General features: G+C 46.4%; 1 protein-coding gene, 1 long non-coding RNA gene and 3 pseudogenes across 4 annotated transcripts; 3 read left to right on the top strand and 2 right to left on the bottom strand.

The window, feature by feature from the left end:
• Nucleotides 1-13,068: 13,068 nt before the first annotated feature.
• LOC144100706 (uncharacterized) lies at nt 13,069-14,221 on the bottom strand. Its single transcript, XR_013307810.1, has 3 exons — nt 14,151-14,221; nt 13,877-14,067; nt 13,069-13,248 (listed from the first exon to the last, which is right to left on the bottom strand). It is a non-coding gene; the product is annotated as an uncharacterized LOC144100706 (long non-coding RNA).
• A 28,060-nt stretch (nt 14,222-42,281) lies between these two features.
• Nucleotides 42,282-97,677, top strand: Rrp47 (Ribosomal RNA processing 47). 2 transcript variants are annotated; one of them, XM_077635365.1, is made up of 5 exons: nt 42,282-42,476; nt 51,384-51,450; nt 54,596-54,684; nt 87,461-87,578; nt 93,500-97,677. In XM_077635365.1, the coding sequence occupies exons 1-5, from the start codon at nt 42,324-42,326 to the stop codon at nt 93,553-93,555; spliced, it is 483 nt and encodes a 160-aa protein (XP_077491491.1). In that variant the 5' UTR covers nt 42,282-42,323; the 3' UTR covers nt 93,556-97,677. The 2 variants fall into 2 exon arrangements, with proteins under 2 accessions (XP_077491491.1, XP_077491492.1); XM_077635366.1 differs by having other exon boundaries at nt 42,283-42,476; nt 54,629-54,684.
• Nucleotides 97,678-109,294: 11,617 nt separating this feature from the next.
• On the bottom strand, nt 109,295-113,523 carry LOC144102772 (uncharacterized; annotated as a pseudogene).
• A 22,226-nt stretch (nt 113,524-135,749) lies between these two features.
• On the top strand, nt 135,750-143,683 carry LOC144102082 (uncharacterized; annotated as a pseudogene). Its single transcript, XR_013308169.1, has one exon. The product of XR_013308169.1 is annotated as an uncharacterized LOC144102082 (transcript).
• On the top strand, nt 141,858-143,683 carry LOC144102081 (uncharacterized; annotated as a pseudogene).
• Nucleotides 143,684-144,179: the final 496 nt, after the last annotated feature.

Here is a 144,179-nt window from a genome sequence, read left to right as displayed (position 1 = left end):
CACAAAAACGCTGATGCTCCTAGCCAAAGTACCATCGCTGCACTTACTGATCTGGTCCTCAAGCTCCACTTTTTTGAATTCAACATCTTCTTTTACCAACAAACGAGTGGTACCGCTATGGGAACGATAATGGCGCCAAACTATGCCAACATATATATGCATAGCATTGAATCGGAGTTTATCCGCTCATACCCAACAAAAACGGCTTTTTACAAACGCTTCCTAGACAACATATTCATGGTATGGACGAAAACAGAGGACCAATTCATCCAGTTTATTTCAGCATTTAACAACGTACATCCAAACATCTGTTTCACACACCCTTACTCCACCAGTCAAATTAATTTCTTGGACGTCTCAATTCGAATGGAGAAGGGTATCTTAATCACCAGTGTCTATAGAAAGCCCACGGATAGGCAACAGTACCTTCATTAGAAGAGCTGCCACCCATGCCACTGCAAAACTTCAATTCCATATTCCCAAGCCATCAGATTCAAACGGATCTGCACACGACCAGAAGACTTCGAAGAAAATTCTAGCCGTATGCGGGAGGTTCTGAGGGACCAATGCTATCCGGCCTCCATTATTGATGATGCCGTTACGAAAGCGGAAGCAACAGATCGTAATGAAATGTTTGGGGATCCCCCATCAGCAACCGCCAATGAACACCGCTCTAATCTCGTCTTAACCTTCGCAAACAACCTTCCTAATGTCAATAAAACTCTAAAAAAAACATTTCAACATAATCGAACAAAACGATCGACTGTCAAAAATTTTTCCAACAGTTCTACAGGTTACCTACAGACTACCCAAAAACATGCAGAATTATGTAGTTCACTCTACTGTCAATAAGTAAAAGCCTGTGGTTTGCCTACCTTGCAGGAAGAATCGCTGTCAAGTTTGCCAGCACATGCGGACAACAACACTAGCTCAAAGCACACACTCTAACTTCAAACACTCCATCCGTGAAAACTTGAACTGGACAGTAGTAACGTAGTATGCATGCTCGAGTGTGGCGATTGTCAGATGCAATACATTGGCCAAACAGAGAATTCCTTCCGAATTAGATTCAACAACCACCGCGCGCACACCAGATCTCTTTCTCTCTTCCCCCTGTCGAAACATCTTTCCCAGGAAGGTCACGAGTTTCACAAACTAAAGGTTACGCTACTACAGAGTGGCTTCCAAAATACCCGTGAGCGTGAGCAACGAGAGTCATACTTTATATATCAGTTTAATACTGAGCAGGCCGGAATAAATGAAAACCCTGGTACTCTCTCCACACTTCAGAGATCATAGTCCTAGCCCTACTGAAATTCACAGCACCCCGACTGCATCGCCTGAGGTCATGCCAATTTGCATGCTTGCTTCCACATGCCGCCCTTCTCCTCCCCCTGCCATTCTTTCTTGCTCATGAACAGAGAAAACAGTTATGAGAGCAAAGCATATTGCCTATTCCCCCCTCAACTTTTTATATTTTTATATATTTTATTTATTTCTTTTTTCCTGCTTTGCAGATAATTGAGCGTGATGCTCCATACAGGGCAGTAACCCATTGCAATAACGCACACTTGGGCGATTTCGCGCCTTCGTTCCCCATTTTCTTTCTGTTACTCTCCCCTCTCTCTCAGTTTTTAGGAAGGAGCCCTCTTTTTGTCTCCGCGACGGAAGGCGGGCGGAGGCACCTTCGACGCATCTTCGCGTTTCCTAACTTCACTTAATTGAGGTCTCCTTCGTTTTAAAATTGCGCTCGTGGCAGGAGGCGTTCCGGAACGACGCTGACCTCCGACGCCGCGCGAATGCAGAAGCATATATAGCATTGCGCCGGGATGCAGGAAACTCAGGCGCCAGACGCCTCTAAGTAGGTAGAAAACAGTGCTTTCCACTGGTTCCATGGTATTGGTGGCTTATCCGGGGTTTTCAGGAATGTACGAGGGGGCGTAAGATCCCGTGAAACTCATAGTAAAGGTTTACATCGTCGGCACGTTGTTGTATTGTAGATGCAAGATCGAACGACACACCGGAGCGAGCAATGTCATGCTGACGCCAAGTTTCCTCCGACCTCCCCCCCCCCCCCCCTCTACTTTTCCTGCGTCACGTATACGCGGTGTCAAGCAACATGCATGTGACTGAAACTGAATCTCTGAAGAAGAGAAGCTGATAGTAAGAGAATTGAATTTGAAAATAAGAGAAGAGAAACTGAAACTGCCGCACAGTTCATTACCTGATGGACACAACAGTATCACGTATTACTTAACGTCTTCATAAAACCACTGTTTGTTCGTCTATAACATTAGCAGCATTAACATATGTTTGCTATCAATGACACCCAGATAATGAACATGATTTACCAACTTAAGTAGCGTTGGTTCTGGTGTAACGCACGAATAATTTATAGACATGCCTTTGTGTATACGCCAGAAATTAAATTGTAAAGCAAGCCTTGAAACTGCCTGTGCATTTCTCATAAAAAAAGGAAAAAAATTATCTTGCTTTCATAGCATGCGTGTCATCTATATCAGATGTGATTGTAATCTTGAGCTACAACTTGAAATGACCCATGCTGGCTGCCATGAAAAATCACTTTTTTAATTGTTCCACAAACCTCATAACTCATATATGTCACGAAAGGAATGAAATGCTTCACTTATTTCTCATTGCTTTGGTACAGTCATGGTTCATTATGCAATGTAAAATCTGATTTAGGAATATTTTGTTACTTGTTGCATGGTTTATTCCTGAAATTCAGCACATCCGCCAGTGTTGCGTTCCCGCGTGGTTTTCTTTTTTGTTAATTGAGTACAGATGAATAGCCACCGGATTCTTCGCCGATCGCCCAGTGTGGGTATGTGCGATCTTTTGATAGGCTAACAACAACAGCAACATTGGCCAGGCTATCAGCTTCCGCAAGTTAGGTTCACGCAAGCTCCGCTTCAGGTTGATCTGATCTCCTTGCAACGAGTTGCTGATACGCAGGCTGACCCCGTCTTCTATTACGACCATATTTACCCGTTCCATGCGAAACATATGCCCGCAAATATCCTAAATGGTCTTCTTTCTGAACACCTACACAATTTTCCTCATCATACTATTCTCTCCACTGATGCCTCCGGCAGCTGTGAGAAGGAGGCGATTGGGATATATTCGCAGGATCTGGCTTGGAGCTATTCCGTTCGTATCCCTGATTATACTTCTAAATTCTTCGTAAAGTTTTTGGCTATTGGTTTGGTTCTTCTCAAAATTCCCAGACATGTAGCACGGGTTCTTATTCTTGCAGACTGCCTTTCAGTTTTAGGCTCTCTCCAAAACTCTGGAAAATCTTTATTGAATCGGCCGCTTAGGTTTTTTGTTCCGTGCACAGTGCGTGAGATCCGCTTTGTCCGGGTACCTGCAGGCATTCGGGTGTCTATTTTAACGAGGTGGCTGATTTATTGGCAAGGTCAGCTCTCAGCGCTCCTGTAATCTTAATCTATCCCGTCCCTCACCTCATTCTGTTGGAAACTTCACGTTTCCAGTGGTTCCAACATATTTCAGCCAGCTTGAGTGATCCGTTGCCCAATACCGTGGATTTTCACCACTTAAAGTACCCATGGGATGTCCGGTGGTGTAAATCAATTGAGGTGTCAATGACGCTTCTACGATGCAGAATCCCTCACTTAAATTTGTACTTACGCAGATACGGGTTCCCTGCGACAAACCTTTGTGTCTCATGTGGGAAAGTTGAAACATTAGACCATTTTCTCGTCTCTTGCCGGCGGTTGTTCAAGGAAATCAGTATTTGGAGGTCCCTCTTCCAGTTCTTCTCTCGGTCGGTGCGAGCGCCAAGGAATTCCCGTTAAGCAGTGTTTGTGGCTACCTTCATGATTACATAAGCGCAACTGATCGGTTACCTCGTTAGCTGTATACAAAATTCTGTCTCATGTCTGAAATGCTTGTATATTTTATATTTTAGTGATGTAAAACATTTGCTTTGAGTACATGTGTGTATTGCGACTTTCGTTTTGCATGTGTGTTCGCGCTTCGCGTAAATAGGGATTTGCATCGGATACCCATGACATTACTAATTGATGTAAATGATGTGACCCTCGCCTTCCTTCTGTACTGCCACTGTCTCAAGGAGTCGGGACCTCCAGTCAAACTGTTACCACAGCTTTTAGTCCCGGCTCCTCCTTTGTAAGAAATGAAAATAAACTTGAACTTGAACTTGAACTTGAACTTATTCCTGGTAAATCATATTTCTTAAATTTAATTGAATTTTCCTATCTTTATCTTGATTCAGTCTTCTACGCCGCCGCCTCACGTCTTTTTTTTCCCCGTGCAAATACTTCATTGGCAAATCTCCACTGTACCTTGGCCAATCCCCCCGCGTGGGTATGTGCCATATTTACTGAGTTGAAGAAGAAGAGTGTGGACTACAAACACTATCTGTACTTGTGCTCTATGTGTTTTTTGTCTGTTTGCAATGTAAGCCATTACTAGGTGGAAAGGCATGCACGTAATGGGCATACCCTGTGCACATGAATGCGGAAAGCTGGCCATGGTTGTCCAAGCATTGCCAACAAAGCAACGGGACCTTCAAGAAACAGGATTGGATTGTGACCACTCTCATGCAATGATTTTCATACAATTTGAAAATGTGGCAATTTACAGCAGTCCCGTGGTTATATTGTTGCAAAACAAGCCAGCTCATTTAGGCGGAAACATTTTTAGAGGCTGCCAAAAAGGAACACGTCAAAAAGTTACACATAGCATCCTGTTTCATTGATGATGTTTATATGTGTGGTAAACGATATGAACAAGCATCTCTTTGTTGGTTAACTGATTTGCTATCCACGCACTGTCATGCAGTACATACACAATCACAGTCCAGTGACTGCAGAGCGGTCTGCAACCAGTAACTTGCAACTATACCATGCAGCAAGCTTCTTTGCGCGGTATTTGTTACATTTATCGAACGATGACATGGAATTGGTGTGGCTATTTCTACACAGTGCATTTCCTAAAGGCTCCTTTCTGTCATACTGTACTTTTTACCCAAAAAGCTTTCTACAGAGTCATTTAAATTGCTACGTATAAAGATGTTTGTAGCAGGTGTGTGAGCCCGAACTAAAAAAAATGTTTTAATTTTCCTTAATTCTTCAGTATTCCTGATTATCACGACATGGGCATCTATATGTTGGTACAACTTTTTCCAGGCATCACAACTGATGCACCGATGTGTTTGGTACTAATTCATCTTCAGACCTTTCATGTCTGTTCGGTAAAAAAAATACGAAATTATTGTTGGCTGCATTAGTTTTCACTGAGATAACTAGCATCACACAGCATGCTCTTGAAATTCCTCTAGCTGTCTGTAATTGGCTTCATTGTATAGCTTCATACTTGTTTAATTTAAACTCTGCCCACTGCTCTCTTCACCGCACATGGCGACATGGCACGCGGAGCCCCTTGAGAATGGGCGAGGAGGATTCAGAGGTCGGCTGCTACTTCCCTGGAATCCAAACACAGCTATAGGCACCTGCAAGTCACGGTTAATTTCGGAAAGGCAGCTTTCCCCGCTTCCTTTCGTCGTCTTGTCCGTCGTGCGTCGCGTGTCGCGGCGAACCCGACAAAGGGGAGGCCATCAACCCCCTTCCACTCCCCCTCCCCTCGTGAAGCAGAGGAAAGATCCCGCAAATAGTTTCCTAGAGAGGTCCCTTTTTTTCCGTGCGGTCAACGAGGGGTCAAACGACAGGCCCAAGCAGTGTGAGGCAACGTTCTCTGTTCATTCTAGAGACGCAAGCTTACACTGCAAAATGAAACCTTGTCTTTCTCTTCCAAATGCAATTTCATTTCATTTTTACAAAATGCAAGTTACATACTACAGAGATGCAAGTGCTAAAAGCTGCTAAAAAGCAGCTTGACTGGGCCCAAGTGCCTCTGAAATGGCAGTACACGACAAACGCACTTCAAGCAAAAAAAATGTTTACATATACGTATAAAAAACCATTAAAAATGTTTACGTGCTCTTAACGCAGCGCTATCCACGTTGTTTTATTGATGACGCCATAAGCACAGGTTCAAATCTGAACCGTAGTCAAATACTCCAGGGGCACCGAAGAGATAACCGAAATGATTACACTACAAACCTTATTCTCACATTTAACAGTAACGCACCGAACATAAACAGAATTCTTAATAAGCACTTTAATATTCTCCAGCAAAGTCAACGACTATCGAAAATATTTACATGAGCACGCCGCGTGATTTACAGGCGTGCCAAAAACATTCAGAACCATCTAGTCCACTCCAAGGAACACAAAACCCCAAAATATGGATGCCAGCCCTGTGGTAAAGGTCGCTGCAAAGTTTGCAAGCACATGAAGACTCCGTGTTCCGCAACTAGTACGAGGTCAGTTTTCCAGCATTCAATCAATGCCAAGTTTGACAGCACCTCATCAAACTTTATTTACCTTCTTGAATGCACTGTGTGTAACCAGCAATACATAGGAGAGACAAACATTGCATTCCGCATTCGATTTAACAACCACCGAGCACACACCAAGTCTCTCCCCAATCTTCCCCTATCCAAGCATGTAAACTCAGAAGGACACCCATTTGACCAACTAAAAGTAACAATTATTAAGGGGGCTTCAAAAATAGGTGAGAACGTGAACAACGTGAATTCTATTTTATCCGCAAGTTTAATACTATTCAAGAATGTCTTAACGAAAAGCCTGGTATCCTTTCTTTTATTCACGACCTCCAAACAAAATAATACTGCACCTCTCGTTAATTGGCTAACTCAGATATACCCTTTATAACTCCTAGTGTATATCCCAGGCAATCATACCCCTCCTTACACTATCCTGCCTCGTGCAGTATTGATAAGCTTTGACGTTCTTTCCTTACTTTTTTCCCACAATTTGAAATCTTTGTACACAGCTAGCCCAGCCCTCCTCCACTACAACCAAGTATTCCCGACGAAGTCGGTTCAACGACCCGCCCAGGGAGAGGGGTGCACCGTTCAGTGAAACCCAGACCCCCTGAGTAAGTTATTACACATGTGCTCGTTAACGCAGCCCACTCCTTCCTTAACGTTCTAGCCCTCGGCTCACCGGAAATTAGTGAGACCCCCCAAAAGGCGCCTGGTTTGGCCTGTTCGTCGCTGCCAGTGTCATTTGCGCAGCGGCGCCCATCTTTGTGTTTGTGCATTTTGTTTGTGTCTTGTTTGTACGTTTTGCTTTCGTACGCCTGTGGTTGCCGCGCTGCCCATATCGCGGGCACCGTCTTCCTCTCCCTTTCTCTCGTTTCGCCACCTCCTTTTTTTAACCCGTCCTTCCTTAATATAATAGTTCCCCCTCTTTTTTTCTTTCTATTTTTTGCTTCCTCCCCCAATCTTGTCCCTGTCTGCTCCCCACACCCTATCTTTATTTTTTTTACTTTTTTGTTCAATTTTTTGAACTGTTGTTGCTATTTGCTTGTTACACTCCATTTGCCCTCCTCTGCAGCTCACAAACTTAAAACGTTCATTTGACGCGATACCACTACAGTGCTGAAGAAGACCGCACCGCGGTCGAAACGTTGATAAATAAAGGTGTCGCTGTAGAAGTGCCAACTTCTCTTAAATCTCTCTCTCTATCTCTCACTATATATATATATATATATATATATATATATATATATATATATATATATATATATATATATATATATATATATATATTAGAACAAACACAAAAACAACAAAGCAAGTGACATAAAGATTAAATGCAATGAAAACAATGAGCATGTATGCTCACTAACAATAGTTTACAGACGCATGAAAACAAAGAGAAGACCCGAGAAAAATAAAGAGAAAAGAAACACTCAATAGGCATACATGGCACCGGCAGACAACAGAGGAACATAAAATGCAACCTGGCTATATATTAACAAAATACATTTTTAACTCGCTTGGTTTAACACTGTCCAAAACTTTGTACTTATTGAGAGTGGTCGGTAAATTGTGTTCAAGCGTTTGTAGTTTATAACTAATTCGAAAATATGGAATACACCAGAGATCGGTATTTCATGTGTAGAGTCGATTCGAAGCGGTGCTTAAATGTGTAGTACGTATTAAGAAATCTCTATAAGCAGGAGAAGAATGGTAAAAGAACCTCAAAATGCGAAAAACATATATGTTCAAAACGAATTATGTTATAATTTCTAAAAGCAGTTTGCGTTGGAGAGAGATAAGGAAGGTTTGCAATGCAGCGGATCATTTTCTTCAGCAGAACCTGTATTTTTGTCACATTTGTTTTTGTGGTGGTTGCCCAAACAGAGTCACGGAACCGAAAAGAGCATGATAATTATGAATTTTCACGTGAGTGGGAAGGAGCCATCGACATCGTGTCAGAACACCTGCTACTGAAGAGAGCTTTTTGCAAATATTTTCCACATGTCGATCCCACCTGAGATGCGATGAGAAAGTAACTTCAAGGATTTTGTGGCTGTCTACAATTTGAATTTCTTGACCTGCGTATTTAGGAGCGCGTTGTAGTTCGACTAGCTTGTTCCTTGCACGGAAATTTATTACCTTAGTCTTTGTAGGGTTTCATCATCATCATCATCAGCCCTACTACACCCACTGCAGGGCAAAGGCCTCTCCCATGTCTCTCCAATTAACCCTATCCTTTGCCAGCTGCATCCACCCTTTGCCTGCAAACTTCTTAATCTCATCCGCCCATCTAACCTTCTGCCGCCCCCTGCTACGCTTACTTTCTCTTGGAACCCACTCCGTTACCCTTAAAGACCAGCGGTTATCTTGCCTTCGCATTACATGCCCTGCCCAAGCCCATTTCTTTCTCTTGATTTCGACTAGGATGTCATTAACCCGTGTTTGTTCCCTCACCCACTCTGCCCGCTTCCGATCTCTTAACGTTACACCTATCATTTTTCTTTCCATGGCTCGCTGCGTTGTCCTTAACTTAAGCTGAACTCTTTTCGTTAGCCTCCACGTTTCTGCCCCGTAGGTGAGTACCGGTAAGATTATGCTGTTGTACACTTTCCTCTTGAGGGAAATTGGTAAACTGCCACTCATGATCTGCGAGAATTTGCCATATGCGCTCCACCCCATTCTTATCCTTCTAGTTATCTCCCTCTCATGATCCGGATCAGCTGTCACTACCTGCCCTAAGTAGACGTATTCCGGCACCATTTCTAGGCTCTCGCTGCCAATTGTGAACTGTTGTTCCCTTGCTAGGCTGTTGAACATTACCTTGGTTTTCTGCATGTTAATTTTTAGACCCATCGATCTGCTCTGCCTGTCTAACTCGTTGATCATGATTTGCAGTTCACCTCCTGAGTGACTCAGCAAGGCAATGTCATCAGCAAATCGCAGATTATTTAGGTATTCTCCATTTATTCTTATTCCCAACTCTTCCCAATTCAGGCCTCGAAATACCTCCTGCAAACATGCGGTGAACAGCATTGGCGAGATCGTGTCTCCTTGCCTGACGCCCTTCCTTATTGGAATTTTATTGCTGACTTTATGGAGGACTATAGTAGCTGTGCAGTTGCTATATATATCTTCCAGTATTTTGACATAAGGCTCTTCTACCCCCTAATTACGCAATGCCTGTATGACTGCTGAGGTTTCCACTGAGTCGAATGCTTTCTCGTAATCAATGAAAGCTATATATAGAGGTTGGTTATATTCTGCGCATTTCTTTATCACCTGATTGATAGTGTGAATATGATCTATTGTAGAATATCCTTTACGAAAGCCTGCCTGATCATTTGGTTGATTAAAGTCTAACGTTGCCCTGACTCTATTAGCGATTACCTTAGTAAATACTTTGTAGGCAACGGATAGTAAGCTGATCGGCCTGTAATTTTTCAAGTCCTTGGCGTCTCCCTTCTTATGAATTAAGATAATGTTTGCATTCTTCCAAGCTTCTGGTACAGTCGAGGTCATAAGGCATTGCGTATACAGGGTGGCTAGTTTCTCTAGCACGATGTCCCCTCCATCCTTCAACAGATCTGCTGTTACCTGATCCTCCCCAGCTGCTTTTCCCCTTTTCATTGCTTCTAAGGCTTTCTTTACTTCATCTTTCATTACTGGCGGGATGACGCATTGCTGTGCACTGCTGTCTTTCTCATTAGCGCTCTGATTACATTGGCTACTGTACAGGTCTGTGTAGAACTCTTCGGCTACGTTAACTATCTTATCCATATTGCTAATGACATTGCCCTGCTTGTCTCTTAATGCATACATCTGGTTTTTACCTATGCCTAGTTTCCTCTTCACTGTTTTTAGGCTACCTCCGTTCTTTATAGCATGCTCGATTCTCTCCATATTAAACTTCCTTATGTCGGCTACCTTGCGCTTATTTATTAACTTTGATAGCTCCGTTAGTTCTATTCTATCGGTAGTGTTAGATGGCTTCATGTTTTGGCGCTTCTTAATCAGATCTTTCGTCACCTGAGATAGCTTCCCGGTATCTTTTCGAACTGTCCTACCGCCTACTTCTACTGCGCACTCCGTAATTATTGATGTCAGGTTATCGTGCATTGAATGAACATTAAGATCATCTTCCTCAGTTAAAGCCGAGTATCTGTTTTGCAGCGCTATCCTAAACTCCTGTGCTTTCCCTCTTACGGCTAACTCGTTAATGGTCTTCTTCTTCGCTAGCTTCTTCCGTTCCCTCTTCAAGTCTAAGCGAATTCTAGACCTTACCATTCTATGGTCGCTGCAACGCACCCTTCCGAGGACGGCCACATCCTTAATGATGCCAGGTTTAGCGCATAGTATGAAGTCGATTTCATTTTTAATCTCACCATTGGGGCTCTTCCAGGTCCACTTCCTGTTTTCTCGTTTGCGGAAGAAGGTATTCATGATCCGTAAATTATTTCTATCCGCGAATTCGACTAATAACTCTCCCCTGCTATTTCTAGAGCCTATCCCATAGTCACCTACCGCGTGGTCGTCAGCCTGCTTCTTGCCCACCTTCGCATTGAAGTCACCCATCAGTACAGTGTACTGCGATTTTACTTTATTCATTGCTGATTCTACGTCCTCATAGAAGCTTTCAACGGTCTGGTCATCATGGCTGGATGTGGGTGCGTAGGCCTGCACCACTTTCAGCTTGTACCTCCTATTCAGCCTAATTACTATAGCTGCTACCCTCTCGTTAATACTGTAGAGCTCCTCTACGTTGCCAGCTATATCCTTATTAATGAGGAAACCCACACCTAGTTCTCGTCTATCCTCTAACCCGCGATAGCACAGTATGTGTCCGTCCTTTAGTACTGTATACGCCTCACCTGTCCTCCTAACTTCGCTAAGCCCTATCACATCCCATTTAATTCCCGCTAGTTCCTCGAACAGCACTGCTAGGCTAGCCTCACTAGCTAAAGTTCTAGCGTTAAACGTGTCCAGGTTCAGATTCCAATGGCGGCCTGTCCGGATCAAACCAATTGTAGGGTTTATTTGGAGGCAATTAGAAGAGGACCAGTTCTATAGTTTCGTAAGGATTACGTTGCACTCTTCAATTAACTTGTTTATGTCGTGACCAGGGATTAGTAAACTGCTATCATCGGCGTATATAATAAATTTCGCTTTGTCATAAATATGCACAATGTCATTTATATAGATGTTAAAAAGCATCGGGCCCAGAATGCTGCCTTGAGGCACACCATTTCGTACCGCCAGAAAAGAATACTGATGGTTGGGGATATAGACAGATTGTTTTCGATTTTGCAGGTATGATTTCATGAGGTCTAAAGGTGTTCCACGAACTCCGTTTTGAGAAAGTTTATGAGTTAAAATTTGATGGTTTATGGAATCGAAAGCCTTACTAAAATCAATGAACAGTCCGACAGTGAGAATACCTGCTCCATTGTTTTGCAGGATACATTCCGTAAGTGATAACAAAGCCGTTTCCGTCGACTTTCCCCTTCGGAAGCCCAATTGAGCATCACACAGGATTTGTTTTGCATTAAAAAAGTTCACTACACGAGAAAAGATTACTTATTCCAAGCCCTTTGAAAAGACTGGAATCACAGATATTGGTCTATAATTGGACACGACATCTTTATCTCCCCCTTTAACACAACTGTCACTCTTGCTTTCTTCATTTCTTCCGGGTAAACTCCCGTTTCAGTTAACAAATTGAAGATGTATGCAAGCACAAGTGCAATATATGATAGTACATATTTGACTGGTTTTATCTGAATATTGTCAACATCTAAGGCTTTGCTATTATTCAAATTCATAAAGGTCTCATTGGTGGGCTCAAGGAAAAGGCTTTCGAAAGGGCTACAAGATGAAGGAACTTCAGGTAGATGCATCATAGGTAAATGGGTAGTTAAAAAATCGCTCTTTAAATGACCAGCAAGAGCCTGACCGGATAATTCAGAGCCCTTATAGATTATTCGTTGAGCTGGCGCATTTTTCGTATTGCCACGTAACAAGTTATTTACAACCTTCCACACAGCGTCTGAATCTTTCATTCTAACATCAGAGAACAGTTTTTGAAGATACACAATCTTAGCACGCTTAAGCTCAGCATTTAAATTATTTCTTGTTTTTTTTAATAAGAGATTCTAGAGAGCGATTATTTAAAAAGGCATGGTACTTGTTTTTGCTCTTTATCATTCTCCTGAGCTCTGGCGTGATCCATGGTTCTCTTATTCGTTTAGACTGCTTAATGTTCTTTATATATTTCTACAAAAACCTTGATAAACGCTGAGTATGCATTATTTGAGTCTTATATAGAATAACTAGGACTCCGGCCCGAAACCATTCCAGCTTATCTGGGTACCTCCAACCTTTTTTATTTGCGTGTAACTCCAGCCCCTCTTCATCTTTGTTATTGTAGCCGCTATTGTTTCTCAAGTACCATCTTGATATTAGCAGTTCCTAATTCAAGCCTTCTGCAGTGTTTGAAGGACCTATTTAATTGGAAATGAGGAGAACACGTGCACAGGGTGGAAAGCGTGCTATCTGCCAGGAAACACTGAGGCGGCCCCGAGAAGGGCCTTTATTAAGGTTGACAGCCGTTTTCTGCCTCTTCACTTGGCAGCGACGACACAGCGTGTGCGGTCCCCATGGTTTTGCCCCAGCTGTCGAAGCAATCCTCGGGCACGACCTTCGACATCTGATGTTTTTATTTAAAAAACACATGGACCAAAGTCGTGCTGTATGCAGTGCAATCGCCACGTGGTTCCACTGACGGCGAACAATCATCCACCTAGCCCGGCTCTTTGGACAGATTCAGGAAACGACTGAAAAGAACAAAAGTAACGAGCAAACAAGTTAGAACGCAAAGAAACGAAGGCGATCTGCGCTAATGCTGTAGCGAGGTCTAATATGTAAATTTTCACGGCTGGCGTCGATTTCTACAAAGCGCGGGTAGTCGCTACGGAAATAAACAAAGGCGCACTGGAGCTGGGTATAAGTCTGCAGCTACAAGCACGAGTTTTTTGCCTCTAGCGCCGATTTCCACACCGCGCGATCGCCTTAACTTTTCTTGGACTTGCTGTTGAAGCTGACAACGATCATAAAAATTAAGGCCGCAGACTGTAGCGACAGAGGCTTGCCATTGAAAGGAACAAAGCCGTGCACTTTGTCAACCAGGCAACGAGGCCTAGCGCGAGTTTTAGAGCCGACTTGGACAAAGCGCGAGACAGCGCGCGCTTCTAACGCTTGCCGACGCAAACACACAAAGGCGCGCTGCGCTGCGATGACGCCGTAGCGAGGTCTAATATGTAAATTTTCACGGCTGCCGTCAATTTCGACAAAGCGCGAGAAGTCTCTAAGGAATTAAACAAAGCTGCACTGCACTGGGTGAATGCTGGACACTTAGGCCAGGCGCGATTTCCACAATGCGCGAGTCGGAACTTCTGGACTTACCGTTGCAGCTGATAGCGATCCTAAAGGGCAGATTGTAGTGGCAGAATTATCGTGGCCACTTTTACCCTGGACTTGCCACTGCAAATGAACAAAGGCGCACTGGGGTCGATGCCCCGGCGTCTCGCCACGTGGTATCGGTCCGCGGCAAATAAGGACAGCATCGGCTCGCCAGAAGCATCCAGGAAACGATGCTGCAAAAAAAGTTACGTTACAAGCGCCGCAATTTGGCGAGTTCTGCACGAGAAAACTTTCGAAAACGTTGTTCAACCCTTACCTCGGGACTGAGAACGTGCACGCCCGACAAGCGCTTCATCGTGGCTGTCACGACGGCGGTTCAGATGGCGACGCCGGCTGTCCTCGCTACAGCATTGCCTCGCTACAGTGCCTCGCTACAGCATTATCCCAGCGCAGCGCGCCTTTGTTTCTTTGCGTCGGCAAGCGTTAGAAGCGCGCGCCGTCTCGCGCTTTGTCCAAGTCGGATCTAAAACTCGTGCTAGGCCTCGTTGCCTTGTTGACAAAGTGCACGGCTTTGTTCCTTTCAATGGCAAGCCTCTGTCACTACAGTCGGCGGCCTTAATTTTTATGATCGCTGTCAACTTCAACAGCAATTCCAAGAAAAGTTATGACGATCGCGCGGTGTGGAAATCGGCGGTAGAGACAAAAAACTCGTGCTTGTAGCTGCAGACTTACCCAGCTCCAGTGCGCCTTTGTTTATTTCCGTAGCGACTACCCGCGCTTTGTAGAAATCGACGCCAGCCGTGAAATTTTACATATTAGACCTCGCTACAGCATTAGCGCAGAGCGCCTTCGTTTCTTTGCGTTCTAACTTGTTTGCTCGTTACTTTTGTTCTTTTCAGTCGTTTCCTGAATCTGTCCAAAGAGCCGGGGTAGATAGATGATTGTTCGCCGTCAGTGGAACCACATGGCGATCGCACTGAATACAGCACGACTTTGGTCCATGTGTTTTTTAAATAAAAACACCAGATGTCGAAGGTCGAGCCCGAGGATTGCTTCGACAGCTGGGGCAAAACCATGGGGACCGCACACGATGTGTCGTCGCTGCCAAGTGAAGAGGCACAAAACGGCTGTCAACCTTAATAAAGGTCCTTCTCGGGGCCGCCTCAGCGTTTCCTGTTAGATCACACGCTTTCCACCCTGTGCACGTGTTCTCATATCCAATTAAATAGGTCCTCCAAACCCTGCAGAAGGCTTGAATTAGGAACTGCTAATATCAAGATGGTACTTGAGAAACAATAGCGGCTACAATAACAAAGATGAAGAGGGGCTGGAGTTACACGCAAATAAAAAAGGTTGGAGGTACCCAGATAGGCTGAAATGGTTGTGGGCGGGAGTCCTAGTTATTCTATATAGGACTGTGACGTTCCTTGTGTGTGCTACGAGGTTCCGCGTTCGACGGCGCGGCGTAGACGGAGCCCCCAGTGGCGGCGAAAGCACAACCGGACCCCCTTTCATGTTTCTACTGTATATGGCTGCAAGCAACTTGAGTGAGATTGCTTTTGGGCCTGCCGCCGTGGACCGCACGGAGACGACCCAGATGACAGCGGCATCATCAATTACCGAGCCATACTCGTTGAGAGTGACGACCAGAACGAAGGGGTTTAAGCCCAACCGGACCCCTTTCCATAGTGTCGGCACGAGTCGAACGCCGCCGCGGGGAGACGGGCGTTATCTTCCCCAATTGCCGTGGCTGTTCCAGGGCGGCCTCGTTTCGGCGGGCCTGGCCCCGTGGCAAGACGGCGGGCATCATCAATCAACCCTCCCGAGCACATCCCAGGACAAGGGACCACTTTCCCGGCCTTTTAGTGACCTCGCGTTCCGGCCTTGAGGGGCGAGTGTCATTTGATGGAGAACGGAGGCCGGTGACCCGCGGGAACCGACAGCGGACCAGAGCGCGCCTTAGCACAGCGGACGCTATGCGCTACCTCGAAGACAACCTTCTTTCCATCGGAATCAACACGTGAGGGGGGCGAGACCATAAGTGCGGTGGGGTGTTTGTGCGCCCAAGTGAAAGCCCTAGCCCCCCCCCCATCCGGCGTGGGCGTCCTCACCCTAGGGAGTGTGGGGATAAGAGGATATAAAAATCGACAAGGAGTACCGAAGAAGGCACGCTCAGGACGACATCGTTCGCCAAGGGGGCCTTCAGCGCCGAAGCCCGACGGCGTGCAGCTTCTGCCAGCAACCGTGCGAGCTCAACTCCGGAGCCCCTCCATCGTCCCCATGAAGTCGTCGGCACGTAAGCTCGGACGCCCCAGCCTCTGATGTATAATCTTAATCATGTGTAATTATTGAATATATCTGTTTGTTTAAACTGAGCCATACGGTGTCTCTTTGCCTCTCCGTCCCGTGTGGACCTGCGCATTATGGGGGGTCATCACACTGGTGTCAGAAGTGGGGTCTCAAAAGCAAATGTCCTCTGAATGCTGCGACATTCATGACTTCAAAATTGTAATCAAAAGGGAATCACAAGACTGATTGTGGGACTTTTACCCCCATTTGAGAGGCTTGAGGCACCGGAGGGCTTGAGTGAAAAAAAATAGAAAGAAAAATGTCTGTATCTGAGGGAGCTCCCACTCCACAACCGTCGCTCGGAGCAAGCATGCTGGCATTAGGAAGTGTCATTCCGACGTTTACAGGAGATAAAACAGGGGTTCCAATCTGCGATTTCTTTTCCATGCTAGAAGAGATTGGGAAAATGGGGGGATGGCCCGATGCCCAAATGCCGGGAATGGCGAGGTGTAAGATGGCAGGAGCTGCTCATGATTTTGCATGGCGAGACGAAAAAGTAAAATCCACAAAATCATTTGCGGAATTTAAGAAGCTCGCGTTTGAGCATTTCGACACTGAACCACGTCACGTGCGGGTACAGAGGTTCCGTGACGCCGGACAGATGGTAGGGGAGGACGTGCGAACGTTTGCGTCGCGGCTTCAGCGCCTAGCACGCGATACATTAAGCAGGGAGGAGGAAGGGGACCAGCTAAGGAAGAAATACGCGGAAGATCTACTTAAAGAGGAAATGACCGCTTTGTTCGTGGCTGGTCTGCAAGACCCCGTGCGCCGGTTCGTGCTCTCGCGCAAGCCGAGCAATTTCGACCAAGCCGTGGCGGCCGCATTGGATGAGGAACGAAATGAGGCGTTATCCACAGCCGCAGCGAGAGTACGCGTCATAGAGAGAGCGGTGCTCAACCCTGAGGTTGCTCTCTTGACAGAGCGGTTAGATCGCTTAGAACGGCTGCTATCTCAGCAGGTGGAACGCCAGGTTGAAGCGCGCGCTCAACAGCGCCCTTTCGCGGGAAACCGGAGACCGCCACAAAGCTACAGGCGCGGTATGTGAGATTTTGAAGAAATCGTATGCTTCGCTTGCCAGGGTCGCGGACACATCGCCAGGTTCTGCCAAAACGTGCGCCGTGGGGAGCCACAAAGAGAAGCAGGCGAGACACGCCCTAAGCAAGCCTACAGCGGGGCTCCAGATACCGAGACAAAAAACTAGATAGTCCTCCCCATCCTGAGGAGCATGGGGAGGGAGCAGTGGATGATGAGGTGGTGGTAGTTTGTGTGGCCGACGAGGCATGCCCTGTTGTGCGTTGCAAGTTAAATGGTTGTTGCATGGAATTGTTGATAGATTCGGGGTCAAAGGTGACATTGCTTAAGGAGAGCAGTTTTAACACGCTTCGAAGGAAGGGGGACCTCGAGGTGTTGGAAGCGTCTGGTGGTATGGCAACCAAATTTGTAGGCATAACGGGGGATCCTCTTGGCATAAGTGGACTCTACCGGTTACACTTCTCTCTCGGCGGAATTGCATTGGAGCACCCCTGCTACGTATGCCCGGACACGGTGTCTCTGCCAAGCGGAGTGTCAGGTATATTAGGGCAGGATTTTTTGAGAAAAGGGAAGGTAGTAGTCTCATTCTCTGAGGAAGAGGTTAATGCGGGCGGCTCAAAAGTTCCGTTTTTGAACAGGAGAGGGGCTGAGATTCGCATTACCGATATTGATACCCGTCAAACAGTGGGATCATTGGAGAAGGTATATTCGCGGGTTGCCGTCAGGCTGGTCGATGAGGCGGTCGTTCTTCCTTGGTCGGAGCACATTTTGTACGCGTTTGTGCCTTCAGATGTAGAGAGCGGCGCCGTGGCAGGGCTTGAGCCGGTCGACTCTTTCAGCAATGGCCTGAAGGCAGCCGCGTGCCTCGTGAGAGTTAATGACGCCCACAGAGTGCCCCTACGGGTTGTTAACTGTAGCCAGCAGCCACTGAGCCTTCCCAAGAACAAAACATTGGCTTTCTTCACCTCTGCGATAGAGAAACGTGAGCCCACCGATACGGTACTCGCAACTGTAGAGCATGCTAGTCTTTCGGCTGCTCCAAAGGTGTCGTTCGATCTTTCTCACGTAAACTCCAGGGAGAGGGAGGCTCTGGCTGGTTTGCTGAACGACTACTCGGAGGTATTCGCCGCGTCCAACCTGGATTTGGGCTGCTGGGGCGTTATAAAGCACATGATAGAAACCGGCACTTCATCGCCCGTTTACCAGCGTGCGTACAGGATTCCTTACTCCCAACGTGAGGAGATGGAGCGGCGGGTGCAGGACCTGATTGATCGCGGCATTGTCGAACACTCAAAGTCACCCTGGGGAGCACCAGCACTATTGGTGGAAAAGCCAGATGGCTCGTATCGATTGGTAGTGGACTACCGCAAACTAAATGCCTTAACTCGCATCGATCCATACCCCATCCCCAATATACAGGAGACGCTTTCTCAGCTGGGCTCTGCCAGGTACTTCACGGTATGGAAATGGCGGCGGGATTCTGGCAGATAGCAATGGATCCGGCAGATGCCGAGAAAACGGCATTCAACACGCCCTCAGGGCACTATGAATGGAAAAGAATGCCGATGGGTCTGGCCAACAGCCCTGCTGTCTGGCAGAGAACCGCCGATGTTATCCTGGCAGGTCTTCTGGGGAGGCTGTGCTTCGTGTATATGGATGACATAATCATATACAGTGACAGTTTTGAGAACCATTTGGGCGATATTGAGCAGGTTTTGGTGCGACTAAGAGGAGCGGGTCTCAAGCTGAAGCCCTCTAAGTGCCAATTCCTCAAAAACGAGGTGAAATACCTCGGGCACGTTGTTTCAGCTGACGGCGTGCGACCGGACCCTGAGAAACTAAGGTGTGTCTCGGATTTTCCATCCCCGACTAGCGTCCGCCAGGTCCGGCAGTTTCTCGGCCTGATCGGTTACTACCGAAGGCACATAGAGGAGTTCGCCAAGCTCGCTAAGCCGCTCACCGCCTTAACAGCCAAAAATGTCGCCTTTCGCTGGGACGAAAACGCGGAGAATGCTTTTGGGGCCCTGAAAAGGAAGCTAATGAGTGCACCGCTGTTGCGCCACCCGGATTTTAATTTGCCCTTCGTTATGGCCACAGAGGCGTCAAAGTTCGCAGTTGGTGCCGTGCTATCTCAGGTTATCGAGGGCAAAGAACATACCGTTGCTTTTGCTAGCCGACAGCTGAGCCCCACAGAGCAAAAGTACGGAGCTACGGAAAGGGAGTGCCTCGCCGTTGTCTGGGCAGTAAAGCACTTTAGATGCTACCTTTACGGCCGCAAGTTCAAGCTAGTCACAGACTGCCATCCTCTGAAATGGGTGATGAGTGTCAGGGACCCTAGCTCGCGACTCGCTAGATGGAATCTACACCTGCAGGAATACTGCTTTGAAGTTGAGCACAAGTCAGGAAAGACACATCTGAATGCTGATGCACTCAGCCGCACAGCTGCCGTGGCAGCTATAGATGAGTTTGTCCCCGTAGTCGACCCCGCCGAATTACGCACAGAGCAGTGCAAAGATTCTGACCTGAAGCGAATAATCGAAAGCTTAGAGGGCGCACCGTCTCACCCCGAACAGCTAGGTTATTTCATTGGCAAAGACGGCACCCTGTGTCGGCGCACGAGGCCAACCAGGAAAGGGAGACCAGAGAAAACCGCTTGGGAGAGAGTCGTCATACCTCGGTCGTGGACAGAAAGGGTTCTTCGCGCGTTTCACGATGCGCCATGCGCCGGTCATTTTGGCGTAGCGAAGACACGCAGGCGTGTGGAGCGTTTGTACTTTTGGAGTGGCATGCGACAGGATGTTAGAGACTACTGTGCGAAGTGTCATTCCTGTCTCGAAAGAGAAACACCCAAGGGACGAAGACCAGTTCCAATTCAGCCGTTCCCTGAGGTTTCGGCTCCCTTCGAGCGGACAGGTATGGACATAATGGGCCCATTGCCCACGACCACTTCCGGAAACAAGTACATTTTAGTATTTGTCGATCACCTTTCAAAATACGCGGAAGCGGTAGCACTCCCCGATCAGAAGGCAGACACGGTTGCAAGAGCGTTTGTCGAACAGATCGTGCTCCGACATGGACCCCCGAGGCAACTCTTGACAGATCGGGGAACAAACTTCGTGTCGCAGCTAATGAGGAGAGTTTGCAAGCTGCTTAAGATCGCTAAGAAGCAGACAACACCGTACCATCCGGCTTGCAACGGCGCGGTGGAGCGACTGAACCAAACCGTGGCCGGGTTCCTGTCGCATTTTGTTTCGCGCGACCAGTGGGACTGGGACTTGTGGCTCCCGTATGCAATGTTTGCCTACAATTCCGCAGCACACGAGAGCACGGGCGAATCGCCATTCTTTCTTCTCTACGGCCGAGACCCGGACCAGCCTAGTGAAGTGCCAGAGGGCCCCCGTCGTGTCCCATACGCTTCACTGGACGACTATAAGGTTGAGCTAGAATCGCGATTGCAAGTGGCGAGGGACATCGCAAAGGAGGCCTTAAAGAAAGCGGCGAAGCGCAGGAAGGAGGTGCACGATCGCAGTGCTAGAGACGCGCCGTTTGATGTGGGGGACAGCGTGTACATTGAAAACTGCCAAGGGCAGATTGGGCTAGCTCGTAAGTTCCAGACGAAGTGGAGAGGACCGTGCGAGGTTGTCGAGAAGCTTTCTCCGGTAAACTTCAGAGTCCGAGACGTGAACCGGCGCTTGATAAGGATACACGCAAATCGCCTCAAGTCGGCACCGGTTCAGTTTTCACGAAATGAGGAAAGGGAAAGCGCGGATTTTGATGGGGACAGAAGTGAAGCGGAGCGCGCAGATAGTTCGCAAGAAACGCCCTCTCCTGCATTTTTTCGGCAGGCGCCAGAGGTGACGGCCGGAATGCCACCGGATTTACTTCATGAATTGCTAGAAGAAGAAGCGCGCGAGGTTGCCGCGCAGATAACGCCAGGAGAGGCTCCTGCCACGAGCCCTCGCGAGTCCCAAAGCAGACAAAGGGTCACAGACTTACTTAGTATGACTCATGAAGGCCGATATCCGCGGCGACATCGGAAAGCTAAGTCGGACTAATGGCCTAAACAGAGCGGAGTTGTGAACTGGTTAGAATTGTGTAATGCCGCAGCTCATAACATTGCTATGTGCTTATGTGTTAAGTTATCGGAGTTGGTAGTTAAACCTTTCTGTCATTAAGTAACACCTTCACAGGAGAGCATGCGGAGCGCATGCAGAACCTGCCCTACTTCCTTTCGTTATCTATATTTTTGTCTGTGCCGTGATCGAGCTAGAAGTGGAAGCTCCTTTGTAACTGTGGTAAATTTATTTCGTCCAGTTTGGACTAGAAAGGAGAGGCTTGGGGGCTGAGTTTCATGTTTATCTGTAAAAGAAGATCAGTGCTGCCCCTGGAGACGCCAGTTATGACAGCGGAGGCATATGGTGTTGTGCAGTGGTGTTGAGTGCAGCGAAAAGTGTTTTGTCGGACGCACTGTGCGAGGCGATTCAGAAAGACAGGGGGAGCTGCATGGACTCAAATGTTCGGAGAACATTCTTCTGGAGGGTGAGCGAGTGTGACGTTCCTTGTGTGTGCTACGAGGTGCCGCGTTCGACGGCGCGGCGTAGACGGAGCCCCCAGTGGCGGCGAAAGCACAACCGGACCCCCTTTCATGTTTCTACTGTATATGGCTGCAAGCAACTTGAGTGAGATTGCTTTTGGGCCTGCCGCCGTGGACCGCACGGAGACGACCCAGATGACAGCGGCATCATCAATTACCGAGCCATACTCTTTGAGAGTGACGACCAGAACGAAGGGGTTTAACACCAACCGGACCCCCTTTCCATAGTGTCGGCACGAGTCGAACGCCGCCGCCGCCGCCGCCGCGGGGAGACGGGCGTTATCATCCCCAATTGCCGTGGCCGTTCCAGGGCGGCCTCGTTTCGGCGGGCCTGGCCCCGTGGCAAGACGGCGGGCATCATCAATCAACCCTCCCGAGCACATCCCAGGACAAGGGACCACTTTCCCGGCCTTTTAGTTACCTCGCGTTCCGGCCTTGAGGGGCGAGTGTCATTTGATGGAGAACGGAGGCCGGTGACCCGCGGGAACCGACAGCGGGCCAGCGCGCGCCTTACCACAGCGGACGTTATGCGCTACCTCGAAGACAACCTTCTTTCCCTCGGACTCAACACGTGAGGGGGGCGAGACCATAAGTGCGGTGGGGTGTTTGTGCGCCCAAGTGAAAGCCCTAGGCCCCCCCCCACTCCGGCGTGGGCGTCCTCACCCTAGGGAGTGTGGGGATAAGAGGATATAAAAATCGACAAGGAGTACCGAAGAAGGCACGCGCAGGACGGCATCGTTCGCCAAGGGGCCCTTCAGCGCCGAAGCCCGACGGCGTGCAGCTTCTGCCAGCAACCGTGCGAGCTCAACTCCGGAGCCCCTCCATCGTCCCCATGAAGTCGTCGGCACGTAAGCTCGGACGCCCCAGCCTCTGATGTATAATCTTAATCATGTGTAATTACTGAATATATCTGTTTGTTTAAACTGAGCCATACGGTGTCTCTTTGCCTCTCCGTCCCGTGTTGACCTGCTCATTATGGGGGGGTCATCACAGGACTCAAATAATGCATATTCAGCGTTTATCAAGGTTTTTGTAGAAATATATAAAGAACATTAAGCAGTCTAAACGAATAAGAGAACCATGGATCACGCCAGAGCTTAGAAGAATGATAAAGAGCAAAAACAAGTACTATGCCTTTTTAAATAATTGCTCTCTTGAATCTCTTATTAAAAAAAACAAGAAATAATCTAAATGCTGAGCTTAAGCGTGCTAAGAGTGTGTATCATCAAAAACTGTTCTCTGATGTTAGAGTGAAAAATTCAGACACTGTGGAAAGTTGTAGATAACTTGTTACGTCGCAATACGAAAAATGCGCCAGCTCAACGAATAATCTATAAGGGCTCTGAATTATCCGGTCAGGCTCTTGCTGGCCATTTAAACAACAATTTTTTAACCACCCATTTACCTATGATGCATCTACCTGAAGTTCCTTCATCTTGTAGCCCTTTCGAAAGCCTTTTCCTTGAGCCCACCAATGAGACCTTTATGAATTTGAATAATAGCAAAGCCTTAGATGTTGACAATATTCAGATAAAACCAGTCAAATATGTACTATTATATATTGCACCTGTGCTTGCATACATCTTCAATTTGTTAATTGAAACGGGAGTTTACCCGGAATAAATGAAGAAAGCAAGAGTGACAGTTGTGCTTAAAGGGGGAGATAAAGATGTAGTGTCCAATTATAGACCAATATCTGTGATTCCAGTCTTTTCAAAGGGTTTGGAAAAAGTAATCTTTTCCCGTGTAGTGAACTTTTTTAATGCAAAACAAATCCTGCCTGATGCTCAATTTGGCTTCCGAAAAGGAAAGTCGACGGAAACGGCTTTGTTATCACTTAAGGAATGTATCCTGCAAAACACTGAAGCAGGTATTCTCACTGTCGGACTCTTCATTGATTTTAGTAAGGCTTTCCATTCCCTAAACCATCAAATTTTAACTCATAAACTTTCTCAAAACGGAGTTCGTGGAACACCTTTAGACCTCATGAAATCATACCTGCAAAATCGAAAACAATCTGTCTATATCCACAACCATCAGTCTTTTTTTCTGGCGGTACGAAATGGTGTGCCTCAAGGCAGCATTGTGGGCCCGATGCTTTTTAACATCTATATAAATGACATTGTGCATATTTATTACAAAGCGAAATTTATTATATACGCCGATGATAGCAGTTTACTAATCCCTGGTCACGACATAAACAAGTTAATTGAAGAGTGCAACGTAATCCTTACGAAACTAGAGAACTGGTCCTCTTCTAATTGCCTACAAATAAACCCTACAAAGACTAAGGTAATGATTTTCCGTGCAAGGAACAAGCCAGTCGAACTACAACGCGCTCCTAAATACGCAGGTCAAGAAATTCAAATTGTAGACAGCCACAAAATCCTTTAAGTTACTTTCTCGTCGCATCTCAGGTGGGATCGACATGTGGAAAATATTTGCAAAAAGCTCTCTTCAGTAGCAGGTGTTCTAACACGATGTCGATGGCTCCTTCCCACTCTCGTGAAAATTCAAATTTATCATGCTCTTTTCGGTTCCGTAACTCTGTTTGGGCAACACCACAAAATCAAATGTGATAAAAATACAGGTTCTGCAGAAGAAAATGATCCGCTACATTGCAAACCTTCCTTATCTGTCTCTCCAACGCAAACTGCTTTTAGAAATTATAACATCATTCGTTTTGAACATATATATGTTTTCCGCATTTTACCATTCTTCTCCTGCTTATAGAGATTTCTTAATACGTACTACACATTTAAGGACTGCTTCGAATCGACTCTACACCTGAAATACCGATCTCTGGTATATTCCATATTTTCGAATTAATTATAAACTACAAACGCTTGAACACAATTTACCGACCACTCTTAATAAGCACAAAGTTTTGGATAGTGTTAAACCAAGCGAGTTAAAAATGTATTTTGTTAATATATAGCCAGGTTGCATTTATGATCTTCCTTCCTCAGTTACTTCCAAAATAAGACTTTTCGCTGATGACTGTGTTTTATACACAGAAGTTACTAACCAAGATGATGCATGTGCTCTTCAAAATGATCTGAATATAATTGGAACTTGGTGTAATACCTGGCTTATGAAACTAAACGTTAACAAATGTAAATTAATGAGAATTACGCGCACGACTAATCACAACATTCCGTGCTCATACTCTCTCGACGACACCCCACTGACCCAAGTTACCAAGTATAAGTACCTTGGAGTTCAAATAACAGATGATCTGTCCTGGAAGGCTCACATTGAATATATTACTAACGAGGCCAACCGCATGCTTGGCTTCATCCGTCGTAACTTTTCCCTTGCCCCTATCCCTGTGAAACTACTGCTCTACAAAACACTCGTCCGTTCAAAAATTGAATACGCTGCTCCAGTGTGGGACCCATACACTAACTCTCTCATTGGGCTGCTTGAATCCATCCAAAATCGCTCTGCAAGGTTCATAATGTCCAATTACTCCCGCCATGAAAGTGTTTCAGAAATGAAAAGAACGCTTAATCTTCCGGATCTTGCCATACGGCGCCGCATTTCGCGCCTCTGCACATTTCATAAAATATATTACGGCAATGAAACCTTAAAGCAGTAATTGTTTAATCCTCCGGTGCACATATCATCCCGCAGAGATCATCAACTAAAGGTGCACATTCCACAGTGCAGGATTGTCCAATATCTAAATTCCTTCGTCCCCAGAACAGCCTCGGACTGGAATCACCTGCCCTCCACCGTCGTCGTCATCAATGATGGTCAGAAATTCAAGGATACTGTTAATGCTTATGAATTGTAAACTGTTTATTTGTTTGTTTCTTTGTATTTATTTTTTTGCCTACTCCTCTCTGTAACGCCTGACTGGCCTTGAGAGTAATAAAATGAAATGAAAATGAAAATGTTCCTTTGTTGTCTGCCGGTGCCATGTATGCCTATTGAGTGTTTCTTTTCTCTTTATTTTTCTCGGGTCTTCTCTTTGTTTTCATGCGTCTGTAAACTATTGTTAGCGAACATACATGCTCATTGTTTTCATTGCAGTTCAAAAAATTGAACAAAAAAGTAAAAAAAAAAATAAAGATAGGGGTGTAGGGAGCAGACAGGGACAAGATTGGGGGAGGAAGCAAAAAATAGAAAGAAAAGAAAAAAAGGGGGGGGGGAACTATTCTAGTAAGAAAGGACGGGGTAAAAAAAGATGGCGAAACGAGAGAAAGGGAGAGGAAGACGGTGCGGGGGTCATGGGCAGCACGGCAACCACAGGCGTACGAAAGCAAAACGTGCAAACAAAACACAAACAAAATGCACAAACACAAAGATGGGCGCCGCTGCGCAAATGACACTGGCAGCGACGAACAGGCCAAACCAGGCGCCTTTTGGGGGGTCTCACTAATTTCCGGTGAGCCGAGGGCTAGAACGTTAAGGAAGGAGTGGGCTACGCTAACGAGCACATGTGTACGAACTTACTCAGGGTGTCTGGGTTTCACTGAACGGTGCACCCCTCTCCCCTGGGCGGGTCGTTGAACCGACTTCGTCGGGAATACTTGGTTGTAGTGGAGGAGGGCTCGGCTAGCTGTGTACAAAGATTTCAAATTGTCGGAAAAAGTAAGGAAAGAACGTCAAAGCTTATTAATACTGCACGAGGCAGGATAGTGTATGTAAGGAGGGGTATGATTGCCTGGGATATACACTAGGAGTTATAAAGGGTATATCAAAGTTAGCCAATTAACGAGAGGTGCAGTATTATTTTGTTTGGAGGTCGTGAATAAAAGAAAGGATACCAGGCTTTTCGTTAAGACATTCTTGAATAGTATTAAACTTGTGGATAAAATAGAATTCACGTTGTTCACGTTCTCGCCTGTTTTTGAAGCCCCCTTGAATAACTGTTACTTTTAGTTGGTCAAATTGGTGTCCTTCTGAGTTTACATGCTTGGATAGGGGAAGATTGGGGAGAGATTTGGTGTGTGCTCGGTGGTTGTTGAATCGAATGCGGAATGCAGTGTTTGTCTCTCCTATGTATTGCTGGTTACACACAGTGCATTCAAGAAGGTAAATAATGTTTGATGAGTCGCAGTCAAACTTGCCGTTGATTGAATGCTGGAAAACTGACCTCGTACTAGTTGCGGAACACGTGGTCTGCATGTGCTTGCAAACTTTGCAGCGATCTTTACTACAGGGCTGGCATCTATATTTTAGGGTTTTGTGTTCCTTGGAGTGGACTAGATGGTTCTGAATGTTTTTGGCACGCCTGTAAATCACGCGGGGTGCGCATGTAAATATTTTCGATAGTCGTTGACTTTGCTAGAGAATATTAAAGTGCTTATTAAGAATTCTGTTTATGTTCGGTGCGTTACTGTTAAATGTGAGAATAAGGTTTGTAGTGTAATCATTTCGGTTATCTCTTCGGTGCCCCTGGAGTATTTGACTACGGTTCAGATTTGAACCTCTGCTTATGGCGTCATCAATAAAACAACGTGGATAGCGCTGCGTTAAGAGCACGTAAACATTTTTAATGGTTTTTTATACGTATATGTAAACATTTTTTTTGCTTGAAGTGCGTTTGTCGTGTACTGCCATTTCAGAGGCACTTGGGCCCAGTCAAGCTGCTTTTTAGCAGCTTTTAGCACTTGCATTTCTGTAGTATGTAACTTGCATTTTGTAAAAATGAAATGAAATTGCATTTGGAAGAGAAAGACAAGGTTTCATTTTGCAGTGTAAGCTTGCGTCTCTAGAATGAACAGAGAACGTTGCCTCACACTGCTTGGGCCTGTCGTTTGACCCCTCGTTGACCGCACGGAAAAAAAGGGACCTCTCTAGGAAACTATTTGCGGGATCTTTCCTCTGCTTCACGAGGGGAGTGGGAGGGGAAGGGGGTTGATGGCCTCCCCTTTGTCGGGTTCGCCGCGACACGCGATGCACGACGGACAAGACGACGAAAGGAAGCGGGGAAAGCTGCCTTTCCGAAATTAACCGTGACTTGCAGGTGCCTATAGCTGTGTTTGGATTCCAGGGAAGTAGCAGCCGACCTCTGAATCCTCCTCGCCCATTCTCACGGGGCTCCGCGTGCCATGTCGCCATGTGCGGTGAAAAGAGCAGTGTGCAGAGTTTAAATTAAACAAGTATGAAGCTATACAATGAAGCCAATTACAGACAGCTAGAGGAATTTCAAGAGCATGCTGTGTGATGCTAGTTATCTCAGTGAAAACTAATGCAGCCAACTATTATTTCGTATTTTTTTTTACCCAGCAGACATGAAAGGTCTGAAGATGAATTAGTACCAAACACATCGGTACATCAGTTGTAATGCCTGAAAAAAGTTGTACCAACATATAGATGGCCATGTCGTGATAATCAGGAATACTGAAGAATTAAGGAAAATTAAAACATTTTTTTTGTTCGGGCTCACACACCTGCTACAAACATCTTTATACGTAGCAATTTAAATGACTCTGTAGAAAGCTTTTTGGGTAAAAAGTACAGTTTGGCAGAAAGGAGTCTTTAGGAAATGCACTGTGTAGAAATAGCCATACCAATTCCATCTCATCGTTCGATAAATATAACAAATACCGTGCAAAGAAGCTTGCTGCATAGTATAGTTGCAAGTTACTGGTTGCAGACCGCTCTGCAGTCACTGAACTGTGATTGTGTGTGTACTGCATGACAGTGCGTGGATAGCAAAGCATGCAGTTAACCAACAAAGAGATGCTTGTTCATATCGTTTACCACACATATAAACGACATCAATGAAACAGGATGCTATGTGTAACTTTTTGACATGTTCCTTTTTGGCAGCCTCTAAAAATGTTTCCGCCTAAATGAGCTGGCTTGTTTTGCAACAATATAACCACGGGACTGCTGTAAATAGCCACATCTTCAAATTGTATGAAAATCATTGCATGTGAGGGGTCACAACCCTATCCTGTTTCTTGAAGGTCCCGTTGCTTTGTTGGCAATGCTTGGACAACCATGGCCAGCTTTCCGCATTCATGTGCACAAGGTATGTCCATTACGTGCATGCCTTTCCACCTAGTAATGGCTTACATTGCAAACAGACAAAAAAAAACACATAGAGCACAAGTACAGATAGTATTTGTAGTCCACAATCTTCTTCACCTCAGTAAATATGGCACATACCCACGCGGGGGGATTGGCCAAGGTACAGTGGAGATTTGCCAATGAAGTATTTGCACGGGGAAAAAAAAGACGTGAGGCGGCGGCGTAGAAGACTGAATCAACATAAAGATAGGAAAATTCAATTAAATTTAAGAAATATGATTTACCAGGAATAAGTTCAAGTTCAAGTTCAAGTTTATTTTCCTTTCTTACAAAGGAGGAGCCGGGACTAAAAGCTGTGGTAACAGCTTGACTGGAGGTCCCGACTCCTTGAGACAGTGGCAGTACAGAAGGAAGGCGAGGGTCACATTGGACAAGCAGAACCCTTTACACTACTGCGCTATTGTTGATAAGATTTTAGACGTTTTTAAACACCATGGAAAGGGACGGACCTTCACTTGCGAAGTGCCAAACTATAATTTTGTACAGTTTTTGGATATTCGTTTAAATTTCGGGGGGGGGGGGGGGGAATCACGTGTTTTGGCGGTACTCTCCACGTGTGCAGAAACGTCTTTTGCCATATGATTCTGCACACTCTAAAATAATTAAAAGAAGCATTGTGAACTTATGCCTAGAATCTGCACTAGATAAATCGTGCGAACATGAAATGCAGACCAGCTTTGACGGCCAATTGGCAAGAGTATTGGACTCGGGCTACCCTCAGTCGATCGTGACGGCTGTTGCGGAAACCCTCCTGAAAAAGGTGAAGAAGAAGGCGACGTCCTCGAAGACAAGGGAAGTTGAGCGCACTGTGCGTCCGGAAGTAGCCCCCTACCTGCACACAGTCTCGCATAACTTGAAGAAAGTAGCGAACAGGTTTGGGGTGCCGCTGGTTTTTCAGCTCCGAAAAAGCTCGGCCAACTATGCCCTCGCATCTCCGGTAAGGAGGCAACAAAAACTGGCTGCGGGAAAAAGCATGCTAAGCCCCATGTAGAGTGCCAGGCAGGAGTGGTCTATGAAATTCCGCTGTCATGCGGAAAAGCCTATGTCGGCCAGTCTGGCAGATGTGTCAACGATCGATTGAGGGAGCATGAAAGAAATTTAGAGAGAGAAGAAAATGTTAATTTAGTTAAACATTGCAGGTCTTGTCAGGATTGTTCGCCGCATTTTGAAGGTGCAAGGATTCTAGGCAAAAGCAAAGATCAAACTGCACGTGAACTACTGGAAGCTTACCATATAAAGAAAAAGGGCGTTTTTTGCGTAAGCGATACTTCTGTTCATCTGTATAAAGCGGAATGTGACATTTTCTCTGCCAGGCGATGAGATGGGTTTCACGGTGTGATAAAGTTTTTTTAGTTTTTTTGGATTTGGGTTTTTTTGGTTTTTCTTTTTTTTTGGTTTTTGTGATCGAGGTACGTGTACTTGCTGCGCGCGCATCCGCGGCGGAACCTTTATATTTCCCATTCCTGGCGAAATAAAACCAGTTGTGAGTGCAGCTTTTGTCCGTGTCGTATGTGTTTCTCCCCTTTTTTGTGCTCGTAATTTTTCACGCTGCAGTTATGTGGAAGCAAAGTAACCAACTTCCCCAAACGCTCGTTTTACAAAAGTTCTTCAGCAGCGTATATGCAAAGAAATAAACCAGAAATTAAAAAATAACAGCAAAAAGTACACAAAATAAATAAATAAAAACAAGAAGTAAAACAAAGAAAAACAAAACCATAAAAATATTTTTAAAAAAATGGAGGACGCTCAAGCTTTGTCTTTAAGTGGGACGCGACAGCTGGTTCCAGCGTCCAAGCAGACCACGGAACGCCATCGCCCGTTCGGCGCAATGAGTTGCCCGTTGGACAATTTAAGGAAAGTAAACTTCGCCTGCCTCACATATCACGGTGGACACCCGAACCGCACCGCAAAGGAAGAAAGGAGAGGAGAAAACTTTATTGTACTCTGCGGTTTTGGCGCATCTTTAGAGATGTTCTCTCCTTGGTTGTATGATTGGTTGTATAATGATACCTAAACCTGGTAAAAGGCTCCAAATTGAAATCCCAGGCCCATCTCGCTCACGTCCTGCCTTGGCAAGCTTTACGATCGGGCAGTGACGCCCAGATTGCAAAATTACGTGGAACATAATGACCGTGTACCCCTACTATGTTCGGCTTCAGAGAAAAACGCTCGACGCAGGACGTGTTCCTCCCCGTACAAGAAGATATACTCCGAAACGTACCCCGATTGGGTGTGAATGTCATAATGGCCCTGGACATCACGGGGGAATTCGATAACGTCAGCAACGAAGCGATCCTTATGGGCCTAGACGACCTGGACGGCGGATGCAGAATCCAGGACTACGTCAAAGCCTTCCTGTCCGACAGAACTGCCACCATCGGCATGGGAGAACTTCGATCGGACAAAATCACAAGCCAAACAATGGAACACAACATGGGCCAGTCATCTCACCCATACTCTTCAGCGTGGCTATGATAGGCCGAGCTCGAAAACTCGAGAAGATCGAAGGCATCAGACAAGCCATGTATGCCGGTGGCATTACAGTCTGGATAAACACGGGCTCCCTCGAGCAGAAGGAAGACAGGGTACAGGAAGCGGTCCCCAGCGTAGAGCAATACCTCGAAGAACTCGCGTAGAGGAATAACTCGTATGCGTGACCAAGAAATGGGAACTGCTGCGAGTCTGTAGAGGCAAGCAAAACAGGACCGTCATTTCTCCAGTCTGCCTGCTATCCTTTATTTCCGCTGCCCCAGCTCAGGTGCTTCAGTATCGATGGCAGATGGCGGGGCTAGCAAAAATCTTTTCCTTCCTTTTTATGATTATTTTATGAAAACACCACTTACTACTACAACCAGCGAGGACCTGAAACTGAAGGTCTACCTGGAAAGAAAGTCCATGCTGGAAAAGACAAGAATACGAAACTTGGGTATGTGGGTCCAATCCGACCAACGCAGCACCCGCCGCGGTGGCTCAGTGGTTAGGGCGGACTACTGATCCGGAGTACTCGGGCTCGATCCCGACCGCTGTGGCCGCGCTTCGATGGAGGCGATACGCAAAGGCGCCCGTGTGCTGTGCGATGTCACTGCACGCTTAAGATCCCCCGTCGGTCGAGATTATTCCGGAGCCCTCCACTACGGCACCTCTTTCTTTCCTCAGTCCCTCCTTTATCCCTTCCCTTACGGCGCGGTTCAGGTGTCTGCCGATATGCGAAACAGATTCTGTGCCATTTCCTTTTCCCAGAAACCAATTTTTATTTTTTGTAGCGTATAAGCTACACTGGTCGAGGTTGACCAGTTTCGCGTGCATCCTGGAGAGCCGTGCTGCGCATGCGGGAGGAGCAGTGACGTCACAAATGGGAATAAAAAAAGCCTTGTGTCGAGGCGCTGGGAATCGAACCAGGGCATTTGGCGTTTGAGGCGGAGGCGCTACCACTCCGCCACGGCAGCACTAGGCTTAACTGTGAGTAAAGGCGCAAAATAAATAAGCGCAAGGTATCCGACATAAGGAAGTATAATATGGAGAGAATTGAGCATGCTCTAAAGGACGGAAGTAGCTTAAAAGCGGTGAAGAGGAAACTAGGCATAGGGAAAAACCAGATGTATGCATTAAGAGACAAGGAGGGCAATGTCATTAGCAATATGGATAAGATAGTTCAAGGAGCCGAATGGGGTGGAGCGCATATGACAGGTTCTCTCAGATCATGAGTAGCAGGTTACCAATATCTCTCAAGAGAAAAGTGTACAACAGCTGTATCCTACCGGTGCTCACCTACGGGGCAGAAACGTGGAGGCTAACGAAAAGGGTTCAGCTTAAGTTAAGGAGAACGCAGCGCGCCATGGAAAGAAAACCGATAGGTGTAACGCTAAGAGACCGGAAGCAGGTGGAGTGGGTGAGGGAACAAACCCGGGTGAATGACACCCTAGTCGAAGTCAAGAGAAAGAAATGGGCTGGGGCAGGGCATGTAATGCGTAGGCAAGATAACCGCTGGTCCTTAAGTGTCACGGAGTGGATTCCAAGAGGAAGCAAGCGTAGCAGGGGGCGGCAGAAGGTTAGGTGGGCGGACGACGTTAGGAAGTTTGCAGGCCTAGGGTGGACGCAGCTGGCAAAGTACAGGGTTAATTGGAGAGACATGGGAGAGGCATTTGCCCCACAGTGGGTGTAGTCAGGCTGCTGCTGCTGCTGATGATGATGATGAGTGAATGCGCGCCTTTCATATATTAACTTTTCCGAACCAGATGTCGCCGCGCTTACGCTACGTATATACTGGCCTAGCAGGGCTGGACCATTATGAATTTTTTACTCACACTTTCACCCCGTAAAAGAAGGAATATTTCTGACGCGCGGTGCCAACCACTAGAACTATTACTACAACTACTACTACTACGCCGACTCCGGTGGCTTTTCGACCGACCGAGCTGTATACGCTGTCGCGTAAAAACAAAAGAAGGTACAGAAAATAACAGAAAAGGAAAAACTAAGGTAGAATGAGGACAGGGAAAGGATTTCGCATTTGCGCTCTTAAGCAGACAATTGCAATCATGTAACTTTTTCATTCCACCCCATGTTACTGAAGTGCGTTTGCACTGGTACCTGGGCATTGCGGCGCTGATGCTAATGTTTTGGCTGATTTTTTTAACGCGGACTGCCCCACACTAGGCCATTTCGATCAGGATGCCGAAACTGAACTCCGCATGGACTCCAGGAACAAAGGACTAGGGGCAATGCTTGTGGAATTCTAGGACGGCCCTGACAGGGTTATTGCGTACGCTAGCCGTTCTCTTTTGGAAATTAATCAATAACTGAAAAAGAGTGCCTCGCTGTCATATGGGCCATCACCAAGTTCCGGCTCTATCTGTACGGTAGCCCTTTGAGTGTGCACTATTCGCTGTGCGGGCTCGCCAATCTCAAGGATCCTGCAGGCCAACTTGCTCGGTGGAGCCTGCGGCTATATACAGGAGTGCGACTTCACCGTCATATACAAATCTGGCCACAAACATCATGATGCCCACTGCTTGACTCGAGCCCCCGTGGAGACGGTGCCAGGAGGCAATGAGGACGGCTTCCTTGTAGCATTGAACACGGCAGACGTGGCTACTCGGCAACGACATGGTCCTGAGATTTGTAAGCTGATGGCGCACATTGGAATACCACGACACTGCGTTACCCTGCGCATTCTGCCGATGTTCAGAATTAGACACGGTATCTTGCACAAGAACTTCGACAGAATACACAGGTCGTGACTCCTTGCTGTGCCAGAAGATCTGTGCAGTGAGGTGACTGGAGCTTCTCTCGACGATCCTACAGCTGGTCACCTTGGCTACAGCCGAACACATTCACGTATTCGAGAAAGATACTACTGGCCTAAACTTGCTAAGTACGTCCGTCACTATGCAAGAAGTATCGAGCCTGCCAAAGGTGCAAGACACCACCCACAAGACCGGGTGGCTTTCTCCTGCCAGTCGAACCACCGCCTGCTCCGTTCCACACAGTCGGAATAGATTTTCTCGGCCCATTTCCAACGTCACAGTCGGGCAACAGATACATCATTAATACAGACTATCTTACGCGATGCGCTGAGTCCCTCGCACTTCTGTCGGCGACGGCTGTAGAGGCAGCCCAATTTTTTATTCAGCGTATTGTGCTCCATCACGGTGCCCTGCCGTTTTGATCACTGATCGCGTGGCCGCATTTCTGGCACAACTCACACAGCAGATCCTCCGTCTAAGCTGCACCAGCCACCGCCGAACTACGGCGTACTATCCGCAAACCAATGGGATGAAAGAGAAACTGAACAATACGGTGGCCGATATGATCGCCTTGTGCGTCGACGTAGCCCACAGAAGTTGGGACGAGGTACTGCCCAAAAGTAACTAATAATAAATAGCATTTTAAATGACAGCATAAACCCTTGGGATGTATATAGATCTATCAAAAGCCTTCGACTCATTGCAACATGAAATCATCCTTGCGAAACTAAGACTGTACGGTATACGTGGAGTTGTACACAAGTTAATGGAGCATTTAATATACTCGCATATTATGAAATTCCTAGCTTCAGTTAATTTTTTTCAGTCAGCTCAACATGGTTTTCTAAAAGTTTTATCGTGCGACACTCAACTAGCATTGTTTAATTTGTTAACGACTTAATCTCCAACTTCGACCTTAACATTCCAGTTGAAGCTCTGTTCCTTGATTTTGAAAAGGCCTTCGACAAAGTTCCTCATAAGCGGCTCCTTCTAAAACTTTCACGCCTAAATCTTAATTGCTTTGTTTTGGAATGGATTGGGAACTTCCTTACTAACCGACAGCAGTTTGATTTAGCTAATAAGCGTACATCTTCTTATGCTTCTGTCTGGGGTGCCACAATTCACCGTCCTGGGGCCCCTTTTCTTCCTTATTTATATTAATGACTTACCAGCTAACTTGTGTTCTAACGTGCGCATGTTTGCAGACGACTGCGTTATTTACCGCCCAATAACCAACAGTAGTGACATCCAACTCCTACAATCCGACATTGACTGCGTAATGACCTGGTGTAACAAATGGCTAATGTCTTTAAACACGAAAAAAACATCTCTCCTATCATTTCATCGACGTCACTCCCAACCAACTTCAAGCTACTCAATCTGCAATTCCGAAATCACTGCTGTAATGGAGTATAAATACTTGGGTGTTCATTTAAACTGCGGTCTCAATTGGTCACATCACGTAACGCAGGTTACTAACGATGCTAATCGTGTTCTCGGTTATTTTCGCCGAACCCTTCGCCTAGCTCGTCCATCAGTAAAGTTGTTAGCTTATTTAATATTCATTCGTCCCAAACTGGAATACGCATGCGCGGTTTGGGACCCCTATCAAAGTAACCTTTCTAACTTACTGGAAGCAACTCAATACCGCGCAGTAAGATTCATCCGCTCGGCCTATTCGTATTCTGTGTCACTGAACTAAAGCGTAATGCTCATCTTACAAACTTAGCAGACCGCCTACTATTACAAGACTATGCCTTTTTCATAAATTTTACTATCACCCCATGATCAAGTCTATTATCAGCCCCGACCACCGCATCTCCAGCCGCACGAACCACCAGAAGGCCGTTTACCCTCCCCCTGCCCGGACTAGGCATCACCTGTCATCATTTTTTGTCCGCACGGCAAAGGACTGGAATGACTTGCCCAACACCGGCGTACTTAACTCCGACCCATCATCATTCAAACAATCCATCGAATCAACTATGTGACCTGAATTCCGCTCCCTCATGTAATACCCCTTTAATGGGGCCTTTGAGATAGTAATAAATAAGGGAATAAATATTATCTCAGCCAACGTAAACAGTTCGTATCAATTGGCAGGTTTTCTTCAGATACTAAAGCGATAAAAACAGGCGTACCACATGGCAATATTCTCGGCAACCTGTTAGTTGGTTTGTACATTAACGATTTACACGGCCTATTCCACAATCGATAGGTTTCTTTAATATGTTACACAGATGAAACCATTTTTATGATCACAGGTGAGGGAACACAGGAAATAGAAAAAAATATGCGACTAGTCACTGCCGCATTTCACACTATGGAAAAAACAAAATTCGTTAATAATAAATGCCGAAAAAACTAAGGCTGTCCTATATCGACAAAAAACAAGTGTGTTTCCTTACTTAAAGTTGTGCTTGATAAGCGCCAGATCGAAATTGTAGATAGCATGAAAGTTCTTGGGGTTTATTTTTCTAGTCACTTGACATGGAACCACCACTTTAGTGAGACCTGCAAGAAAATTGACCTTGCATTCGGTGTAATGAACAAGTGTAGGCATATTCTATCGCAACAGATTAAGCTACTCTTATATAACTGCCTTATTCTTCCTCACCTCACATATGCCCAGTTGGTATGGGGAACAACTACAAAAACAAATTTAAACAAATTGTTGCTTTTAAGACAAAAGCAATAGAATAATAATAGCCATTAGCCAACGTTCCATACGACTCCTACACAAAATATCTCTTTAAAAAACTGACAGTCGTTACTGTTTGGGAATGTTATAACCACCGACTGAGGGTATCTTATCATAACGCAGTTAGGAATAATAACTCCTTTCTCGCAAATATCTCCGTACTAAGAAAAATGTAATCGCATATCATACACGTACCAACACCCAGCAGAACCTATTCCCTTAAATCAGTGACCTACATGCTTCCAGTCCATCCGAATAATTATGCTCGCCAGTCTATTCATGTCACCAAAACTGCCCACAAAATCTTTTATACAATTGTTTTTGTGCTGTTATTTACTTTATTAGCATAAGGAGTGTGTCTGTGGCTTAACTGATCCGTTTGTCACTTTCCCTCTTGTTTTCTTATATCCGTGCATATGCGTTGATGAGTGTCAAATATACATGCGCCCTTCATGTTGATTCTGTGTGCACGACACATTTTAATGTGTCAATGCTGCTGTTAAGAATGGGGCAGTCGCTTAGTCAAGCTGCTGGCAACAGCTGGTTTTTTGTGGCTGCTCGATCCTTTTACCTTTTACAAAGAAAAAATAAAATTTGATTCGATTTCATTTGATATTTTATATTCGCCTATAATACCGCTGTCCAGGAGCCAAGTGCCGGTGCATGGCAGACAGGTCACCACGATGCTTGACGCTATTATGCCGCACGAGTCGCCGCACGAGACGTTGCCCGCGACTAGTCTGTGAGCGTGCTGAGGAAGCTCGGCAACTAGCTAGACCCCGCATATAACACCAACTATCGATCCAACACGCATCTATCGACGCTCGTCGGTGCAATCACTGTCGACGTGACGTCCGTTTTCAACCCGGTCCGGGCGTGTACGCCGGTACGTCGTCACGGTCTCTCGGCTACTCTCGTGATGCGATACTTCGGCGGCCGGCACACGGTTATTGGCCGTATCGGTAAACTTAACTACGAAGTGCTTCCCGACGGAAAGCGACAGTCCATCACGTCGTTCCCCCACACTAAAATTGCGCACGTAGTCCAACTTAAGCCATATCACACGCGGTAAGCCCTTTCTCTTATTTCACATATCCCACCCCAACCTGCTACTTCCTAGTGGAAAACAGGGGGGGTGGGGGGGGGGGGGGGTCTCCCCGGGCCCGCTACTCCGGCTGTGCGTCGCTTTAGTGACTGTTCCCACATTGATTTCTTCCCGCCTTCTGGTGGCAAAATCCCAATTCCTGAACGGCCCCATCTTTTATTTTAGAATTGGAATTAAGCACGCTATACATTAGCGGCGCGGGAGACGCTTGTTTTCTCTTAATCATTTTTATGCCTCAATCTGCATTATGTCCTTTGCCAGCTGTGGCCACCGTATCCCGTCAAACTTCTTAATCTCATCCGCCCTACTAACTTTCTGCCGCCCCTGCTACGCATACTTTCTCTTGGAATCCACTCATTTGCCCTTAAGGACCAGCGGTTATCTTGCCTTCGCATTACATGCCCTGCCCAAGCCCATTTCTTTCGCTTGACTTCGAACCCTATCTGTAGCGTTCATTGATTGTGAGAAAGCATATGACGCAGTGGAAACCTTAGCACTCATGCTGGCATCACTAATCAGGGTGTAGAAGATTCGAATGTGAAAATACTGGAAGATATAACGACTGCACAGCTATCATAGTCCTCCATTAAGTCAGCAATAAAAATCCAATAAGGAAGGATGTCAGGCAAGAAGGCACGATCTCGCAATTGCTATTCACCGCCTGTCTACAGAAGGTGTTCCGAGGCCTGGATTAGGAACCGTTGAAGATAAGAGTGAATGGAGAATACCTAAATAATTTGCGATTCGTTGATGACATTGCCTTACTAAGTCACTCATGAGATGAGCTGCAAAGCACGATAAATGAGTTAGACAGAAACCAAAGTAAGCTTCAAAAGTCTCGCAAGGAAACAGTTCACGATTTGAAGTGACGTGCTGGAAGTGGTAAAGTAGTACATCTACTTAGGGCAAGTACTGACAGCTGATCCGGATCATGAGAGCAACTAGAAGGATAAGAATGGGATGAAGCGAATATGGCAGGTTCTCTCAGATCATGAATGGCAGTTTACCAATATCCATCAAGATAAAAGTGTACAACAGCTGTTCTTACCGGTACTCACCTACGGGACAGAAAAGCGGAGGCTAACGAAAAGGGTTAAGCTTAAGTGGAGGTCAACTCAGCAAGCTTTGGAAAGAAAAAGGATAGGTCTATCGTTAAGAGACCAGAAGCGGGCAGTGTGGGGGGAGGGAACAAACAAGTGTTAATGACGTCCTAGTGGAAATCAAGAGGACTACAGAACCAAGACAAAAATTTGAGTGCGAGTGCATTAAGCATGGGAATTAGGAAATTTTGAGTCACCTTTTGCACGGCTTGCTATGCTAGTTTTGGGTGTGAAATGAGGCATTGCATTCCCCTGATCGGGCTTTTTTTAGGAATGTGTCACGGGGAAGTGCTTAGCTTCAGTTAAACTTCATTTCAGCTGCAGGCTGTAAAAGCTACGCCCAATGCGGAACAAACTGCCTGCTCATGCCAAGAGTCACTATATCTAGAAATGACGTCCCTGTGGATGTGCATGTATTTGAATGTCACAATTTTCTTTTATATGTCGGGTAGCTGAACAGTGGTTAAAACTAGTTTATTTTTTTATTATCCTGTATTATGCATCGGAAGTGTGTGATGTTTATTCTTGTGTTTTTCATTTTTCCCCTCCTCGTAATGACCCGCAAATGATGGTTGACAGTAATATTAAATAAATAAAAAGGCCATTCTGAGGAGTGAGGTTAAGCGGTACACAAATCTGTATATTTCAAGGAAGAAAGAAAAAATTCTGTGGGCACTTCAGCTTGCTTACATGGAGGAAAGTGAAAGCATGTCTTTTGAGGAAAGGAAAGGGCGCAGTAGCGTTCACATCTCGACATCTCTGTGGACACCTCAACCCCGCCTTAAAGCATGCAACTGGAGGTGCATATGTCAGCAGTCCGAACCTCTGTCGCAAGCTGGCCTCCAACATGACTAAGAAATATAAGCTATATGCAAAGAGAAATACTATGACACCACCCGGAACGCTGTATGACGAACGGTTTTGTGCGAACAATGTAGTCGGGAATACTGTCACCACATTGAGGTCAGCCAGTGAAGCCATCGCTGGGACTTCATCTGCACCTTCATCGATTAGGGTGTGGAAATTGGAGTGCGTTCTAATGTAAATCTTAACCAAGTAATGAAGTAATCGACTTCTTGCAAAAAACCCGGGGAAAGGCTTTTCGGCCTGCTCTATCGTTATAAAAGATTTATATTCCCTTCCGCAAAAGAACTGCTGGCATGTGTTGATGAATGCATCGATTCCTTTGGTGCGGTAACTTTCCAGAATTCTGCAGGCATCAGCAATAGCAACTTCTTGGAACTCCTTACTTTTTACCTTAACTCGACATTTTCCACCTGGAATGAATCTGTTTACCTCCAGAGCAATGGCGTCTGCATTGGTTCATGCATAGCTCTGATAATAAGTGACATTATCTCGCGCACCATGACAGGCTCCTTGATAGTCAACTAGACGAAAGCGTGGCTCGTGTTTTTAGGTTTGTAGATGATTTTTAGTTCTGCTGACATGTGCAGATACTGTGGCAGAGTCCTCGGTCTCGAAAGTTTTATCAATTTTTCACACCTGTCTTGACCCACTTGTTTTGACGCATGAAACGCCTTCTGAAGGAAAGTTACGTTTTTTAGATCTTGCCATGTGCCTCAGCAATAGCCATGTGTGCTCGCGTTACGAGCCACGATGCCAGAAGCCCCTCACGCCTTTCGCTTCTGCACATTCTAAGCTTGTAAAGCGCGGCACCGCAAAGTTGTATTTAAGAAATGCTCTAGAAAAATCATGCCATCATGTGATGCAAGACAGCTATAAAAATCAGGTGGTACGCTTACAAGCAGCAGGATACCCTTCCGACTTCTGATTGCAGTATCAGAGAGCCTGTTAAGAGAAATCATTAATTCAGGCCGCAGAGATTCCACTGAAAGCCCAAGGAAGAAAAAAGAAAGTGTGTGGTTATTCCTTATCTACACAGCATTTCACATTATCTGAAAAGGGTGGGAGCGCGTGCCCATGTAAACATTGTTTTTTCCACGCCGTATAAGCACTAAAACTCTGCCTTATTGTAAACAGCATCAATGCAAGGATGGTAGGCTGCGATAAGAAATACCAAAAAGGTTATGTACCGTGTAGCAACAATGTTGTGTACAGCTAGTTTTCCGCTTACCATATGTAGCAAGCACTACACGGGGCAAACTGGTCATTGCCTCAACGACCGGCTGCGGGAACACAACAATAACGTGAGCGGCACCGCATCCCGTCACCTTGGCATTCATTGAAGAGACTGCACAGAGGAAAGAAAAAAGAACAAAAAACCGCCGTGTTATCCTGGCTGTTTTCAGTCAGTGCCGAGTGCTGTCAGATAAGAGAACAAAAATCACTAGTGAAATCATTGAAGCCCATGAAATACATAAATTCGCAACTGAATGCGTAAGCGTGCCTCAATAGCTCTGATAAAGAACTACGTTTCCTTGATGAGAATAGAAAAACGTGCGCAGCAGGTCTTGTGCCACTGTAGACCAGTGCTCAGGAATTGTCATTATCGTCAGTCTGTTTTGTGTATCTGTCTTTTCATTTGAGATTGCTTGCCACAGTATTTAAGTATTGGAAATCGCCTCAATAAGCCAGTTGTAAGTTCAGCGCCGTGTCTACATGTGCACTTGTCTCGTCCTTTGTCCCCTGCGCTGCTGAAAAACAATGTGGCTCCTTGAAATGAGTTCTTTTATGTCGGTTTCTACAGATTGGTTTACCGATGGAGCAAACTCTTGCACAACTATGGTCACAAGTGTGATGTAACACTGTCTTATATTAACTTTGTGTACCTCTTTGATTTCATGAATAAACACCTTTCCACGCAGAGGACTTGTTACCTTACGTTTTGAACCCCCCTTGTACCTACGATTTAAGTATTTTGCTCCAAAGCCGAGTACAGGAGAGCGAGAAGAAAAACTAGAAAATAAACCGCCCCACAAACATGGCTGCACTGTGTCGCAGCAATTGTCCCAGCCCTGTTTTTTGCCATGGCTGTAGCAGACGACGCGCTCGGCCGGAACCGAGACTCGACTGCAGCGCTATTAGTTCTCGTGATCGCCACTTCGGTCTCCTCCTTCCACTGGCCTAAACGTTGCACTGGCCGGCATAAGCTGCAAAACTGCTACGGAATAAAGTAAAATGTTGCTCCCCACTTCTGCTTGTGTATTTTTGTTCATGCTGAAGTTGGCACACACAGCATATTTTTGTGTTGTTCAAAACCGTCCCGTATGAGGCCTGATTGGCGCTTACAAAGTTTTCGAATCAGAGACTGTTCTACCCAACCATTTCTCCACGTCCCCTACATAGACGCATCGATCCACATCCGAGTTTGATGACGCAAGACGCTAAAAGATGGCTGCGTCTGAGCCGGTCGCTATCGCTCCTCGCGGAGAGTTCCCTGCTGAAGTGAAAGGACAAGTCCAGGCTTTCCACTCAGCGCTGATCAATGTCAGGGAGGCACTGAGCCCGCTGTTTTCCAAGAACGAGCAAGATGTGACCGAAGGGGTGGGTTTACGGTTGCTGTTCCTCTCTGTTGTTGCGCGCGCTTCGTTTGAATGTTTGATTCGTTCAGCCCGTGTCGAACTTCTGTTGTACTGGCAATAATATTAGCGCGCGTTAACTGATGAGAGCATGAGCAGTACAGAAAAAAACGGCGCAAGACGCTTGCTTGCGTGTAGGCAGCGGCGGCGCTCGCTGGGTTAACGACGGTTGATGTTTTGACGAGTGAATGCATTCTTTTAGTAAAGCAAGGGTGATTACGCACAGGTGTTAAACGAGCATTCACCACAGCGTGAATTCATGTGCAAGGTATAGACCTCTTCGTTGTGTACACGCAGACATGTAAACGCCTGCTTTGTACTGCCCCAACCTGTCACAGGGAGCTCACACCACCACTTGTGCGTTAACGGCACTCAGTCCAACGACCGCAGCATCTGTAACGATAGAGGCACCGAACTTAGTCTCATTGATTTTCCCCGAGATGCCAAATTCTCCCTGTGTGTGAAATTTGAGCGCCATCAAGCCGGTGGTTTAGCCGATAGAAACATTCTTAACATCGCAAGTCAGTAATAACACGATGGCAAGGCAGGCAAGTTGCCGTGCGGTGTAACATGACAGTGCAAAGCGAGAGCAAAAAGGCACATCACAACTACTGACGAATCCAAATTACAATTATAATAGGCAGGATTTCTTATGTGAAAATCGATGGAACCTTCATACAGTTATCAATGGCCACCTTGGGATGTGCTGTAGGGATTGTGGTTGTCACTTTGTGTGGTCTGCCTTCATTTATGTAGCGCTTTGCAGATTGTGGAGTACGAATGAGTCCTCTTTGGGAAATGCTCTATTATTAGTAAGAGTGGCAGCCAACCTATGTTAGAAATCACTGCAGTCTTTGAAATTAGCTTCAACAGCAACTTCATTTCTCTCTGGGAGAAAAATGTTGTTCTTTGCTGCCAGCTTTCATGGCATGGTATTCTGGGCTTTCTTGATATTGGTAGTTTTTGGAATACTGTAAATGACGTTGTGATTTTGGGTAAAGTCACCATATAAGAATATTTCGAGAGTACTATATTTCATGAAGCAAAGCTGACAGACACCTTAGTGCTCCTTTTGCCTAAATTATTTGAAAGATCAATTTTCTGTGATGAGGGAAAACATGTAAACTAGGTAATTTTTGAAATTCGTTTACAGTATATATCCTTCTTTCATTATTTTTCTCCTTCCCTAGCACTGCCACCATCGCACACTTTCTACCCAAGCCCCCTCCTGCCCTCCCTGCCTTTTCACCCTTTCCTCCTGCGATGCCTGCTCTTAACCTCCACTTAACCTCCAGTGCCTGTTTTCATTAGTTTATGCCACGGAGCAAGGCTATGTAGGAGGTGAAACTCCCGTCAGCAGGAGCGAGCGCAGGCGACCAGATGAAGTCACAATTGTATGCGCCGACGGGATCGCATGCAGTGGCAGCGCCATGTGGCGCCTCATAGAAGTCGCAGCGAAAAAAAAAAATGCAGCGCCTGCGCAGGTGGCTCCGGCGCGCTCTTCGGCTGTGCGCGCTCAAAGCAGACGACAAGCAGACGACACAAGTGTTTGCTTCAGCGGGCATGCCGGGACGTTGTATTTCAGTAGTTTCTTTTCAGGCCGCCAGGCGCCGCCAGCAGGATAGTGGCGCCGCGGGCTTGTGACCTTTTCTGGTCGCCGCAGACGGGGGAGTTTCCACTCCTATATAGTCTTCCTCCGTGGTTTATGCCTACCTATGTCACAGAGCTTGTCACCTTTGCTGTGTGGTTTTTTGCTATTCCTAGTGTTGCTTGTTTGTCTTTTTTGTATAGACTTCCTGAGGCTGTGCACAAAGACATTTTGTCGAAGGGCATTTATCCATGCCCACAACTTTTGTCCCTATTTGTTTGCAGAAGGGTAGAAATTTGGGCGAGTTGGTAGGCATCCATTATGTTGAAGCATCACAGTGATGGAACACCCAAAAGCAGAAAGGACACATGCTCCACTTTGTCTTATTTTTTTGTTCTTGCGTGTTTCGTCACTTTGCTGCTTCACCATAACGGTCTCGTACCTGTCTCATTCATTTTGTTATTCTTGTCTCTCTTTTTGTGCTCTTACATTGCATGAAGTAACCGTAAGTTATAGCTCTGCACTTAACCTGTGCAGCCTAAGCTGCTGACTTGCTGCATTGCATAGCGCTCACTTAGGGAACAAATTTTTCATTTGCTGCTCAAAGTAATCGGCACTGTACATAGCCATCACCAAGAAAAATTCAGGGGTCACTCAAGCTCTTTCTGAATGGTCTGATGCGATAGCATTATAAAAGGTCCCTTCACCGGCCTGGGGGGGGGGACGGGGGTCCTCTTTGCTTATCGTGTTGCAGACTGGACACAGTTGTTTTCTTAATTCTCTATTTAGCACAAGATGCACAAGGCTTTTTTTTAACGAAGTCAAACAACCGTTTGTCAGTGGTTGATGGGTAGCACGCCCGGCTCACAAATAAAGGGGCAGTGGTTCAAGTCCCGGCTTGACCGTTTTTCTTTTTTTCAGTGCATTCGTGCTTCTTTCTTCGGAGGTACTGCATAATGGCGGTGTAATGATGTCAGAACTTCGTGGAGGAGGAGAAACGGGAGGGAAAACATTTATTGACCTAAAACTTGACGAGCATAGTGGCAGGACACTTCTCAGTCCAGTAGTCTAGTCGACATAGCGACCGCACAGTTCGGTCAGTCAGTTGCACCTAGTCTCCTAGTCGCACGCTGGACAGTGCTTGCTTCCGCTGCTCCAGGGTGGGATTGGGGACGTTGGGAACAACCGGGTTTAATCGGCAGGCCCAGGTGAGATGGTAAAGGATGGAGGTGTTGTGGCATCTTAAGCAAGTAGCGGAGTGAAATGGAGTGGGATGTATTTCATGGTACAAGAGGAGATTGGGATAGGTGTTTGTCTATAATTGGCACCACTAAATGGACTGCGCACAAGTGAGGTTTGGGTGGGGGGCAGGAAGACGCGCTCGCATGCTTTGAAAATATTCCAGTGTGTTGTAGGTTAAGGGGACTGGCATGGTGTTCATGCCACTGGTACCAATGGGGAATTGTATAAGGATGTTATCACTTTTGTACTGTGTGATTGTTGTGGAGTGTTTGAATTGCCTGCAGATAGTCATGTGGTTGTGATGTCACAATCCTCTCGATTGATCCAGATTTTCTCAGCACAACGCCAACAACCACAGTGCCAGCTTTTCCGCTGAATGGGACCCTTAATACCCTCACGTTAACAATGTATGATGACCATCGGAGACGCTGCAGATTTTAGCTCTATTTGGGATTATTTTTCAAGAGCAATGAGGAAGGCTGTCGGTGGGAGGCCAGCATTTACTTAAGAATGGTGTGTATGTGCAGTGGAGCCCACTGACAGTATTATCCAGTCTCAACATGTGAATCACTACCGCTAAATCTTCAGCACAGCACTTGTCCGGCAGAGGCATGCTGTCCCATCACCTGGGTACTTCTAGCTGGAAAATTTTTTAGTTAGAAATAGGTTGCTGAAACGAGCTAGTTAGGAATGGGTCGCTGAAACGAGCTGTCATCCCAGCAAATCGAAGTCATCCAGTGGTAAAAGCTAACCTATTCTAAAAGGGTCGTGATTAGAAGCATACCAGCATCCCTCAAGGGGAAAGTGTATAACAGTTATATCTTGCCAGTGTTCACATGAAACATGGAAGTTAATGAAAAGGCTTAAAGTTAAACTAAACACAGTGCAGCAAGCTACAAAATGGAAAATGATAGGTTTAACATTGAGTGACACGGAATGGGTGGAGTGGCACGGGGGAAAAAACGCTGGTTATTGACATGCTAGTTAAAATCAAGAAGAGAAAATGGGCGTAGGCAGAGCATATAATGCAAAGCCAACCTAACCAATGGTCATTGAGGGTAACGGATGGTATTTCAAGAAAAGGCTAGTGTACCAGGGGTGTGGCAGGGAGTTGGCCGGATGAGGTGAAGTTTTCATAGATAAGGTGGCCGCGACTGGCACAAGACAGTGTTAATTGGGGAGATATGGGTTGTTACCACATTCCCGTCTGCTGACTCGCATTTGAGACATGGAGTACAATCAACTTCCATTGCTTTGAACTCAAAGCAGACTGCAAAATTTTTGCGTATTAATTTTTGCGTATTTTTGCCTTTTAAATGCATTAAAGTCCAATACATCAGCTACAGCATTGGGTTATCACCTTTGCACTTCCTAAAAAGGCGCCTCAACCCTGGTGTTACATTTCAGGGAACAAAGTTAGACCTGGCGATACCGATGCCGAAACGGATAGCGGAAGTACAGTAGCAGAAGCTCGCGGCAGAAGAAAAGATGATGATGATGACCCGCGGCCTCGGGCGCCATCCATGGGCGGCACCTCGAAGCTCCTGTGCGCATGTATTTCGAAGGCTATTCTTGCGTGTTTCCTGAAAAGTTTGGGTGCGGCCCTTACACGGATTTTTTTTTTTTCAAATATTTCCTTTGGGAATACGGGGTGCGGCCCTTACACAGGTGCGGCCCTTACACGGGTGCGGCCCTTACACGGGTGCGGCCCTTACACGCGTTTATACGGTATTTCATTCTCATGGCTTGGATCTGGCCATTGAAAAGCATAAACATCTGGGTTAGTTGGTTAGACGGGCTTCAACTATGGCAGCTGCGGCAGGAAACATGTATGGGAAGATGTTTTCATGTATGTATCATGCTTCAGAGTACAGGTTCTGTTCTGCAGAAAATCTGGCATCGGTGTTGTATGTGAAAAAATCCAGAATTGGTTGCAAAGATGGCATCACACACAAAGGTGCTGGTTTGAAAGCTTATTAAAACGTTAGGAAACTGGTGATTAGAAGCTTTCAACATGACTCAAACATCATTAGGTTATCTGAGTAGACAAGTAAATAAAATGTGCTGAAAAGAAAGTTGGTGTGACTAGTTGCTAATCAATCACCTGGCCCTTGTGTTGAGAGGCAGACATGGTCCCCATAGTCCTCGCAGGGACGTTCATGCAGCTTGGTTAAAGTGGGACTTCATATGTATGTCGTGTGGTCTTTCGCATAATATGGAAACTTGTCCTTGTCTGTGTGGGCGAGAGGAGCCATTGCCAGGTCCCATTTATGCTATTGCATCATACACTGAAAGATGCAGCGTAAGTACCTGCAAATTCTTTTCATATTCGTTTTTAGACCCATCTTTCTGCTTTGCTTGCCTAGGTCACAAATCATGCTGTTCATTTCGTGCGCCAAGTTAGTTAACAAGGCAGTGTCATCAGCAAATTGTGCATTGCTAAGGTATTCTTCATTATCTTTTATCCCCAAGACTTCTCAAACCAGTTCTGTGAACATCTCTGTAAACTTGCAGTGAATAGTTCTGGAGAGATCACGTCTCCCTGCCTGGCACTCTTCTTGATTGGAGTCTTATCTATGGATAGATAGTTGCTTTGTCTGGTGCTTTTCTAACGCTGTGAAGGGTCCTGTTAAAAATTCCACCAAAAATCCCCTGAGAAGCAGGTGGCCCTCCTGCCGTGTAACCTTGCAATGTCATCACAACCTTCCCACAGTGACAGGTGGCCACATGCCCACCGGACTGTGAGCAAAGTCCCACTGTGGCAAGTGGCAGTTAAATAACGATTGGTTGCGAGAGGTTGCTTGAAGGAGAGCAACTTGAGTCTCACAAGCCTCACCGGCGGCTTTGTTTGCCGTCTGCTGGGGCAGTGGCGCATCGCTTAACCACTGCGCCAATGTGCCCGGAGTGTGGTATGAGGACTGCCCGTGATCTATGAATGTTAATGCCAGGAGTGTGATATGCGGACTTACATGATCTATGAATGTTGAGTAGAGAATGACTAGTTCCACATGTTTGGAATTCCACCAATTCTACAATTCCACCCGTTAATGATATTGCATCATGCTCTCCAGTTTTTCTGGCATTGTCTGGTTTTGTTTGTTTGTTTCACAGTGGACATGTGCACCTAATAGTCGAGCTGTGCATGCGTTGCAACTTGGCGTATATGTTGCTAAGCGCCATTGTGAGCTTAGCACACTGCCTGGCTCAAGGGTCCCTTCCTCATCTCATTGTTTGAATTTGAGAATGAAAGACAGCTGCCCTGACCATGTTTTAGGTAATTCAGCCCAGGGTTTGTGGAGGACACAGCTTCCAGAGCAACCTGTGGCTGCCCATTTATCCACATGGAGTGACAACCGAGAGAAAGTTTCAAAGAAACACTTGAGTGTAACTTCGTGCAAATTTTATTGTTAGTGTAACAGTGATTTATTTGACATCGCTTGGGTCAACGGTAGAAGCGGCGAAAAAGTCCGTTGCTGGGCATGCTGAGCAGATCGAATCTCGCTTTTTGGTGATCTTTGGCTGGGGTAATCACAGTAGTTGGAATCGGTCTTTTATCACTTCCTTGCTAGTTAGATATTTCGTTGGCCTCAAAACATGGATTTGTTGCTGAGCAAATTGTGTTTTAAAAAGTACAGAATGTTTGCTACATTTGAAACAGTACAAAAGCATGAATTTGTGCTACGTAGAAGACGACAATAGGCGGGCAGTGCTGCGGGATGGAGCGCTCGTGCTACACCAGCTGCAAACAAATAAGGGAACAGACAATGGAAAATTTTGCTCGGGGTTAGTACCCATTTAATTAGTGCTTACACACTAACAAGTCATTTGATTTTCCTGCTACTTGAGTCAAACTTGTGTTGTCGGCAATGAAAAGGGCTCCGTAATTATCATTGGGAACCAAATGGCAGCGTAGCCTAACCTCAGAGATCCAAGAGAAAGAGTCATGGTGTCTTCGCACTTTTGGTGCAAAAATGGCCGGTGGTAGTGTTGCGCACAATGTGTTTGTTTGCTTTTTTTTTTAGCTTACAAAAGCTTAATTTTCAATTAGAGCGGCTCTGTCGTTCTGATGTGGTAATCAATCAATACAGGTGCTTTTCAATTTGTCCACAGTGTCCCTTCAATAAGGTGCTTTTTTTTTCCACATCACATCGGTTGCTAAACCTATGTCTAGGTAAGGTGGTCTAAATGAGCATATTTTTAAATATTACAGCGGTGTACAAAAGCAGAGAGTGGTTTTGTTGATTTTCATCTCTGGGCATATGCATACTAGTGCATCCCTCAGGACTGCTGTGTTGTTAGGTGGTATGTTACTCAGCTAGCTTGTGTCATTAATGGTTTAAGTGTAATACCCCTGTCACACGGGACTTCTTCTCGGCCTTTGCCGTAAAGTTAACCTATTGCACTAAAGGAGGAAAACCGAAAAGGAGCAGCGACGCTGCTACACGGCAAATCCAAAGGAGCTAGAACGCGGCCTCCGTGAATGCTAAAAGTCACCGCTGTGTGTGAAGCGGCACTAGTAACATTATGAAATTAAAGCAGACGGTAGCACTTCAGCTAAGAGTGCATTCGTTTATGTTGGAAAAAGTAGCTATCACGATAATAAACGAGCGTTCTGACGGTGAGAAACGGATATTTTGAAACAAAGTTTCTTTTTTTTTTTCCATTGTTCTCGGTCCGACCACGGTAGGCGCACTTTTCTGTTCGGCTCTTCGTTGTGTTCGAGAAGCGTGCTTTGTTGCTTGTGTCTTTGTGCACACAAGCGAACTCAAAACATGCACACAACAAAGAGCAAACGAAGAAAAAACAGCAAAGCGAGATGCGCAAGCACGTGTGTGTCGATGCGGCTGCTGAAAAGCGTTCAAGTCCTTTCTTAGCAGTGTGGATGTCTTTAGTCATAGCCTCCTCTACGGTTAAGTGCACTGTAACGCAAAATTAACCATTGAATAAGATAAATTAGATATTTTTTTATGGCTTCAAAACTAAAAATGGCGTCAATTTTTTATTCTTTTAGCTCGCTAGCTGGCACTGCCGTCTGGGTTGCTCCTTTAAGCAACTTTAAGGCCGCTGACGGCCGCCTTTATTGCTATGGAACTTTATCGCAAAGGTCTCGACGCTTTGCCGTGTAGATGCGCGTCACGCTCCTTTGGGGCAAAGGACCTTAATTTCTAAGTCCTTACAAGTGCCCGTGTGACAGGGGTATAAATCATAGACACTTGATGTGGAAAATGCGTGTCGATTCCTTGTCCTAGAAAGTAACTTGTGTACCTGGAGGCCACGATGAATTTTCTTGTGCGTCTGCAATGTGCTATTGCGTGGATTTTTTTCAAGTCAATGCTCGTGCAAGTCGCAATTAGCTGCCGAGTGTTCGAGGTTTATTGATAGATTCATTTGATACAAAAGTGTGAAAAATATTAGTTACGAGAGTCTCAGACAAACACTCAGAAAGCACTCCCGTCAAAAGCAAGTTAAGACGACACAAATTACAAATGAGTTGGGAGAAAATACAGTGAATAACAGTTAGCGGTATTAGTCTTAATGCAAACAGTAGCAGGACAGTTCAAAAGTACTGAAAGATAATTAGAAGCTGTTGAAAATCTAGCACGGGAACAGCACAGTACAGTAAGCTGGTACGGAGAAATATTATAGGTAATTCAAAGCTAACTAGTGGGCTTTTAATGAGCTCTTAAACGAATGAAGACAGTCGCATGGTTCAATGGCTCTTCTCAATTAGAGGTGACCTTAGGCAAAACCAGGTTATTCCATCAAGAAAATCTAGGACTCTTGGGATTAGTGACAAGCGATTTAGTGAATCTGCTGGTGGGTACATCTTTGCTACTAGCCTGTTAGGTGAGCCAAGTGATTTTTTGTTGAACTGCAGGAGTAACTGGAGAGACAACAAGATGTCATATTAAAATGTCTGGTTTACTCTAAGTGTTCTTCCTTCTTCATGTTCTTTTATGCTTTGCCCTGATATTTCTCTTGTAGATCTCAAATGCCATGAGGTATCCCATTGGTGAGGCAACATTTTTTTCTCCTCCCTAGCTTACTCCCCTGGACAAGGCACGGCTGGACCTGACACTGCTGTACAGCCTGAATTCACTCTTCTGGAGTGAGTACATATGGCCAGCATATTTCCGAGCACGCTTTCCTCTTGTTGCCACGTGCAGACCTCATGACTGTGTGTTAGCTTGCGTAAGACATTTTAGAACTGCAAAAGGTACAGAGACGTACAATGCGTTTTGTATACAATAAATTCTGAAATACTAGCTCTTCGTCTGCTCTGATGTTGGCCAATCAAATATAGCCCCTCAATATCAGCTGCAAAATTTCTCGATTTATCTTTTTTCAGTCACTGGTAAATAGAAAATTTGGAATCTCACCATAACTTTATGCCATGCTCTGGAACTCTGAAAATCTGACACAGGAATCGTTACACCTCGACCCTCTACTTTGGGTCATTCCATGCCAAACGAACCAGATTTTGCACTTAACTGCCTCCGATCTTTTCCATAAAATTTGTGGCTGTTTATTCAATCGTCTAAACTAATTACTTTCAGTAAATTTGTGAAAAAAATATTCCTGCTCATGTGACAGCCCTTTGAATTTCTCAGATAAGATCAAAAGATGGTCTCACTAAAAAATTAGCAAAAAAATCAAATAATCAATTTTTGCACTCGAAAAAGTGTTTAGAGATAATGCATATGCACTTTTGCTTTTATCCAATGGCATGGAATCTTCAGCAGCAAGTTTTTGTGTTGTTTTAATTCATTATTTTACCCCAAGAAGTATTGTTTTTGCTATTTTTGAAAATCTGTGACATTCATGAGCAACACCATACTTTTTGGTGGCTCTGTGTAAAATTATGGTGTAAACTATGTTTCAGAAAAAAAAATGTCGAAATTAGGAAAAAAATCTGTTGTGGCGCGTTTTCGACCATAAACTTCGTACAGAGGTGTTCCTTGTAAAAATATAAAATGAGGCCTAATTGAGAGCTAGTTTCACTGTAATTTTTCTTTGCTTTTCTTGCCGCGTGTTTTGTTGCCTGGAAAACATCAGGGCAGTCTCTGTTTGCCCAGGACCAGTGCTTAAAGTGTGGCTGTATCAAAGAGGCGTCTCTAGGGAATCGAGCGCAGATGGAGAGGGAAATAAAGAGGGAGAGAGGTAAAGCGGCTGGCGGTCTGTTTTATACAAAGGGGAGAGATCATTTTTAAAGGTGGTGGTTTGCCGGGTTTTATGACACAGACCTTAAACAAGCGGTCCCTATGCTCTGCCAGTGTACTCAACGGAATCTGATGTAGAACAGCTCACAATGAAACGAAGCATCGGCGCTTCTAATATATGTGATGCTATTCGCGAAACACTATTTTATAGTACTCTTGAGATCGTGGACAAATGTAGCGCTTCTGAATAGTCTCAACAGGCAGATGTGACGAAAGCTTTGTTAATGTAAATGGATGTTAATAAAATTTTTGCAAAAAAATGTGCTTTCATTACGCTTTATACAAAAAGCATCAGTCTTATTTACATTTTAAACAAAATGCCAGTGAAGCGGGGAAAAGTAATGAACTGTAATATTGCTCAGCAAGTGAATGAAACGAAAGTTAACAAAATATTACTGGAACAACAAGGTTGATCTGCTTTGCAGGCGATAAGTACAGCCTCCCAATTTTTCAATAATATCGCGCAAATGTTGACAGTTCACTCAGTTGATGTGTTAGCATGATGCGAACCGGTGAAATAGCAAGAGTTCGCGTGTGCGCAGTAAAAGCGCGGGCAGTCTCAGATCCCTTGTCAGTACTTTGGGGGGGGGGAGGAGGGGGGGGGGGGAAGGGAGGGAGGGGGAGGGAAGGGGGGTCACTGAGGTTCCCCTTGAAGTGTTCAGAAATTTAGGCATGACTCTTGTTCTTCCGGTAAATTGTGGCACATTTCTCCAACCAAAACTTAATTCGGGCACATAACTAGACACGGTCAGGTAATCAATGGTTTGCCGGTATGTTACTCTAGAATGCCTGGACTGTTCAATGTACCCTGACATGATGTGCAGGATACCGCGTGAAAACTTTGACTCAGCCTACATAGGTGAAACTGGGAACTTCAGACAAAAGTTGAAAGAGCATAAAAATCGTCAGGAACCACTGCTCTTCATCTAGTGCTTTGGCAGAGCACAGTAAATCAGGATGCACCATTGATTGGGACAGAGCATCTATTATATCCACAGAGAAAAATCATCGCGCCTTCTCTTAAAATCATATCATATGCATAACTCGAATCATGCTCTTAATAGGATATGTGTAAACCTTTCAGAATTCTACAGTTGCTGACTGCGCAATTTCAGCTGTACATTAGCCCTTGCTGTTCCATCAAGCATTTTCTGTGATCAGCGGACCCGTATGGGCCCCGAAAGGTCATGTTTTTCTTTTGCTCAATGTTGGCAAGTGTATGATTACTTTTTCGGCAACAAGGAATGGTACGGCTTTCAGGTCGACCTCCCAACTATTGGCATCAGAGATTCACAGAAACTTCTCCGCTCCTTCGATGTGTGGCCCATTTCCTGTCCACTGTGGTGTGGCGGCAATTTTATTAGTCCACAATTTAATGGAAGCACCTTATCTTATGTCGTTCCTGCTACCCACGGGGCAGTGAAGGAGGGGGTCAGGATGAGCACCTTGGCGTGTTCACTTGGTGCCATTGCTAAGCTGCATAGAACTTTGCGGGACGCTGCCATTGAACCGGTTCGGGGCAAATGTTATCATTATTTATGCTCTAGCATTTAGGTTATCATCTTACACAAAATTTCCAGCTTCTGTTTCACGAAATTCCTTGATTGGTCAAGGGGGTTGTAACGTCAACACCGCGTGATCACCAGTGGACCAATCATAGGAAACTGGCAAATTTGAAAATGTGAGGACCCCTCCAAACTTTCGTAAGTAGGCTCTCTTCAAGAAATAAATACTTCAAAAAATAAATAAAGGTGGATTAATGGGTCAGATTGGTGCAATCCGATATGATAATCGAATGGAAGGTACTTGGACATTCCAGAAGGTGACGAGCCATGCATACCATATGAGGACAATGGAATCGGTTCCAACAGAGTTCTGGCAGGAAAATCTCAAGAACAACATTAGAAATTCATTGCAAACACCATAACAGGCAACCTAAATACTGTCGTATTTTCTCTTTAAGGATGTGGCTAAGAAGGCCCCCAACATTTTACCGTGGCAGTTGCATGCTCTGGCCATTGCTGTGTTGTGCAGAGGTGGCTGATGAGCGTGGTGTCATCGTTGCAGTGTACCTGTGCACGGTGGGAGAGGACCCCAAGCAGCATGCGGTGCGGCGAGAACTGGTGAGTGTGTTGACTGTTGAATAGCTTTTACATGGTTATCAGTGTGGAAACACAGAGATCAAGGAAAAATATTCCCCCCGGTACACACCACCAGCTCCCATCTAGCCCAACCTTGATCTTTGGTTCTGCTCTGGTGCCATGTCTTGTAAGGTGCTTTTTCATAGTCTTGTTGTGTTTTCATGTCGCAGCTATATTTAATCCTGCACTAGCTAGCCCAACTTTCCTCTTTAATCATGCAGTCATGCTTACTGAGCAGGGCCTCCATTGCTCGGATCACCCCTGATATCCTGTGTGACATGAGTGTTCAAGCTTGACAGATGTAGTGGTTAAAAGGTGCTCAATGGCAGTGGCCTAAATAAATTGTGTTGGGTTCAGGGGGCATGGTTCAGCAGCCACAAAGTTGATTGAGTGTGATGTTTACTATAGATAGCGAGGCTCTGGAAGTGGTTAGGGAATACTTTTACTTAGGCCAGGTAGTGACTGCAGATCCGGATCACCAGATTGAAATAACTAGAAGAATAAGAATGGGGTGGAGCCCACCTGGCAGATTCTCTCAGACCATGAATGGCAGTTTACCAATATCCCTCAAGAGGAAAGTATACAACAGCTGTATCTTACCAGTACTCACCTATGGGACAGAAACTTGGAGGCCAAGGAAGGGTTCAGGTTAAATTGTGGACAATGTAACGAGCTACGGGAAAGAAAATGATAAATAAAGAAAAGGATGAAATGGTAAGGAAAGTGTACTTGAGACATGGGGGCACATGTATTTATATAATACCCAGGCTTACCCAGATTTGCGACATTTGTTGCTTAGGCTTTGCCGAAATTTATCATTGTATCGCCTTATCATGTCTTTGTAGAAAATCAAATTCATCTGCATACAAGTTCGTTGATGAATTGCTTATGCACTGACGTGTTTTTTTCTAGTGAACTTCTAACAAAGTCCTCGCGTTTTGGTTCTTTCTTGCATGTAGAATCCTCGCTCTGTCTTATCGGGGCTTGCACTTACGCATGCTAATGTACTGGACCAAATTCATGTATTTATCTTCATTATTTTCTATATTTTTGTCGTGCTGTCTAAGGTGGTTGGTTGTTGGAAATTCATTCTGTTTGCCCACATACAGCCAAACCTGCTTATAACAATATTGGAGTTCCAGGGAAATGTCATTGTTATAACTGATAGTTGTTACAACCAGGTTATGCCAAAAAAAAACTGAATTTACAAACTTCAGAGCATTTAATGAGAGGAAGGTGGCTTGCACTGTTCATTTCTTTTCAAGTAAAAAGCTAGCAGTCAGTCAGCTTTAACTGCCTCACGGCAGTTTGGTCACATCTCACTGTAGGGCAAATATAACTACTGCATGTAGTGGAACCGGAGATATTTATCAAAAATGGGGCACCGGAGGGACTCTGTCGTTGATAAGTCTTTTTGATGCAACATAACTTGCATACCGTATTTACTCAAATGTAGACCGACACCGATTCTAAGCTTACCCCCTAAAGTCCGAAGCCAACAAAGAAAAATATATATTACCTCGAATGTAGGCCGAACAAAAAAGCGAGGACAGCGTTCACAAAATGCAAAGAGCATTTATTGAATCTGTACGTGCAGAGCTCATTCACTGCCATCGTCACTGCTAGAGTCTTCGCTGTGTTCCTTGCCACAGTCACCTTCCAACAGTGCACTATCTTCGTTACCATCAAGCGCATTAGATATGCTGCACTTTTTAAAGGCGCGCACGATCAAAGTACCTGGGATGTCGTCCCACGCTGCAGCTACCCAGTCCGCCAGCTGCGATAGTGATGCACGTTTGATGCGGCTCGTTGCCGTTAGCATGTGGTCTTCGTCAGTCAACCAGTCCGTGTAATATTTCCGCAGACGATTTTTAAAAGCTTTGTTGATGCAGACATCAGGTGGCTGCAACTTGCCCGTCATGCCGCCCGGTATGACAGCGAGGTCCGCGTTCGCTTGGGCGAGCGCAGCCGTCACGTTGTCGGTCAAGTGCCCACGGTAAGAGTAGACGTCAGTGAGCGAGTTCTTTGTCAAAAGGGCTCCTGGACGCCGTCGCCACACAATCTTAATCCACTCTTCCACCATCGCACCCGTCATCCACCCGTTCTCATTTGCCCGCACAATGACATTTCTTGGGAAAGTTTCTCGAGCAGGCAGTGTCTTCCTTTTAAATATCATATAAGGAAGGAGTTTGTGTCCATCAGCTGTGCAGTACAGCATCACAGTTGCATGCTGCTTCTCGTAGCCCGCAGAGCGCACCTTCACCTCCTTGGCACCCTTTTCATTCATGGTGTACGCAACTGGCATATCGAAATACACAGCCGTATGGTCGGCGTTGCCGATTTGCCCAAGGTTGTAGCCTGCCGCTTCTCTCTTTCGCAGCATGTAGCATTGAAAACATGATTTGGGCCAGCATGAACTTTGGGACACAAACGAAGAGAGACACGTGGAACACGGAACACACTGCTGACTAACAACTTTAATGAAAAGGCGCGGAACGCGCGGAAATATTGACACGAGGATTGTAAGTAGAAGAAGAAAGGGATCGCAGCCTCTAGAAGTAGACGACGCTGAAGTGTAGGTGCGTTTCTCTGGTGCCCTCGCTCAGCCGCTGCAGTTCCTTTTCAGTGTAACAACTGTTACACATCTGGTGGAGCAGTGCTGGGTACGCTTCCCGACCTGTGTACGCCTACGCATCGGTCCATCAGCGCCCAAGCCGCCGCCTCCGCGGTGAGACACCTGAGTTCGGGCCTCTTGACAACCCGACGAGGAAGACGCAGCCTCGACCGACGGTCCCACGGGAAATGGCCACAGACAGTAGGTTCCCGGCGCCCATCCTCTACCACACGCCACGAACACTGCCATCTTTTCACGGCGACGTGTACGAAGATGCGGAAGACTGGCTGGACACCTTCGAGCGGGTCGCCCGCTACAACGGTTGGAGCGATGACCGTAAGCTCATAATGTGTACTTTGCGCTCGAGGACTCCGCTAAGACATGGTACGAGAACCACGAGAGCAACCTGTCCACCTGGGAGACATTTCGCCAAAGTCTCATAGCTACATTCCCCAACGCAGACCGCCGGGAGAAAGCTGAAGCTGCGCTTCGCTCCCGTAACCAGCGGACTAACGAAAGCGTTCGCATGTATGTAGAGGACATGACGTGCCTCTTCAAGCGTGCTGACCCATCCATGGCGGAGGAGACGAAGCTTCGCCACCTTATGCGTGGGGTCAAGCAGGAACATTTCGCCGGTCTTGTGCGCAGTCCACCGCGTACTGTTGCTGAATTCCTCACGGAAGCGACTACCATGGAGACGACGCTCCTGCAACGAGCCCGGCAATACAATCGAGATGTAAGCACGCTTGGGCCCGCCGTTTCTTCGATGCCGCTAAGGAGTGATGCAGCCGTTTTACGGGACCTAATCGGGTCGATCGTCAGGGAGGAATTGCAAGCCCTCCAGCTGCCTCCCAGCGCGCCGTCTGTTACATCGCTGTCTGAAGTCGTCCGGGACGAGGTGCGCCTAGCAGCACAGCAGCAACAACTGCCTGAGATCCCAAGACAGACTGAGGTCAGACCAACCTATGCATCTGTCCTCTGCCGTACCCCAACGCCAGGCTACGACGTGAATACCGCGACTCACGCAGCGCACCAGTCTGGTCTTTCCCGTGTGCCTGCTCGACCAGCTTATCAGCGGCCACGGAAGTGTGAAGTGTGGCGTGCACCGGACCGGCGGCCCCTTTGCTACCACTGTGGTGAGGTGGGACATCTTGCAGGGCCTGCCCGTGCCGCCGAGTGGGTCTGCGTGGTTTCGCGCCCGACAACCCTTGCCCCCGGAATGGCGAACGACCATTCGAAATTGAAGCTCATCTGTCGGCCCGTCAGAGGCCTGGGACATACGGTCGCTATGCTAGGTTCTTCTCTTCCTTAGATCTGAAAAGCGGATATTGGCAGATCGAGGTGGACGAGCGAGACCGCGAGAAAACGGCTTTCGTGACACCCGACGGTCTGTACGAATTTAAGGTGCTCCCGTTTGGACTTTGCTCCGCTCCGGCCACATTTCAACGCATGATGGACACTGTTTTAGCTGTTTTGAAGTGGCAGACGTGCCTTGTGTACCTGGACGACGTGGTTATCTTTTCGTCTAGCTTCGAACAACACTTGCAGCGATTGCGCATTGTCCTTCAAGCTCTTCAGTCTGCCAGAGAAATGCCATTTCGCCTTCGAGGAGCTCCGTTTCTTAGGACATGTTGTCAGCGCACAAGGTGTTCTTCCAGACCCCGACAAGACTTCCGCCGTCTCCAGTTTCCCACGCCCAACTGACAAGAAGGCCCTCGACGTTTTTTGGGCCTCTGCTCGTATTACCGCCGCTTTGTTAAAAATTTTTCTCGCCTAGTTGAGCCATTGACTGCCTTGACTCGAGATGACACACCCTTCGTATGGGGAAGTGCCCAAGACGCAGCCTTCGAGGAACTCCGCTGCCACCTTCAAAGTCCACCAATACTAGCTCATTTTGACGAGAATGCAGAGACTGATGTCCACACTGACGCCAGCAATGTCAGCCTTGGAGCGATCCTCATACAGTGGCAGGACGGCGCAGAGCGAGTAATCGCCTACGCGAGCCGCACACTTTCTCGATTGGAACGGAACTATTCGACGACCGAAAAAGAGTGCCTTGCCGTCATCTGGGCTCTGAGTAAGTTTCGACATTACATCTACGGCCGACCGTTTCGTGTTGTCAGCGATCATCACTCGCTATGCTGGCTGGCCAGCATTCAAGACCCTTCTGGCCGGTTGGCCAGATGGAGCCTCCGTTTACAGGAGTACGACGTTACGGTCGTCTATAAATCGGGTCGGCAGCACCAGGACGCGGACTGTTTATCACGAACGCCCGTGGAACCGGCTACGCAAGACATCCCCGAAGATTGCCCTGTTCTTTGTGCCATTAGCATCTCCCGTATGGCGCAGCTTCAACGAGCAGATTCTGAGTTGGCGCCACTCGTTAAGTATCTGGAGGGTTTGAATTCTCATGTACCTCGTGTGTTTCGCCGTGGACTACAGACCTTCATTCTGCGGCGTGGAGTCCTCTACAAGCGCAACTTTGACAGCAACAAAGAGACGTTTCTGCTTGTTGTGCCATCCCAGTTACGCTCCGAAATCTTAAGCGCTTGTCATGATGAACTGTGACGATTCGTGCACATGCACCGGTGCCACGGCGAGCCGGTCAGTGACTTTTCCTGGAGACGGTTGGCCGCGCCGTCCTGGCGTCGGGTCGCAGCGGAGAGACATGACCATATTTGGTTGTGGCGGAGAAACATGACCATATATGGTAACCGTCGACGGCCCTGTCGAACGACGCTTGAGTGTCCCCGTCATTATGCACCCCTCGAGAGCCACGGGGGAGTGGACAAAGGCGCGGCCACGGCTGATGAAAGAAGCAAAGGCTTTAAAAGCGGAAGCCGACGGGAGGAAGGGGGAGAGCGATCGGGGCGAGTGGACGAGAGGGCCGGAGACGGAGCGAGGCAGAAGACTGGGGCTGCGCATTGATCTGAGCCCGGGGTCTAGCCGTCGCTAACGTTCGACCTTCGCCAACGTGCCTCCACGCCTGGCAGCTCATCCAACGACCAGCCGAGAACGAGGGCAGCACAGCCATGAGGAACTCCCAGCCCGGCCGCTGCAGACAACCAGCCATTCATCGAGCCCGTGCCACACCACGCTGACTCAGCCCCGGCGACGACGAGCCCAGCTTCTGTCCCGTAAGCGGCATCGAGCCAGATGCTTTAATTAAATCACTTCAAAATCATTTTGGAGTCTGTGCATCAATCTCCTCATGCCCAGTGTGGACCCAGGGCCATTTTAAGAAACTGGTTCATCACATTGGTGTCAGAAGTGGGGTCCACATTTAAATCATTGGGCAAAAGCTGGACTGCACCCCCGGCGAGAGGAGCTTGAGGCACTGACTATATTTGGTCTAATATGGAAGAAGCCCACTCGAGTGCACAGCCCTTTGGGGCAAGCGTACTTGCATTAGCAAACATGGTGGAGAGATTCACTGGCGACGGTCAGGGGCCGTCTATTGTTGAATTTTTTGACATGTTGGAGCAGGTGTGCAAAATGGGCGGGTTAACGGATGCACAACAGCTGGGAATGGCGAAATGTCGCATGTCAGGGGCAGCACATGATTTTGCCTGGAGAGATGAGGCAGTCAGGAAGGCGGGCACGTTGGCTGAATTTAAAAAGCTAGCGTTTAAATATTTTGACAGGGAACCTTCTAGCGTAAAGCTCAGGCGGTTCCTCGACGCTCGGCAGAAGCCGGGGGAAGACGCACGCGCATTTGCCTCCTGCCTTGGCTTCCTTGGGAACGAAACCCTAGCGCGAGAACCGGGGCCTGATAGTTCGAAGCAAAAGCACGCCAGAGAGCTGCTTCTGGAGCAGATGACGTCCCAGTTCATCACTGGCTTGAGGGATCCGGTGCGCAGGTTTGTTCTGTCTAAAGCGCCGTCTACTTTTGAAGGAGCGGTAGAGGCAGCTGTAGACGAGGAGCGTAATGAGTTGCTTGTCTCCAGTGAGGAGAAGGTGCGGCTTGTAACAGAGCCAAAAAGTGCAAGCGCCGACGCGAATGTTACTCAGTTGACCGATAGGCTAGACCGGCTGGAGGCGCTCCTCGCTGAAGGCCTACAGTTAAATAACGGGCAATTTCCGGAACCGTGAAAGGAGGCAGGTTCGCTGTTATGCTTGCAGAGGGTACGGACACGTTGCCAGGTACTGTCCCGAGCTAAACTGCGAATCTGGTACGCCAAATGGGCAGCAGCGCGCGCCGACCAACAAAGATATATTGTGCCAAAAAACGCGTAGAGTCCCCCGCAGCCGAGCCGGTTGGGGGGGAGAGCAGTAATAGCTGTGCTATTGTAAGCGTTTTTGGAGAATCCTGCCCGATTGCCAAATTCGTGGTAAACGGGGTCACTTGCAGTCTGTTGGTTGACACTGGCTCCCGGATAACGCTCCTTAAGCAAAAGTTTTTTGATCTGCTGACAAGGAAGGGAGACAGGCAGGTGCATAAGGCCCAAGAATCTCCGAAAGTAAGATTTGTGGGCATCACAGGAGCTGACCTCGGCACGGGAGGACTGTACCTTTTGCGCTTCACAATCGGGAACGAAAGTTTTGCCAACCCAGCTACATTTGTTTCGATGCTGTGTCGTTGCCGGATGGTATATCGGGCCTCGTAGGTCAGGACCTGTTACGGCAGCATGGCATCGATCTCATATTAAGCCAGAACTGCCTTTCCTGTCGCGGGGCTTTGGTCCCATTAGCAAATCGAGAGTCCGAGTACGTTGCACGAGTGGACTATGGGGAACAGAGCGCGAAACAGGGCTCGCTAACACACGCGGGCGTTAGTGTTAGGACAACGAGAGAAACAGTGGTGCCGCCTCGGTCAGAGATAATCTGTGTGGGAGTGATGTCAGCTCAGATTGATGAGGGACACATAGGAGTCGTTGAACCTATAGAGGGGCTCGCAATAGGACTGAGTGTGGCGGGCTGTTTGGTCACGGTTGACTCAAAGAAAAGGGTTCCCGTCCGCTTATGTAACTACTCGCAACAAGAGCTTCACCTGCCGAAAAACAAAAACATAGCTACATTCTCCACGGCTGAGGTAGATGAGCAGGGTACCCCGATTTGCACTACGGGCCTCGTCAATGAAAGGAAAGGAAAAGAAGGGAACCTGCAGTTTGACCTCTCTCACATCGACTGCAAAGAGCGAGGAAGAGTTGAGGGTCTCCTACAGCGCTACTCGGATGTGTTCGCTGCATCGAAGCTAGACCTCGGAAAGTGTGGAGTGATTAAACACCGCATTACGACTGGCGACTCGCCACCAGTGTACCAACGGGCCTATAGAATTCCCTACTCACAAAAGAGAGGAAATGGATAGGCAGGTCCAAGAGCTAATCGACAAAGGCATTGTTGAGCATTCCAAGTCGCCGTGGGGGGCACCGGCACTTCTAGTTGAGAAACCCAATGGTTCATTTCGACTGGTAATAGACTACCGGCGATTGAATTCCATTACAAGGATAGATCCCTACCCGCTGCCACAGGTGCAGGAAACCCTCGCGCAGCTTGGGTCAGCCAAGTATTTTACAGTTGTCGACCTCGCATCGGGGTTCTGGCAGATCAAAATGGATCCAAACGATGTCGACAAAACCGCATTTAACACCCCGTCTGGCCACTTTCAGTGGAGACGCATGCCGATGGGACTTGTTAACAGCCCTGCAGTCTGGCAGAGAACTGCGGACGTAATCTTGGCCGGTTTGCTGGGAAAGAGGTGCTTCGTCTACATGGACGATATAATAATTTACAGCAGCACCTTTGCCGAACACTTGGAGGCCATTGAGGAAGTGCTGGTCAGATTGCGAGCTGCTGGCTTAAAATTGAAACCTTCAAAGTGCCAACTTCTACAGCGGCAGGTCAAATACCTTGGACATATCGTTTCCGCAGACGGCGTAGAACCTGAAGCGGGAAAGTTAAGTAGCGTCCGTGACTTCCCTAGGCCAACTGGAGTTCGAGGCGTTCGCGAGTTTCTTGGCTTAGTCGGATACTACCGAAGGCATGTGCGAGATTTCGCCCGAATCGCAAAGCCACTGACTGCACTAACAGCAAAAAACATAGAGTTCGTATCGTCAGAGGAGGCAGAGGTGGCGTTCGAAGAACTAAAGGAAAAATTAATAACCGCTCCCTTGCTAGGATATCCAAACTTCAGCCAGCCTTTCATTGTAGCGACTGACGCCTCGAAGTTTGCAGCGGGTGCAGTGCTGTCTCAGAATTTTGACGGCAAGGAGCACCCTATCGCGTTCGCGAGCCGGCAATTCAGTCCAGTCGAGTAGCAGTACAGTGCCACTGAGCGGGAGTGTCTTGCAGTGGTTTGGGCCGTGCGGCACTTTCGGTGCTACCTCTACGGCCACAGATTCAGGCTAGTGACCGACTGCCAACCCCTTAAGTGGCTTCTAAACGTGAAGGATCCGAGCTCGCGCCTCGCGCGCTGGAATCTGCAACTTCAGGAATACGATTTCGAGATAGAACACAAGCCAGGCAAGGTGCACACTAACGCGGACGCATTAAGTCGAGCTAACCTGGTACGCACCGTGAATGAGTTTTGTCCGGCCATAGATACAAACGATCTCCGCACCGAGCAGCGAAAGGACAAAGGGCTAGAGAAAACATTTCATGCCATTTCTGGGGGGATCGCCCGGGATCCCGACAATTGTTACTTTGTTGACAACGAAGGAACCCTACGAAAGCGCACCCGGCCTACGCGGTCAGGAAGGAAGGCTAGCCAGGTGTGGGAAAGAGTGGTGGTACCAAAGTCAATGGTGCCGCACGTCTTGAGGGTTTTTCACGATGCCCCATACGCGGGCCATTTTGGAGTAATGAAGACGCAAAGGAGGTTGGAGCGCTACTACTATTGGCAGGGCATGCGTTCAGATGTTAAAGAGTACTGCGCTAACTGCCGTTCTTGCCTGGAAAGAAAAACTCCGAAAAACCGCAGGCCGGCCCCCATTCAGGAATTCGAGGAAGTCTCGACGCCTTTTGAGAGGGTTGGCATGGATATCCTAGGGCCCACTTCCGACTACGACAACAGGAAACAAATATGTACTGGTGTACGTTGACCACCTAACGAAGTATGCTGAGATAACAGCACTGCCCGACCAAAAAGCAGAAACTGTGGCACGTGCCTTTGTAGAAACAGTGGTTCTGCGGCACGGCGTTCCGCGGCAGTTGTTAACGGATCAAGGGCCAAACTTTGTGTCGAGGTTGATGAAAGATGTGTATAACCTTCTGGGAATTGACAAAAGACAGACCACCCCTTACCACCCGGCTTGTAACGGTGCTGTGGAGAGGCTTAATCAAACAGCAAGCAAACTGTTATCCCATTATGTTTCGCGAGACCAACAGGATTGGGACCTCTGGATACCGTTTGCTGTTTTTTCTTACAACACGGCGGTGCACGAGAGCTCCGGTGACTCCCCTTTCTACCTCTTGTACGTTCGCGACCCAGACACACCGAATGCGGTGGTTGATGGACAGAGACGGGTGCCATACGGGTCACTAGATGATTATCGAGCCGAACTGACGTCTCGATTGCAAGTGGCCCATGACGCAACAGCCGAAGCATTACGGGAAGCAGCCGACAAAAGAAAAAGGCGGTTCGACACTAGGGCTAGGGCGGTTCCTTTCAGGGTGGGAGACCGGGTATACCTTGAGTGTGTGCAGGTCAAGGCAGGGCTTGCCCGTAAGTTAACGCCCAAATGGAAAGGACCTTACCGCATAGTAGAGCAGCTATCGCCGGTTAATTTTCGGATTCGGGAGATCGCAGGGGCCTCAACCGCTGTGGTCCATGCTAACCGGTTAAAGCAAGCACCAACATGCTCGCCTCTTTCTGAAACGGCTGCCTCAAGGGAACAGGAGGGGGAGGATAACCTTCGCACGGAGCCCGCCATTGTAAATAACCCTGCATTGCAGAAAAGCGGTCAGAGCGGCCGGCACAAAAATTTCAGTCCATGTGATGAACTGGAACACTTCATGCAGTCGCAGCTCGGAGGCGCCCTTCTCGAGGAGGAGGCATTCCAATCTGGCAGACGTACTCCAGCCGCTAGGTACTACCTCCGTAACCGAGTAGTGGACAGGGAGGCACCTCGCTAAGACTACATTTCCTTGTTTTGTACATTACAAGTGTGCTTCGTTTAGTTTCATTTTTTGTTCGTTCTCTTGTTTGAGATGTTGTACATACTGTTAATTATGGTCTTATATTGTGCACTCGAGTGGTATCTACGGTGAAGAATTGTTCTGAAACTCCGCTCTGGCTCGGTGCTCGTGGGGAAGAAAGGAGCGACTTGTGCGGGATACTGGCCCGAACAGCGCGGCGTGTGTGTGTGCGCGCATGTGTGTATGACGAATTCCTAATGTTCAATGAACATTCCTTTTAAGAAGGAGCGGATGTGACGATTCATGCACATGCACCGGTGCCACGGCGAGCCGGTCAGTGACTTTTCCTGGAGACGGTTGGCCGCGCCGCCCTGGCGTCGGGTCGCAGCGGAGAGACATGACCATATCTGGTTGTGGCGGAGAAACATGACCATATATGGTAACCGCCGACGGCCCTGTCGAACGACGCTTGAGTGTCCCCGTCATTATGCACCCCTCGAGAGCCACGGGGGAGTGGACAAAGGCGCGGCCACGGCTGAAGAAAGAAGCAAAGGCTTTAAAAGCGGAAGCCGACGGGAGGAAGGGGGAGAGCGATCGGGGCGAGTGGACGAGAGGGCCGGAGACGGAGCGAGGCAGAAGACTGGGGCTGCGCATTGACCTGAGCCCGGGGTCTAGCCGTCGCTAACGTTCGACCTTCGCCAACGCGCCTCCACGCCTGGCAGCTCATCCAACGACCAGCCGAGAACGAGGGCAGCACAGCCACGAGGAACTCCCAGCCCGGCCGCTGCAGACAACCAGCCATTCATCGAGCCCGTGCCACACCACGCTGACTCAGCCCCGGCGACGACGAGCCCAGCTTCTGTCCCGTAAGCGGCATCGAGCCAGATGCTTTAATTAAATCACTTCAAAATCATTTTGGAGTCTGTGCATCAATCTCCTCATGCCCAGTGTGGACCCAGGGCCATTTTAAGAAACTGGTTCATCACAGAACCATCCGCCGGCCACTTGGGGGTTAGTCGCACACTGGCAAAGATTCGGCTTAAGTATTACTGGCCCAACTTACTCCCATCCGTGCGTAGATACGTAACAACATGCCGGGATTGCCAACGGCGCAAATCTCCTCCTCTGAAGCCAGCCGGATTTCTGCAGCCCATAGCACCACCAAAGACCCCTTTTCAGGAAATTGGCATAGACCTCCTCGGCCCTTTTCCGAAGTCGACCAGAGGAAACCGGTGGATTGCGGTCGCGACAGATTATTTGACCCGATACGCTGAGACCACGTCACTTGCAAACGGTACTGCTGCTGAAGTCGCCGACTTCTTCGTCCACAACATCGTCCTGCGTGATGGCGCTCCTGCAGCTATCATTACTGACCGTGGAGCTGCATTTACGGCCCGCTTCACTCAGGCTGTACTCAAGCTCACGCACACCACCAGCCATAGACGTACAACAGCCTACCACCCGCAGACAAATGGCTTGGTAGAACGCCTCAACAGGACCTTGACCGACATGCTTTCCATGTATATTGATATCGAGCACAAGACATGGGACGAAATTCTCCCATACGCAACATTCGCGTTGTTAGAGATGAGGGGTCCTTGAGTGAACTGACTCTTTCAGCGCCGCAGGTCCCTTCTCCGAATGACGTTGTCGGACTTGGTTATGAAGGAAACTGTACAGGGGGTTTATTTTACATTATTTACAAGATTTTGGAACCCATTGGAGGGTGATGGGGGAAGGTCGGAGGATCTGAGAAGATCTGAGGATGATCGAGGATTCTTTCTCACGGCACTCGTCGTCCGGTTTAATGGAGGGTCCGGTCCCTGGGATTCCCCAGGTTCGAGGGGGTCTTCGCCAGGTTGGGCGTGGCCTAACTTGCATTGTCGTACACACACACACACACCACTTCACATAGGGACACGCCCCCGTCACATGCCTCGCCGGAGAAAGAGGGTGCCGCTGGACAATCGCCCCCACCAGAGAGAGCGTTGTCTCCGCGTCCGAACGACAGTTCTCACGCTCATGCCGTCTTCCGGGAAGTCCGAATGGGCGAGGCGCCGGCGAGCAGGCACAGTTGAAGGGGTGAGTCACCCCTGCTCGGTTCTGGCGGTCACTAACTGCCTCCGTGCCGCACGGTCGATCTTCCGGGAACAATGTTGTTTTAAAACGGCAGTGGAATCCTCTGTCTCGAATCCAATAAACCTCGCGAGGACCGGCCGTGGGAACCAAGATGCCTATCTCCGTGCAGGGACCCCAGCTGCAGGTGTCCTGGCCGAATACGCAGCTGAATCAGACCACCGGTTGTCGCCAGAAACCTTACAGCTCCTCCGCGGCCCGAAAAATCTCGAATGTCCAGCGTTGACGACCGCTGGGCAGGAAGAGATGAGATGGCGTCCGTGTTTGTCCCCTGGATTGCAATATCATCGCCCCCAAGGCAGAACCCAAAGCACCACCAACAAAGGAAAGCGCAGGTGGGACGTTCCAAACAGCAAAGCACTGCCCCACCCGCAAGCGCTCGGACTTCGCCAAAGAATCACCAGGCTTCTTCCATTGACAACAATACACTTTTAAAAAATTGTGTTCAAATTTGGGTTAATGTTGTGCCGACTGAGCGCGAAACATCTCCTTTTGAAACTGCCACAGCCGGATTACTCGGAACAAAGTAAAAAAAAAAACACTCACACAGGAGGAGATTCCTCTTAGTTCTCCCGCTTACATCAGTCTGCTCAAGCCATCAGCATTTCCGTGCAGTTTCCCCTTCTTATAACACACCGAGAAATTGTACTGTTGGAGAGCCAGACTCCATCTGAGCAAGTGACCATTTTTGGGGGACATCTGTCGCAGCCACGTTAAAGGACAATGGTCAGTCTCAAATAGAAACTTTGCTCCGTACAGGTAACACGACAACTTCTGCGCTGCCCAAACTAAACACGCGCACTCTTTTTCGGAAGCGCTGTACGCTTCCTCTCTACTGGTCAGTTTGCGGCTGATGTACAGAACTGGGTGTTCTTCATGGTCGTAGCCAACTTGGCTTAAGACAGCACCCAGCCCTCTATCACTGGCATCACACTGGACTATGAACTCTTTCCCATAGTCAGGGGTCCTGAGCAAGGGTCGGGTCACGAGTGCTTCCTTCAGGCTTTTGAAGGCGTTTTCTTTTTGGTTATCCCAACTTACGTTAGTAGGTGCTCCCTTTCGCAAGGCGTCAGTTAAGGGACTAGCCCGCTGTGAGTAGTTAGGAATATATCGCTGGTAGTACCCAATTAATCCCAAAAATGAGCGAATGGCCGTTTTCGTCTGTGGTTGCGGAAATGCTGCGATCGGGGCAATCTTTAACTTGGGTGGGCTCCTAGTTCCCTGGCCTACAACGTGGCCCAAGTACGTCACTTGTGCGCAACCAAATCTACACTTTTCTGCCTTCAGTGTCAGTCCAGCCTGTCGTAAACTGGAAAACACGGTCTTTAGGTGTTCTAGATGCTCTTGCCAGGTTTCCGAAAAAATTGCCACATCGTCTAAATAAGGGAGTGCAAAGCACTGCATGTCCTTCAGTACGATGTCCATGAGTTTCGAGAAGCTGTAGGGGGCATTCTTCAACCCAAAACTAAGCATTAAGGGTCGAAAGGTGCCCGCTGGGGAGATGAAAGCGGCATACCTGCTCGCGCTTTCTGAGAGGGGAACTTGCCAATATCCCCGTACGAGCTCGAGGGTGGAAATGAATTTCGCGCCGCTCACCCTTTCTATCCTTTCCTCTATGTTGGGAATCGGGTATAGCTGATCCCTGGTAATTGCATTAAGCTTTCTATAATCCACGCAGGGACGAGGATCTTTCCCTGGGGCCTCAACAAGAATTAGCGGTGAGGTATAGTCACTTTCCGCTGGCTCTACAACCCCTAACTCCAACATGCGCTGAATTTCCGCGTCCATTATTTCTTTTTGCCGCGGTGATACCCTGTAGGGTTTCGACCGTACCGGCTCATCAGAGGTGATCTCGATTTCGTTTGTCAGGAGGTGTGTCTTTCCCGGGCGACTGCTAAATAGGTCAGCGAATTCGCTCAACAACTGCTTTAGCGTGTTGACCTGTGTCCCGCTTAGGAAATCTGCATTCACGGAGTGAGCCAGAATGTTTTCCACGTTGTCACTAGCGTCCGCACCTCCCTTCCAACTCTGACTCTCGCTGTCCAGCTCTTCTGGTTCATTTAGAGTCAGATTGACGATCCCGCTGCGTTCCACGAACGGCTTCATCAGATTGCAATGATAGATTCTCACCTGCTTTCCCCTGCCTGGAACCCTTAGCGCGTAATTCGTCTCCGAAAGTTTTTGCAACACTTCTACTGGACCATCCCAGTGAACTTCCAGCTTGTTTTTTCTCGATGGCCGGAGGATCATCACGCAATCGCCCGCGGTGAAACCTCGAAGGCGAGCGTTTCTGTCATAATAGACCTTGGCGGCCTCCTGGGCAGCTTTCATATTTCGATTTACTAATTCCCTCGTGTTGTTAAGGCGGTCCAGTAGCTTAAGCACGTACTCAACCACTGTCTGGTTCTCTCCTGTCCCTTCCCACATTTCTCTCAGCATTCGGAGGGGAGAGCGGAGGGCTCTTCCGTACACAAGTTCTGCTGGCGTAAACCCCATAGCTTCGTGGGGGACTGTTCGTAAAGCGAAAAGTGTGGCCGGCAGACAATCCTCCCAGTCTGCTTTATGCTCATAACAAAGAGCGCGTAGCACCCGCTTCAGCACCGAATGCCATTTCTCTACACTGTTGGACTGCGGATGATACACCAAGCTGTGCAACAGTTTTATTCCGCATCTTTCTAGGAATGTGGTCGTCAAGGCGCTTGTAAAGACCGTCGCCTGATCGGCTTGGATTTCGGCCGGAAATCCTATTCTCGCGAACACTAACACTGTGGAGCTCAAGTCCTTCAATGGAATTGCTTCGGGAAATTTTGTGGCGGGACATAGCATAGTAAGCAAGTACTTATAGCCTGATTTCATGTTAGGCAAAGGGCCTACTGTGTCTATTACAAGCCGGCGGAAAGGTTCCGAGATCAATGGAACAATTTTCAGTGGAGCCTTCCATGTCTCTCCCGGCTTGCCCACGCGCTGGCACGCATCGCATGATTTTACGTAGCGTTCTGCATCTTTGAAACAACCCGGCCAATAATATTCCATTAATAGGCGCTCCTTTGTTTTATTGATTCCCAGATGTCCTGCCCAGCCATTTCCGTGGCAGAGACTCAGAATGTCCGCTCTGTATTTTTCGGGCACGACCGGCTGATCAAATGTTTTGCCTTTTCTGTCCTGGTAGTGTCGGTATAGTAAGCCTCCCTTCTCATGCATCGTTATGTTGCGTCTCGCGATGCCCTCTTTAGCTGTAAGGTGCAGTCTTTCCAAAGTGCGATCCTGCTTCTGTTCTTTTGTTAGGGACTCCCTGTTCCCCTGCAGAAGGCGATCAAAACTACGCGATGTTGGAGATAAAACGGATCCTTCAGCGTTTTCTGATTCCTCTACCGACTTAGTGGTTGAAGTCCCTCGTCGCTCATTTGCTCGGTCAGCTGTCTGGCCTTCATTCCTCGTTGGTTCACTTCCCTCCTCATTTGATTGCAACGATATGCTGGCTGGTGCGTCTCTGGCTACCTGAGGTTCGGGAATCTGACTTAGTTGAGATGCGAGCTGACGAGTTTTCAATCTTGTCAAAGCTTGTATCACCCCGCTTCCGAGTTTCTGGCCTCTCTCGCGTAGCAATTGGTCTGATCGATTCGAGAAGAGGTAAGGATATTGAAGTGGCACGGCCTTCGAAACTGCGGCCTCAGTGAATAGCTCTCCAAACGGTCCACAAATTATCACTCTAGCTATGGGAAGGCATACACTGTGTTCTTCTACTGCCTGTTTTATCCACGAGACTTCTCCCGTAAAATCGTCCACTGACACGTAAGACGGGTGGACAACGTCCATCGTCGCGGCGCTATCACGAAGCACCCTGCACGGTTTCCCGTTAACGTGCAGCTCGTGCAGGTATGGCTTAAGGAGCTCTAGATTCTCAGCGTTATCCTCGACGCACGAGAACACCAAACGTTGCTTTGTACACTTGGCTGCAAAGTGCCCGACACCATTGGAGTTGTAGCAACGAAATGGCCTACTAGCCTCAAACTCTTTTTTCGCGGCTTTGTCTGCTCCCTGTCTCTTCGCCTGTTCTTCACGCTTTTCTGGCGCTACCTTCGTTGCCTCTGATTGCTCCGAACTTCTAGTACTTCGCGTCTTTCTGCTAGGCCCTTTATCTCGCATCGCGTTTCGAGCGTGTGATGCACCCTCTTCAGTGCTCAACCTTCTGCGCGAAACGTACTCCTCTGCTAGCTCAGCGGCCCTTTCAACTGTGTCGACTTTTTCCCTGTCTTGAACCCATATTTTCACCACTTGGGGAATGCTTCGGTAAAATTGCTCAAGGCAAAAACACTCAATGATTTTGTCTCGGCTTTCATAAACCTCGGCTCCTTTTAGCCACTCTAGCAGATTCGTCTTTAGTCCATACGCGAAGTCCGGATAGCCCTCTCTATCGTTTTTCATTGCGTTCCTGAAGCGCTGTCGGAAAGCTTCGGCTGACAGCCGGTACCTTTTTAGCAGGCTGGCTTTGACTTTTTCGTAGTCAGCTGCGTCTTGTGTGCTAAGTCTCGCTATGACTTCAGCTACTTCACATGGCAAGAGTGTCAGAAGCCGTTGCGGCCATGTACTGCGAGCAAAGTTCTCCCTTTCGCAAGTTCTCTCAAAGTTTCCCAGGTACAATCCTATGTCCCTTCCACTTTCATAGGGCTGCATGAATCTGTTCATTCTATATGATTGTACATCGCTTGCTCTTTCAGGAGACCCGGCTCTCGAACTGTCGCCTTTTTTTCGATTTTCACTTTCAAGCTGCAATCGCTTTAGATTTCTTTCTTCTTTTTCAGCTTCCCACTTTTGCCATTCTTTCTCTTTTTCCCATTCCGCTTCCCTTTTTCTTTTTTCTTCCTGTACCAAATTCCACGTATCTACCAGCTGATCGTCATCTACGTGCTTTTGAATTGTCTTGCATATTTCAAGTTTTGTAATTTTTCCCTGTACTTCTATTGACAGTTCCTCGCATAACAACAGCAAGTCCGACTTTGACAATTTCATAAGGTCCATGACAATGCCTTCTCCGCTTTGGCAATGCTATCTTCAAAATGTCGTGAGATTACCCTTTCTCAATTGACATACACTTCCCATACTCAAAATGCACTCAAAATCTGAAGCCTGGCGAATTCTATAGCAAAATGCCGAAACGCTTACCGGTTGAGTAATCACGATGTCGCACGGTCCATCCCAGCTGCTGCCAACCAGTTGTTAGAGATGAGGGGTCCTTGAGTGAGCTGACTCTTTCAGCGCCGCAGGTCCCTTCTCCGAATGACGTTGTCGGACTTGGTTATGAAGGAAACTGTACAGGGGGTTTATTTTACATTATTTACAAGATTTTGGAACCCATTGGAGGGTGATGGGGGAAGGTCGGAGGATCTGAGAAGATCTGAGGATGATCGAGGATTCTTTCTCACGGCGCTCGTCGTCCGGTTTAAAAAGGGTCTGGTCCCTAGGATTCCCCAGGTTCGAGGGGGTCTTCGCCAGGTTGGGCGTGGCCTAACTTGCGTTGTCGTACACACACACACACACACACCACTTCACATCGGGACACGCCCCCGTCACATGCCTCGCCGGAGAAAGAGGGTGCCGCTGGACAATCGCCCCCACCAGAGAGAGCGTTGTCTTCGCGTCCGAACGACAGTTCTCACGCTCAAGCCGTCTTCCAGGAAGTCCGAATGGGCGAGGCGCCGGCGAGCAGGCACAGTTGAAGGGGTGAGTCACCCCTGCTCGGTTCTGGCGGTCGCTAACTGCCTCCGTGCCGCACGGTCGATCTTCCGGGAACAATGTTGTTTTCAAACGACAGTGGAATCCTCCGTCTCGAATCCAATAAACCTCGCGAGGACCGGCCGTGGGAACCAAGATGCCTATCGCCGTGCAGGGACCCCGGCTGCAGGTGTCCTGGCTGAATACGCAGCTGAATCAGACCACCGGCTGTCGCCAGAAACCTTACAGCGTATAATACCGCGCAGCAAGAGACGACGCAGTTCACTCCGTTCGAATTAGTCTTCGGTCGACAGGTTACCACCCCCCTCGATGCTATGCTACCCGTGGACCCCCCTGACAGTGAGAGTGAACTTGTTGTCGACGTCGCCACCTATGTTCAGCGCGCGGAAGAAGCACGGCAACTGGCCAGACACCGCATTCACCGTCAGCAGCAGATCGATGCTGACCGCTACAACTTTGGACGTCGCTACGTTACCTACCACCCAGGCGACTATGTGTGGGTTTGGACGCCCGTTCGTCGTCGCGGGCTGTCCAAAAGTTACTGCGCCGCTACTTTGGCCCTTACCTTGTTGTCCGCCACCTCAGCGACGTAACGTACGAAGTTGCACCAGCCTCGCCAGCTCGTTCATCGCACAACGGCAAGCGCAGCGACGTTGTGCATGTGGTGCGAATGAAGCCGTACTACGAGCGACCCCCCGAGTGACTTTCCGGCTGCATGTAGTCATATTCCGTGATGTCAGACTCGTGGTGTACCTCTTGAACACTTTTTCTCCCCGCTATTCGGTCTGATGGTATCACCGCATCGGGGTGATGCTCCTGAAGAGGGGGCAGTGACACGAGGATTGGAAGGAGAAGAAAGGGACCGCAGCCTCTAGAAGTAGACGACGTTGAAGTGTAGGTCCGTTTCTCTGGTGCTCTCGTTCAGCCGCTGCAGTTCCTTTTCAGTGTAACAACTGTTACAATATATACAGTGGTAAAGGTGGGGAGAAGGATGGAGAGAAGGCAAAGCGCATGACGAAAGAAGGCCGCACCAAAAGCAAATGTAACAACAATCCTTAGAACAGATGATGAAACAGCCGTTACCGGGAAAGCGAAATCACTGAGCCTTCCACAATCTTAGGCCGCGTTGCAAAACTGTGCGCACGTGATGGGAACCAAAGCATGATCGCGAATCAGTTCTAAGAGAAGTCACAGGATGAGATCTAGGCCACAACAAAGACAGTGAAAGAGCAAAGCCGCGTCATAAAAACAAAACACGAAACAACTGAAAGAATATATGAATGAAAAAACGGCAAGAAATCACGCCAAAACAAAGCTAGAAGTTTAACATGAAGATGGACATGAGGCTGCGAAATCATGAAAAGCTCCTTCGCCTTCAGGTGCGACGAGAGTTGAATAAAAACCAAAAAATGCCAACAATAACACGGCTAAAACAGGGCTAAAAACCTAAAGTTGAATTAAAACTAAAATGCCAACAATAACACGACTAAAACAGGGCTAAAAACCTAAAACATGATGTGGGAGAGAAAAAAACACAAAAAGCACAAACACGGGGCCGAACAGGACGGGCGTGTAATTTGGCCGGTTCATGGGACAGGGCAAACATCATGGAGGAACGTTTTTTCTTTGGTTGAAAGTGCAATTGACGGGGTGCTTAAGCAGTCCTTCCCTTTCTTGTAAATGGCTACAGCTTCGATGATTTCCCTGGCCAGCCTATCTTTTTTTCTTCCAAGGATCGAGATGTTGTCGAGGTTGGCCGTGCATGGGTGCTTAGGCTGGCGGCAATGAAGAGCCAGGAAACCTGATGTGGCAGTTGCTCCTAATGAATTTGCGTGTTCTCTAGCTCTTTCATTGACGCACCTGCCTGTCTGTCCAATATAACATTTACCGCATGCGACAGGGAAATGGTAAATTACACCTTCGTCGCAATCTGCGTATCTTGTCTGGTGGTTTACTGTCTGGTGGTTTACCACTGTATATGTTTCCGCGCGTTCCGCGCCTTTTCATTAAAGTTGTTAGTCAGCAGTGTGTTCGTGTTCCACGTGTCTCTCTTCGTTTGTGTCCCAAAGTTCATGCTGGCCCAAATCATGGATTCATACCAACTGGCCCAGAAAAATGCCATTTTGCAGCATTGAAAAGATATCAGCTTTTCTTCGAAATCGCTTGGCAGCTTCTTAGTGATTGAAGTGCGACGTTGGAGGCTGAAGCCGAAGCACTTCATTAATTTCTGAAGCCAGCCCCGGCTGCCTTTGAAATCCTTTGCCATTAGGCCTCGCTGCCTCGAAAGTTCCCTAGCTTTCTCTTCGAGCACTTCTGTTGTCACTGGAAGGGCAGCTGCTCTCTGCGTCCGAACTAAGTCGGCCAAAACTGTCTCCACTTCGTGGCGACGGCCTTTCTTTGGTCCGCTAAATGCCATCCTCATTATGGCACACGCAAAAAGCTGCTGTCATTGTCCCCTCCAATGACGGACATTTTTCTCATCGACGCCGTAGTCCTGCCCGGCTTGAAGTTTTGACGATGCCTGTGCGGCTATCACAACTTTTCGCTTGAAAGCGGCACTGAAGTGGCATCTCCTGCTTGGTGCCATCGCGATAACACCACGCTGCACACCGATACAGCCAACATGACACAGGTCAAAATGGCAACCTCGCTTGTGCACGGTTGGCTACTGGCACGGCCAGTAGCGGCTGCGATACTGACTTTTCTAGATGGTGCTAGCTACGCACCATATTTAGCAGTTCCAATGAAAAACTGGCGCGTTTTTTTAAAATCCTCGAATCTAAGCCGACCGTAGAGTTCAGAATATGATTATTTGAAAAAAAACTATCGGCCTAGATTCGAGTCAATATGGTAGGTTCCAGTTCGTCATTGTTGTCTGCACTGTTATCAGCAGCAATGATCACCTCATTGGTGAGATCTTCATTTGTCATGCCTGCATCATCACCATGCAGTAATTCAAGTCCCTAAACACCGCCGTCAGCACCGCACACCTTGTCCATTGTTGTGCAGTGTTATATTAGGTAGTATATTGCTTTAACCGGTAGCGTTATAAGTGGGCTTGGCTGTAGGGCATTCTACAGGTCAGGGGGATTACATAAACCACTCCTACTACACAGCGCACATAAGCTGTTTCATACTTTGTCTTGCAAGTGGGCACTTCTACGCATATCCGGGGTGTATTGACCTGCTTTACTTAGTTTCCAGTGGTTTGTTATTCAGCTCATAGCAAGAAACTAATAAGTTTTATATAAGATGTTTCTTGAACTGTTTACTGTAGCTTTCTGTATTTTAGCAGTGGTGTTGTCAGGCTGTGCATCTTTAGGTGTATATGTTGTAGTGATACTGGCAGGGGCCGTATTTGTGAAGTTTAAACTTGGTAAGGCAATGCAGGCTCATGTGCGGAGATAAAAAAAAATATGAATTCAGGAAATAGAGAGAAGCTCGGAAGGCACCTGTAGACCATGTGCATTAGTAAGAGCGAGTGACTGTAGTCCGTTTCATAATGGCAGTCAGTGCTGCTGAGGCTGAGGAAGTAGTGCACCCATGAAACGATATTATTGTCATTCCACCACAGATCATTTCTTCTTCTAGCCCCCGCATTAACTCAGTGGTTATAGCGCTCGGCTGCTGACCCGAAAGACGCGGGTTCGATCCTGACCGCAGTGGTCCAATTTCAATGGAGGCGAAATTCTAGAGGCCAGTGTGCTTTGTGATGTCAGTGCATGTTAATCTCCTGAGGTTGTCGAAAATTTCCAGAGCCCTTCACCCCGGCGTCCCTCATAGCCTGAGTCGCTTTGGGACTTTAAACCCCCATGAACCGAATCAAAAGATTCGTTCTTCTTGAAGCCTCTGCAAGTGTTTCGACGAAAACAAAGTGTAGTATAAAATGAAGTGCTAGCATTGGGAACCACGGTCGTAGCTTTGAGGTGCTCAGTGTTTGGGCCATCTGGCTGCAATTTTCACCGAGCGTGAGCTAGTTTTTAGACGTGGATAGAGTCGGAGCAATTCTCCCTAGCAGCTGCATATCACAACGCCACATGTCATTCTTACGTCTCGAAGTCGTGATGAGTCATAGGACCGAAGTGTGGCAAGAAATTGTCTGAGTCATAGGACCGAAGTGTGGCAAGAAATTGTCCAGGAGGTTACCTAAGATTTATTGCAACGAAATACGCCTGCTTATGGCATTATACGCTTGGTTTTATGGCAAACTACATTTTGGGCATGAACTTAGCCTGCGTAAACAGGTGTGCTAGCTTCGGCAGCATTGACTGCTATGTATGAAACACAGCATATATTTTTTTGACACAGGCCTCGATAACTTCTTTTGGTTAGTTTGAGATATTGGGCGGATATACAATGGAAAACATTTTTTTTTTTGTCTCAGCAGACCTGTAAATCCTGAAAGCTTGTGCAAAATACTATTCCCACTCGAGAGCCAATGTTGTCCTTTAGCTTCACAAAAAGTTGCCGTTTGTTTTGGGAGGGTCATTTTAGATAATTAAAATACCATGGCTTAGTGGAGTCTGCATGTTTTGACTAGCTCTGAACGTTTACTCTTGAATGATATTCAGTTTTATTGGAGGCAGATTGTTGCAAATCATGCTGAAATTTTTCAAGCTCTGAGTTAATACTGCCGATTTGTGTCTTACTATATAATCCCCAATTGTTTTAACAGAGAACTGCTGGATGTAAGGAAAAAATCTATAGTGTTACTTTCCATGGGCCCGCATTTTAACTCTTTTATTGAGATTGAATGTCAACATGTGGTCAAAGAACTCTTTGGATTGGCGACAAGTTGTGCCCGTGTTATCTCAGTCATTCTAAAGAAGGCTTAAATTCTCAGATTATTATGTAAATGAGCACACGGAAAAAATTTATTAATATTGATGTTGATGAGCTTTAATGGCCCATAGGCAGCTTGGCTAAAGGGTGCTGCAGTACAAGGTAAATTTCTGTACTCAAGGTGGGGCTGTAGTCCTATTTTCCAAGTATTTCACCCCAGATAAGCTGAGCATTAGGCCAGAAGAAAGCTTACACCCATTATCACCAGTGGGCACCCGGCGACATTGGGGATCGATTCCCGCACATCCCGCATACGGAGCAGATCATTCATACTGAGCAGAACAGAGCATAATGCAGTAACTTGCAGTGGTTGTGCTTATATTTGTGAAGAAAAAAGGTTAGTTCGATGGAGAGAAATTCATGGTGACTGTGGGTGGCAAGAGGGGAAGAATTCAGGAATCAAACGAGAACTAAACACCACCTTTGCACGCAGCCCTGCCATGTCTGTAGATAATAAATGGCAGGTTATTCTGAAAGAGTTCCTTATTTAGGATATTATTTGTGAGCCACGATTCTGTAAGTATAGCAATATAAGTGCTATTTTCATCAAGGAACACTTGTATTGCTTTTCTCTTCGGAAGATAGCTTTGAACGTTTGCTAGCACAACGGACTCCATTTGATAGCCAGGCTATTAGATGCGAGCTGCAAGTGGCTAACATGGGAAAGGAGGCGTGAATATGGGTTTTGACCGCTGTTTCTCATGCCGGATCATGGAATCAGAACCAGCATTGTAAACAAACTGTGTATTGCCCGTTAGCGTCTTGTCAAATCATGTCTTCAAAGTAATGAATGTTTGCTGAGTGAACGCACAATGTTATTTTCAGCTGGGTTCTCACATGCAGAAAAATCTTCATGAGCTAAAAATGATACATGCTTTAGTCTGCACAGCATAGTGTTGTCATCAGAAAGAATTTTGCATTTATCTCTGTAACAGGTGAATTTCACAAGTATTTGTGTTTCCATGGTGGCCGGATCAATGTGCTCTTTTCACATCGCGTTGATAAGTTATTGCACTGAGTTTATCGGAGTAGGAAGGAAGAATTATAGACATTTGAGGCTGCATTCATGTTTCACTGCTTATATCGGGTATTCCGAAGGATGGCAGATGAGTACACCGAAAGCGATTTTCCTAATTTTCATTTTTTCCCAGGTTAAGTAATGATTTTATATCAAACTAATATTACTGGTCTGACTTGCAGCAGCAATTTTTTTAAAGAGTTTGAACATGTGGCAGAATGGTGCCAACAGTGTTTTCTCAAACGTAGATACAAATTTGTGCTTGTTGAGAGAACACACTTTTTAATAAATTATATACGTAATGCACTTTGCACAGTAGACTCAAGAGGTGGTGTAGGAAAACTGGGACTAGGATTTGATGCAGTGTTGTCTGGCAAAGCAACCAATGGCATAGATTGCAAAGAAATATAATGATTTGACGCAGTGTTGTTCGGCAAAACAATTAGTGGCATGGATTGCAAGCAGATATAATGACAGACACTATAAAGTCCGGCAGTGCTTGAACATATCTGAGGGTCATGACACCACTGGTAAGGACGAACTGCTACGATGAATGCAAGATGCATATGGCAGGTACAAATGCCTGCAGCATGAAGAATGGCTCTCTTTTGTTAATGATCGTAGTGGCATTGAGCCTCTGACTTGGGTCCTGCCGAGGACTGGTGTCCCACCATGGTGCTGATTGGCTGAAACATGAATTTTCTTTCTGCTTACAGCGGAACAAGCATTAAAGAGGGACTGTCAAGTGAAGCAGTAATGAGGAAAAAAAAAAACATTACAAATTTTGTACCACACTACAGTGATGCGATGGTGGTCATCAAGAATCGTGACATTTGCATGCAAGAGATTATTGAAGCACGGAAGACCAGAAGGCTGGGCAATTGTGGACTGTCACTTCTGGGGGAACCTTAATTTTTGTTCACACATCATTTTGGTGCTCTTCTTTCTTCTGTCCTTTGGCATCAGCTCCAGCAGTGGCTTATGTCCCCACTAGTGCGTACTCATGAGGACAGTTACGTAGCTTCTCCATTCGAGTGCATAACAGTGGTTGGTACAATCCATGCTTGATGTGCTGATGTGGGTCAAAGCCAGGAAAAATTGCAAAGCATTTGTATGTAGCCATACACAGCTGCTGCTGCTGCATTCTGGATAAAGCTTCGCCAATTTCCCTGCAGTGCTTTGCAGCTGTGCTTGTTAGTGCACTCGAGGCCAGCGGCCTAGGACAGGGCACGACGATGGATATTTAGTGCGATAGGATGGATGGATGGGATATAGACGGGAGAAAAAACTTGGGGACATTCTTAACCACATCCTTGAACAAGAAAATGCGGTAGCATTTAGGTTGCCTGAGCTTTGGTGTCTACAATGAGCGTCTAATGCACTTCTTATGATTTCCGTGGCAAAACTTCATGTTCCATTGCCTTTATGTTGTATGCATGAATGATCACCTTCCAGAATGTTCCACTACCTTCCATTGGATTATCATATAGGATTGTACTAACCAGACCAACTAAGCCACCATTAAGGTGCCTTAGTTCATCTACTGACTGCCATTAATCCACCTTAATCCACCCACCGACCCCTATTAATCTACCTTAATCCATTTTTTTGTAGTCGGTCTGCCTCCAAAACTTTGGGTCCTTTGGAATTTTCCAACTTCCAAATTTTGGCGGTCCTCAGGTTTTAAAATCTGGCGGTTCCCTATGACTGGTCCAGTGGTGGTCACGTGGTGTTGATGATGTCACGACCCTCTCAGCGTATTCTTAGATGTCAGGGAGTCAGTGGTTAAGCGTTGTGCCACTGCTTCGTCTGGTAGCTGTTTCAAACACAGTCATCAGTGGGGCTTGTGAGACCCAGATTACTCTTCCCAAGCTCCCATAATGCTTATGCACTGCGCCACCGTAAGCACTTTACTGACAATCCTGTGGGTCGGTTGCCATTTGTCATGGTGTCGTCACGAAGTCATTTGACCTCTCTTTACCAGTCAGGGAATTTCGTGACAGAGAACTTGGAAATTTTTGTGAGACGACAACCCAAATGCTCTCACAAAAATAAAGATCAGGAAATGACCACAGGCCCTTATTCTGCATTGTATCTTCCATGTTGCACTATGACTTGCCGTATTGTGCAGAACATGTTCACCCTGCAACATACATTACTGAAGGAGAAGGAGGAATTAGCTAGAATTCATTACATTGGCAAGAGCTTCACCTCTTAGGACCCCCCTCTCTTTCCATTTCAACCGGGATTTGTGTTTGCGGTTTTTGCAGAAGTTCCTTTATAGTGCACCAAGTTTTCTGCGGATCATAGTAAATTTCTGAAAATTTTCCACTGTAGTAATGAATTCGAGATTTCTTTATGTCCGAGTACGAATTTATTCCTAACTTTTTTATACTGTTCTAGAATTGACAGATCTTTCGTTTTTATAAATCTGCCAAACAGGTGGTTGTGGGCTCTTATGCGCTTTACTAAATCAGAAGTAATCTAAGGTTTTCGTGCTGTTTTGCACTTGGTTAAAGTTGCTATAGGAAAAGCGCAATTGTACAACTTTATTATTTTTTCTCTAAACATATTGTATACTAGATCAGGGTCGAAAACACACTTTTTAAATTTTGGAAATTTCGATGGGGCTGACTCCGGACATTTTGAGAAATACTTACAGCATGCGCTAACAGATGCCATGTTTCTGCCGCCAACTAGCCGTGCAGAAATCTGCAGCCTAATATATAGTTTAAAAAACAACTGCTCCTCTGGTTATGATGGTATCAGAGCAACTCCAATAAAAGCAATTTCTGACTTAATATGTGGTGTGCTCTGTCATAAGCAAACCTTGCTTTCACAATGGGCATTTTTATAGAGAAGATGAAAATAGCGAGGGTGGTTGTTCTTTACAAATGCGGCACGGTGAACGATCTTGGAAATTACAGGCCAATTTCAGTGCTTCCGCTCTTTTCAAGAATTTTTGAAAAGGTTATTGTCTGATCACTAGTCGTCTACAGAAACATAACTTGGTATGTAGCACTCAGTATGGGTTTCAGAAGCATAAGTCAACTGCATCTGCTTTACTTAGTATAAAAAAATACTTCTTCAGAACATAGAAACTCATATTTATACACTCGACATATTCTTAGACTTCAGCAAAGCGTTGGACTTCATTAAACATGACATACTTATTAAAAAACTCCCGTTCTATGGAATAAAAGGTATTTTGTTTACTCTACTAGAAAGTTATCTCTTAAAATTCTTCCCAATATGTCGTTGCCAACCACTTTAAATCTGAATTAAGAAATATAGAACATGGTGTACCGCAAGGCTCCATACTGGGTCCTATGTTATTCCTTCTCTATATTAATGACAATGTATCTATACCAGGCACGCCAGAAATTATTCTGTATGCGGACGACACCAGCGTTTTCTTTTCTACACCTAATTTATCAACTGCAGTTACTACTATAAACCTATGGCTGACAAATATGTCACAGGGGCTTGCAGCCAACCAACTGGCACTCAATGTTAATAAAACCAAATATATTGTATTCTCTTCTAGCAACAGACCAATTTACCTCACTAATCTGATAATTTTTTAGTCTCGAGTTTTAGAGCACGTTACGGAGGTAAAATTCTCAGGCGTATAATTCCACGAAAATCTCCGCTGGGCACCACATATTCAGCGCATTAAGCGTACCATAGCTCAGTGCATTGGAATTCTGAATACGCTTCGCCCGTTTCTACCACTTCGGCTAAGGCGCCAGCTTTATTTCAGTGCAGTTCATTCCAGGTTGCACAATTGTTTGCTTATCTGGGGAGTCACTGGGAACACTAATCTTGAAAGCCTTTTTTTATTGCAAAAGAAATCTATTAGCTTTATTGAAAATTTATCAAGATATGACTCCACATCTTCCTACTTCACCAAGAACCGAATACAATATATACAAACATTACCTATTTACTCGCATAATGCTCGCACACGCGTGATGCTCGCACCCCCCACATTGGCTATCATAAATTGGAAAATTTTTTTTTTCCCCGCATAATCATCGCACTCCCAAAATTACTGCCGTGAGCCGTCTGCTTGTCGTAGCGATCACCATCTATTGACTGCGGCCACAACCAACTGCCATGGTTGGGCGCGCGTGCTACTAGGCGGCGGTACTGTGCTATCATCCGCTGCCACCGCCGCTACCGCTCATCCGCTCACCACCGCTATGCCATTTTGCGAACGTGTCTCCAGCTCTCCGGTGTCTCGTAGGCCTCGTTTGCCTTGTTTGCGTGTTGCACCGTGCTCTTTGTGCCGCTTCGCCATGGGACGCTACGCAAGCTACACAGCTGCTTTTAAGCTAAAAGCTATTGAGTATGCGTTGGAACATGGCAACCGCACTGCCAGCAGGCACTTCGGTGTCAACGAGTTTTGCGTCCGGTATTGGAGACGGCAGCACGACGAACTCAAAACGACTGGTAAGACGTGCCGGGCCTTCCGTGGACCGAAGACTGAGAAATTTCCTGCCGTCGAATCCTCTTTACGAATATATCAAGGCTCGACGAGTGGATGGGTGTGCTGTGTCGATTGATTTGATACGGAACCAGGCGCTCGTAATCGCAAGAAAGGAGGGCATTCCGGTGCAAGACTTCTGCGCTAGCAACGGGTGGGCCACACGATTTATGCGGCGCAATGGACTCTCGCTCAGGAGGCGAACGATGCTTTGCCAGCGCCTGCCCGCAGCCTATGAAGAGAAAATAGTGGACTTCCATCGATTCGTTATCAGGATCCGGCAGGAGAAAAACATCTTGCTCTCCCAGGTAGGGAACGCAGACCAAACTCCGCTGAATTTCGATATGCCCTGCAGCAGGACAGTCGAACAGACAGGCTCTCGGACTGTGCACGTCAGGACTACAGGTGCCGAAAAACAGAGGTGCACGGTCATGCTAGGCTTGACGGCGGATGGGCGGAAGCTCCCACCGTACGTCATTTTCAAGCGGAAGACCCTCCCGAAAGGAAAGCTCCCCCCTGGTATACACGTGCGCGTCCAAGAAAAGGGGTGGATGACCGCGGACCTTATGGTGGACTGGGTGAAGCCTGTGGGGGGGCGGCGACCGGGAGCGCTTCTTTTTCCGTCGCTCCTCGTGCTTGATAGCTTTCGGGGCCATCTTCAAGAGTCGGTTCGGGCGAAGTTCAAGGAACTGCGCACGGACCTGGCTGTTATACCCGGCGGCCTCACATCAATGCTACAGCCTCTTGACGTATCTTTGAACAAGCCATTTAAAGATAACGTCCGTAGGCTGTACGCAGAATGGATGGCCGAAGGTGAACATGCTCTGACGCCGGGCCGCAAGATCAAGAGACCGTTCGTGGAGCTGCTGTGCAGCTGGGTATCAGAGGCATGGGGGATGATTGATGTAAACATGGTGGCCAGAAGCTTCAAGAAAACAGGAATTTCGAACGCCCTGGATGCGACCGAGGACCACCTTGTGTGGGACGACGAAGAAGCATCGGAAGATGAAGAAACCATCTATTCCAGTGTCGACACGGACTCTGATGAAGAGTAGAATTGCCTGCAGGACATACGCAGTGCGAGTAGTGACGGGGAGGTTGCGCGCGGCAAATAAAGTGCTTTAGCAGCTTGAGCTTACGTTCACCCTGTACTTTCATAACGAAGGTAAGTTACGCTTGAAAGTAATGTTTTCGTTATATTTACAATCCGCCTTTTTCACGACGCGACTGCGCATGCGCCAATCCCCTGGCGGCGGTGTCGCGAAACATATTGGAAGGGTCGCGCGCTCCACTCGAGACCGGCCGTGGGAGTGTAAACAAACCTTCTTCTTACGCGGGGCGCGTTGCTGCAGCCGTCGGGAGTTCAGCGGGACGCATTTGGCGATGCATACGACATGTGTTACACACGGCTGCAATGCCAAATATGTAAAGGGAAGCAAACTCGGATTTTTTCGCGACCGCCTTCGACTCAAAGCGTGGATAAAAGCAATTCGCTGGCTCGACGATCGTGGCCGCCCTTGGGCACCGTCAAGCACGTCAATACTGTGCGAGAATCACTTTGTGACAGGTATGGACGAAGTACTGCGTATAAATGCATGTGCAGTCTATCACAAAATGTTTTATTCATGGCCAGGAAGGCCTCGACTGTCACCGCGGCATTTAGACTCCGTTCCGACGCTTATTGCTTTCTCAAGCAAGAAGGCCGAATGGGCAAGTGCTGTGAGCCGCTTTCAGCGCGCGATGGAGCGGGCAACGAAAAAGAAGCTACGAGAGCATTCACGCATGGTGCTAAAATTTTGTCATAATCTGCTATTGAAATTTCATTGTTTATGCCACTACACCCTGGTCAATCTCCTGGTGTGGGTATGTGCCATGTATTAAGAGGCAGAAGAAGAAGAAGGTGCGTTATGCGTGTGTTCGCATCATATCCATGATGAAGAGCGCTGCGTGGTATCGCCGGAATGACTCAATGTGCGCCCCTCGTGCTCGCCTTTATGAACGCGTATGCTTGTTTAACCTATGCAGCGGTGTGCTGTGGGAAAATAAAGTGAAATTCTAGCAGAGCTGCCATGTTGCGAGTACGCTTGTGCTTTTGTAGTTCGTGTAGCTTTTCGGCAGCGCTTGAGTACAACTATTGCTTGTGAAAAGTGTTGTCCCCAGTTGTTATCTGTGCTACGGCGTGCACGATGTAGTATCCACCTTTCATGGATGGCAGGCATATACAGCGGAAAACGCCAACCTCACTGATCGGGGATATTTCATTGAACATTATGTTCCGAATGTAGCCTTCATCTCTGAAGCGGCAGCCCTTGCGCAGCTGGTGTTCGCATCGCATGCCGGATGACCGGATATACTGAAGAATTTGCTCTTCGCTGGGCACAGCAGCCTGCCTCGGACTTCGCACCCAGCCATCAGTAAATCCTAGAAATCCTTCAGGTACCAGGTGCTGCCCAGGGCACGCCATCGTTAACAGATTCCAACAAAACGTGCTCCACAGCGGCACTCACTCCGGCCGGGTTGGGCGCACAGTACCCTTCCAATGAGCTTCCAGCGCTGTACGCGAGGTGGCAGCACAGGAACATGAAAAAGGCGGATTGCGGACCTGACAATCCTGATCTTGCACCCATTCATCTTTGCATTTAACACTCCGAAACATTAGCTTGAAAATTTTCCCCGCAATATTATCGCACCCCCAAACTTCGCATGTATTTTCAGGAAAACAAAGTGCGAGGATTACGCGAGTAAATACGGTATATTATGAGCGACTGTCTCAGGTGGCATTCTTGGAACTCATAGACAATTGGCAGCAATTTTTTTCTAAATACACTACCGATCAATTACGATATGAGTTTAGACACACAAATATACAGAAACGAAGAACCTGAACAAACTATGGTATGCAGTCTTTGAACTGGCAAATCCCAAACCTTTTGATCTCCCATCCCAAGTTAATTAATATTATGGAGAAATCTTCCTCCCTCTTTGCTTTTCGTAAGCGGGCTAGAAGTTACTTTCTGGAAAATGCACTATAAATTTTTTTTTTCTGCTTACTTCTTTCTATTGATCGCACATTTGTTTCATTTTCTATGTACACAGTTAGTTTCTATACATATGTTGGATCTGTGTCTGCTCTTGTGCTGGCCTGCTCAGTGGTTTTTTCTTTTGTTTTTTCTAGGTATACAATTAGTTTCTATAGATGTGTTTGATCTGCCTTCTCTTGTACTGTCCTTTTCTGTGATTTCTTTTAGACGTGTTTTCTTATTAATAAGAATAGAATGAATGTTTATATTAAAAAGTTGTGTTGTACAAACATTTACATTGTGATCATTATACTGTTTATGTATGTGTATATAAGTGCTCCTTGCTGTTGTGTTCTAGTGGTGCTTAGGCCCCAGCCAGGCGGATTGATTTTCGCCTTTTGCCCTCTGCACCAAGGCATTGTGTTGTCTCAATTTTTTGAATAAAAAAATAGTTACTGATGGCCCAGAGCGGTTGCTACATCATTTCCTTCACCTTGTCAGCTGTCCCTTTTTGGGGTGCCTTCACCACAGTGCTTGACGCTTTGTGGGCAAGAAGCACAGATGAGGAGTTTCTCATTTTTGAGGAAGGTTACAAGCGGTGCAAAAGAATGTGAATAGGAGGTAAAGGAATGAATATTGCCTAAAACTTGTGGACCTGTCCTCATCCTTTTGCACAGTTTCTTACATTCCTCCAAAATGAACCAACTAGCCTGCAAGAACATTCTACTAAAGCTTTTCTCATGTCTGGGATTATTTCCCTGGCATTGCTGTGCACGAGCTGTGCACGAGCTGTGATGAGCAGTGGTGGCCGTGGTGTTGTGTGTGCGCAGGACCGCGTGAAAGAGTACATGGTGCGGGCCAAGCAGATTGCCGACAAGGCCAAGGCACCCAAGCTGGATGCAGCGGCCGCTCAGCGCTTTGTGCGCAACTCTCTCTGGACCCCCTCAGGTGCGTTGATCCAGGCACCGGAACTGTCTTGCCTGGCATTGTGGTTGGAAAGGGATGTTGAGAATAATTCCGTGTAATTTTTTGATTTCCGTAAAAACAGATTTTTTGGCTGCTTTTGGTTGTGTGGACGTTTGTCCGAAGAACAAATGGTGCATTTATTGCTGACGGAAGTGGTATAAAAAAATTTTCTCTCCACTTGATTTCAACTCATGGTGTCAAGACTGAAACGTATGGTGTGATCACTGTTCAGAAGTGAATGGCAGCATTCCCTAACCTTACGGACCCTAGGGCAAAAAAATTTACTGTTATTTCTTGGCATATCACAGTTTCTTTGTGAGAATGTAACAAATGCAGGCTGTATGTATGTATTTCATTTTTTTTTGCCATTTATAGTTTATAAGAGGTCGGTTTTAAGTGAAAGTAGTGTCTTTGTTGTTCGAACATGGTACAGCCAAACCTCGTTATACGGAGCAGGTAAAACTTGATATAGCCGAAAAAGTAGCTTGATATAGCCGAAATTCATAATATATAATTTCGTCACAAATGCATGCAAGAGCAGCACAATTTATTCAGGGAATGGACGGTAATTAAGGTGATCCTTAATAGAGGAACAGGAAGGCTGTACCCAAAATTTCAGTGGCATTTCCGAAAGCACTTGGGGCGATTCCAGCGGTTGCAAAAAAATCGAGCGCCAGTTTGGGTGCCTTCCCCGCACAGCACCACTGGCACGCAACGGCGGCAATCCAGGTGCCAGCTAGGGTGGACATCATAACCGCGTCGCATGGAAAATGGCACGTCGGAGCGAAAGCCATCGCCGGTTTCGCCACTTCCATGACAGCCCACATGTGCTCACGGTTGTTACTAGAAGGCTACAATCGTCTACACCTCTGCTTCCGGGCACTGTCTAGAGGCACTGTCTGACTGCGGGGCTGCAAACTCTCCACAGTATCTTCCGTGCTGCTGTTGGCGAGTGCACGATAAAAGCGCAAACCTTTGCACGAACACTTAGCGCGCCACCACCAGTCAGTTGTGTATTGCGACGAAGCCTGCCGTCTGTAATATCTCGGTAGTTCGATGTATACAAGCGTCAGGCTGCCGCCGCGGTGGCTTGATGGTTATGGCACTCTGCTGCTGACCCGAAAGAAGCGGGTTCGATCCTGGCCGTGGCAGCCGAATTTCAATGGAGGTGAAATTCTAGAGGCCCATGCACTGTACGATGTCAGTGCACAATTAAGAACCCCAGGTGGTCGAAATTTCCGCAGCCCTTCACTACGGTGTCCCTCAAAGCCTGAGTCGCTTTGGGACGTTAACACCCCCATAAACCATAAACAAGCATCAGGCCGTGATGTCACTGAGATGTCAGAGAGATGTGGCGGCACTGGCGTCAGCAGTGACTTTCATAGTGCAGGCCAAAGGCAGGACCATCTGCGTTTGTTGTGCCACGCTTGTGTATTTTTGAGCATAACTCGTGGCGTGCTGATAAATTGTGGTATGGTTAGTTGAGTCACAAGACAGAAAAAAGAAAGGAAGGGGCACATGTTTCCTCACATTGATACGCTGTGCGCAGCACCTATAGGGGCGCCACTGAAAGCCTCCTAGCGGCACCCGTTGAAACCGTAGGCGGGCCGGGCTGCTCGCCACGGCTTCCCGCTGGCACTGCAAGCTTGGCCGAGATATGCGTGAGTCATTTGCTGCCCGTGGGCATCCCGCACAGTTAATTTTGCAGCGAAAACATGTGCAGCGGAATCACACTGCATGAAAGTGGAGCTGTAGCTGATGTTACATCTCACAGGGACGACAGTGTTTGCCGCATGCGAATGTCACCGAGCCTTGTTAGATTAGGAGCTGATAATACTATGCCGCCTCTGCCGACAGGCATTTACACATGGAGAAATCTTTCTCATTTGTTTATCATGTGAAGCATTTTATCCATTTACCCTGAAAGCGTAGATTTCTCGCATGTTGAGGCTGTGGTATCGGACTTATTATTAATAGGCACAGGTGTGGTATTGTGAAAAGTTCACTGTAATAAAGCTTGGACAAAAAGATGTTCTTAATTATTCGGAAGCAAAATTAAATGCCAATTTATTGAGATGGTAACTATGTATTTGTTGCTGAACTAAAATGAAATAAGCCTTGCTTTCATGTGCGCTACAACAGTATCAATAGGTAATTCGGACTCCAATAATTCGGACTTGTAGGATACTTCTTATGAATTAAGATAATGTTGACATTCTTCCAAGCTTCTGGTGCAGTCAAAGTCATAAGGCATTGTGTATTCAGGGTGGCTAGTTTTTCTAGCACGATCTCCCCTCTATCCTTCAACAGATCTGCTGTTACCTAACCCTCACCAACTGCTTTTCCCCTTTCTATTACTCCTAAGGCTTTCTTTACTTCCTCTGTACATGTGGCTCTATAAAGAGTGAAACCAGAGGCAAGTGAAATGTACTTCAGCTGTATGCTGTATGACTCATTTCAAAGGAGATATGCTGTTTGCATTCAATTTTTTTGCTTACGATGACAGGACCGTAATCTTTACTGGGAATCACATGTGGGGAGAAGGAACGTGCTTCGCATTATTTGCAGGTGCCGTAATCGTACATTATGCGATTTGGACTACACATGAGGGCTTCGAATCACACCTTATGTTTACCAGAACATGTAGTTATAACTGTGGGCACCGCAGCATGGGAAATATTCCTTCCCTTATGATGCGGTTTGGGTGTCCACTGATATATGTGAGACAGGCATCATTTCCTTTCAACCAATTTTTATTTCATTTTCCTTGCCTTACAGCATGGTTCGGTTGTCCACCAAGATATGTTTCCTTTCCTTAAATTGTCCAATGGGCAAGGTGGGGCCTTGTGTGGAATGGAGGATGGGGTTCTGTTCCATGGACCTCTTGACAACAACAGCCTCCACATCTTCCAATTTTTTAAATATTTGTTTTCCACTTTTTTATTATTTTTAGCCAGTTATGCCTCCCCGTTATCATACACTATGTGGTTTGCACTTCACACGGCTTCGAATGTTGTCATCCCCTTAGAAGCAACTGCAAACCTAATGTTTACGGGAAGGCGTGCGACTGTGTTCCCATTGTTCACATGCGCCTTATCATCTGTCATGTGGTTTTGATGCTTGTTTTGAGGTTTTTCTTTAGCCTGGCATTGTTTGCTGACCACGGCACAAAATTTCCTTGGAGAGTGGAGGTATACAGCTTCGTTGTAGTAAAGGTAATAAAAATGAAATACAATGAAAACAGAGGGAGAAAGTGAGCAAAGGGAAAGGATTTTGCATTTCTGCTCTTAGGCAGGCTTAAGTGCAATCCTGCAATTTTTTCAACTTTGGAATAATCATCGGCGTTAAAGCCATGTGACCAGGACAGTGACATCACTGCAAGCATGAAGCCATTCCCTTGCACTTCCTGCTGGCAGATCACCTGACTACTCAATGCTCTTGATTGGTTGAACTATGAGTGCCCAAGTTGGCCTCATTGATGAATGCAGGGGAGGAGGCTAGAATGGTCAAAAAGAGGTTGTTTGGCATTTTTAGGCCCTGTATGCCTGTTCAGTTGTTAAATCACATTGCACTCTCCACCTTCCTGACGTATTGCTTAGGTCAGGCTCAACTTTCAGTAGGCCCCATCCACCTCGCCAATTTTTATTGCAAGTGTCGCAGGCACTCTGCCCCCTAACACTCTTCAAAAGCTTATGTTGGTCATTAACCGCATTCTTCACGCTCTTTGGCCAAAGCCACCCTTCTGTTCCTGTTTGTCATCAGTTCTGTTTGGGTGTCATGAATGCAAGTTTGTTCTCTGAGCCATGCTCTGCTTTTGCCTTGTGCCAATCGTTTTTCTTTTCACAGCATTCTGTGCTCTCCTCAGGCTTAATTCTAAGTCTTTTAATCAGCCTGTGATAAAACTTTTGTATATATGTCCTCAGGCCATAAACAGGTCTGCACAGACGAGGATAAGAAATGATTCAGACCTGTACAAAGACATTTATGTTGAGAGTTGTACTGTCTGTGTCTATACTTGTCCTCCTTTGTGTGAGCTCTTTCATGGTCTGAAGAAATTCAACATGATATAGCCCAGCTGTCTGTGTTATGTATGATTTTGTTTCGAATATCAGTAATCCGGTGTTCGTAACTTGCCTGCTAAGTGCACTCGCACTTAGTCTTATTCTCCTGGTAACGGCTCGTGATCCTGATCCACATTTGGCCAGGGTATGCGTAAGTGCGAATACGACTGATGTGGAAGCATTTGTGATAGACTCAGCTTGAATTATCAAGATCCCCCTTTGTAGATGAGGTACACTTTCTTCCACTGCACATACAGGTTAATTAGCAATAAAGTACCAAGCCAGTCAGAACCGACATTGAAACAATACCAGTAGCACATGCACATGGAGTGCTTGAGTGATGTGCAAACTATCCTTTGCACCCCATTTTTGATATTTGAATGTGGCTAGGCCTGTGTCTTGGTTGCCGCCATTGTGGGCAGCTGACAGTATGTGCCGCCTCATGTTGCCTACGTAACATGACTGCCTTTGCGCCATATGCGAGCAGTGCTAATGGAGAGGGCTCTCGTGGCTCATCAGGCATTCCATTGAGAGAGAGGAGGAAGAGCGACAGGAGAGCGCATTGCGCTGTGGTGCTTGCATAACTTCTCTCTTCTTGCTATGGGGTGTGATCAGTACAGTCACTTGGCATAGTGGCCTCCCCTGGGATCATAGGACTATAGACACCTAATTTAACTTTCGTGGTTTCTTTTTAAAATCATGCGTTAGGCATTAGCTTACATGGACCATCGCATTGTATTTTGCAATGACAGGTAAATGATTTATAATTGAATTTCTTCTCTTATGCTGTTTTGGCTTCATCAGCTAAACGACAGCTGCAACATGTAGTTGACCCATGGGTCACATGAGGCACGAAAAAACCCGCAGTATAAACGCTGATATGTGGTTTCCTTTTCTGCAACACTTAAAGCAGCGTGCTTCGAGAGCTGGAATGACAAGAAATGATGTATCAGCAGTTATATTGCCGTTTTTTTAATTTGTCATGTGACCTAAAGGTCAGCTACAAGTCACAGCCATTGTTTGGTTGATGAAATCAAAACAGCATCAAGAATAGATTCAGTTATAAATTATTTAGCGATTGTAGGTGGGCATTAGGCACTGAATAATTTAATTAGTGCTTAACACATCATTTGAAAAACGAAAACATGGAAAGATAAATTTTGTCACCCTCGCGCTGTGAGAGCCGCCTGGTGCTTGTATGTATAGTGTAAATTTTGGGTGTTCATCATTCCCGCCTGGAACCTTCTTTGCACTGTGCCACTGAGTCAACAAACCTGCTGCGGTATCGTTTGTACACCGCGAGTGGGGAAGATGTGTCTTTAGGCCTAGCTAGATGGGATCGGGCCTCGTGTTGTCCAAGCTCCTACAAAAGGAGGTAACCTTTAATGAATTTTCAGGGCATGTTACCTTTTTATATATCTATCCAATATTTGTTACTGCAGATTTGCATCGTCATCACAATCTGTGTTTGCATATCAGGTGTGCAAAATGATTTGAAAAAATATAATGGCTGTAGCTAAGTGTGTTGCTTTGTAGTTTTCCTCTTTCGCATATTCTGCGATGCTCAGTGGGTGGGTGTAAACTGGTCTTGACATTTTTTCTTTGCACAACTGCAGCGGCGGCCTGGTGGTTTGAGCATCCGCCTCGCATGTGCGAGAGGTGCGGGATTCGATCCCCAGTGCCGCCGGGCGTCCACTAGTCATACAGTGGGTACAAGCTCGGGAAACGGGTCTTCGTCCCCACCTTAAGTTGACAAAAACACGTGCCATGGCGCTCTTTGGCCAGATGCACTTGCACCATAAAAATTTACCTTCATCATCATCACTTTTTGCCCCTTTGCAGAGGACAGTGCCAGCCAGAAGGGCAGCCAAGAGCCACCACGCAAGAGGCGTCGATGATGGCCCCCTCGTCACGAACACAGCGACTGCACCTGTTGTCAGGGGAGAAAACAGGCGCTACGCATTTATGGTGCTGCTGAGTTCACAAATTGAGAGGTTACCGAAGCAGCCGATGACTTGAGTCACAGATTGCAGGCACCCAAGTGTTGAGCAAACAGATTTTATGTCTTGAGTGAGCTCAACAATGAATTGGCATGGATTACATCACTCTCTTGTCTGCTTTAGTGGCTGCTGAACTTTGTGTAGGGACACCTGGGTGACTGGGGGTTTTACCAATCAGCCAAATTTGTCCTGCATGGACTTGAAACTGTAGCCATCTGATGCTGATGCATCTTTGTTAGCCTTTGCAACTGGATACATAGGAAGGCGAACTCACTTTTAGTGGACTCACCCGGGCTCACTCGCGCTCATTTCAGGTCATGTCCTGAGTCGTGAGTGAGTCCGTGCTCACATTCAGATCATGGTCTGAGTTGTGAGTGAGCCTGGACTCACATTCACGTCATGAACTGAGTTGTGAGTGAGTCCGAACTCATATTCAGATCGTGATCTGAGTCTTGAGTCCGGGATCACATTCAGATCATTATCAGGTGTGGTCAGTCCGGTTGAGTTTCCTGTGCACTCGTAATACTTAAGCTTCTAATCCAGATGATGATGCAAAGCAATTTCATTGTTTCCTGATATGTTTTTGCTGCGGCTGTTGCACTCTAGATTATTAAAACACGTGAAAAGTTTATTGACTAATGCGCTTGGTCTCGGTGGATATTCCCTGTATCTGGCTGTAATATGCTTGCTGTAGTTCTTCTTTTGCTGTTTCTTAATTAGTTGCAGAACACATGCAGCGGCCTCAGATCTTTGCATCCCCTGAGGGGCAACTACAGGCCTCTGGGCCTCTTAGGCAGTCCTGCCTACAGGCTAGCTGCAATTAAGGGCTCATCGTATCGCAATGTTAACATTCTTTTTTTTTCATTTGAACTTTAAGTAAGTGATTAGGTCTGAACTTTACACAGTTTGGTTACCTAGAGAACCATATTTTTACCTTTAATTCTTTCTTTGTCATGCATACAATGTCCCAAAACATACCCCGTCCGGACGTACAGTGAGAAGGTCGACCTTATCTGGCAGAAAGGAATTCATACATGCGAACATTGAAACTAAATGCGGATTTCTTTTTTGTTTAATTATTCCGCACCATACCGTAGTAATGGATGCTCAAAGGTTAGAATTACATTTACTGTGCGGCACAAAATCAACGAAACCCTGAACCAAACTGAGAAAGACGACATGATGACAAGCACGGGCAAATAGTTCTTTCAAACCATTTATTCGCTCACTTCTCCTGTTCCTCAGTGACTGGCATATCTTTAAGTTTCCATGGTAGGGCGCAAAGTGGCCGAAAGAAGTAACGCGATGATGCGGAAGGTACGACGGTCGATGGCAGGTTTTTTTTCTTCTAGTTAGGGATTGTTTGAATGTGTCATTCGAGTAAGAGCCTTTTTTGGTAATTTTCTCCTGTCTCAAGGATGGTCCTTTCGTCAAAGTTGTTCTATGGTCTGAGTCTCGGAATGTTCGGCTATCTGATTGTGCTCACTTGTGAAGTTGCGAACGTCATTTTTATGTTGCCGCATAGTTGCAGAATATTGAGCATGCTCCAAATGAAAACCCTCGTTAACAGATGAAATGCTCACAGACTTGTTCGAAAAGAAGGTGGGGAGGTGCCTCTAACTGTATGAAAGGGAAGTTGTTGAAAGTACACAGGAGAGAAGCCTAGAAAGCTTTCCAGTGGACATCACTTCGCGGGGTCCAGTGATATTCAACACACGGAGCGCGTCTTGCGAGAGAGATCACAGCATTGTCGTGTGGAGCCCTCCTACCGCAGCGGCGTGCTGGCGGCGTTGCTGTCCATGTCACTCGTAGCGCGTCGTGACGCCTTGCTTGCTATGCGTCCCCGGAACCGGGTGATTGACTGCTTCGCTAGAGGAAGATATCATTAAACGTGTGTTTTGAAGCTACAGCATTACTTGGCTTATGGGAAAACCGGCCCGTAGCCAGAAAGCTGTGGCAGGCATGCGTGGCAGAGACACTGCACGCTAGGGACGTCATCACCATTATTGCGACTTTCTCCTTCCGAGAAGGGCAAGACGACTTGCGCGATGACTGGCAACAGGTCTGGAGGCACCCCTCCTCCTGCATTGGGTACAATACAGCCTCAGTCAGATGACAAAGCAGACCGAGTTCAAGCAAAGTTCTCCAGAGGGTGTTGGCTCAAGATGGGAGCGGCTGACCCCTTCCACCGCATGGGCGAGATACCACTGTACCGCATGACTTGTATATGCAAACAGTGGTGTGTCGCCTACGCGAGTTACACTGGGAAATACGATGCGCCCCTGTCATATTCATGTAAACATGGCTAGAGATTACACACAATGGAAAGTACTCGCTGCCGCAGTGATTTGGCCTTCAGTTGAATTGCTCACGTCTACACCATCAGGCGGGACAGCAAAGCGTGCTGGAGGTAGCAGTTCATTGACGATTAAGTACACGACCAACACAGCGAAACCTGCGAAGTGAGCTGCAGCAGTGAAACTACGTTCACCTCTCAAGTCCCCAACAAAAACTCATAGAGACAAGCAGTGCTCTCGCATTTATGCATCATACGAATTGCTTAGGTGCCTGCATAATTTTTGTGAACTGAGGGCCTTGCTTTCGGCGGCGAGCATCACCTCTCTCCTATCTGCAGATGTGTGCGAGCCGCACCGCTGCACAAGCATTTGTGTGCCCGTGGTGAATCGGTGAAGCTGGGCTGATCACACCCTAGAAGTCACAATTTTTTCTCACGGCCATGAAGCTCGGATAAGAAAGAAAACAGCAGAGGATGCAACCCTAACAATCAGTCTAAACAATATACTCCAGATGGGATCCATTAAGGGATAAGGGAGAAGGGTCGCAGAAGAGAAAAGCTGTGTAATAGGAGAATTAGTTTATAACAACTGTATATAGCAGTAACATAGCAGTTCTAAAGTATTTACGGGAGGCTCTCGCTTCTCTTGAGAGGGGCACAATATATCGTTCAAACACAGAAACAACCCGATTTAAAGGCTTGATAATAAGATTAATTCTGGAGAAAGGGTGCTTTAGCATAGAAACAAAAAAGACAATAAAGGCAAAAATATTGAAACACCAAAAGCAGTGTTTATCTATGTTCTAAAAGTAGCCCAAAATCGTCAGTGAATTCTAGAACACAAAACCACAAAAACAGTAGTTCAAGTACAGGTGCCATAGTTGCCACATGTATATGTTCTTTCAGGTGCTTAGCATCACCCGTTCGGTGTAGAGCAGATTCATCTTTCTGATAATTGAGCTTATAGGAGTTGTGAATCAAGAAGAGACTGGCTGAGTCATGAGTTGAAATGGGCGAGTGAGCCCGAATGAGTGACTGCAGATGAGTCGTGAGTCAAGATGAGTTGTGAGACAAAATGAATGAGCCCAGATGATTCGTGAGTTGAAATGAGTGAGCTCAGATGACTCGTGAGTTTAAATGAGTTAGCCCAGATGAGTCATGAGTCCAGGTGAGTCGTGATTGAAATCAGTGAGTCCACATGAGTCGTGAGTTGAAATGAGTGAGTGAGCCTAGATGAGTCGTGAGTCTGAGTGATATGTCAGTTGCTATGAGTGGTTGATCCCAGATGAGTGGTGAGTCTGAGTGATCGCAAGTGAGTTGTCATCATAAATGAGTTTGGGTGAGTCCAGGCCTCTGTGAGTCTAAGTTTGAACGAGCTCGTAGGCTGACCAAACTTTTGTCAGTGAGCCTGAAAGAGCACTCGTGATTTTGCCGATGCATGACTGGAGAAGTTCAGAGTCGTTGCTCATTTGAACATGTCGGAGTTTTCTTCATGCAACTTGCTACTGTGTGCATTATTAACAAGGAATTTTGTCATGTGCACATTGTGTTCAATAGAGCTCGCAGCTCCAATGAAGTTGACTTATGGAGGAAACGGGCTGACATGCAGCAAGGAAATGCACTACCATCGTTAAGGAAAGGGTCATTTTCGTTGTCACCTATGCGCTGCTTGCAGGAAGGTGGCACTTGGACTGGTGAAAAACAATAAAGGGCATTTGTTTTCATCCTTCTGTCTCATTAATCAGACTCATGTGTGGCAATGATGCAGATACTGTATGAGCACGGAGTACTTCTGCAAAGAGGCATAATCATAATAGCAACATGGAAAGTTCTGTTTGGGTATCAAAATAACGGCATTTTTTTAACTATGCTTAGCTATGCTCAGCTCCACAAACTTCTAAGTCATTTCTTTACACATATGGGTTTAGTGTAGCTACAGTAAAAGCTCGTTAATTCGAACTTCAGTAATTCGAATTTCGGGATAATTCGAGCCCTACTACTTGGTCCGGCCTAGCTCTATAGAAGTCCATGTATAAAAACGCCCGTTAATTCGAACTACGCGCCGCCGCGCCTGAGTTGCCTCCAAAATGGGGGAGAGAAGGTAAAAGCGGGTAAAACCGGTGCCAGCTCCCGGTGCAGAGGCTGGAGGGCAAGGGGTGGCAGCTGTGGCAACAGCTACGCCCTCTCTCTACCTCCGGGAACTGCGGTTACGGTTTTGAACCGCCGATCTCAGAGGCCTAAGAATCTTGTCGTATAGCTGCAGTTGTTAACCGATGGATGGCGCAACCAGCACAAAAGTTAGGCCTCGGTGGTGTGCTTCGCCGCGCTGACGTGCGGTTTCAGAATGGCGCGTGCGCCCGCGGTAAATACCGCGCCAAAACACTGAAGGATAAATGCGACATCTTACGGGAAGTGGACGCCGGAGTCTTGTCGATACAAGAAATCGCCAAGCATGGAATACCGAAGAGCACGCTGTCCACTTACATAAAAAATAAGAGGGCGATTGAAGACGCCTTAGAGGCAGAAGTTGCCAGCGAAAGGAAGAGGATGCGGCTGGCAAAGTACCCCGACCTCGAAAAAGCGCTTCTCCTCTGGATTAAGGAGATGCGTGCTCAGGACATACCGCTGAGTGGCCCCGTCATATTGGCGAAGGCAGCGGACTTCGCCCTGCGGCTGGGCTACGACGACTTCGCAGCTTCAGATGGGTGGCTGCACCGCTTCCGTGAAAGGTACGACCTTGTGTTTCGTGCGGTGTCAGGGGAGATGAGGGCTGTTAACTTGGAAACATGTGAAAGTTGGCGCTCCGAGGTCCTACAAGGCTACCAACGGAAGTACTCTCCGCAGGACATTTTTAATGCTGATGAGACAGGCTTATTTTTCAAGTTACTGCCCGCCAAAACGATCACGTACAAAGATGACAAGTGTACGGGGGGTAAACGAAGCATAGAGCGAGTAACGGTGATGGTTGCGGCAAATATGACCGGAAGTGAAAAGCTACCGCTGTTCGTGGTAGGAAAGTCGAGCAATCCTCGCTGCTTCAAGAACATCAGGTCCCTTCCAACAGACTACGCGGCAAACAGGAAGGCTTGGATGACTGGAGAGTTGTTTAAGCAGTGGCTCATGAAGGTAGACAAGAAGTTCGAGCGCTGTGGCCGCAAAATCCTTCTTCTTGTCGATAACTGCTCTGCGCACAAGATTGAAGTTCAAACGAATGCCGTTGAGTTGGCCTTTCTTCCAGCCAACACAACGGCAGTGCTGCAGCCCATGGACCAGGGCATTATAAAAAATTTGAAGACATTTTATCGGCGCCACATACTAGAAAGAATTATTGTATGCCAGAATTACGAAGTGACGCTCTTGAGTGCACTGCATATGCTTGTGCGTGCTTGGGAACAAGTGACAGGGGCTACATTAGCCAATTGCTATCGCCACTGTGGCTTCACCACGCAAGGCGAGCACGTGGACGAGCCACCTGCGCACGGAGACTGCGTCACTAGCGTCACCGCTCCCATGTCGGACGTTCTGAAAGACGTTTCCTTTGCCGACTACGTAGACGTGGATGCGAGCGCAGTTGTCTGTGGTGTGACCACAGACGAGGACATCATTTTCCAAGTTAAAAACATAGAGCCTGTCGCTGCCAGTGACGACGACGAGGAAGACGACGAGGCACCGGTGCGGCCCTCCGCTGCGGAAGTCATGGCCGGACTTAATGCCGCCCGCCTGTTCTTCAGTTTTGAAGAAAGCGAAGAGGAAGCCTTCCGCAACATTCGCTCTTTAGAGCAAAAAGTGCTTGCTGTTGCCTTCAAAGAAAAAAAGCAGACCACAATTACGGATTTTTTCAAACATTAAATTGAACTGGCGCCATGCCCTGCTGCTTCCTGGTCGCGGTGTCCTGTTTTTCTTCATTGCTTTCGTTAGTTCGAACTTCGTTTAATTCGAACTGAGATGGCGTCCCCTTGCGGTTCGAATTAAAAAGCTTTTACTGTATTTGGTAGAAACAAGCAAGTTTTGGAGCCTCCAATTGCAGAGTGTTACTGTTGGGTTTGAAACCCAAGGGTGCATTGCGTTTTTTGAGGTCGCAGGATTAAGTATGCATACTAATTTTGGAGAGAGAAGTATTGCCACGAATTCATGGCTGCAGGTGCATGATAGATTTCAGCCACCTTCCCTTAGGGCACGATGAGTAATCAGCACTAGTTGGTTGACACCGCGTATGACTGCTTCTTGGAAGGAGGAGCTCAAACAAAAAACTTAGAATGATTACTACATTCGAATCAGTGCAAAAGTACAGATTTGTACTGCATACACGACAATGATGAACGGGCAGTGGGTCCACAGTTGGAAGTGAATGAAGAAAATGCTCTGAAATGCACAGTGCAAGAGTGTGCTACAGTTTAACACGAGGTGTGTTTGGCTGTGGCGATAGCCTATAGCTTTTGGGCATTGGCCATCGAAGCTGATCTGTTTGCATCGCCGCAGGTTCGACTCCCAGTCATCGATACTGATATGATTACCTCTTCTTTGTTTTTTCTTTTCTATTCTGCTGAGCAAACATTCGAAAGAGACGATTTTGCTAGGCTCTGAGCTTCCGGATTAGTGCTTTCACACTATAAAGTTGTTGGGTTTTAACGTAGTTAAACCAAGTAGACGTGCGAAACCATGTGTTTAGCCTGGTTGGCTCATGGTTTGCTTTGCTGGATCGTCGGCACATCTAGCTGAAGATGCCGACAATGTGAAATGCACAGCGCTAGGGTGTGTTGCAGTTTAACACGAGGCGTGGTCAGCAGCAGTGATACTATAATGCCCTTGTACAGTGGCCAGTGAAGCTGATCTGTCGCGGCAGTCGCCCAGTTGCGGTTTAGCTTATTTATTTGTGGTTTGGCCAAGGTCAAGCTGCAGATAAACCCGGTGAGCTTGTTAAACCTCGTGACTTGCTTTCGCACTAAAGACCTTGAACGCAGAAAGAACAGATGCCATAAGCGCTGACTTACTTTAGCGTTTGTTCACGAAACACACAATATGTGATTACTCTGAAAAAAAGGTATGCAGTAAACAGAATATGCACATACTCCGAAAAAAAGGTGTGCACTAATCAACAACAAAACGACATTGATGTGGTGTGTGTAAATATGACAACTCCTTTTCATGCTCGATAACATGATTCGCACATGTATGCTCATTCTTGTAGACGTGATAGGCCTTTGACACCTGCCTGGTCAATTGATTAGGATGGCATACTAAATTCTCGTTTGATCAAGGAAAGGCTCACACCCTCAGCATTCACTACAATGCTTTGCTAGATTTTAAAAAGTCGATTGTCTCAAAGATACGTTGGCCAGTTTGTGCAATGTACATTTGTCCACAGGAAAGCAGAATTTTGTAGACCACCTATTTTTCACATGGGGCACACTGGTTTACGTGGTTCACTGGACACACCCCTTGCCCTGTTACGCGCGGCATTACAATAGAGTAATGCTACATGCTAACCTAGCTCACGTTCTATGTAAGTTAACATTTGACATCAAGGACCTTTTCTGTCAGGGTTTGTAGCAGTCATTGAAACCCTTGACAGCCCTGGAATTTAAAAACAGCTTTTTATAGGCCTTGAAGACCCTCAATTATTTTGAAGTTCTTAAATATACTTGAATTTCTTCAATAGGCTTCCGTTCAGCCGGTTTTTAGCGGATGCCTCTTGAATGCATGGCAGCTACGTACTCAAGCCAACCAAAGCATCCAATCCAATCTGTTTCCGTAGCCATAACGCAGTAGCGTGGTTACAGTGGCGGCAACGACTCCAGCTAAGCCTACCTTCGTTGTGAGAAAGCATGGTGCACGAATAATCGCTGTCGCGTCTTTCGTAGCTTCAATATGCTGGGAAAGTGCAATTTCCAGCAGTCGTAGTTAAACAGTGCTGCTTATAGGGAGTGATTTCTTGGATACGTCAAACTCGCATCGAGCAAAGTGCAAGACATGCGGGAAAACCTTCGATGTATCATCAATGGGCTAGCCAGTCCTCAAAAGTCATATGTTGAGCGCAAAGCGCATTGCGAACACGAAAGCGACTACGGCGCATAGTACCTTGCAGTATTACTTGACAGCAATTGCTTATGAGCAACGCATCGAGCCGGCTCCATCAACGTCATCGGATGTGAGCAGCCTGTGCAAAGCGCACGAGTGTGTGACCTACGCGTAGATACTGTGGACCTTGAAAATGGCAACATCACACTATTCCTACAACTCGTCATCACACACAGGGAAATCGTTCACGAAAATGTTCCCGGATAGCAAAATCGCTGAGTCATTTTCCTGCGGTGAAAGAAAATCTGCATACATAGTGGGCCATGGTCATGGAGCATTTGTTCTCGTGCCTACAACGTGAATTAGAGCAATCTGATCGGCATACCATTCTGTTTGATGAGTCTTTGAACGACTGCATGCAAAAAACAGATGGACATCCATTTGCTGTACTGGAGTACTATGCCCGAGCGTGTAACCACGAAATATTATACGTCGGTGTTCATGGGACATTCGACTGCCAAAGACCTTCAGGAGAAGCTTCTGGCTGCCTTGGCAGATTTGCTGCTGGCGAAAGCTGTCCAGCTGTCTATGGATGGCCCCAATGTGAAGCTAAAGTGTTTAGGGAAATGCAGGAATACTGGGTTGTGAACAGTTGAATACTTGCGCAAAAAGCATAAAAATTCAAGTGTTATTCACATTTCTAAGGAAAGCGATCTCGCTTTGATCTGCTAAGCCATTTCTCTTATCTCCAAGATGGGGTCAAGTACTGTCAAGTTGACTTGTGATTTTGCCATATGCAACCCAACCCTCTCCCGTATGTAGTGCAATATTAGTATTCACAGAAATATTGACTGTCTTTGTTGTTTGATGGTTCTACATACATTCATGTTTGACTTCATTGCTTTGACGGATACTTGGCTGTACTCTGCGGAATTTCACATTCCAGGATATTTTTTTTTTTTCCGCTCACCGAGGGCAGGTAACCTAAGAGGAGGTGGCGTTGCTTCATTCGTCAAGACATCTTTAGCTTGTCTCGTAGTACCTGAATTGTCTTATACCTTTAGTAGTGAATTTGACATAGTAGTTGTAAAGTTTTCAGATATGCTATTAACAGTAATATATCGCACCCCCAACAGGAACATGCATATATTCCTCTCACATCTCGAGCGCATGCTTATGTCCCTATCTTGCTTTCGCATGGAAGCAGTCATTGTTGGAGACTAATATGGTGCAAAAAGAGAGTACGAATGAATACTTCATTTTACTGGAAGCCTACGGGTACTGTAATGTCAAATTACAAGAGTGACCCTGAGCTCATAATGAATAACTGATCATATACTCTGTAACTGCGACACAGATTTGAGCTGTTGCTTGCGCATATGACTATCCCGTAACTGATCCTGCCAAATGGCTTTCTTTTTCCGTCCAGTGGTAGTATTAAGGATATCCCAAGATGTGTTTACAAGTGCGTTAAATTTGATACTCTAAATTAGCATCTGCAGGAGGTGAATTTAGAGCCGTCAGGCCATGCAGAGAAGCTTTCAAAAGATGCACTTAGCAGCACCATAAAGAATGCGATTTCTCAGTCAACTGAAGCACATTCCAAGAAATACTATAGCACTCCCATCACTCCGTGGATGACCAAAACGATCCTATCTCTAATAAAAAAAGATTTCTGGCATACTAAGCTTAAACAGCATAAAAGCATAGAGCACTATAGAATGAATTACAATGTTGCGCGAAATAAAGTCACTGCTGCCATAAGGAATCGTAAAAAGCAATATTACTCCCAGTTAATAGCCAGAAGTTTCAATGATTCTAAGCTGACATGGTGAATAATTCACTCTGGTATTAAGCCTATAGCTTTTGGTTTTGTAATGCCTGATTTTGAAGTTTTAAGAATAATGCGGAATTCATTAGTTGCTTCATTTAATAATTATATTTGTAAAATAGGTTCTCGTATTATGCACGCATGTCCTTTAGTTGACAGCCCTGTAAACGTTTCTTGTAGTTCGGTATCATTCGGATATACTGATATAACCATTGATGAAATTGTCACAGTGGTTAATGCCATGCCAGCGAAGCATTCTGCTGGAATTGACGAAATCTCTCCTTTTGTACTAAAAGAATGCATTAATATCTTAGCCGTTCAACTAGAAAAAATTTTTAATCACGTCTTTCATGAAGCTGTATTTCCAGACTCTAAAGGTAGCTGGAGTTCTTCTTATATTTAAAAATTGGGATCTTAATGCTCTTGAAAATTTTCGTTTCATTTCCATTCTCAGCAGTATTAATACTGTACTTGAAAAGCTTTTAGAGGCACGGGTAATTGCTTGCTTAAAATGCGAAGCTACACTCTCTACCTGTCAGCATGGCTTTAGGAGCAATCGATCAACTAGTACCGCGGTCCTCTCAATTTCCAACCTCATAAATGAGTTATTAAATTATAACAAATTTTTACTGGGCATGTTCTTAGACATTCAAAAGGCTTTTGACTCGGTGGACCACAGCACTTTGCTACGCAAATTAGAGTGCTATGGTTTTCGCGTTATAACACTCAAAATTTTTTCGCAGTTATTTCAGTAGTAGAAAACAGTGTTGAATTGCTCCATGTAAAATCAGAATGCGTGGTTATTGGTGCCGGCGTGCCTCAGGGGTTAGTTCTCGGACCTATCCTGTTCCCTGTATACATAAATGACCTCCCAAAAGCATCCAATAAATTTACAGCATTCATGTATGCTGATGACACTGCCTTGATTTGTGCTCGTGAATCATATGAAGATGTGGTTAAAAATGCGTGGTTAAAAGTGCAAACCTTGAACTTAAATTTCTGTGATTGGTTTGCTAGTAATAAGCTAGCGCTGAACTATGCTGAAACAAAGTACGTTTTAATCAGCTCCCCACGCAGGCTGCCACCAACTAAACACCTGGATATTCACACTGAAGGCTTTCTTTTTAAACAAACTCCTCAAATCACATACTTAGGAGTTATACTGGATGAGCTGTTTTGGCAACCACATATCAAATCTCTATGCAAGAAGTTATCCCATGTCTGCTTCGCACTATTAAAATGTCTGCAGTATTTTGATACAGTCACTTTAAGAACAATGTACTTCACTTTATTTCATAGTCACCTGTCATATGTTGAATCTTGGGGCCGTACCTATCTGACATATTTAGAACCACTTTTCAAGATTCAATAAAGAGCAATTAGGTTCATATAATCTGCTAGTTACCATGCTGATACGTCGCCTCTCTTCAGATCTTTAGAGATACTTCACCTTCATCTAATAATGCAACGTAAACCTGCGACAATGGTACACCGTTCGATCACCAGCAACTATTCTTTAGCCCCATCTCACTTTCTCTCCTCACAATATAGATCAGGAAGAGTTGCGATAAATAACATTCTCACTCCAATTAGCAAAAATTATATATGGTAAAACTACGTTTCTGTTTGTACGGACTAGAATCTGGAATAAAATCACAGTAGAAATAAAGCAAAATACTAACTTCTCTGCACGGCTGAGGTTATACCATTGTAACAGATTGTGGCCTTTTTTTGCTCCTTTGAGAGTGCGTCCCATGTCTGTGCTGTCTGCTGATTTAGTTTTCTGAACATTATGTGCATGGATCCCAACTTGCCAGCGAGCTAGGGATCCAGCTGCTTTTTGTAGCGATGTTTCTTTTGTTTATTTCGGCTATGATTGAATAAAAAATGAAATGAAAATTAATCGTATATGGGTCATTCCATGCCAAACGCACCAATGTTTGCCCTTGACCCTCTTTGAATTTTGTTTTAAAAATTTGTAGCTTTTCATTGAACTGTCAAAAGCGATTTCCCTTAACGTCTAGCGTGAAAAAAATTTTCTCGTCATACCAGACAACATCAAACATCCCGAGGAACTCCTCGATTGATCAGAACATCCTCATTCCGAGTAGGACATTCTGAGTACCTTTTGAGTGCATCGTTGTCTAAATGTCCTCATCAGGAAGTCCTCAGTATTTACTTTGCTGGGCAGCTCGAGGATGAAAATTCTTCAAATGGCCTACAATCCTCTATCGCTGGGTAATATTGTGGAACTGATATAAAGCCAGCTTACACTCTTGCACTCAGCTCTCATTAATTAAAAACTGCAGGTTTATTAAATGATATGTGTGTACAGTTGTATCGAATGAAGGCAACCATTGTGACCCAAAAAATTATATGCCTTGAGGAGATATCTTAGGATATTTTTGCTTTTGCACCTCTTATGCATCACAGGCTTCTGATGGGGTTGAACTGTTTGTTTTTGGGCCGCTCATTTTTTCCATTCAGGCAGCAGAGGTAGTTGGAAGTTGACAAAGAAAATGCTCTGAAATGCACAGTGCAAGAGTGTGCTGCAGAGAGAGCTACTCTCTGTGGCCCTTGGTAAGCCCGTTCTTTTTGTTCAATCTGGTTACCTTCATGTACATTAGCTTTGAATATGGCACTCCCATATAAAAAAAAACAGCTGTTGTTACAAATGGTTTGGTTTTGGTTTTTGGGGAAAGGAAATGGCACAATATATATATATATACAGCGCCTTAAGGTAAGGGATAAAGGAGAGAAGAAAGGAAAAAAGAGGTGCTGTTGTAGAGGGCTCCGGAATAATTTCGTCCACCTGGGGATTTTTAATGTGCTCTGACAATGCACACCACATGGGCGCCTTTGCGTTTGTCCTTCATCGAAACGCGGCCGCCGCAGTCAAGTTAGAATCCGTGTATTCCGGATCATAGCCGTGAGCACTAACCTCTGAGCCACCGCGGCGGGTATTGATACAAATCCTGAAGTAGTACTGAAAATGTCCCCAAACATGATCCTCAGGACATCCTAAATAGACGCAACGGATGGACAAATGGATCCCAATTGGACTGCTTGAGGACCACTTAGAGACAACATGAGGGCATCTGAACATCCTGACGCAGACATCCTGAGGTCATACTAAGGTCAGGTTGCCCTGTACTGTCACTTCACTGCAGAACACAGCGTCGGCTCTGTTCAGACCGGTGAAGTGAAGAAACTTTATTTCTGCCAGAAGATGACCCGTGCCCCTCCGGGTCCACACGCAGGCGTCCAGGGAGGGGCAGCGTCGCAGCTGGAAGACTAGCTACGATATAGTCGCACAGCTTCTGCTGCGCGACTGCTCTTTTTATGTGCACTCACGTGCTCAGGCGTTGCAGTTCCACTTTGAGCGAAGCTCGGCATCACATTTTTTGTGTGCTATGCTTACGACGTGGAAATGGGGGTACATAGGTCGCCGGTTCGAATCCCTGCCGCGAGCTAGGCTCTAACTTACCACCAAGTTTATGCTGAACCATATGACACCATCACCATCCGGAACATTCTGCGGAAAACGGTTGGTCCACAATTTTTACACGAATGTCCAGACTAGGTGGCCCGAGTTTGCCGCCTGCCGGACAGCGACATATACACCAGATCGACATGGTTAAAGTTTTTTTAGTTGTGGTGCTCGGGCATCAAGCTGCCGCCTGTTATTTTATTTCATTATGTAACCACCTCGGTTTCCATGACAACCACTGGGATACTATCTCATTGCTATGGAGGCCGCCATCTTGGATTGTATCCGTGGAATCAGCATAACTCGGAGGCTCGATACCCGCCGCAGTGGCTCAGTGGTTAGGGTGCCGGGTTCGAACCCGACCGTGGCGGCGGCGGATACTGCGCCATTTCTTTTCCCCAACAACAATTTTCATTTTTTTTCGGAGGTTTGAAATTCGACCAGTAGAGCTAACGCTATGAAATGTATCGGAGCCTATACAAATACACCGGGGGCTTAGGCAAGCTTGGATGTCCTATGTCGCCTTTGTTCATGCGGTACCTACGAGGGTTAGGGACCAAACTAGAGCAAGGAAAAATTTTATTAAAGTGAAGGGGTGGGGCCCTCATTCCAAGGCTCCACTGGCTTGAGCTACCCTACGGACCTGTTGTATGAGGGCCCGTTGGTCCTCCAGGTTATCGCTGGTCAGCAGCGCCTCCCACCGCTCAAAAGACGCGTTTTCCGTCTGTAGAGTGTTTGGTTTGGCCCCACAACTCCACGAAATCTGGATGAGTGTAGGGTGGGTCTGGCACCAGGGACAGGCGTCTAAGTGTAATGTTGGGTGTATGAGATGTAGTCTGTGAAGGTTTGGAAGTGTGTTAATCTGTATCTGCCGCCAAGAGACGACATCTGGGGTGTCTAATTTCCTATGAGGTGGAGGGAAGTCTTTTTTCTTTAAAGACTGAAACTCGAGGCGTTTGTTATACCTAGAAGGCAGAGGGGTAAAAGCGGGCACGGTTTGAGGCCTCGCTAGGTTGATGATGTTCGAGCTAGAGCATGTGCCCTCTCACTTCCCTCCAGTCTCTCATGGCCTGAGGCCCAGGTGATTTGGTGGTGCTTGGTGAGGGGTGTAGTGCCCATGAGCCGACTGACGTCCTTGGGAACTCTGCCTCTCAGGAAGTTTCGACATGCGTGTTGCGAGTCTGTTATCACATGAGCGCTTTGGCCTTTTGGGACACGTAATGCCTAATGGCAATGGTCACGGCGGCGGTCTCCGCGGCCGCTGGTGTTTCGGCTCTTACAAATGCAGTGAATAGAGTGGAGAAACGGTGGTCCACTGCCGCCATTGCATACTTGTTATGGTCCGGGTATGCTGCGGCGTCAACATAAACCATGTTCGGGGAATTGGCTATGCGTTGGCGTAGGTAGGATACTCGCGCTCGTCGTCTGCCTGTGTCAACGTCCTTAAAGATATGTTTCGGTATCAGGTCCGCGCTGATGTATTCCCTGTGTTGTTTTTCTAGAGAGGATTGAGCATCTAGTGCGCGGATGTCCGCAACTGTGCCTACTTGGCGTAGGATAGCTCGTCCAGCTTGGGTGGTCTGAAGTCAAGTGTTTGAGATGCACGGATGGCTTCTGTTATTTCCATAAAGGTGTTGAAAATTCCTAGTGCGGTGAGACACTCCGTCGAGGTGTTTTTAGGAAGGTAAGGGCCCCTTATGATGCTGGAGTAGCATTCTAGGCCGACAACTGTGTCATTCAAGATAGCATGCGACGCAGACAACCGCTGAGCTCGAGGTGCAGAGTAACAGTGGCGTTTATTCGGCGCTTGTGCTCTTATATCAGCAACCCGGCTGGCCGGCTTGCACAGCATGGCTGCCCATCTTGAGGACCCTGGTTGCCAGATCTGATACATCTTTCTCCCTCTAAAAACAGAAAAACAAACGAGCAGAATACAACAGCAGATCGATTCAAGCAATTTTATGAAAGTCCTTTTGATATGCGAGGCGGGTGGGCTGTTTCCTTAACTGGGTGCTCCGGCGAAGCCCAGCGTCGTCCGGCTCGGAATTCGTGGTTTCCGGAGAACTATGTTGCCCTGGCGCAGGGTACCTATGAGGTGTGTGGGCAGCCGGGGCTTGGTCGTCACACGCGGGGCTCCAGTTGCCCTGAGACTCCTGTGGTGCCGCGCGGCCTGGAAGAGAAGCACAGTCGTTAGCACCGTCTTCCGTATAGTCAGGAATGGTTTGCATTGACGGGTCGAACTATTCATTTGTTCGGAGCAGATGTTGACGGTTGCGATGAAGCTGATACCAGTCTTCCGTACAGACCGTGTATGAGCGAGGGGCGACGGCTTGTGCTACGAGGGCCTTAGTGATCCACCCACTCTTGTAGAGCAGCCTAACGGTACGTGCCATGCTCACCGAGTGCTTCTCGTGGATGCCTCTGAGAGTGGGCTTGAGTGTGCTTTTTGACCTCTGGTGCCTTACGGTCTGCGAAGTCAGGTAGCCTTCCTCTTAATCTCCTGCCCATGAGTAGCTCGGACGGAGCTTTTCCGGCCTCGATTGGTGCCGTCCTGTAATTTAGAAGCCGGATCCAAAAATCTTCATTCGCATATAGCGTCTTCTTGAGGAGACGTTTCACAACGTTCATGCACCCCTTTCTCTGCCAAACCATTTGAGCGTGGAAAACTGGGACTAGAAACAACATGGGCAAATTCACACTGTCTAGCAAAAGCACGAAATGCCTGCGATGAAAACTGTGGTCCGCCGTCCGTGCATACTTCAAGTGGGATGCCGTGACGCGCAAATATCATGGCCAGCTTTTCTATTATAAAGTGGCTAGTAGTTCGAGGAAGCGGCTCTACTTCAGGGTAATTGGAATAGGCATCGTAGACTTCAAGGTACTTCTTTCCAGGATGCTCGAACAAGTCCACCCCTATCCTAGCCCACTGTAATGCTGGACAATGCCTTTGCATTAGCGGTTCACTTGGCTGCTTGTAAGCGAAACGGCGGCAGGTTGGGCACCTGGAAACTCAGTTATTTCTGCCACCATACCAGGCCAATAAATCAATACTCTGGCCATTGCTTTGCATTTTTCGATGCCCAAGTGACCCTTGCGTAGGCGCTGCAACATTTCTTTTCGCATGGACTTCGTGATGACAACTCTAGACCCACGCAACAATATACCTTCCACACATGACAGCTCAACTTGGAAGGGAGCTAGCTGGCCTATTACGCTGTGTTCATATTGTAGGGCTTCAATGACTCGCCTTAGCTCGTCTTCACTCATTTCTTTTGCTATCCGCTTCGCTGTTGTGTCGCTGATGAGAGGAGAGGTTGGCCGTTGCATGGCCATATCTTCTAGTTCGCTTTCAGGTGGCTCATAGCTGTCGCATCGGATTCTTGAGAGAGCATCGGCCAGAGCATGACCTCTCCCAGGGACGTACTGCAGTGAAATGTTGAACAGCATGAGGCTCAGAAAGAAACGCCGCAAGCGAGGAGGTATGTCTGACAGGTTCTTCTGGGCAATGGCTATCAGCGGTAGATGCTCCGTTTCCGGAATTACGTCGATGCCAGTGATACAATCACGAAACCGTTCACATGCAAACGTGACCGCCAGGGCCTCTTTCTCAATCTGCGCATATCTTGTCTTCGCGTCAGCTAGCACACGCAAAGTGTAAGCAACCGGTCGCCAGTGCTCGTTATGCGACTGCAGAAGTGCCGCCCCTAGCGCAAAGCTGGATGCGTCCGTTGTTATCTTGGATTGCTTCGAAGGTTCATATATAGCAAGCACTGGTGCTGTCGACAATGCTTCGCACTGGTTTTTCCACTCCTTGTCGTGGCCAGCTGACCAATCAAACATGCAATCGCGTTTTAACAGGGCTCGCAGATTCTTAGTCTTCTCAAACAGGTTTGAAATGAACCTTCCGAAGTAGTTTGCTGCGCCCAGTAGTTTCTGAACACCTTGTTTTGACGTTGGAGGCGGCAAGTCGACTACACACTTAATTAAGCTCTCATCTGGCTTGATTCCGTCTTTGGAAATGGCGTCGCCTAAGAACTTTACTTCATGTGTGCCGAAAATACACTTCTTAGGATTAAGCGTTAGTCCTGCTGATTTTGCTGCCAGCAGTACTGCTCGCAGGCATTTATCATGTTCCTCTTGCCCTAGTAGCACAAAATGTCGCCAGAACATACACGGAAATGCCGCCATCTTTGCTAATGTTGTGCAACATACTGGAACGTTGGCGCAATTTGGCCGTTGGTTAAAACAGCACACTATCTGCCAACGTTGCGGTCATATTCTCAGAAGTTGGTTAGAATAACATACCATCTGCCACCATTGGAACTACATTGCAAAGCAATGTTGTGCCACGCACATGTAAACCGCATTCTGCCTCTGCTATAAGTGCTTCTTGGACGACATACGTCAAAATCCATGACTGCATCCGTGCTTGCAGTCAGTGAATATATATATATATATATATATATATATATATATATATATATATATATATATATATATATATATATATATATATATATATATATATATATGGTACAATCAAGTACGTACGCTTCGACAGACACTGCATTTGAGGCTTCCGTAATAAATTCGATCGCCTGGTGCTCTTGTGAAGTGAAATGACATCGACATATTTCTCCTCCATAGAAATGAGGCGGGACTCAATCCCGCTGTTGACAGAGGAGTCAAAAGCGCTCACGCGAGTGTTGCGATACTGATGCCCGAAGAAACAGTATAACAGCGTGACCAAATAGCCTTGACCCAGCTTGCGGCAACCACACTGAGAAGGGTGATTCGTTTGGTAGACCCGTCCGGACCTGTGAACTGTCCAAGTCCAATTTTGTGAGATCATGCGAAACCAAAACCTGAATGTTTAAAATTTAATTTTATAAACAATAAAGTTTCTTGCTTTGAATCAGTACTGAGCACCCAGATTTAATTGTGCCATGCTTCTGTATAAGATATACTTTCTAATAAGTTTACATAAAAAATCGGTTAATGCGCGGCAGTATTGGCATACGTCAGTAAGGTACTCAAAAGAAAACATTTGACAGAAGTCTGTCTGGTTGGGAAAATTAATTTAGTAGAAAGATGACTGATGCTAACCAGGTTAATTTTTGAAAAACACGACGTTTCGGGACCGGCTCGGCCCCTTCACGGTGTGACAACGGGCGAGGCGCAGCTTGGCTTTTTAAGTCCTCGTGTTGAATACCTCCGAGTCAATGGCCGTAAACCATGGATGTAAGACGAAGGAAGTGTCCCCAGGGAGTGAATAACATTCCTTCGTGTCTGTTCTATGTGCCACGACTCCAGCAGAAACCTCCTGCGCTGGTTAGCTCCGGTTTCCAGTACAATAGTGCCGTAAAAGTTAATTCGGTGGTCACATTCCTCGCAATGTTCGGCCACTGCGCTGCGCTAACGGTTTATTTGTCGGACGTCCGTTTTGTGTTGCTTCACTCTTTCGGCGAAGTTCTTCGTTTCCCCCACGTACGAGGCCGGGCAGACTGAGCAGGGAATCTTGTATACAACACCTGGGGCCCTTTCTTTTGGTCTTTTGGGTGACGGTCTTTCGGGCGGGGAGAAGGCGTCCGATGGTGGTAGCCGGTTTGTGCGGTTAGCACCCCTTCTTTACCGAGAATTCGAGCCAGCGTCTTGCTCACGCCTTTCACGTATGGTATGCAAACACGTTTCCGGTTCTGGCGTGGGCTTGGGGAAGGAATAGAGCTGTTTTTGTTTTTTTCTTTTCTGTTTTTGGCTGACGCGTCGGATGAATGAACTGGGGTACCCATTTTTTTGGAGATCGGAGACTACTCTGTTCTCGTTTCTTTTTTCTTCATGTGAAGAACATATGGTGTCGGCTCTCTTCAATAAAGATGTAATGACAGATGCCTTGTGAGGAGTGGGATGATTCTAATTGAAATGGAGGTACCGTCCCGTGTGGGTTGGTTTTCTGTATACCGAGAACCGCAAGCCTTTGTCATGCCTTGTGGCTAGAACGTCGAGAAAAGGCAGACTGCCCTGCTGCTCACGTTCAACTGTAAATTGTATGGCCGGTTCAGTTGAATTTAGACGGATTAGGAGGTTTTCTGTTTCTGACGCCTTCACCACACAGAAGCAGTCGTCTACATATCGAAGGAACAACTTTGGCTTGGGATTGAAGGTGGCAAGCGCCCGGCTTTCGACGTCCTCCATGGTTAAATTAGCCATTGTGACCGATATCAACGCCCCCATGGCAGTTCCGGTTGTTTGCTTGAAAAATTCTTTTTATAGGGGAAATAAGTACTGCGAAGACAGAAATAAAGAAGGCGACATACCTCGTCTACGCTGAGTGGTGTTCTCTCGTACGTGCAGGGTTTGGTCGTTTTGGAGTGAGCGGTGAGCATCGGCCACAGCCAGGGGCACTGGAACGCTGGTGAATAACGACACCACGTCAAACGAGACCAGGCTTTCGTCTTCTTCAATCGTCAGGTCCGAGACAAGTTGGACGAAGTGCCTCGAATGCTGTACATGCATGGGTGTTCTGCCGGCGAGCGGAGCTAGTACCTTGTGAAGGTAGTCGGAAAGACGTCGGAGAGGAGGTAGAGTGAAGTCCACAATTGGCCGCAGTGGGATTTCAGGTTTGTGAATTTTAGGTAGCCCGTAAAAGCTTGGGGCTGTGCTATTTCTGAAGATGAGGTGGAGGTAAAGCCTTCTTAAATCAGGGTGTCGCTCTAATATGTCCGCTAGAATTTTGTTGAGCGTTGTTTGAGTGGTCGAAGTCGGATCCTTGGGAATCTTGTCATATGTCCCACTGCTCAGCAGGGCCGATGCTTTCTTCTCGTAGTTTCGGCGGTCCATCACCACTGTTGAGTTGCCCTTGTCTGCCGGGAGCACGACGATGGTGGTGTCGTCTCGAAGGCCCCATAGTGCCTTTCGTTCCAGTGGCGACAGGTTACTGGCAAGTTTGGAGGGTACCTTGGCGATGACCGCAATCTGCAGTCAGAATGTGAGGACCAGAGCACGTGGGCGTGAAGGGGCCGGAAGTCTTCGATAGACTTCACTTTGATGTCACCTGGTCTATACGGATGCCTGAGGAGAATGACTATCGACGAGGATGGGACTTTTAGCTGTGGAAGCGACCACAACAGAATCCAGCTGGAATTTGATGGAAACACCCAGACACTAAGGCCTGTTGAGGGTAGACGGCTTTTCCTGTCAGACCGAGACGTCGAACAGCTAGCAGAGGACTTGGAAGCTCCACCAGCGGAAGGTTACGAAGGTTTCTGGAACGCGTGCAGACGATGCTTCGCAACAAGCGGCGTAGGAATAACAAACGTTGCAGGCACACTCCCAATGGCCTAATTGTGTGAAGGCTCATTCACACTTGCCACTCACAAAGGGCATGCGAGCAGCAGTCGCTTGCCACCAGGCAGCAGCTCGACGACGTCATTGTTCACACTTGCAAGGGCAACCTGCGGGTCGCCTCGTTTGAAGTGAAAACCCTTGGGAATGACATTGTTAGCGTGCTTTCGAGAGTTTCTTCATCTTTGGCCCCGTCTCTTGCCCTCACTATTCACGGTGTGTTATGGCGACCTGAGCGAAGAGGAGGATGTCGTGGCAGTTTTTATGTGTGCAGCAGCCGTACAAGCATCACGATGATGTAAGGACGCGCTTCTCGGGGCCGGCCTGCCAGCCTGGATGCTGGCTGCCAGCGTCAGAAAAATTCGCTAGTGTTGTTTGTTCTCCTTTATACCAAGCCTTGGGGTAGAGGAGTGTCAAAAATAAATCAATTTTTAGGATTGTTGGCAAATATTGAGTTGCTGGTAGAAGTGAGAACTGCGATACAACCAAATTCCTTCCCACAGCCACTTTGCTGCCGCTCCAGTGAGGCTAGCTGCTCTCCTGAAGGCGTCGCGGAAATCGAGCAGATCTTTATTTTACTATGAGACTGGGTTCACAGTAACGCTGTGACAAGAATAACAGCATACCCCGATGTCAGGTGCCTATTCGGAAGCGCCCTCAGTTGCTGCATCGAAACCGGCTAGGCTTAGTGACGACTAGAACAGCCAGGGACCAGTGCAGTTCGTCGCCTAGCGCACCCATAGGCGGCGTCATTGCTAAATGTCGCAGGCAAATGGTTAGAGCTCAAAAAGGCGCTGGCCGTTGATGACTAAAACATAGCCAGAGTTGAGGAGGGCATTTTAATGAGAATGAAGGCAGACAGGTGGATGCCCAGCCAGGGAAGTGCATGGTAGGTGCAATGGTCAAAGCCCCGGAAGTGGTAGGAGACAACATGGATAATGAAAACCTTATATTATCCATGCTAGTCTACGATGTGCTGAAGGGGAGGAACAAGAACATTGAGAAACAGAAGTGGAGATGCGTAGGCTTTAAGGGGCATATGAGAGGGTTCATGGGACCGTATGCACAATCCCAGAGGTCCAGACGCAGTCTAGTGGGATGGACAGGAGGGTCGTTGAGGCTAACTCTGTAATTAGGTTAATGAGTCTACAACTTGGATACGGGTAAATGGAAGTTAACAGGGACGTGCACGAGGCCAGCTCTCACGCTTTTGCGCAGGATGGCATTCACTACAAATGTGCCACTGGCAAGAGGGTTAGGGCAGGATAGTTCGCTGGGCAACAGCTTTTTTGGGGGACCCTGAGGGCACCAGTGTAGACAAGGACGAACAGAGGGAAGAACCAAGATAAAAGCGTCTGCAGGAGGTTAATTTAGAGCCATCAGTCCTTGAAGACAAACTTTCAATATGATGCGCTTAGCGAGACTATAAAGAATGCGATTTCTCACTCAACTGAAGCACATTCCAAAAAGTATAGCACCCCCACTTCTCGGTGGATGACCAAAACGATCTTCTCTCTAATGAAAAAGATTTCTTGCATAGTAAGCTTACACATAATAATACCAAAGAGTACTATAGAAAGAATTACAACGTTGCGCGAAATAAAGTCACTGCTGCCATAAGAAAGCATAAAAACGAATATTACTCCTAATTAATTTGATCAAAGCTTCTCCTGCATTAAGAGGCTGCATTTGTCGAACTTTGCAGCCGTCTACGAAGTACTCAGATACCCGGCTATTTCGATGAACACGTTGCCACGGACGTCCACACCGGTGCCAGAAATATTGGCCTTGGTGCGGTACTGATCCAGTGGCAAGACAGTGCAGAACGAGTCATCAGTTATGCCAGTTTCACTTAGCGCTCCATTACCAATTCTTCTACGATGGAGAAGGAATGTGTTGCAGTGGTATGGGGCATCAGCAACTTCCGACCGCGTCTCTACGCGCGACCACCACTCCTTATGCTGCCTGGCGAGCCACAAAGACCCCTCAGAGCGATTAGATAGCGCTTACACTTACAAGAATACGACTTAACAGTCGTCTATGAGTCAAGCTATAAGCATCATATGCGGACTGTTTGTCGCGTATGCCTATCACAATAGACACTGATGAAATTGCCGATGATTTTCCTTTCCTGGGTGCATTAGTACTACCCAAATGGCACAGCTTCACAGGGCGTTCGCGCTGCCCATCGATTACCTCGAAGGCATCAACGCTCGTATTCCACGTGCTTTTCTTCATGGGCTCCACACCTTCAGTTTACGATCTGGTATTCTCTACAAGCGTAACTTCGCTAACAACAAAGAAGTGCTCCTGCTTGTCGTACCATCACAGTTGCGGCCTGAGATCTTGAGTGCCAAGTCATGATGCACCATCCGCCGGCCACCTGGAGTGAGCCGTACACTGGCGCGGGTGAGACAAAAGTATTATTGGCCCAGGTTACTCCCATCGGTGTGGGCTTACGTAAAAACATGCCGTGACTGCCAACGTCGGAAGTCTCCTCCATTGAAACCAGCTGGATTTTTTCACCCCGTCGATCCACCGAAGACCCCACTTCTCGAAGTGGACATGGACCTCTTCGGTCCTTTTCCAAAGTCTTCATCTGGAAAGCGTTTTATAGGCATCGCGCCCGACTACCTGACACGGTACGATTAGACCACGTTCCTTATGAAAGACACTACTGCTGAAGTGGCGCAGTTCTTCGTCCACAACATTGTCTTGCATCATGGAGCCCCCACCGGTGTTGTTATTGACCGGGGACTGCTTTCACAGCCCGTTTAACCCAGTCCGTGATCACTCTGACGCACACCAGCCATCGACGTGATTCGGCGTATCACCCGCCGACAAACAGGTTGGTAGAGCGACTCAACGGCACACTAGCCGACATGCTTTCAACGTATGTTGCCGCCGAGCATCGAACTTGGGACACCATTCTGCCGTACGTAACGTTTGCGTACAACACCGCCCTGCAGGAGACAACCCAACTGGTCCCCTTTCAGCTAGCCTTCGGTCGGCAGGTGACCGCTCCGCTGCCTATTGACCTCGACTGTGCCTCCGGCGTGAACCTCGACATAGACACCTTCGTTCAGCGTGGTGAGGAAGCGCGCTAACTGGCACGCCTGCGAATTAACCATCAACATTAGACTGATGCTGCTAGGTACCACCTCAGACGCCACCTCAGACGAAAGTGGAAACTTCCACTTTTTCTTCGAGCCCTCCTCGTCCTCCCCTAATCTTTTTGTGAGGAAGAAATAAAATTATTGATTGATTGATTGATTGATTTGTCAGTTACGCTCCCGGTGACTTTGTGTGGGTTTGGACACCTGTTCATCGCCGCAGGCTTTCTGAAAAGTTGCTGCTCAAATACTTAGGCCCTTACGAAGTAGTGCACCACATCAGTTATGCGACATATGCAGTTGCTCCCGCACCAGCAACTTGCTCATAGCGCGGATCGCACCGTCCTGAAGTCTTGCGCATTGCTCGCGTCAAGCCTTACAACGACAGGCTACCTGACTTAACTACGGTTCACTGCAGCTGTGTCCTAGCCTTTCCCCGACTTTTACCTTCTAGCCGCATCATGTCGATGCTGCAGAAAAGGAAGCAGTGGTACACGCAATTGTAGAAGCAGTAGTAGCGCATGCATTAGTAGAGGCAGAAGTTGGTTGCCTCTCGCTCAAGTGCTCAGACCACTTAGGGACCGCCGCAGTTTTTCGTCTCTGTTCTGGTGGTTCTCTTTCACTTTGCATGTTACAATATATGTGTGTTGTATTGTTTTATATCTTGTCAAGACATTGCCTGCACGAGATTTTTTATTTTTGGGACTTCTTTTAGCTCGAAACGCCCCATTCTGGAACTTTTTAAAAAAGTTCACACAATATTCATGACCAATATAAAACGTTTCACTGGCTCGCCCATAACATGTACTACCTGGAAAAGTGTTTACACTGAAATCGACCTGAATATATATTCAGAAAAAAATGCAAAGGTTGAAAAAATGTGCATTGTGTTGCGTGTTTAGATGAAAATATTGTTCATAGGTGCTCACTGCAAAAATACAAAATACTATTCCTGTAATAGCTCCTTTTATTGTAATTTTGATTGAGGTCTTTTTGTTTTAGTCTCGAAAAAAATGTTTGAAATTGAGGACCGCAGTGCCAGACAGGTTGCCCTGTTCTGTCATTTCACTGCAGAGCACAACGTTAGCTCTTTTCAGACTACTCTCTTTCCGTGCACTGACGTCCTCAGGCGTTGCAGTTCCGCTTTGAGCGAAGCGGGTATCACACTTCTCACGTGCTGTGGTTACGACGTGGGATTGCGGGTACATAGGTCGCCGTTTCGAATCCCTGCCGCGAGCTAGGCTCTAACGTAACTAGTAAGGTTATGCTGCACCATATATTAAACCATATGACACCATCCGGAGCACTCTGCGGCAGACGGTTGGGCCACAAATTTTACACGAATGTCGGGACTAACTGGCCCGCCTTTGGCGTCTTCCAGACGGATATATACACCGGATCGAAATGGTTACGAATATTTAGTTGCGGTGCCCGGGCATCAAGCTGTCGCCTGCTTTTTGGATTTAAATGAATACAAATGGAAGACGCATATGTATGCACCATTTAATGTGTAATCTATATAGCACTGCGGCAGCAGCATATAATAATGGCCACTTCTTTCTCTAGCTTTACAGATATTTTATTTATTTATTTATTTGGTCATACTGTTAACCCTTCATGAGGGTCGTTACAGGGAGGGGACAAAAACAAATACATTTCATAAGCACTTCAATAAGCAATCACGAATCAGAATTCAAACTTTGTACTCCATTTCTCAAAAACATATCGACACCTAGCTCAAATTGTTGCACGTTCGCACTCTCCACAACATCACTTGGCAGTTTGTTCCATAATTCGATAACATCAGGAAAAAAGGAATACCGGTATACATCCGTACGTGCGTTAATAGGTTGTAGTACCCTGCTGTGATTTTTTCGGGAACCACGTTTTAGAGGCGCTTTCACATAATGTTCTTTATTTTTAATGCTCCTTGCATTATCTGGAAAAAAAGTTTGAGTCGATGTTTTATCCTTCTAATTTCCAGCGTTTCCAGTTCACTTTGCTGCATCATCTCTGTAACCGAGTCAGTACGGCGATACTTGGAGCATATAAAACGTGCTGAAATGCGCTGAATTCTTTCCGCCTTCTTGTTTAAGCATTTTTGGTGTGGGCTCCACACAGCATTCGCATATTCCAGAACTGGTCGTATAAACGTTTTATAGGCGACCAATTTAATTTCTTTAGTCGCATCTGGTAGTTTTCTCCTAAGAAAGCAGAGCTTTTGGTAAGCTCTTGAATAGACATTATCAATGTGAAAACTCCAGTCTAGATTTTGCGTCACTGTCACCCCTAAGTATCGGAAACTCTGTACCTCGACCAAGGCAATTTCTTCTATATTATATTAAAATCTGATAAGGTTCTGTTTTTTACTTACGTGAGTGTATGTGGATTTTTTGAAGTTAATTACCATGCCGCAACTTTGGCACCACGAATTTAATGATTGTAGGCATCTATTTAGTTCAGTCTGATCTTCAGCGCAGGCTACACGTGAGTAAATTAAGCAGTCATCGGCAAACAGTTTAATTTTTACGGGCGGAACAACGTTAGAAGGAATATCATTAATATACAATAAAAACAATAGCAGGCCTAAAACAGACCCCTGCGGCACTCCTGACACAACTGCACACTTCCCCGACTCACTGTTACCGATTCTAACCTTTTGGTAACGATTCATTAAATATGCCTGAATCCACAATACTATAGTTTCACTAATTTCTAGGCTTCTCAATTTGGAAAGTAATTTATGATGTATAACTTTATCAAATGCCTTCGCAAAGTCTATACACACAATATCTATCTGTTGGCATTCATCTATAGCTTTACAAAGGTCATGTACAGTTTCGATTAACTGTGTCACAGTCGAAAGGCCAGATCGGAAAACGTGCTGAACTGGGCATAATAAATCGTTTTTGTCTAAAAAATACAGAATATGTTTTGCTATTGCATGCTCTAGGACTTTACAGCACACAGAAGTCAGCGAGACTGGTCTATAATTGTTTGCACATAGCCTATTGCCACCTTTAAATATCGGAATGACGGTGGCAGCGCGCCAGTCCTGAGGTACTGAATGATCTCGCAAAGATTTTTTAAATAAAAGCTGCAAATAATACGACATCCATTCAGCATACCGTTGAAGAAATGCCGACGGTATTTCATCTGGGCCACACGATTTTTTTGCGTCCAACGTAAGCAAATGCTGGAACACGCCCTCCCTTTTAATGCCTAGGTCTTCCATTGGGTATTGTATTGCACAGTCTAAAGGATCATCGTCTGCATCACATCTATCCTTGGTAAAAACTGATTGGAAGAAATGATTAAGTACGTTTGCAATATCTTTTTTTTCTGTCACGACTACGTCGCCATCCACTATCTGTTCTATTGCATTCTTTCTATCTGTGAAGTATCGCCAAAACTTTTGTGGCGAGCATTTGAGGAAGTTTGTAAGCGTTTTATTGAAGAACGTTTTCTTCGACTCCAGCAAAGCAGATTTTAACATTTGTTTGGTTATTGAAAGTTCTATTGCCCTGCTTTTTTTCTTCTTTAGTCTTTTTATCTTACGCTTAAGGTGTATGATGTGCCTAGTTATACATGGATTTCTTTGCTTTGATTTCTTTATACGTGTGGGTACAAAATGATCTATGCAGTATTTGATTATCCCTTTAAGACGGTTCCATAGTTCTACACTTTCGCGGTTGAATGCTATTTCAAATTCATTAAACTGTTCTTCCAAAACGTCTAGGATAGACGTGTCATTCGCACGGTCATAATCCTTAACATGCATCACGACATATGCTTGCTTACAGATTCTTGTGTGCAGCGGTACATTCAAGCAAACCATCTTATGATCCGATAAGCCATTTTCAACTGATACAGTATAGTCAGGTATTCAACCGGATATGAAAACCAAGTCCAACAATGACTGGGACTTTGGTGTAACTCTTGTGAAGTCTTTAACTATTTGGTTAAGGTTATGTGAAAACATAATCTGCATCATTTTATTGGCGCTCCTTATTTCTACATTACCCGCTGATAGACTTTCCCAATCAATATGCGGCAAATTAAAGTCACCAGCCATTATTAGTCTTGTGTTTTCATTTACATGGGAGCTAAGGAATTCATTCAAGCTATCCAAAAATTCTGGCGGAGTGGCTGGTGGTCTATACACAGTCCCTAATATGTACCACATGTCTGCACAGCTGATCTTGCACCAAACCGTTTCAGGGAGACTGCAATCAAGAGCGACTGCGTTTATAGTGCTTTTCACAAGTATAGCCACGCCACCACCTCTAGAATCCCTGTCGCATCTAAATACCTTGTAGTCAGAAGGAAAAATACTACTGTCAATAATTGCACTATGTAACCATGTCTCAGTCAACATCAATACATCAGGGTTTTGAGAAATTAGAAGATACTCTAAATCACTTACTTTATTTGCGATACTGCGGGCGTTTACAAGTAGAATTCTGAGCTATGATCGAGAAGAATAGCTATCCGTGTCAGAAGCCTTCTCTGAAGTTTTCAACTGAATCAATGCCTGGCTAGCAGTTTTTCCCCCTCTTTTTGAATCGAAGAACCTTATCTTGCTCCGTACGGAACAGACACCGTTCATTTCTTTCACGATCCCAGACGTAGATATGATTGTTGATCTTAAGCTTGTCATGTACCAGTTTTACCTTGTTGCCGTTTGCTCGTTCCTTTTCACTGCTTTGCCATAGTTTTTTTCGTACTTCTGCAGTTTCCTTAGCGTAGTCTTGACTTATGCTTATCGAGCTGCCTTTCAGCTTGCCGCAGTTTTGCATCACAGACTGTTTTTCCCGCGAATCATAAAAATGCATGATTACCGGCCGATTACTACCGTCTTTTTTCTTGCCAATACGATGAATTTTGTCGATCGAGTTCACTTGTACTCCCAAGGTTCCTTTGAATACATTCTCATTAACAGCTTTTTCAGGTCGCTGTCTGATTCACCCTTGTCCTCATCGATACCAAAAACCAAGAGGTTATTGGATCGGCTTCTATTTTCATATTCTACCAACTTATCCGCCTGATGACGAACAAGGGATTCTAGGCTTTGTACTCGCTTGTTCAATTCTGCAATCACGGTAAGTGTAGCGGTCATTTTTTCGCATTTCTCTTTCATTTCGGTCATTTTAGCTCTTAATGCATGCATTTTAGCATCTGATGAAGCCTGATTATCAATGATTATTGCAACATTTCTGCGGTTTTGGGCCCAGGATTTTCTTCAACATCTCCTGAAACCAACAGTGTCAACACCATAGACCAAGAGTCAACCAAAAAATTCAGGTAGCTGCGAGGGCACGGCAGGGCTAACAAAAAGCGGTTATCGCTTCTAAAAGTAGTAGCATTAGGCAAATAACGAACCTGCAACAGCAGTAACGTCCACTTAGACATGTTGTCGCTAGACCAGGTGCCATGCCCTCTGAAGCCTCCCTCGCTGCGTGGCTCCTTTTGTAGCCGGTCCACTGATGACGTCACTGTCGTCGACGAAAGACGATCCACGAGCCGGATGCCATCAATCCCAAACTCTTGATAAGGCGTAAAGAAAAGCGGTGCCTCGTCCGGACTGCAGACCGATGTAGCGTTCACGAAAATCCATGGCAAAACCTGCAACAGCAGTATCGTCCGCTTAGACATGTTGTCGCTAGGCCAGGTGCCGTGCCCTCTGAAGCCTCCCTCGCTGCGTGGCTCCTTTTGTAGCCGGTCCACTGATGACGTCACTGTCGTCGACGAAAGACGATCCACGAGCCGGATGCCATCAATCCCAAACTCTTGATAAGGCGTAAAGAAAAGCGGTGCCTCGTCCGGACTGCAGACCGATGTAGCGTTCACGAAAATTCATGGCAAAACCTGCAACAGCAGTAACGACATGTTGTCGCTAGGCCAGGTGCCGTGAAAAGTGAGACAAGAAAAACATAATACGGGCTGAAAGTTGATGCATCTTAAGCAAACATTCTACGGCTTACAAAAGCATATATGCACACTCAAAAGTAAACGCATGTAAAAAGCAACTTGGTTGCCAGAAGAAAAGACGAGATGGGCGTACGCTGCAGATACGCGGTTATAGGTCATGAATTTTCTGCAGGTTTAAACCTTCTTCTCGCTTTGACTCTTGCACGAGCCACGGAGTAAGCTTCAAAAACGTGTTATGAAAACAGGAAAAAAAATTAGTTCTACGAGGCAAAGATAAAAAAAGCATTAAGCAACATACCTAGATGACATTGCCTACGGAAACCCAGAAATGAAATAAAAGACTGCAACAGCTGCAACCATGAATTCAACGAAGCCCTCTGTCCTGCACCTTCTCACAGCAGAGCGAACGCTCAGACATAGGCGTTATATCCTCGTTACACCCAGTATTATATTCTTGTGACCGAGTGTGGAGATAAGGCTGCTTGGAGCCAGATGGGAAGGGGGGACGTCTGAGGTAGGAGCCCTGGCACGCCACACCCATTGTACAGGAGACCGTGGGTGCGGCACAATACAGCATGGGAAGCGAGATCAAGGTGATCAAGGCATAAGTAATCCAATGGGGGTGGGGGGTCACTGGCGACGCGAACACAACACAAACTATGCCTCCGCGACAGGACGGCAATGTAGGTAGAGCAGGTTATAATCCATGGGCATATTGAAGCAAGGGAATGGTGGGCCTCCGAAGGTCCCTCCAGCCGATGACCGCAGTGGACGGCTACGCTGCCACCAACAACACGCCGCAGTCTTCGGAGGCGCTGAAGAGTGCATGCTAGGAGCCGCCCATTGCCTGGAACTCCGCCTCCGTGAACTCCGCCTGGAACAGCGGCATCATGGAGTAGGGCCGTGAAGCTGGTTGCGATGCGCCGCCGCTGCATCAGTCGCAAAGCAATTATGTGGGCACACCGAGGTGCGTGGGAAAGCTGCTGTGAATTCATGCTACGAAATCCGTGACAGCCCAGTGATGAGAGCAAGAGCTGCCGCACTGTGGGGCTTGCGCGCGAACGGCTAGGGACTGCACGAATAAGTGTGTGCAAGATGGCTTCCGTCCAGCGAGGAAGCCGGGCGAGCGATGGGAGGCCATTACTGCGCCTTTGCTATAGACAGCGGCACAACGAGGACTGCTGGTAGTTGGAGGTGCCTGCAGGGACCGTCGCGCCGTGTTGAATTTGAAAACACTATAGAAGACGGACACGTTGGTCACCGCCGCTTCCGGCGGCGCGATGAAAAGGCAGACCGCCGTCACCTGCCTGCAGCATGGAGCCGACGACACACGTGCACGAGAAGCGCATGCGCCGAGAGAGATGCGGGGTTAACTGCTTCCTTCGGCTGTTAGAGCGAAACTGTTTGAACTCTCAAAACGGCGAGTGCAAGAGCAAAATGTTCACTCCCCGCATCTTGTTGGGTGAGGGGGAGAGAGAAGAGAGCGAGGAGTCGCTTTTTATTGCTTGCTGGAAAGCATTGGTCCCGACCAGTTACCTTTCTGGGTCCAAAATGCTATCATTCTTTTTTGTTTCTGCTTAACACTATAGAAAAAACGTTCCCAGATCCTCAGTGGGTGCATGCTCTTTTGCTTGTGTTTCTATGTCCTGCATCTACAGGCTGGTAATGTTTGACAAATGTTGTACTGGGACAGGGACATTCCATCCTTTTTGGACGCACATGGGTAGGTACGTTGCTTGCTGGGTAAGGTTCAGCCTCACTTTTTTTCAAGCAAGCAGAATGGATATAACAGTGTTTACTGGGCCTAATGTACACGGATGATATAGTGGAAAGGCTGACAACCAGAAAGATTTACAGAGGTTGATGGACATCTGCGGTACAGGGAGAGATATATAAGGTTTCAAGTTTAGTATGGAGCAATTGAGAGAAATGGGGAAAAGGCAGTGGGGCTAGGAAAGTTTTCAGTCACTTGTACATGAAAAATGTCGACACAAAAAGGAAAAATGGGACTAGAAAACTGACAAGCTAATATTTGGAGAACAGTTATGGGACATATCAGTAATTATTGGTTAAAAAAGTGTTAAAGAGACAGAGGGCTGTGTGGAAAACAAGGATGCTGACGAAAACGGCATTGCAAACATGCACAATGTTTAAGCAGGAAATTCCCAAGATAATATCTAGGTTAATTCTAAGGGAAGCCGTTCGAGGCCAGGACGGGAGTTTTGCGGACTAAGACATGTCGGGTCAAGTACAACGAGATAGACGTGTTATGTGGTACGTGTGGAGAGGAGGAGGAAATGGCTGAACACTTGATACTTTTCTGTGCTTCAACCTATAGTTGAAAGCAGTGGGGCTGATTTATTTAACGCGTTGGGGTTTAAGGACAGGGAAGCAAAGATCGATTTTAAGTGGGTAGAAATAGCCAGGCGAAGGTGATCTGATTGGTGGCAGTGAAATTTCACAAGTCATCGCTAGGTGGCTTAAGCCACCACCCAATTTAAAGCATGCAGCCTCATCCATTCGTGGTGGGTTAACAGCGCAACAAAGACGGGACAAAGGCAAGATAAGCGCTCCTGGGATAGTTTCGCAGCAAAAAATGCAAATGCGAACCGCTGTACAAGAAGACAGCAGTTCTGTTCTACATAAGAACAAGGTGACCCGAGAAATCATGGAAGCTGATCACATTCATAATCTGGCAGAAAAGTGTATCAACAATCCTTCTGTGACATTAAGTGACATGGAAATTCAATATCTGGACTTGCACATGACATAGGTTGTTTACCCCCTTTTGTCGTTTTTATATTTTTTATATTTTTATATATTATTGTTCACGTTCACTATATTACCACTTTTCGTTCTTCAATAAATTCGGTTGCTAAACAGCGCTTGTCTTGCCTTTGTCCCGCCTTTGTTGCACTGTTCACCCATCATAAATGTTTACCAACTCGCCCAAATTTCAGCTTTACTCATCCATTCGTCCGCCCATCCGTCTATCCATCGATCCATCTGGCTCGCTTGCGACTCCCTGTCAAAAGTGGTCGAAGGGCTGGAAAGTCGAGCAGTGAGTGTCTGGCCTACGACTGTCGCTTTTCTAGCAAAAGGCGTGCGAAAGGACCGGAGTTTGAATCCCGATGTGGCGCAGTTCTCTACTGGATTAGAAAAACGAAAACAAAACTCCGCATGTCGATGGAATTGCGTAACGATGCCTGGGGTGCGGCCTGATCTCAGTGACCAGGACTGACAATGCACTCCCTCTCCAGAGCAGGATTTGGCTACCCTGGTGTAGTAGTACTTGGCCACAACCTTCTATGAAGAAACCAATGAATCCGCGGCCCTTGGTCCTTAGCAGCTATGGATCAACTGACCAAGGCGGCGGTGACACGTGTGAGGCAGCGGAGAGTGCTAAAAATCTCTGGCTCCGGAAAGGCCGCCATTGGAAACTGAACCTGGCAATGTTTAATGCTACAAACTTATCCAGTGAGGCAAACCTAGCAGTGCTGTTCGAGGAACTATAGCGGGCATTGAATGGGATGTCACAGGACTTAGTGGCGTTAGGACAGATGCGTATATATTAATAAGGAGCGGGCACGTGCTGTGCTATCATGGATTATAAAACAGGTGTGAACTAGGCGTAGGATTCCTTGTCAATCAAGATACAGCTGGCAACAAAGAGGAGTACTTCTATAGTAATAACGAGAGGGTGGCAGCTATGTTAATTAGGCTTAATAAGAGGTACAAGCTGGCGGTGGTGTGGGCTTACGCGGCTACATCTAGCCATGGTGACCACACCGTTGAAAGCTTCTACGAAGACATGGAGTCGGCAAAGAGCAATCTAAAAACACAGTACACTGTACTGATGGGCGACATCAATGCCAAGGTAGGGAAGGAGCAGGCTGGAGACCAGATGGTAGGTGACTATGACATAGGCTCTAGGAATACCAGGCGGAAGTTAATAGAAGAGTTGGCAAAGAGAAATAATACACGGATCATGAATACCTCCTTCCGCAAACGAGAGGACAGAAAGTGGACATGAAAGAGCCACAATGGCGAAACTAAAAATGAAATAGACTTCGTAATATGCGCTCACTCTGAAGCTGTTCATATGTGAAGGTCATCGGAAAGGTGCATTGCAGCGACCACAGAATGGTAAGGTCTCGAATTGGCTTAGCTTTAAAGAGGGAACAGAAGAAACTGGTGAAGCGGAAGCCCATTAATGAGCTAGCGGTAAGAGTGAAAGTAGAGGAATTCAGGATATCGCTGCAGAACAAATTTTTGGCTCTGAGGAAGACGATCGTAATGCTCAAACATTGAACGATAATCTCAGAGCTATCATTAAGGAGTGCGCACTAGAAGTAGGCGGTAGGATGGTTTGACAGGATACCGGCAAGATGTCTCAGCAGATGAAGCAACTGATAAGAAATGCCAAAGCATGAAAGCGCCTTATCATACAAGCAGAATAGAACAGGCAGAACTATCAAAGTTATAAATACGCGCAATGTAGCCGACATAAGGGAGTTAAATATGGAGAGAATCGAGCACGCTCTCTGAACAGGGGCAGCCCAAAAGCGGTGAAGAGGAAACTAGGTACAGGAAAAAAAAACAGATGTATGTGTTAAGAGACAAAGAGGGTAATGTCATTAGCAATATGGGTAATATAGTTAATGTAGTCGAAGAGTTCTACACAAATCTGTACAGTAACAGATGTAATCAGAAAAGTAAGAGAGAGACAGCAGAGAACAGCAATGGGGCATCCCAGCAGTAAAGAAAGCCTTAGGAGCAGCGCAAAGGCCTCGTTTCCAGCAATTAACCGCCTTTGTCTTGGCCACTCCCACGCAATGGGTATTTGCCAGCTTTATTTGAGGCCAACCAAGAAAAAGTTTAAAGCACCTGGTGAGGATCAGGTAACACCAGCTCTCTTGAAGAACGGAATGGAGATTGTGCTAGAAAAACTAGCTACCTTGTATACGCAATTCCTTATGCCCTCAAGCGTAGCAAAAGATTGGAAGAACGCTAACATTCTTTTAATTCATAAAGAAGACGTCAAAGACTTGAGAACTACAGACCGATCAGATTACTATCCGGTGCCTGTAAGGTATATACCAGAGGCGGGCAAATGCCCCTTTTTTTACTGTTCCTCCCTCATCCTCACTTTTGAACCCATTGCTTTCCCTCATCCGCGCCTTCATTTTGAAAACTTATCCAGCCCTTACCCACTCTTACTGTCGTTTGAAAACTCGAGTTATTTTTGTAGTCGGCAATTTCTTGCGATATTACTGAGTAATAAACATATAAGACAAGCTGTTAAGGCACTATTAAACGAGAGGCTAAATGCTTACGTTGTTGTGTGTGTGAGTGTAGGTGTGTGTATTGTATGAGGTAATACGAGAGATAAAGCCGAGACAGTCATGAGTTGAGCCCCAAAATATCACTCTGCCTTTACTTCTGGCATGCACTGCACTCGTACATGTGCCCTGCACTTGTAACATTTAACTGTTATTCATATGCCCTGCTGAAATGAGTCAGCACGTTGCTGTGTCTGTTTACAAAAATAATGTCCGCCAAGCATATTTAGAAAACAATGCAGCAGCATTTACCCCGACAATTACAATAAATGCTAATCACAGAATAGGCTCTGAACAAGGGAAGTTTGTAGCTCGCTTAGTTACCAGTAACCGATAACATTGCGACAACACTGGGTCTTCTGAATTGCACTGCTTCTAATCTCCCGCCATTTCGTGCGGTTTGCTGCATGCTCGTCTGATGTCGCTTCCACGTGTACGGATGGAAGATGGTGAAGACCACACTTTCAAACTACAGCGTGAGAGACTGGTGTACAGGCATGAATGCGGGTACGTGACCAAGACTACAACATTGCATACACAGCTAGAGAGCTTGGCAGTTCATACAAGGAGGATGTTAAGATTTCTCCCAACTGACAGTTTATCCGAGGGAGGTGCACGAACAGATTGATTTAAACCGGAGTGGCACTCTCTCTTGGTGATGTGCCCGTTCTTACCTCCTGTCTAATGTTCGTTTGTTCTCTTTTGAGATGTATTTCGCGGCTTTCTCTGAAAGCTTTGTAAATAATTTAGTTAATATAAATAGAATACGTTTTTAATAAAATAAATATGATGCTTAAAAATTTGGGGAGGACACTTAAGCTCCGCCTTAAGAATGTGAGCGTAGTGGTTTAGGCTTTCCATTCTGAGCAGTTTGACACCTTTAAATGCATTTTTTCATTTTTTCAATTGTTTCAATTGTGCAGTCACACACTCTAAATTTTCTTAATTAGCACGATCCAGCATTGGCTTTTTTATTCTGAGCATTTTGATACCTTTGAAACCCTTTTTTCCAATCTTTTTTCACATTAATTCATCCATTAATTACAATGATTTCGTTGTGATTAATAATTACATTGATTTCATTTCGACCACGCGTGGAAACTACTGAGCGCCTCTTCTTTTCACTGTTATAGCTATCAAGACAACGACCACACGATTGACAGTTCTGATTGTTGCGAGCTGGCTGCTCCGTGATAACTGCACTGGAAAATGACGTCATCTTTATCCTTGTGAACAGCGCCACCACCAGCTATATAAGGACTGCATCGCCTCTGCTTCTCTGGTATTTGCGGCCACGCGTGGAAATTACTGAGCGCCTCTTCTTTTCATTGTTATAGGTATGAAATCTTAATCACGGTCCTTGATACTGTAGTCGATTATATGTGGTCATGATCTCCACTGTGGTTCGCCTTGCTGTAGTTGAGTAACGCTATGGATACAGGGCCCGTATCGGCTCCTTTCTACCATTTCGACAAAGTGTGAGCGGACAACCTCAGCGCTTCAGTGCAGGATGTAACTTCATAAGCACAATAACAACATGAAGTCGTTAACGGGCAGCAACATGGCCGTGCACTGCAAGGAGTGCGGGTGCCTGCCATTTCTGGATAAATGCTCTGTTGTTGCCAGAAGCAGAGATAAATTGACTAGAGAAATATTTGAAGCTACACAGACAGCTACTTTGCGTGATCTGTGTGTGAGCGAGCCTTCTATTTTCTTATCGAAACGCGAATTGAGATTCCTAGGTTTGCAATAACCTTTATCTTCTTATGCCATTTTTCCTTTGAATTTTTTCCTTAGATTTTTTCCGCTTCCCAGCCTTGGCGCATGCGCTTGGTCGTTAGGCGCTAGTCCCGGTCGACAAGGTTTTGTGTTTTTCCTTTAGTCGGAAGTTAGCGCTCGTGCTGTGTGTTCTGTCTTCGTCCGTCGTCTTGTTTTCGTGCTCCTTTTCTCATGGATCAATACCGACTCGCCCAACATTCCACCCTTGTCACTGATACAAGCTCTGTAGTCGCAGCACGCCCAGCTCCTATTCTAGATACCGAATGGCGAGAAGTGTTGCATAACCAGCGGCGCCGCCGCTGTGGCGCAAACATGATCCCAACCAACACCACCTAGACTTTTAAGGCCTCTCCACAATTTCTCCTCCGACGCGTGACGTCACCGCACTACGACGCGGGAGCAGCCACCGGATGGATGGATGGATGGATGGATGGATGGATGGATACGGCTGAACCCTTTACATCGGGCGGTGGCTCAAGCCACCTAGCCATGTCTTGTGAAATTTTACTCCTGTCTTGCTTTTAGCCACCAATCAGATAACCTTCGCTTGGTTACTTCTAACCTCTTAAAATCCACTTTCCCTTCACTATCCCTAAACCCCAATGCCTTGGGTAAGTCAGCCCCGCTGCCTTCCACTGTAGGGTGAAGCCCTTTACAGAAAAGTATCAAGTGTTCAGCCGTTTCCTCCTCCTCTCCGCACGCAATGCACAAAGTGTCTATCTCCTGGTACCTGACTCTATACGTCTTAGTCTGCAAAACTCCAGTCCTGGCCTCAAACAACAAAGAACTTCCCCTACAATTATCATAGATATTTTCTTTGACAATTTCCTGGTTAAAGGTCCGGTATGTTTCCAGTGCCGATTTCGTCAGCATCCCTGTTTTCCACAAAGCTCTCTCTGTTCCTTTAACCTTTTTATTAACCGATAATTGCTGATTTGCTTCCTTACTGCTGTCCAGATATTTGCTTGTCAATTTTCTAGTTCGCTTTCTCCATTTCGTGTCAACATTCTTTATATACAGGTATCTGAAAACTTTCCTAGCCCACCGCTTTTCCTCCATTTTTCTCAATCGCTCCTCATATGGTATCTTACTGCTAGCCTCTCTGCTCTCGAAAGACGCCCATCCCATATCACCCTGTACCCCCTGATTTGGTGTATTGCCATGTGCTCCCAAAGCTAACCTCCCTACTCCCCGTTGCCTAATTTCCAGCCTTGCTTGAACATCTGGCCTCATACACAGGACCGCATTACCGAAGGTCAGGCTAGGGACCATCACCCCTTTCCAGATCCCTCTTACCACCTCATACCTATTGTAATTCCACAGTGCCCTATTTTTCATGACAGCTGCATTCCTACTAGCTTTATTCATTACATATTTTTCATGCTCTGTTAGATACTCAACACTGTTATTTATCCACACCCCACGATACTTGTACTCATTCACTACTTTTAGCACGAACTCCTGTATTCTATGCTCGCTGCCCTCTTCATTAAATATCATGACTGCAGATTTTTCCTTACTATACTTGAAGCCTAATCTATCTCCCTCTGTACTGCATATGTCTAACAACTTCTGCAGGTCTTCCTTGTTGTCAGCCATTACCACTATATCGTCCGCGTATATTAGTCCCGGTAATGTCTGTTTAATCAATTCCCCTTGCTTGAAAAAAGATAGGTTGAAGCCCAGTCCGCTCCCCTCTAGCTTGGCCTCCAAACCTTGCAGGTACAACATGAACAACAAAGGGGACAGAGGACATCCTTGTCTAAGCCCCCGCTGTATCTCTACAGGCCCTGATACATTTTTTTCCCATTTTATGAGCACCCTGTTACCTCTATATATATCTTTTAAAAGATTAATTACTCCATTTTTCACATCCAATGTGCCCAATATGTTCCAAAAATGCTCCTGAGTAACGTCATAGGCTCCCCTAATATCCAGAAATGCTAGCAATAAGGGCCTATGTTTCTTTTCCGCAATTTCTATACACTGTGTCAATGAAAATAGATTGTCCTCCAACCTCCTTTGTTTCCGGAACCCATTCTGTAGTTCCCCTAACACCCCCTCTTTCTCCACCCAAGCCTGCAGTCTATCCTTTATAATTTGCATCACCACCCTGTAAACCATAGACATCACTGTTATGGGGCGATAGTTACTTACGTCTGCTTTGTCCCCCTTTCCCTTATATATCATGTTCATTCTACTTAATCGCCATTCATCGGGGACTTTCTCATCCACTATCATTTTGTTCACTACCTGTATTAATGTTTGCTTGGATTTTGGTCCTAACTTCTTTATCAACATAATCGGGATACCATCTGGTCCTGTTGATGTGCCACTAGGAACCTTCTTCTCTGCCCTTTCCCACTCTCCTTGCTCAAGTGAAGCTATTGCTGTAACCGGTCTATCCTCCTTCGATAAATTATGTACCACGTGCTTTGCTGAAAATTTTTCCGTCATCCTTGTTCCTATGTGTTTTATTGCTTCATCCCTTTCTAGTCGAATACCCTCATCTGTAACAATAAACCTTTGTTCTAGCCTAGTTTTATTACTCATTGCATTTAGATGTTTCCAGAATTTTTGGGCTGCTTTTCTATCCTTTTTATTTACTTTTGACATCCATTGGGCACCCTTTCTTCTAATTTTTTCATTAATCAAATAGGATGCGTCCCTTCTACACTTTATGAAGGTATCCCATTTTCTGTCTCCTTCGGGTTTTGGTTCCCCCCTCTTCTTGGAATATCTGTGTTCCCTGGATGCTTCCTTGCACTTTTCTATTGCCCTATTGACCTCCTCATCCCACCAACTCTTGGGTTTGCATCTTTTCCCTTTTAGCTTTACTCGCACCTTAGCTAGCTCTAGCTCCAGTAATCTAGTTAATTTGGTATAAGTCCATTCTGTTTCACTATCCTCGAAAATTACTTTCTCGATTTGTTTGGCTGCCGACCGCTGCGGCAGCACCTCCTGACGGCCGCTGCCGCCGTTCTCCTCCCGCGCTGTTTCAAATTGTTCAAGTGCGGAGTACTCCGAGGCGTATTTGCGTATAGCAAATTGAAGATAATGAATTTCACCGTTTTAAAAGACATGAAAGATATCTGGTTCAATGTAACAATCTTCGTTCGCATTTCTGGAAACTGTTCAATCTTTTAAAAGCTTACTTTGTGCAGTTTTTCTAGTAAATTGTTGAAAGCAATCATTTGAAAGGAGACATCGCGATTGCTGTAAACATCACTACCGTCGTGTTTGAACATGTGCTGCACGTGTCGTGTGTTACATGCTGTTCCTCCGCCGTTCTTTCTTTCTGTGTCATTTGCTGAAGCTTCCTTGCGGGCTGTGAATACTCGAAGTGCAATCCTGGGAAACGTCTGTGAAAGTGCTGTGCGCGTGTGACAGTTCCTGAGCCATTTGTTAAAATGCCAGGACACTGTTGTGTTCCCGGCTGCCGCGGGAATTACGATGGAGAAAAGACTGTGCGCGTCTTCACTTTCCCAGCTGATGCTGACAGAAGGAGGCAATGATTGAAAGCCATTCCACGTGCTGATTTCGAACCCGGAAAGCGCTCACTGGTAAGTCGAAAAAGCGTGATATTTATTCCGCGACGTAGCTGTGTGTACATAATGCGCTACAACATGGCCTAGTGGGCGAGCTGGAAATATTCTAAATTTGAAATATGTCACTGCGCTAATTGCTATTGCACCCATGGAATTAATCATCTTAAATATGCTAACCTTATCTGCGCTGGGCTTTGCAGGTCTGCGAGCGGCACTTTAAAGAATCAGACATTCGGACTTCTAAGTATGTGGACTCAAAAACGGGCAAAGTCGTCGAGGCAAAATTGAAGATCGCTCGTCTCAGCTCCGACGCCATTCCCAGTGTATTCCCGAACTGTCCCGCGTACCTTTCTGCGCCCGCCACTACGTCACCGACTGAAAAGAGAATGCGTCTTGAAGCAGCTTCTTTACGAGATGCCATCGCCATGTCACTCCAGACACACGAGGAGGAAGAAGCAAAGAACAAGATTGACACTTTCCAAGTTCTACTGGAGTGCCTTCCTCAAATCAAGCTTTCTGATTTTTGGAATGTTATTTCTCGACCTGCCTGCGTCCTTTTTCTCAATCTTGCTGTTGATGACGTCCCTCGTGTTTTGTCGTCAGTCATGGTCTTAGAGAACCTCACGGTGAAAGTTCATTACCGAAATGTGCAGCTGACTACAATTGATGGCATTAATACCATCCCTCACACAGTACATGATATCCGTTGCTTGATAGGTCTGCTGGATACTGTAGAGTCGTTTCACCGAAAGTTGTTGTCTAAGCATGAAGAAAAAATTGATGGTTTGCTTAAGTTGGCACTTTCCCTGCTTGAATATGCCTTAAATTGTGAACTGCCAGATGTTGAACAACCCAATGCAGTTAGTTTTTTGAAAGAGCAAGTTTCTCTTGTCAAGCGCGTAAATTGCTGGGCTAGTTGGTTCATAATGTTGTCAGGGTGGAACCAGCGGAACACAGACGCAGGACAAGAAGAGGAGGTACACACACCACACCGCTGGACTTGCAACTGATTTATTTCGAAGAAAACCACCACATTTAAAGGATTCCCTGCGCAAGCGCACACTTTGGATGAAGGGAACAACTGTATTAAGATAAAAGAAAGTTATATTCTTTATCCGTGATAAAAACCGTTAAGGTATGCGAGGGATGTTCTCCTTTGCTTCACCGCACGAGCATTATCGGTCGGGGGAGAACAAGACGAGAGCGTGAAATTCTTGAAGCGTTTCTAATCAGGAAAAACAAGGAAAAGTGTGTCAGCGATCCCTCGGTTTTTATCACGGATAAAGAATATAACTTTCTTTTATCTTAATACAGTTGTTCCCTTCATCCAAAGTGTGCGCTTGCGCAGGGAATCCTTTAAATGTGGTGGTTTTCTTCGAAATAAATCAGTTGCAAGTCCAGCGGTGTGGTGTGTGTACCTCCTCTTCTTGTCCTGCGTCTGTGTTCCGCTGGTTCCACCCTGACAACTCTTGTCAAGCATAGCAGGTCATCCCGCAGGGTTCGTAGCGGTCCTTGAAACCCTTAAAAACCCCTGATTTTTAAAACGCTATATTCAAGGCCTTGGAAACCCTTGAATTTTTTTAGGTGCTGGGAAGTCCTTGAATTTTACGCTCGGCTAGGCTTAGCGGAATTGACAGAGCGTCTGGCCACATTCATGAAGTCCTAATCCAAGTCAATCCGGTGTACTTTTTCTTGACCATTTCCTCGTAGTTAGCGTGGTTCTCGGGCTGTGAAGAAAACTTCCCAAGTTTTTCCGCTATGCCAGGAAGGTGCAAGTTTCAGCGGTCCTGGCTGGACCATGATGTTTATAAGCAATGGATTGCTCTGGATCCCTCGGACTGTCATCGTGCGAAGTGTAGGGCGTGTTGTAAAGCATTTCACGTTTTCTCCATGGGCGAGTCGGCAATTAAAAGCCACATGAGAAGCGCAAAGCACATTGCAAACGTAAAAAATGGAGCGCAAGGAAACTCGATTCGGAACTACGTGGCGGCTACAGTCAGTGAGCGACCGGAAAGCGTCATGCCTTCAGTGTCATCAGACTTGCGTCATGCGTGCGGTATGAACGAACTTGTGACCGATGCTGAGGTACTGTGGACTTTGAAAGTGGCAGCTTCCCACTACTCGTACAATTCGTCTTCACACACAGGGGAACTGTTCCAAAAGGTGTTTCCCGACAGCCTTCTCCTGCGGTGAAAAGAAATGCGCGTACGTCCTTTGTCACGGCCTGCGGCCGTATTTTCTCTCGTGTTTGCAGCGCGAAATAGAGCAGTGCGGCTCTTACGCTGTCCTGTTCGATGAGTCATTGAACGACTACCTTCAGCGGAAGCAGATGGATATCCACGTGCGGTACTGGGACGCCGTTTCTGAACGTGTAACTACCAGGTACTACACATCAGTCTTCATGGGACACAGTACGGCAGAAGACATCCAGGAAAAGCTTTTGAGTGCCTTGGATTGTTTGCCACTTTCAAAAATAGTTCACTTGTCTATGGATGGGCCCAATGTGAATTTGAAATGCTTCAAAAATTTGCAAAGTCACCTTCAGAACAACTATCAAGTTCAGTGCCTGGAGTTGGGGACTTGTGGTCTTCACACTCTGCACAATGCGTACAGAGCAGGTGTTATGGCCAGCAAGTGGTGCCTGGATACCCTCCTTTCAAGCCTAAGTGGCCTGTTTCACGATGCACCTGCACGGAGAGATGACTTTGCCTCTGTTACTGGCCAGACAACATACCCTCTCAACTTTGTCTCGCACCGCTGTGTTGAAAATGTACCTGTCCTTGAGCGCGCCATTCTTTTGTGGCCCGATGTGAACAAGTATGTGCAATGTATTAGAGTGAAACAATTAAGTTTGCTTCCAACGTGTGTGTGATGCCTGCGCTGATCCGCTGACGCCAGCAAAGCTTCAATTTGCTCTGGGAATTGCAATGATATTCAAGCCATTTTTGACTGAATACCAAGGTGACAAACCTCTGTTGTTCTTTTTAGCAAAGGACCTTGAAAGTGTTGTGAGAAAACTAATGACAAGGTTTGTAATGTGCTCTGTGGTAGCAGCGTCTGCTGGAATCTTGAGCCTCTTGAAGATTGACATCGATGATCCAAAGAACCATGCTCCCCTTGAAAAAGTAGACATTGGTCATGCAGCAGAATAAGTTGTGAAAGCTGCCAAGATAAGTACAAAGGATGTGTTTGCATTTAAGATGGAGTGCAAACAGTTTCCGATTAATGCAGTGAAGAAGATATTGAATAAAAGCCCACTAAGGTACCCTCTTGTGAGGGCCCTCTCTTCTTTAGTTCCTGTGCGGATGTGTTCAAGGCCGGATGAGTGCCTTACAGGCTTCAGGAAATTTTTGGGTGCCCTCATTGAAGCAAACCAGTTGAGCGAGCACCAGTGAGGTGCAGTTCTTGCCGAGTACACAGAGTTGCTCCAGGAATAAAAGGACACCCTTGGATCATTCGAGAAGCATTCCAAAAGTTTGGATGAGTTTTTTTGCAATCTTTTGAAGTTCCGTTCTTCATGCTCAAACCCTTGGGGTGTGGTCAAAGTTCTGCTTATTTTAAGTCATGGTCAAGCTACTGTAGAAAGAGGATTTAGCATTAATCGCCACACCTCCATTGAAAACATGAAGGAAATGTCTTACGTGTCACAAAGAATTGTGTGCGATGCCATAGATAAGGCGGGAGGCATCCTTAATGTTGAAATAACAAAGGAGCTGCGGACATCTACTTCAGCCGCATGGAACCAGTACCAAGTGTACCTGGAGGAGCAGAAGCAGCAAGAAGCTCAGCAGTTGAGGCAGTCAAAGAGAAGGCTTATTGAAAATGAAATTGAAGCCAACAGACACAAGAAAAAGAAACTAGAAAAAACTATTGTGGACTTGACGGCAGCTACAGACAGTTACTCTGAAAAAGCTGAAGCAGCAAATCACATCACATATCAGGGTTCGCATGGGTCCTTGAAAACCTTGAAAACCCTTGAATTTGAAAATGTGGTTTTCAAGGTCTTGAAAACCTTGAAATATTTAGTGGTTCCTGAAAAACCCTTGAATTCCGTGATGATAGTCATTGGCGCCGTTCAGCGATTGCCCGTTGATCAGCTGGCCACCTTGAAAGCGAAGGTAGCCTCCCGATCCAAGCCAAGAAAATTCAGTCCGGTTCGGGCGTTCGTCCTCCATGTTGTCGGGTTGTGTTTTTTTGTTCGCTGCGGTCGCGCACTTTTTATAGTTGCCGTCCTCATACTGCTTGTTAATCGCCTCCCGTTGGCTTATTCAGAGCACTTGTATTGCGGCACGCGCTGGACGTGGGCGTAATTGTGTGTGCGCACAATGGCCGGGAAATGCAATTTCCAGCGATCGTGGCTTAGCCATGACAAGTACAAAGACTTGATTGCCCCGGACACCACGAGTTCGCATCGTCTTAGATGCAGACCGTGCGGAAAAGTGTTTGACATCTCATCGATGGGAGAGTCTGCGCTGAAGAGCCACAAGAGGAGTTCGAAACACAGCGCGAGCATGAAGAACGCAGCAGGTAGCTCCATGTTGAACTACGTGACATCGCGCGAGTGTGGCGAATCCGTTCGTGTGGTCGAAACGCAGTCCTCGAATTTGAATGCCGCAAGCAAGGCTCACGATTTAGTGACAGAAGCAGAAATACTGTGGGCTTTGAAAGTTGTCACGTGTCATTACTCGTACAGCTCATCCGCCCACACAAGCGATCTGTTCAAGAGAATGTTTCCTGATAGCGAAGTGGCGAAGGTCTTCACATGTGGAGAGAAAAAGTGCGCGTACCTGGCGTGTCATGGTCTTGGACCATTCTTTCTATCATCCATTCATCGGGCAATAGATAAGTGCGACTATTACGTCGTTCTGTTTGATGAATCCGCAAATGATTACCTCCATCAGAAGCAGATGGATATACACGTCAGGTACTGGGATGCATCTCAGAAAATAACAAGGTACTTCACATCCGTTTTTATGGGCCACGCGACTGCAGATGACATCGAGGATAAATTGTTGAAGGCACAGGAGCCATTACCGCTTGTTAAGATCCTACAAGTGTCCATGGACGGACCGAATGTCAACTTGAAATTTTTCAGAAGCTTTCAGGAGCACCTGCAAAAAAACTATCAAGTACAATGCCTAGATTTAGGCGCTTGCGGTCTGCACGTTGTGCACAACGCCTACAGGGCGGGTGTAACTGCCAGCAAGTGGGGAGTGGACATTCTGTTGTCTAGTCTAAATGCATTGTTTGAAGATTCCCCGGCGAGGCGAGAAGACTTCGTAGCTGTGACTGGTCAGGCTACATTTCCTCTTAAGTACGTCGCCCATCGCTGGGTTGAAAACGTTCCGGTAATTGAACGAGCCCTTTCGCTGTGGCCTGGCGTGAGAATTTACATTGAGTCTGCAAGAAAGAAAGAAGTGAACCAGCCGAAATGTGCCTCCTTTCAAAACTTGCTCAGTTTCTCCAGTGACCCACTAGTCCTCGCAAAACTTGACTTTGCCCTTGGGATTGCAATGATTGCACGGATTGCACCAACCACTTGTGTTTTTTCTGGCAAGGGACCACGAAACAATTGTCAGGAAGCTTCTCACAAAGTTTGTGAAGTGTTCAGTTCTCTCTGCGTCAGTTGGGACTACAGGCCTGTTGAAAATCAACATTGAAGACATGAACAATCACACAGCACTTGAGAAATGGACATTGGTTATGCAGCTGAACAAATTTTGAAGAATTCCAAGGTCAGTGCAAAAGATGCGTTTGCTTTTAAAATGGAATGCAAGCAGTTCCTTGTTAGTGTGTGTAAAAAGGTTCTTGAGAAGAGTCCTTTAAGATTCCCTTTGGTCAGAGGCCTTTCCTCACTGGATCCCCGTCAAATGTGCACCAAGCCAGACCAGTGCCTAGCAGGACACAAGAATGTTTTGAATGCCCTCATCGCTGCAAAAAGGTTGAGCAATCACCAACGGGACTCTGTTCTCTCTGAGTACGTCGAAATGCTGCAGATGGAGAAGCATAAGCTGCAATTGTTTGAAAAGAGCTCTGACAGGCTAGACATTTTTTCTTAGAACTCCTAAAGTTCAATTCATCCTACGCTGAGCTCTGGACAGTAGTCCAACTTTTGCTTGTGCTCAGCCACGGCCACGCAACTGTGGAAAGAGGGTTTAGTGTCAACCGGCAGGTCTGTGTGGAAAACCTGAAAAGTCTGTCGTATATCTCACAACGCGTTATATGTGATGCCGTTGACAAGGCAGGTGGCATCCTTAACATTCCTGTAACAAAGGAGTTGAGAACCTCTGTTTCAGCTGCAAGGCATCGTTATCAGGCATATCTGGAGGCGCAGAAGAAGGAGCAACTTGAAGAAGCAAAGGAGTCAAAGAGGCGTCTTGTTGAGGAAGAAATTGATACCTTAAAGCGAAAGAAAGTAAGACCTGAAGCAACCGTTGCTGATCTGACAGCTTCAGCAGACAACTTGGCTGAGAAAGCAGAAGAGACGGGCGACGTCGTGCACATTGTGAAGTCAAATTGCCTTAGGAAAACGGCAAAAAGCAAGACTGAAGAACTTCTGAACATCAAGCAAGAAATAATCACAAAGCTTCAGGAGCTTTCATGAATACTCGTTGCGACCTGTCTTAGTTTAGTATTAAACTAGTCTAGTCTGTATGTGCGTCTTTTTTTAGTGTTCAATAAATTTGTTACAGCGTGTTTTAAAAAAGTTGTTTTACTGTAAAGAGTACTAAATTGAGTATCGAAATGAGTCCTTGAAAAAAACTTTGGGGGGCCTTGAAAGTCCTTAAAAAAACCCTTGAATTTGTGCCCTCAAAGCCTGTACGAACCCTGATTGTGAAATCAAACAGTCTTAGAAAAACTGCAAAAGAAAAGATGCAGGACCTTCAAGCAATTGATCGTGCAATTACAGCAAAACTTCAAGCACTTTCTTGATATGCTTAATGAGTGTGTGCTTCAAGGAAACGTGTGTGTGTTTACTGATATGTGTTTTAAGATGGTATATGCCTCTCCTTTTTTCTTTTTCAATAAAATGAATGATTTTGTTGTTGAAGAATCTTTTTTCGTCCGAGCTGCTAAACACATTGTTTGAGGTCCTTGAAATTGCTATGCCAGGGCCTTGAAAGTCCTTGAAAACCCTTGAATTTTTTTCAACTAAAACTGCTATGAACCCTGTCCCGGTATTCTGCAGAGTTGCTGGTATTCTCAAGCATTTTATTTATAGTTTCTCCGCATGCTTATAGGTTCCTTCACAGTTCCGGAAACCTTAGATTACCCCATCAATCTACAATGCGTTGTATATGTAACTCCTACAGCGTAAGCCCGGCAGCTGAACAGCAAGGCACTTCTTTCCTATTGTATGCAAAGAAGCTTGTCGCAGCAATGACGGAGCGTGAAAAAATTGTACTTATGATGGATGAAATTCACCTGCAGCCGTATTTTGATTATAAGGGAGGATAATTGTTGATGCGGCTACAAATAGCCCTAATGCAGCAAAAACAGCCCATGTTTTTATGATGCAAAGCTTGCTTTCACGTCAGAAGAATGTTGTGCACATACTGCCAGTAGAGCGCATCAACGCACAGCAGCTTCACACTATTCTGCATAGCATCATTACTCAGCTAGAGCATGTTGGGTTGCATATAATCGCAGTCATAGCTGACAATAACTCAATCAACCGGAAAACATTGTCACTTTTTGGGGCCCCCTGCAAACTTCAGAGTGTGTATCCACACCCTGCAGACTCTAAACGTCCTCTCTTTTTTCTGATTGATCCTGTACACTTGATAAAATGCGTCAGGAATAACTGGATCAATCAGCGAAATGCTGGAACATGCATGTTCTTTCCTAGCCCCACAGGACCTAATATAAAGCCGCCTATACTTACAGCTTCATTTAAAACACTTCGAGAACTTCACTCGAAAGAACAGGGTCAGCTGATTAAATCAGCACCAACACTTTCGTCTGAATCTCTGAACCCATCGAATATTGAGCGACAGAATGTCAAGCTTGCGCTAAGGATTTTCAGCCCGTCTACGGCAGCAGCTCTGCGAGCATGTGGGCCCAGACTTGAGCTAGATCATGTGTCTGGTACTGCACAGTTCCTTGAAACAATAACAAAGTGGTGGAACATTGTAAATGTAAAGACATGCAACAAGGGTACTCGACTTCGTGATGAGCTGCAGTCACCGATTACATCAGCGTCAAGTCCACAGACCTAGTTTCTGTTAAGTATAGTGGAGTGGCTAGATCTGTGGCAGTCTCTCAAATTTGACACAGGCATACTTACAAGAGAGACTCGGAGTGCGCTCAGACTCACGACAGACACCTTGGTAAAGGTGACTAGGTATTGCCTAGATGAAATGAACTTCGAGTATGTACTTTTAGGAAAGTTTCAGACTGATTGCTTGGAAGAGAGGTTTGGCAAATACCGCCAACTCTCCGGTGCGGTGCGCAGTACCACATTTCCATAAGACAAGTCTATGAGTCGGAGCGAAAGCTTCGTCTGCAGAACATTCTGGAGCTCCCAGAGTTTGAGGCTGCAACAGATGCGGTGGCAGTAAACGATGCAGTACTTGAAGTTTTTGACATTGAGGTAACGGACGACGATTATGCGAAGGCGCCAAATCTCCCAGCAACCACTTACGTTGCTGGCTATTGTGCCCACGCTGCGTTCAAAAAGCTGTCATGCATGACTTGCAAAGAAAATTTAATGCTAGAAGATGAAATTGAAGTAGAAGGTGGGGAGTTAGTCAAGGCCATGACTCGTAGTAGTCTCAAGTTTCCACAGCCTGCCATAGTAAATGTTGTTCTTACTGCTGAGATAGTTCTTGACAAACTGAGAAGCAAACAGCATGTGACACAGTTTCATGCACTACCAAATCAAAAGGAGGCTCTCTTGGCACTCACACATGATGTGTTAATGACGGCACTGACTTTGATGTGTGTGAGAATGGGCACACTCCACAGTTGGTAATGCACTATGTCCTTAGTGCAGCAGCAAACACGCTTCTAAATAACCTTTGTAAAAGAAAAAATGATCAACTTATTGTTGAAAAGGCTGCAAAAGAAAAAGAGAGAAAATTGAAGACATTGAAGAATTGACTACTCTGTGTGCTTGTGACTGTTTTTGTTAGTTTTTTTTAGTTTCGAAATCAGTTTTTGTGCTGTATTATTATATATTCTGCATATTTTCTTTTGTTTGCTTTCTGTTTACAGCTTTTCTGTTGTTGGCTTCACTTACTGCATTTTATGATTCAGTGCTGTAACAGTTTCCTTACCTCCTACTCCTACTGATCGTGTTTCTCATCTGAAAATAAAATACGACTTGTGAAAGTCCTCTGCGTTGTTCATTTTCAATAAAAAAAATATTACGAACGTATCTTCACACATGCGCGCTTTGATATAAAGTCAGTAAAAGTCTGCTAAAATGTAACTGCTTATACTTTCAAAGAAACAAGAACAAAAAAAACATTCGTTTAGGGTGTGGGCAAGCAAAACACGATTTAAAAAGAAAAGTAATTTTCTTTTCGAGAGACATAATCAGCACTTTGAAATGCGCGAAATGCGTGCGAGCGCGGAAGCCGAACCTACTGGGCCATCGTAGTGCGGTGACATCACGCAAACGTGGAGAGGCCTTAAGGGCACAGGGTAAGGTAAAATTAGAAAAAAATCGTTTTTTTTTCTTTTGGAATTTTAGAAGTTCAATTCTTTCTACACATGTTCCATGATCGCACTTTCCTCAGAAAGCCATATTTACGGCTGAAAAACGCTTTTTCCGAAACCAAGTAGCGAGCGGCCACGCCCCCTTTCAGGATTAACGTCAATTTTTTCAA

The sequence above is a fragment of the Amblyomma americanum genome, chromosome 8 (genome assembly GCF_052857255.1).
Source record: "Amblyomma americanum isolate KBUSLIRL-KWMA chromosome 8, ASM5285725v1, whole genome shotgun sequence".
NCBI lineage: Eukaryota > Metazoa > Arthropoda > Arachnida > Ixodida > Ixodidae > Amblyomma > Amblyomma americanum.
This window is presented reverse-complemented; position numbering and strand designations above follow the sequence as displayed.

Coding starts and splice junctions, on each gene's coding strand:
- Rrp47 (XM_077635365.1), top strand. CDS start 42,324: ATGGCTGCGTCTGAGCCGGTCGCTATCGCTCCTCGCGGAGAGTTCCCT. Junction 51,451..54,595: donor CCTGAATTCACTCTTCTGGA/GTGAGTACATAT, acceptor TGTGTTGTGCAG/AGGTGGCTGATGAGCGTGGT. Junction 54,685..87,460: donor ATGCGGTGCGGCGAGAACTG/GTGAGTGTGTTG, acceptor GTGTGTGCGCAG/GACCGCGTGAAAGAGTACAT.